This window comes from Grus americana, chromosome 15, assembly GCF_028858705.1.
Source record: "Grus americana isolate bGruAme1 chromosome 15, bGruAme1.mat, whole genome shotgun sequence".
NCBI classification, from domain to species: domain Eukaryota; kingdom Metazoa; phylum Chordata; class Aves; order Gruiformes; family Gruidae; genus Grus; species Grus americana.
The window spans coordinates 14465578-14609756 of NC_072866.1; the positions used below are offsets into that span (position 1 = coordinate 14465578).

General features: G+C 44.2%; 1 protein-coding gene across 1 annotated transcript; it reads right to left on the reverse strand.

Moving 5' to 3' along the window:
- Positions 1-317: 317 nt before the first annotated feature.
- On the reverse strand, positions 318-60032 carry FAM20C (FAM20C golgi associated secretory pathway kinase). The gene is made up of 10 exons (XM_054843191.1): positions 58355-60032; positions 56301-56473; positions 47276-47354; positions 14392-14484; positions 12502-12617; positions 4292-4472; positions 3583-3692; positions 1975-2056; positions 1821-1880; positions 318-1477 (listed from the first exon to the last, which is right to left on the reverse strand). The coding sequence occupies exons 1-10, from the start codon at positions 58867-58869 to the stop codon at positions 1225-1227; spliced, it is 1662 nt and encodes a 553-aa protein (XP_054699166.1). The 5' UTR covers positions 58870-60032; the 3' UTR covers positions 318-1224.
- Between the last annotated feature and the right edge of the window lie 84147 nt (positions 60033-144179).

The window sequence follows — 144179 nt, forward strand, 5'->3', positions numbered from 1 at the left end:
GCAGCGTGTCAAGCCATAATCTTTTAGAGGTGCTGCTCTAGAGCTTGTTTCTACAGCTGTAATTGCCAGAGGAAGGGCTGCTGAAATGATAATCAAAACAATGCTTTCATATGAAAGATTAGCCCTTTTCAACACCAGGGTCCTTATCGGAGCTGTAATGTGTATTAATCACCAAGTCCCTACCTCAGCTCGATTGGCCGTTGCTACAAAAGGGGACGACAATTTAAACGCCTACTGCTGGAATCCTTGGCGGGCGCGCACAGCGTTGCTCTGAACGAGATCTCCAGTGACAAATGAATCCGTTTAGACACAACGGCTACACGTTTTGCCATATCTTTATTGCACTTTTACCACGTTGCAAACAATTCCACAAAAATGCTGCAAAAGTAAGCCTAGAGCTGCTGATAGCAGCTTTTTACCCATATATGTATATATTTACACAAAACTATCAAAAGCAAAGTTGAAAAGTAGCAGCTCAGCTATGATAGTCTAGAAAGATAAGAGCTGCCACCTCGTTATGGACAAATAGTACAACCTGTCATTTTACATCACTTTGTAATAAAACCAACATTCAAGTATTCCTGTCAATGCACAATTAGTGAAATTCCCTTCTGGTAACCACTGTATTTATTATTATAATAATAATTATTATTTTTTGCCTTTAAAAGTTCATAATGCCTTAACCCTTTAAATGCTGAGTAGCTGGGGGAAAAAAAAAGCATTCAATTTAAATAAGATACAGTGGATTAGAGCACTTAAAGGGTTAACACAAAATACTAAGTGGACTGTCACCACAAATAAAGTGTGAGTCACAAAACTATGCTGTCCCTCTTAGTCAAATTTGGTAGGTAGGTCTGGGGTTTCATAGATATACCATATATAAATACAAAATATTAAGTAAAGGCCTCCTTTCTATACAAAAAGGACAGGAGGTGTTTTGCTATCAGACTGTTGTCTGGCAATGATCTGAGTATTTTCTGAATCTTTTCATGATCTCTCTTTAGGAACTAATGAAAAGCATCACATTAGACTTATTTTTCTTAATGAACTAATCCTTTGCAGAGTCTACACTTTACCTACTTTGGGAACAATTATATCTCATTTCTGAATTCACTGAATTCACAAAGTGGCATACACAGTCTTTTGCAAGACTTTTTTTTTTTTTTCTTTTTCCTCTTTGAATCTTCTTTACTTGGCTGGTAAAAACGTAGTCTTGCCATTTCACTACCTCTCGGTCGTAACAGTGTTAACATCAGTGTTAAAGTCATTTTCAACCACATTGTCATAACCATCCTTTTCTATACAGTCACTAACAGCCTTGAGGACAATCCGCAGCCGCCTGTCCATCGCCTCCAAGTGAGGCTGGTAGAGAATGGGAGCTATTTTATCTTTTAGTAAAGATTCCTTCATCAAGACACTGAGTTTGTATTCCTCCTTGGCTAACAACTGTAATCGCAGATAGGTAGACTTCCTTATTCTAAGAGAAAAAGGAGAAAAAAAAAAAAAGAAAATCAGTATTTTCATCACTATCGATCTCGACAGGGCTAAAAGGCTTATAGTCGGCACAGCAATAATAGTGTAAGAACCTTATTGTGTGACCCGGAATGACGAGAACCAGGCAAGACCCTTCCACAGGGTCCCGATCTCAGCAAAGCACTGAAGGCGTCAGCGCCAGCGCTCAGGGCTGGCTCGGGTCAGGCTCCCTGGGCAGGACCGTAACATCTCCATCTCCCCATGGGACGCAATGGAGGGGTCACTTAACAGTTCAGTCCTATTAGTGGAAACAACTAAATAAATGGGACACGACTCTGAAAACATACCTGCAGCACTGGTTTAAAGGCACCAATATGGAAAGTTCGTCGTGGGAATATTTTCCAAACCTGTTTAAAGATAACAGCAAGAATATTACAAAGGCTGTTTTAAAGACTTTTTTTCTTCCCCCCCCGCCCCCGAAAGATTATTAAAGGTATTTACCCTCTTCCATTATCTAAATGGATAATAAATGTTTCATTTCCAAACTTCTCAAAGGTTTCGTAGTGATGTCGATCCATGTTACCTACGGAATAAAGAGAAAAGAGACCATTCTCACTCGGCTTGCTGCTGAGCCAGCAGACCAGGACAATACAAAAGCCACGGTTCAGCAAGAAGCCCAGTGCTCCCCAAACGCGATGGCTCTGCAAGGCAGAGAAAGCAACGAACGGATCTACGGAGCTCGATTGCCTCTACTGTGGAAACCCCAAAGTGTGAAATCCTGGAGGATGGGCTGTTCTGCCTCTGCAAGCTTTTCCAGCTCTCTGGAGTTATACTTAAGGTCTAGAGGACCCATCAAGAGACAAAACAAACCTTCCCACCCTCCAGCGACCCCTCCTGTGGTGCGCCAAGGAAATCCCTCTCAAGGACGATGGCACCTCAACAGCTTCAGGAGCCTGGTCTTCTGTGAGGTAGCTATGTCCTGAGCCAGCAGAGCTTCGTCAGTGCAAAGCAGCCCTGCCGCTCCAGCCCTGGCCAGCACGGTGTGCAAAGCAGCCACGGTACGTGTGTGCCAGGGGCGAGGCTGAGCTTAGGGAGGGCAAAATGCATCCTTCAAGCAGGGATGTTAATCCATGGGACTTTGCTAATATTGTATTAAACTTTTTGAACCATGACCAAACATCTTGTTTTTTTTCCTCAAATAAGAACTTCGTCCAAATTTCTGGCTGCCTGAAAAGCCAGAACGATAATATGGCTGTAACATATGGATCAGGATGCTACCGCAGTGGTACAGCTGAAGGGCTCTTTTTGGGCACCCATGGCACGCAGACGCGGGATCTGCTTTTTGAGGTCCATGTGCAGAGTACTGGTGCCAAGCTATGAATTTTGTCGTCATGGCGGGGGTCTTGAGCCACTTATAGATGCCACATATGGCTCCTGAGCTGTGATTTGGCCTCTCCTGCTGCAGCCTATTGCAGAAATCTCAGTAGCGGCACTGCCCGAGCTGTCCATGCTGGCACGTGTCCGAGGATCAAGTATGTATGTTGGCACCTTACAGGTATATTAGCTGCAGCAGAGCAGGGTTCATATAAGAATGTCTCAGTGTTAATCACTGAGTAGGCTTGGAATGGGTCACTATTACCCTCTTGTTAATAGTGATTTTATTACAATCAGGTTATATAAACAGAAAAAACCTTCCTGATACGTACCACAGTTGCCTTTGTGACAACGTGACACCTTCCCCCCCCCCCGATGGGTTAAAAACAAAGAAAATAATGAACAGTCCTTGGATGTAGGAGCCACACGTTACAATGGCAAAGCACTCACTAAAGCAAACTGTGAAGCCCTTAACTGTTGCGAAGGAGACTAGCCTGACCTGCATTCATCATCGCTCGGCATTTCTGAACATCTTTGTTCCTTTAATCTGCACTGATGGGAATACATAACCATGTAAATCTGCATTTTCTCACAATCACCTAGAACGGCACATACAGTAAACGCAGCTTCAACCGTGCTTTAGCAAACTGCTGAGCTATGCAGAGCGGTGTAGAAAGAAATGGTTCTTATTCTAATTAAATGTTGCATTTAATTTTTGAGAGAGATGAAACATACCCATTAGGAAATCAAAAACTGTCATATCCATTATATCCAGAATTCTGGTCCCACTGTCATACGGGGGTGTTTGTTTAACCTCTTCACAATAATCTGGATCAACTTCCCATCTGGAAAAGCCAATATTTTGATATTTTATGTGACATACAAAGCTTACTGAGTATTAAAAAAAAAAAAAAAAGTTATTTTGCAAAGATGATGTTGTATCATGTTTGATTGAGGGCAGGGTCAGGTAGAGGCAGCAAATTCTTCAGGCTGCTTCCAATAATGCAGGCAACCAATAAAGATTGTGACTGATGAAAAAGGAAGAAAATCATAAGATTGAAAACTATCTGGCTAACAGCTTCAGGATTTAGGAGACCAGCTGCGCCATCAGTTGTGTGATGAAAACGTTTGAGACGTGGTTAGGGCTGCTGACAGCAGTGAATCTTTCTCCCTCTGATAGGACTTAGACGGGTCCCGTTGCATCCTGTCAAAACCACGGGAGGTGTCTGTGCCACGAGGGAATTATGCCATTGAAGGTCCTTTCTGCTTCAGGACCATAAGCTGGAGCTCCTTGCAAGCGTAAGTACTCTGGCCCTTCCCAGGAGCTGGACCCTGCTCTCCTAAGCCTCAACGCTTTAGATGTGGCAAGGGCAGTAACCGCAGCGCTGCTTTACTTCCCTATCGCCCTTTGCAGCTGGCGAAGCCTTTGCTCACCACTACTCACTCTGCTTTCTTGCGCTTGTGGTAGGAACGTCTCCAAGGGTTTCTCCAGGTTTTCCTTTTAGCTAAAGACAAATCAGGTAGGAAAGCAGCCAGAGAGCCTTCGATCTGATCTGGTTTTCCGCACAGGGCATGCTCTGTTGAGCAGTAGTAGGAGCATTCCCCGTAGAAGCAGATGTTGTTGGCTGGCAAATAAACGAAAAGAGTTTTAAAAGCTACCCTTAAATTAGTGTTCAAGAATTCATAAAAGCAATGATGTATGGATGAGCAGAAATAAATCTCGGACCCAAAACCCCGTTACCACACATAGTTTTCTTCCACCGAAACCACTGGACACACATTCATTTCAGGGGCTGGGGTCATGCGCTGTGCTGAGCTCTCTGTGACTATTTCCAGTCTATTCATATTCCAAAAGCCCAGATTTTTTTTTTTTTTTGAATCCTTTCCCTTCTCCTTTCATTTTCCCAGACTGATACATCCTTTGGGATCTATTTGTTACCCCAGGCTGGAACCTCAAATCCCACAGCTCAACAAGTGGCGTGTGCCCAAAATTAAGTCACCTTTCAAAATCTTGGCTTGTTTCTTTAAGAACAGACAACAACATTTCATTCATTTACTTGCTGCTGTGAGAAGAACTGGCAGTTTTACTACAGAGAATTGTTTACCATGAAGACTCCTGTGGGGGTGTGTGTGGAAGGTGGGAATAGCACAGATGTAACTCTGTCAGCACGCATCCCAAACACAAATTTCTTCCTCCATGCATCACGTTACTCCAAGAACCACAGAAAAAGAACCTGCAGCAGGTTTTGGAGTGTGTGTTACCTTAAAACCTCCCCAAAGCTGCCACCACTTATTTCTGTACCAACAGGAACACCCACCTCTTTACAAGAACCCCCCTCCCGTGTGAATTCGCTGGAGGTGGGAGGGAGCAGCTCATCCCCAAACCTCACCAATGCTGGACTACGAACAGGAACAGGAGCACAATGCTGATCTTCTTGTTGATGTGCTACAACTCTTTTGACATTGCTTCATGCAGATAAAATGTCATCAGAGGAAAAGCGTGCCCTTTCCTCACGGTAACGCGTGGAGCTGAGAAGTCACATTGCTTCCTCATTCCCCACGAGGCCTCGAAATTCAAATATCGCGTCTGCGCTGCTCCCCCTTCGGGCAGGCTCAGAACAGATGAGGCAGGAAGGGCTGGTGAATAGAGGGGGGGACGTTCTGCCTGCCACAGGAGACCACGCAGCTCAGAAAGGTAACCTGGGGGGGTTTCATCTCCTGGTGGAGATGGCACGCTGCCGGTGGGCAACGCAAGGGAGGCGGCGAGTCAAGAGGACAGGGAGCAACACCGGTGCTACGGAGATAGCAGGAGGCAACGGGGCAAGGAGCTGCAACTGCGGAAGGAGGAGAAGGAGAAGGAGAACGTGGAAGAGAAATAAGGTCTCGTGATGTTTTTGATTATATTAATTAACCGTATTATCCGAGACCAACTGCGAACCTTGGAATTACATCCTCTAATTGGACTAAAAGGCTGGTTCGTTACTACTTGACAGTTTGTCTCAGCTCTTCATTTCCAAGCCTCTCCTGATGGCCATCAGATTTGTCCATTAAGTTGTGATTACTTTACTCTGGACGCAGCCTTTTCGAAATCCTCTGCTGTCACTCACTCATGAGGGCCACTCATCTATCTGTGCTCAGGAACAACTCCAACCCGAACTGTATATTGACATTCACAGGGCTGGCTCATACCCGTTAAATACATCCTGACTCAGTCCAGAAATATTTACCCTGCGGTCAAAAACCTCGTTGACAATTACTGAAAGAAAAGTACTTCAGCGAAGAGAAAATGAAGAACAGAAATTACAAAAGGAAGGAAGGGAGCACTCAGCATGTCTATACCTTTAATTTTGTAATTTAAAGTGTTTTACCATGCAGAATATCCTTTCTTAAAAATTATTTTAAAAGCTTTTTCTTACATATAAGGCATACTTAGTCCCTTCACATTTTAATTAAAAAAACCCAATAGTTCGATACTTCCCATGAGCTAAGAAGTGACCATGTCCTCGACCAACAAGCCACTCGGCTTGGCAATTTCCTATGAACCTTGGTGCTGCTCATCACACGATACATCTATTAATTTCTAAACAGAAATCCCACTCATTCTTCCCTTTAAGCAACTTGGTAATATAACTCACATCTCTAAAGGTGAAGTTTTGAAAACCTTTTTACAAACCGCATGGGAAAAGAGCAATCGCGGCTAGGGAAGCTTGGGTTGGAAGGGACTCTGGAGGCATCTGGTCCATGCTACACCTTCAGGCCACCACGAACATCAGAGTCAGACCAGTGTTGCCTTCTCTTGTGCAGGCTAAACAAATCTGAAACCCTCAGCTTCTTCCCGTCCATCAGATGCACCAGCTCCAGGACCACCTCAGTGGCCCTCCTTCGGACTCCCTCATTTCCTCAGTCTAAACTCAAGTGTAAAGTCAACATCCAGACAAACCCAACCTAACGCAAGCCCTGGGCGCGCTGCCCTGCGGTCTACGACCACTCACGAGATTTCTTTTCAAAAACGCTATGGCAGGATGGACGTGGCAAAGCTTTGGCAGGGCAAACACAGGTGCCCCAACTTTGCCTTTGATCATCCTGGCAAAACGAGGAGGGCTTCATGCCTCCCTGGGAACCTCTGCCATAATTCAGGATGCAAGCGAAGAGTTGTCCAAGCACCTGTGGGCAGCGCTGCCAGCTGCAGACGGTCTGCAAACAGAAGGATCACGCTGGGCCGTTAGGAAGGTTGGGATATTCTCGGCCAATAAAAACTGGGGAAAAACATCTGTGATTTATACCCTTAAAAAAGATTATCGCAGAAAAAATATTTCAAGGGGTTCCAGGCCACCCCAAGGGATGATTTACAAGAAATCACCTACAGATGCTCTTTGCTGCAGGCTAGCACGCGGGAGCTGGGAGATACAAAGAGATCCCTCGGTTCCCAGGTGTCTGCTGCCTCGGTGGGAAGGCAAGGCTCCCCCCCGCACTGCAGCGAGGGTTTATGTTTCCAGCCATCTGAAGCTGCAGTGGGGCTCGTGCTTCAATTCAGCTATGTCAGCATCACCTGCCCGTCTGCGGAGGGAGGGAACCTATACAGATTTATCTTGATCGCCTGAGACAACTTATCTTCCAGGGTTTCTATGACCTGACTTCCACCTGGCAGCGGGAAGCTGATGCTCGGTTATCTGCCGCCGTAACTGTTTTTTAAAGAGCAAAAGACCCAGCAATGCCTCTCCCACGCTATCGCAGCCTCTGCTGCTCACTATGTAAATCTGACCTTTCAAAAAAGGAATTATATTAAACACAGCATTTTGCACAGTGGGAAGATAAATACTGTGTTTAATAGTTTGCTTCTGAATTTAACTTTGGGAACAATGAAACCCTGGTCTGTATTGTCAACGAAAGCAACTGGGACTAATCATTTGACAGTAATCACACATTCGTATCCAGATAAATCTTCAGGAAAGCTCGGGGGCTAGGGCAGTGATGGCATTTGCTGCTGCAGAGTGACACAGCTGGCACGTGCGCTGCCTGCACCACGCCGGGCCGTTCGGCCCCGTTCCTGCCAGGCTCCTGCGGCTATTGATTTTCCCACAGAGCCCCCATCGCCTGCAACGGGACGCCAGTCCTCCGAGCGATGGCAGGATGCGTCCTGTCATTAAGACAGCAAACTTGTGGTAAAACCGCAAAATGTATTTCTCGGTGAGAAGTTACTTTCAATGGTGAAGCTTTTTCTGCCGGTTGTTATTCTCCCCGTGGGCTCGGGTACTTAGGTCCATGGCTCCTGTGTGATTTCTGAGGGTAGTGGAGGTGAAAGGATGATGTATCTCAAGTTGCTATTAAAGTAATTAACTGCTTTGATTGCTACAGAATAGAAATCCTGATATGTCTACCCTAGTTCTTATACACAGGCAGTGAGATGAAGCAGCCTGAATTATCTGGGGAAACATTCATTTTTAACATTTCTTAAAAACGTAGAAAAAAAAGAGGTACCAAATATAGAAAAACACAGTTCTCGTTTAAGACTTCAAGGTGCCGTAGCAAGCCTCTTTCTTTGAAACCTAAGTAGGTGACCCACATTCTGCGCCGCAGGCTGAGGGTGAATTTCCAGCTAGAGACACGAGCCCAGTGCTGCGCCGGCAATCTCATGCCAAGAGCAGGGTTTGGCTTTTCGAAGGCAAAAATCAAAGGGAAAAGGGAGATGAGGTCTAACTGGAGTGTGGTCCTTCTCCTCCAATTAAAATTTCTCAGCCCATATGTTCCTTTCTCGTACGATATAGGTGCTTCTGTACAGCCCCCCGTCCCTACGTACACCTGCAAAAGAAGCGACCGCCAGGAATTTGTGCTCCTGCAGAGCGGGTAGAACCAGCGCCAGCAGCAGTGCTGGTAAACCAGAAAGGGAGGGATGCTTATATATGCTGAAATGTTCAAATGCCGCGAATCTGCCACATGCAAACTCCTCCTTTAAAAACCAGAATTGGTTCCCCAAAGCACTAGAGAGGCAAGAGAGTCCCAAACGGTGTTGCAAATGTCTGATTTTCATTATCTGAGGATGAATGGATACGATTCGTAATGAAATCCACACAAAAATCATGGTCTGGTGATCGAAACTCCAACTAATTACAACAATTAAGAACCAGAGTGCCTGTGTACTCATCTGCACATTTTCTGTGCGTCATCCCAATAGCTGAACAATAATTCTTCTCAGGAAGAAAAGGAACAAGTGGAGATACCTTAAAGCAAATTGCTTGGCAGAGCAATTCTTTTATTGAGATTTGCATGACTCTTAATAGAGGACATTTAGCAAGCCTGTGCAACTGGAGTACTGGAAAGAATCCTGAATATTTACTAAAGCAATGCATGAAAAGATCTTTCTTTTACCTGCTCAAAATAATAGCTAATTCAGAATTGCTATTGTTTGCTGAGAGGGGAAAAAAAAATCCATAATCCCTTGGAATTGGTTAATATGAACAAAAACATAGTGCTTACTAGCTGTGTAACATCGATTTCTTTAAGCTGCTGCCTCAATTACTTCCAAAACGAAGGCTGACATCATTAATATGTCTCTTTTTTCCTAGCAAATTACCATTCATTTGTAAGAGTAGCAGGGCTACTGCAGTCTGCCCTACTGCAAAGGATGTAAAATTAATTTAAATAATTACTGACCTAATTCCATTTCTCATGTTTAGTCCAAACTGCCTGGAAGTGCACTTTTCTGCAATCTGCTTTCTCTCCGAACGCAGCCTAATGCATCAAGTGACCCGTCTGCTCGCAGCCATTTCCATTTCCGCTGGAAGAAGGGATGCTGCTCTGCAGCGTGCTCTGGAGCTAGAACTGCCTGCACCCTCCTGGCCCCGATTTCCAAGCCTGATGAGACAAGAGAGGTGGCCCTGCGTGGAAACGCAGTGAGGTTTCTTCCAACACATCCCCGCACTGGTCCAGGGAGTAACACGGTGTAGTGATGAGCATCATCAGTATTTACCCTCTGCGGGTTTCCACTGCCAACAGCAGTCTCCCAGCCCGAGGGGAAGAGCTTTCTATAAAATTAATTACATTTAGCGCTCGTTTAATTTTAAGAGATGTGTATGGGTGCACGGAGAGGGATACATTGCCAGCGGACGCCGCGTGTCCCCACGACCATTAATTGTCCCTGAGCACGGCTGGGGATGGAGATGCAGACACAGCCACCCGAACGGGAGTCCCGGGGGGCCTCCATAGCTTAACGCGGGCGCACAGACTGGTTCTCGCAAGCATCTATACATCACACCTCAGTCGCTCAGCTGTGTAACCAGTCCTCCCTCAGAACCAACCGACGGTGGTGCCCCTCACCTGCCCAAGGGGACAAGCCAGCTTCTTCCAGTCCTGCCCAGGCTCCCTGGTCCCTCTCCATCCTCACCTCCCCAGGCCATGGGGCTCATCCCAGCACCCTCCTCTTCCAACCTTTTCCACCCGCAATCTGCTGCTTCAGCTGCCTGCGAGGTTTGTGACTTTGTTTCTAAACGCTTAATTTAGAACCCTTATTACTTTTTCATTAAGCATTAATTAATGCCTGCCTTTTAAGGTCAGTATGAAATACAAGATGGAGGTTGGGCATATGTTAATGAAAATCCGACTAATTAAACTGGGGACTTGTAGGGAAGAACTCTGACAAGTAACCAAGGTGATTTAAGCAAAGTACATTGATTTAGGAAATGTAAAATTGAAAGAAAAATTAATTGCTTAAGCATTTCATTCTCCAGAAAAGCCTGATTCATAGTTAATCAAATATTTTAATTGAACTTATCTGAGGCCTCTAAATAAATTTGAATAAAGGATTATGCTTGGATCATCCCTTGGATGACTGGAATTTCATAATGGCAAGATAAAGATCTTCATCCGAACCGGCAGCCTTAACTCCGCATTGCCATGCTCTGGCTGCTGTAAGCTGCTCAGTACTTGAGTACAGTTTTGTAATTCTCAGAAATCACTCAGGTTCACCCCTAAGCCTTGATATATAACCTGGGAAGACTAAAAAGCAAGCAAACCTACTAATCCATCTTACTTGCTAAAATGGGAATAAAATGGCTTATATTTCAAATGAGCCCAAGTACCTTGTGCCCACAAACAGTCACAAGATTTTTTTGCCATCTTTTGTGTGTGATTGCCTCCAAAAAAATGAAGCAAAAACAACCACCCAAGTAGAGAGAGAGACAGAGAGGGAGAAAAAGCAACCGAGGCACAAGTGCCTGGCTGGAGCACAGAGAAATGTCTGCACATCAGGTTTGGTGAACACTGTCACCGCTGTCACCACGACTGCACATGTAAAATTGGAGCGCTCGTAACACGGGGTAGGATGAAACCTCTTGTAATTATGTAATGTGTTTTACAAGTGAAGTTACTGGAATAAATAATTGTCTGCTCAACTGTGTCCTGCAGAGCTGAACACAAATATGAAGTTAAAAATAACAGCCATAGTAATGACTTTATTGGTGATCACAAAAGTGTGATAAACATTTTAAGAGAGAAAGCTCTGCAATGACAGGGCTCTTGTTTCTAGCTAACAGCAATAAATTACAGTTACGTCGGGAGAAACTGTAATTAAGTCTTTGGCTCTTGACTTCAGGGATCTGGGATAAAGAGCTTCCGGCCAATCACACGCAGCGCAAGGGAGAGATCTCCGGAGGTTTCTGCCCCAGATTGCCTGTTACACAAGACACAGCCCGAGTTCAGCAAAGCACATTTGTGCGCAGCTGAAATAATATGAGTTATGCTCACTGGAACATGGTTACGTGCTTTAAATTGAATGTTTCCCTACATATTCTTCCTCTAAGAACATACTTCAGGATGTATTTTTGTACTTAACTCAGAGCCTTCATTTCCCCATCTCAGCGCCCCAGATGCTGAACAGAGATGACACCACTTTCTCCCACCCCTTGCCCATCTTTACCCATTCCAGCCATATATTCTGGTGAGCTGGGCATGGTTTTACCCCGTGCTGGTAAAATTCCCAGCCAGTGGAGCTCCATCCTTGGCTGAGGCCACCAGATGATATGAAAGAGTGAAGAGTAATAGAGAGCGGTATCGGTTCCTGGGGTCAGCCCTCAAAGCAAGGACGAGGACTGGGAACAATTCAGGTCACTTCTACTCTGGCCTCTGCCCAGCGGAGAATTGGAGCTGGAAGCGGGATATGTTACACATCTATTTATTTGCTTGATTTTTTTCAAACTCCTGTTGTAATAAAAACTGAAGTACATGACTCTCAGAAAATCAGGTTTTGGTCCTCCAGTCAAAACCGAGAAATAAATGCATCTGACCAACAGAAGTGACGGATCACATCGCAGTAGAAAAAAAAAGTCTAAATAACTAATGGGCTAAGTAATAAGGTTTTGGGTAAACTGAGAGCAACAGAAGAAATTGCTTTAGAAATTGCTCTACATAAAACATTTGTTGAATACCTTGCTTTTGTGAACATAAAAGCCTGCCTCTGCGGATAATTTGTCAAGGGGAAAAGGCACTCAATTCAAAACAATAAAGTCTTCTTTGTAGGCTATGTCTCCACATTTATTTTTAATCAAAGGTCTAGAAGACAGCTCTATTAGAAATATCTGAGCAATTAAGCAATCTACATATCGTTCCCTTAAGTACATGTTCGGCGGGATAGAAAGAATACAGGGTTATTTCCAAGACTACCTGGTGAGATGAAAAACGTTCTCCACAGTTTCTTGTCACGCGTAACATCTCGTATTTCTCTCGTCATGTTAACCAGTCTACCTGCAACCGGTGGCACGCGACGGAAATCCAGGATCCTGGAAGAGAAAGAGAAGAGTTTATGTAAAGGATTAAAACGTAATGATAGTGACAGGTTTTAGGAAGGTTCATTACACTCTGAAGGCACATTTATCTGTGATCTTTAAGGAGTAAAAAGCCCATCAACTTTAAACTGGATAATCCTTTGTATATTAAAAAATCTGTCCTGAATATGATCAGCTCTGATCTGTCTACATAGTACGGAGCAGATGCAAAATACAGAAGAGTATGGGGACACATTGTTCCATGAAAAAAATGAAGACACAGAGAAATCCAGAAATAAGAGACAGTAGAAACTTATTTTTGACTTTGTGCCACTTCAGGATTGTTATAAAATGCATTTTGCTCACCACATTTTTAAGTGACTTGAGGAATGGGATTTCAGCCTCTTTCCTCCATAAACACCACCTAATAGTAACTTTTTTTCTCCTGACAGCCTTAGTATTTGTTTGATTTATTTGCTTCTGCTCTTCTCTGGTTTAATACCCTTATACCAACCTGAACGATCTCCCTGAGACTAAAAATTTTCCCACAGGCAAAGGCTGGATGAAGAGCCTTTCCCTACCCCAAACTTCCCTGCCTTAGTAGATCATGAAAAACTCCCTACGAAGCATTGCTATTAGATACAGCAAAAGAGCAAAGTCCCCACACAAAGCCTCCCCACAGGTGGGATTTTTATGTCCACTATCTGCTGATAAGATTTTCTACGTTGGGCGGCAACTGCTTTTTCTGCTTAGTGTGTGGATATTTAACATACCTCCCTGCAGGAACTCCATTAATGGTTTTTTTCCTACAGCACCATCTGCTTAAAATGGCAAGATAAAATATAAAGCAGAAGGGATCAACACCAAGGTCAACAAAGATAAAACACAGAAGATCCTTCAAGGATCTGACCGGGGTGGCTCTTAATGGCACACCTACCCTGTGCCACCCGCTGGCAGGTTCCCTTACCCTGACCATCAACCCAGAAGGCAACAAAACTACAGGTACCCCCAAATAATTTGTGGCCCCAAAGGTTCAAGCTTTTGGAAGGACATTTCTTGGCACTTCAGGGCGTGAAAGATGCTTCAGCTCTAACTCCACCTGTGAAATGCCATTCTGTTAATAACTCATCACTGACTACTAATTCCACTCCTAACCTGGGCAGGCTGAGAGGGCTGCAGTCCTTTCCCAGTCTTGGGGTATCCACCGTACCCCGCACTAACTCTGCCTGGGGGGACATTTCCAGCTAACAGGAGCATGGGATGACCACCAGCGTCCTCCCCTTCCCACTAACTTGTGGCCTAAACATGCTCCTGATACGGGACGGCCCCGGCTTTCTGCTGTGAAACCAGAACTCCCTCCCCATCTCAATTATTCCTCTCTGAATACTCACACCATTGCCCACGTCTCGCTTGGATTTGCATGCCATGGAGCTAATTGGGGTGAGCCAGACTCCCGGCACACTGATGCAACGTGTTCCCCAAGAGATGGGTCCTCTCCATATGCACTTCAAGATCACAAGGGAAATTCATTTCTCAGCTTCTCTTCAATATAATTTCTCTTTCTTTTTGAGAATTACTTATTGCCCGGTTTCTCATTCCCAGAGCAAGTCACATTTCCTAATTATTAATCTACCCTTTCATCACCTGCCATTTCATTTATTCATGGCATTTGCCCACCTTTGTTCCATTTTCCCCTTTTTTCAAAGTAATTCAGTTACAGGGCTGGCCAAGTGCAGAAACTTATCACAATATTTCCACTTTTCTTTTAATGTAAATCCATTTTACTTGCCTGTCCAAATGAAATGCTGCTATTTCTGCATTATGTCTTTCGTAGTCTGAGAAATAAAAAAAGTCAGGCGGGGTTTCTTGTTCTCTGGTTTGTCTGCAAAGCAAAACAAGGGAAGTGTTTTAATGAAGGGTTAGCATTTCTAAAGAGCAGTACTCAGTCATCAGCACGTTATTCAGGAGTTCAGCATTGTTTGCTTAATGGAAGGCCTTTAAATACTTCATGTGTGCGTTATTTGCCGTGTAGCCTTCATTTTATCTTCTTTTTTAAACCCCTGTAACACAAAAATAGGAATTCAAGACTTGTGCATGCAGGCTGCTGTCACAAAGCTATTCTGCTCAAGACTCTCACTCTATTTAACAAGATCTGTTTTATCACTCTCAAACATTTCATTAGTGATAGCGGTGAAGACAATGTCATTTCATTAAATTATCATTAACTGTAATTATGAAATTTCCAAAAGTAATAACATTTTTCTTTCATCTTTGGCAGCCGTGCAGCTCCTATCTAAAATATGACTCTCCCTTTGTATCACTTAGAGCCAAAAGTGACATGTTTTTCTCATTTCAGAAGAAATGGGATCATTGCAGTTTGACGGCCACGACACATGTCATGTTTCAAAGAACATTAACAAGACCGTGCTCCAGAGAGGATGCAGAATTTGTTGTTTCTTCAGTTTAAGAACCAATAAAAAATGTCATTCTGATGGAAACAGAAAAGCTAAAGCTGCAACACCGAACTCCAAGGAAAACAGAAAGCTCTATATAACAGAGGAGCAAGCCTCTGTCTCCCTTTGGGCCATGTCCTCAGGCAGTGGACCAGCACAAGGTCTGGGCCCCTCCTCAACGTGCACCATGCCCTATTTTGAAGTCTTAAATGGGAGATAAGCACTGCAAAGCTGTTCTGAGAGCATCTGCAAGGGAGGACAGTTCCCCAGAAGAGGAAAACAAAGCCCTTTCTCATTCCCCGCTGTCACAGGTGGCCAGCTGACAGCTCGTGCGTCACCCGTGCTACATGCTGGCAATTAAAATACAGCTTCTGCACCGGGACCTTGTCGCGTGAAAGGCTTTGGGGTGGTGCTGGTGCAGAGATCAAACCTCCAGAGAATTTGCAGTAAGTTCTAATTATGGGGCTCGTTAGAAACCCAAAGCTGTGTCCACCCACCATCATGACTACCGGGACTGGTATCTACCCACCTACAGCCTTCCTGTATCCACATGGCTGGAGAAACCAGATAAATCTCATGGGTTTTGGCTGCATGAAAATTTTGCTGTGCCACCAGCAGGGTTTGAAAGGCTGATATTCCTTCTTAGACATTCTTATTTATATTAATATCTTGGTGAGGTATGCTATCTCACCCTAAATGATGAACAATTGCCAGCATAGAGACAACATCAAGGTATCTGTCCAGTATAACTCAAGGTCGGAGGGTCCTCCAACACTCCAGCAATGCTCTGGCCAAAACAGCACCGACCACTGTCATAGCAGTGGTCATGGAGGTGGCCAATGCTTGGCAGAAGTCCTGCTAGGGTGCTGCTGTGACTGCCAAGGGTTCACAAGGAGACAAGCTAAAAGTGAGCCTGGCTAAAACAAAAAATAATATTTTGCTTTGTCTCCATAGTAAACGCAAATGGAGGAGGGGCATGCCCACAAAGAGGAATATGGGAGAGCCAGAAACCTATGGCACGCCACGCAATACACCATGCAATCAAGACAAGACCTAGGAGAGCTGCGACCTCATTGTGCATGTTCCCCTCAAAAATGAAGAAATGAGCTCTGAATACAAATTCAAAGGAGAAGATTAACATATTTCTGTTGGGCAGAAAAATCACACATTTGTATATAACTTTCCCTCCCCTCCAGATTTTAAAATATTCAGTTTCTTCAACAAATCAAAGAAGAGAAAGATTCATCCCAAGCTTTTGCAAACTTTACGCACATCAGCGCAGCTGATAAGTTGCAGAAAATACTACTAATTAGCTAATCAATGCCATCTGCTTTTTATCTCCCAAAGACTTGAAACAAATCACGGCTGTTCCTTTACAAGAAAGTCTTGCTCCAGAAAACCAGACTTAAATAAGGGCTGGATCTCAATCTGGCGAGCACAGCTATACCCCCAGCCCAGCTCCTTTGCGCTGCCTGCTCGACACGCCGGGCAGTCAGTACATCACCGCCGGGATAGTCCGGTCTCTCTAATTTCACTTTTCTATTCGCTCCCTGCCACCCCTGGCAATGGCTGGGGATATTATTCATTTGGGAGTAAGTATAGCTGTCCTGCAGGCTTAGACTTGTTTGTACGTATTTCTCTCCTGTCATAATGTATTATTAAGTGGTAGCGTACCCTCCTAGAAAATCGTGAACTTGGTTGTCCTAAAACCTTCCAAAATGGACACCAAATCCACAGTGCGATCTAGACAAAGGAAATATCGGTATTTTTTAAACCTGACTATACATCACAAAACAAACTCTCAAGTTTCTTTGGTGCTTCAGGTACTTCCCTCTACAGAAAAACACCCTCCAGCCACAGTCCCCATGGTCCATGCCCGTGTCAAACTGTTACGGCTCCCACTTTTCTGTCTCTTGGAAATATTGGGCAACACGGGCATACAGTCAGCAAGTCCTATGAGTTACTCCGGCTTTAGATCGAGGTCACTGTCCCTGAGGCTCTAAGGGACAGGCTGGGAAAGGGGCACGCACTCTGAGTCCCTTCCAGGTCAAGTAAAGCATCTTACAAAACAACGCTGGACCCGACCCATCCCACAGCATGTTTGAAAGGGGGAAAACCCCCCAACCCTCAAGTCATTTTGGTTTTATTACCTGATGGCTATTGAAGGTTATTTTCTAATAAAATGACACACACAGTGAGATATTTAGGCACACAGACCGATATGCTGAACCCTCTCCAGAAGGGTACGCTTCCGAGGGACAACAAACTAAAGCAATGGTCAGAGCTCCTGGGTGCCGGCAGTGCCATCCCACCACGTGCAGGGGACAGGTTCTGCACAGGTTGCAGACGCTGGGAGAGGATTTCTGGCGGCAGCTCTTATTTTGCAAACAGTTGGAATCTGGTGATCCTCTCTTTGGAGAAGGATTTGGCAGATATTTACAACGGCAGGCTGGGAAACTCTGGAGGAGAGACAGATGGAGGTCTGTTGGTACTGCACACAGTTAAAAATTACACCGTGGCACCAGACCAATTACAGCACGAGGAAAAGACAAAAATCAGCACGGTAACACTAGTAGAGGAGAAGTAAGAACTAAGGGGAAACCAAAGCCCATGAAAATGTGCCCACCATGGCACAACTCAGAGAAAACACGGGAAGTAAAGAAGGATTTTAAACAGGACGGGGACGTGTCTGCGTTGACGCAAGACGAGATGCAACTGTGAACCGATCTTATGGGTAGAAAAGCGAATCACGCTTACAACTAGAAGAAATAAAGCTACTCTGATAAGTGAACAGTCATGAACAAATCTGGTGAGTCGGCTCCACTCTAGCTACGGTTGGGACCTGTTTTGGTGTTCAGTAGTATCTGGATAAACTAACATAGTGATTTGCATGCAGAAATAATTGCAAAGCCTCAAACTTTTCTTAACTGTTTCTGTAAACATTTTTTGGCCAATTACTTGATCCCCAAAATTTCTTGGGGTTTTTTTGTGCCATTCATGAACCTCATCTCCACAGTGAGTCTGCAGGCTCTGCAGACTCTCTGCCATTTCAGAAAACACCATTACGGAAACTAAACCTTTAACGTGGAAATCTATATTTATTTTCTAGGATCGCTCGCATCCACCTGCCTAAATTACCAGGATTAATACCCACCAGGGCCATGTATTACTCGAAAGAATCCTGCCTCGATGCCAGACTTCCTCCGCTCTGGAGGGGTCCTATTATCTGTACAGCAGTCAAAAAGCTAGAAAATAGGGCAAACAGCCCAATCTGAGTCAAGTGCTATCCTGACAGACACACGCTGCCTTCCTACGCCGCAGCCCAGGGACATTTCAGAGACAGCTTTTGTGTCAGACCCGCGTACCTTAACTAACGAAAGGACGTGCCGCTGATTTGAAAACAGCCCCCTTTAAATAGGTTGCGCTCCTGTTCTGACACGTAATCAGGGGAACCAACCACAGGGATGATGGATGATCGCGGATCACAACATATGGAGTGGGTTTGCTTGGGTTAAACCTTTCTTCAGATGGACACCCTCGCCCTCTCCGGCCAGGGAAATTCGGCAGCAGTAAAAACACTAAGCGACGTGTCAGACCAGCGAGGCATGGTGATTGCATCGGCATGGACACCGCTAACCTTGGTAAGAGCTATCGGAGCAGCTAACTGGAGATTATCTGAGTCAACCCACAGCTGTAGGTCGCTATTCTTCTCCTTCGGAAAGCAGCTTTCCTCTCATCTGATGGAGTATTTAAGGTGTTTAAATACCTGTTCTGGAGCTGAGTTGCAGGCTCAACAGTTAATATACAGTGTTACCTAAATGATAAAATAGAGTTAATACAAGACTGAAAGACTGCCAACCAGCAGTTTGCTGCTCTTTCAACTACTTTGTGGCCTGGAAGGGACTTGGGGACTTCTTGCACTTGGAAGCACCGTGGTGGGGCTTCGTAGGCAGCCCCTTGCTCCGGCGAGCAACCGAAGCACAGATGCTCAGTCGGGTCCAGAGAGCCTTTCTTCCCACACAGACAGGCATGAAATCTCCCCACAAAATCTCTCGCCTACGAACTTCTTTGTCCTAGTGGAAAACTCAGACTGAATGTCCGGTCCCTGCTTGCAAGATTTTCTTCCCTCCCCGCCCCCCTGCAACCCTTATGTCAAATTGGATTGTGCAGCAGTGGGATCTAGAGTGCCCGGAGATAATCTAAAGCTTATTATTCTAAGTGAAGGAGGCAGCCCGTGGAAAAAAACCCGATGTCTCTGAGGCAGCTGCAGTCCTTAGGAGGGTACTTAGATTTTGCATGCAGAGTCGTATCATCCAGGAGGGTTTTCTATGCGTTTGGCACTGGTTAGAACAGGTGGAAAAAATGCCACTTAATTTGGTAGTACATTTTAGTGCCTTAGTCAGCCCTTCGGAAGATAAATGATAGCAGCTACATCTACAGTAGCAAAGATATCTGGTGCCTATTTCTGATTCCTTATGGAGTCTTGGCAGCTGATGGCTTTGGCTTTTATCAAAGCGTTCTGCTATAAAGAGCACTCCCAGGAATGATACGAGCTGTTTACAAGAGCAGAATACGGTCCAGAAAATGAGCGGCCAATCCAGGAATGCAAAGACATGCAATTTAAGTGGTTCAGAAAGGATGTTTGGCCCGTTTCATCGCTATCATCCAAATGACAATATGGGTCTCTGCAGGATATTCAGGCTTCTCCCGTTTAACTAGCAGTTCTGCAGCTAGAAAAAACGAGAGAATATTTACTGTGGCAGAAAGACAGAAATTCGCACAGGGATGTGATAGCAATAGGAATAATTAGCAAACCGCCAAAAGGATAAATACCAAGATCATGCTATTGCATGCCAGCCCCGGAGTGCTTTTCTCCCGAGCAGACAAAGAGAGCTTGACAACAGCACATGCTCAAGGACCAGTTAGCTTAATATAAATCATAAACTTCTTATGCAGAGAATGGCAATAAGCCTCCAAAAGAGCATTTGTGTATATAAATATCCTGTTACCTGGCACAGGAGGATAGCGAGGGGAAGAGGGAGAGAAAATGCACAGGGAAACAGTACATTCAGGTGGGTTTTTCCATTTCCAGTTGCAGAGTCAAAGAAAAAAAGGCTCAGGAGGTCACCTAACCCATCGCCTGGCCCCAGGGCGAGATCAGTTAGACCCAAACCGTTCTTGACAGACGTCGCTATAACGTGATCTTCAAAATGTCCTTTCGCAATCCCGTGGCTACAGCCCTCTCTCCTCCTTGTCCCCATGCCCTGGCCTTACTCTGCTGCTAATTTCCAGTCTCGCTCTTCCTCCTCTCTCCACCATCAAGGCAAAACATCACAGTCAGACTTGCTGCGTTCGATCCGAGTGCCTTTCCGAGGAAGGCATACTTGCGTAGACATGCCAGAACAACTGGCTCCCATTCCTGAAAAGAGCATCCCCAAGTCAAGACCTGGGAATTAAGCCTTAACGCCTTTAGACTGCAGATTCCCCAGCTCAGAGGCCCCTTCTTTACTAAGCACAATTCATTTATTTTTAATTCATTAAAACCCCAAGCAACCCAAAGCCTTGAAAGCCTTCTTTAGGCTTTCTCCTTAAAATCAGCACTGTTTCTAGAAGCAGCCTCTGATTCCTCTACATAGATCAGAGTGTTTGAGAAAAGGTTGTGCAAAACCAGTCCCTGGCTCGGAGCAGCACCAGTGAAAGGTTCCTGCTGTCCCAGGCACGAGATGTAGATGTATACATTTATATATATAGATATATACAGCAGATTTTCACCTGAGCAAAACATGAGTTACCACAAGCAGATAGGATATGAAGGGATGAATAATCAGGGTAACTAATATGCTCCAAGAATACGAAAGATTCATTTTATTCTCTACTAAAAATATAAAAATAGTAATAAACCCAGACGATTTCCTCCTCTTTGGGGCTTTTCTGTTCCTTCTGGTGATCTGGATTTGGTATTAGTATCTCAAAATGTACCCTCTCCATACCGTTGCCTTCACTGACATTGTGCTGACAGTAAAGTCAAGGCATAATCTCACCAATCATCATTTCATTGTCTACCAGCACAGAAGAATAACTCTTTTTTTCTTCATTCATTCTTTTGCACTTTCAGATACATAAGACATGAAGAGAATCTTTGATCAGCACAAAACACATAAGAGTTTGATCAACTGGGAAAATTTCCTTCAGCAATTCAGAATATTACTTCCAGCTCTGCCTAGTAAGTAGCTGCCTGTCACCTGGGAAAAGCAAATGGAATAAAAATATTAGCGTAAGCACATTTGTCAGGATGTCTCCCCCACCCGTGCTTTTCGGCGCGACAGCCGGCGGTCCCCTTCCCGCTCCCAGGGAACGTGGCTAAAGAGAGGGGGTCCCTGTGCTGGGGGCTGCTCTCTCAGCCCGGGCAGATCTGAGATTCACGGGTTGTTTTTGTTGGGGTTTATTAATTAGTAGTGTTATTGTTATTCTTTAGTAGACGGCTGAAAGGAAGGCAAAATGAAATGCTGTTACAAAACACGTAAGTCATACAAAACCAGAGAGACGAACTCCAGTGCTACCAAACTGGCGATGGATGTACGTAGGTGCACTTAATGTATAATCCGACACACACATCAATATCCAATACCGCCTGCCGTGGTACTGCACACGATGCGATCAGACAAGTAGAATCATTCTTTATAATATTTGCCTGTATTTCTCCTGCACCCCACAAGCAGCTCAAATTTAAGAGGCAGGCACAGTGTTAGAAGGCATGCAAGTTTAAAATACTTGAGGTGAGACAAGTTTTTCCAACATTATGGGATAGGCTTTGATCTCGGTTACTACCAAAAACGCTGGGGTAAGGGAAATAACGATGCTTTTCATGACTGCTTTTGCAAGCTGCGTACAGGGCTGCTTCTGTTGCAAGTAATGACACCCGGCTGCTCTTGGGCCAGTAGTGGGGACTGAAGTGTGTATTTCCAAAAGGAGAAGCTCAGGTCTTCATACCTTGATTTAAAGAAGCCTATCCTCTGCGCAGGGAGCTTGGCGGGAGGTACATAATCCATACTGGTATGCTGATTGTGCAAGAGGCGGCACACGCATGCAGAAATTGCAGGTGTGCAAAGGTGTGGGTCTTGCTGCAAATTCACCTTCGTCTCCCTCTTTTGGAACGCTGGTGGGAAGAGGGGGTGTGGGACGGAGAATAGATGAACACCGATGCCACAGTGGCTAAGTGGCAGTGCCTGTTGGCTAGAAATGTTTTTCTATCATCCAGAAAAAGCAGGGCTTGTACAGAAAAACAAATGAGTCACAGTATGAAGAGGAAGGCAAGCTCTTGGAAGCTCCTGTCACTAATTCACTTGGCAGATAAAAAAAATTCTTAACCCAGAAATAAGGTTCGGTTCATCTCTGAGGCAGAAACCTGACTTGACATAGAAGAATTGAAAGATTAAAAGGTACTTGACATCACAACAAAAGAGTTCCTAGTGCCAGCGTTAACATGGTCAATACTGTTGCCACAGCAGGGAGAAAAAAGCCTCACAGCAATTAAATAAGGAGGAAATATCACTAATGAGGTGCTGCAATGATATTTTGTGCCTTTCCTTAAGGTATCTTCATTAAGAAGCTGTATCACTATATCACTCTATCACGATCACGATTTTCTGCCCCTGTAAGGCTTGGATTCCTTTGTACTCTTAAACAAGTGGTGTGAGCATTTTTGCCATGCCAAGCCCGTGCTATCTGTCATCTTTCCCCTTGATTTATCCCTTTGAGGCTCTGTTGTACATTGTCTGCTAGCCATAAATTGCAAACATGAAAAATGATACGGCTGCAAAAAGTATTTCTGAAAAAAGAGGCAGTGCAAACAGGGCTCAGTGTGAGCCCAGGTACCTTCGGCCTTTCTTCAGGAAAAAGATTGCAGAATATTTTCTACAGAGGTTTTTCAATATATAACATTTGTAGAGCTCTGAGAGCGCAGGAGGAAAAATATGTGTAAAATTAGAAGTCTGAAGTGTTTCTTCAGCCCTGAGAATGTTATTTAATATGTCTGGGGTCATTAAGGGTAGGGATTTAATGGAACAATAACATTAAACATATTAGAAGCATAGCAGAGCTCAAATTTCTTTCGGCTTCTTGGATTTTTTCTTTTCGCTGTACGTGATGTATGTGCCATTGAAATTCCAGGGTTCACAATAGGTTCCAGTTCAAAATAGGTTGGAAACAGTAATTACTGTGGACCTGATGTATCGATACGCAACTTCTTCCTTTTTATTCATGAGTTTCCTTGCCATCATTACGAGAACCATGAATGCTAGTAAGCTTGTCCTCAAAATCTCCCAGGAAGCAGGGAAATATTAGCCCCGTTTTTCAGCGAAAGCTGCAAAACATGGAGCTATTAAGGATTCAGCGCTGCCCTGAGCGAAGCACTCTAGCCTCATTAAGCACATGCTTAACTTTGGGCACACATATAGCCAGTGAACTCTGCGCGTCCTTGACAGTCAGGCATAGACTTAATACTTCCTTGGAGCTCTTTTGTGCTCAGCACTTTGGAAGAACAAGCCAGTGATAAGCACCAGATCCCCGCAGCAGCTCTGGCCGCTCACCCCGTCCGCTTCCAGCCTCGCACTCGTTTTTTCTTCTTCTTCTTCTTCTTCTTCTTCTTCTTCTTCTTCTTCTTCTTCTTCTTCCACCCACGACAACAACTACTTTGGGAAAAAAATGTGTCATTCAGCCCAAAGTACAAATCGGTTTGGCCGTGGGCTTTGGCAGCCCCAGATGTCACCGTTCAGGTTGACGCTGAGGTCTGCAGGTCCTAGGTGTGCTGAAGACTCCTTGTACCCAAACGACTGTACCACACAGAGCACTGCAACCCCTCTAAACAAAAAACAATACTACTTTTCTTACTGGTATTGCCAGACTAACCAGAAATAAGGCTCAAATCCTGGCTTTCAATGTGCCTCCTGCCCCACACAGGGAAATACAAATGGATCTAGCAAAGCACAGATAATTTTTATGTGCTCTCATCTTCCAGAAACGCCGTTTGAGCTGCACCGGGTACAGGAAGAGGCCAAGGGGCCACAGACAGTATGTATGAGCAATACGGACCCAACGTTCTCCTCTCCAGCCCAAGTGGAAGAAGTTGTTTGGACTGACTATTGACACAACTAGAAGCACCACAGTGTTTGCACTCTGCATTCAGCCCATTCAGTACAGGCCCCCTCTTGCAGTTTGTAGATTGATTTCTCTTCTGTCTCTCACAAATGAAACGTTTGCAGTTCTTAATATCGTATAATAGGGATAAAACCTAACACAATCACAGCTCTCTATTAGCCATACAATGAGGCTGTCATTTTATTGTGGCTTGGAAGAATAAATAAAAAGATGCTCAGGCTCCAGCTACAAAAATGAAAATTCCTTTAAATTTCACTGGTTAGTGTCACGGGTGACCTGCCTATCTGCATTTGTGTAGGGGAGCTCCACTCTCCCAAGGACCCAAAGGAGAAACCGTGCTAATCTATGGCATGCTTCCTCCTCCCTTCCCACCTACCCATGCAGAAGCGAAACACTTTTGGCTTTTTGTTTACAGTTTACCATTCAAGAGTTACTGGATACTGAATTACACTGAGTTAAGTGCCCAAGATTTTGCAGATAAATAATTACCGTCAAAATCATTAACAGGACAGAGCCTACATGGTGTGTATGTGTAGACCAATACATAAAAAAAGAGCATGAAATTCTCATTTTGTACAGCGAGCTGCTTTTACCAGCTATGGATCTCAAAGTCTGGATACTGTTCTCACATGCAGTACAAAATGAGATCAGAACAGTGAAGCATCATGTGCAATTCCCCCCTGCAAACCTCCGACCTGGGTGCCAGCAGACGGCTCAGCTCAAGGCACTATGCATGGGTCCCCCAGGAGCGCCCAGCGCAGGGGTCCAGAGGATGTGCTGGTGCCCAGTCCTTGGGCTGGTCACAGGGGGATATTTCCCAGGAGAACTGCAAGGTTTGCTTTTCAAGCTTGTTTCAATCCCAAATCCTGAGAATCTTCCCTAATTATGCCACTGAGGAGAGCAGGCACGTGGTTACTGCGAGATAATCGCTCCCCAGGGCTGAGTGGATCTAATTCCTCGGAGGTGTGATTTCCCAATAAAGCACACGCACCCCTGAACTCGCCTCACCGCTGCTATTAACATTCCTTAATGTGCGGCAAAGGGTGACGTGCCTCTCTGAGCTGGAAAGAAGATGTAATTGCCTGTTTCAGACTACTTTGTGGTTACAAACGAAATGGGAATTGCTTTGATATGGTGTGGTATTTCATTGCTCTAATAAAGCAAACTGTGCGACCTCTCTTTTTTTTTTTTAATTTATCGTATTTTTACTGCTGTCTGATTACTACTCCTCCTGTCAGCAAGCAAGATCTCCGTGAAGGGTGTCTAACTTACTCTTTGCCCTAAACTGGTTCTGCAGTTCACAGGTAAACTTCCTTTTTTTAAATGTGTTTCATCCCAACCAAAATTTTGCCTAAATGCGGAATACAGAACAGCACTTCGTTGCTGGCCATTCCCGGGGTGCACATGGGCACCGGCCCCGTCCTGCTGCAAAACCCAGCGGCTGATCAACACATCCCTGAGGCTGATTTTCCTTGACAGACACGTGTCCCACCTGGGTTATTCCCTTCTGCAAAGCGTTACATGTTTGGGAATGTACTGACATCACCGCTTGGCCATTCTGAGCATTTCTCAAGCAGTTGCCTTCTGAGCGGCAGCTGCCGAGGTGATTTACAAGCGCAAATACTCCAGGGTGCTCCTAAACCTCTCGAGTACTCGGAACAGCGGTTCTCAGCCTCGGTCAGAGGATGCCCTATGTTTTCACGAAGAAAGAATCCACGGACCATCTCAGTATTAACCCAAATGTTTCACTCCCTGGCTAAATTTGAATTACCTAACTGTATCTTTCTCAACCTTGGTTGTTCATTTATTATTGCATGAGTTAGAGCATACTGGGTTGAGAGCCTTTCTTGTAACCATTTCACAGATTAATTGTGCTGCTTTACAAAACTATAAAAAAACTTTACTTTCTCTCTAAACTTGTCTTCTTCCAGGCTGGAACCCCCCACCGCTAATCCAAGTTTTATATTAAGGGCACCACACAAGTCACAAATTCCACTGGAAATGACACATCAGGGTCCTTTTAGCTTATAACCGTCTGGATGAAGGGTGGGTTAACGCTTCGCAGCCCGCGGGCAGTCACTGTGTTACTCCCAGGGGAAAATCAAGCCGTATTAGCATCTCTTCCCTCTTCTGCATCTCCACTGAGAATGAGGATTTTAAACTCCCGGTCTCCACGTGGCCCTGGTGCTGCTGGGGGCTGCGAGCGTGGTCCCCGCTCTCCACAGAGCATCATCCCTCTCCTCCTTTAATCCTAGTTATAGACACGGCATTTTAGGGAAAAAATGGAGGTGGAGGTTTTAAGGAGCATCACTTAAAAGGAGAGTAGATGCAGGATTTCAAAAGGGCTCAGTATTGGCCTAACTGGCTCTTCTTAATTAAAAAAAGACCTATTGAAAACTCTGAGAAATATCCCACGTGGAAGAATTAAGAGCAGAAGGATGCTAGGGGAACTGCTGTGCGGCACTACGAGGGAAGGAAGACTCTCGCTGGCTTGGCTGCCCAGGGCAATTGCTGTTGTATATAAATATCTCCCATGGAGTGCAATACATTCGATGAACTCCCATGCTCAAGGTGCAGAGAAATAGTCATGCTTGGTGGATCGCAAAAACGCATCCACTCAAACCTGGGGTGAAGATAAAGAAGGGTATATGTGTGCGTATGTACAGGCAAGAGAGGGGAACGCTTCTCACCGGCGAGACTCAGCTGAGTTAGCGTTCCATGTGAAACACGTGTGTTCCCCTTCACGAGACTCAGAAATTGGTTTCCTCTAATTTAAACGTCAAAGCTTACCTGTGTTGAGGTTGCTTGATAAGATAAGGGGAGATTACGATAAAGTACGCAAGGGTTGATAACAAAAGCAGAGCTTAGAAAAAACAGCCCAAGAAAAAAAGAGACAAGAGTAAGGACAAGAGAAGGGAGGAAAAATCTGCAAAGGATGTGCAGTAAAACCTTTAGTGAAATGACATTGTTGCCAAAATTTTTTTTGCCAAGCTGATTTATGACATGCAGCTGCTTTTCTCTAACAGTGAATCTCTGGCTACTTCTCCTTGAATTTTTAACTGTGTTTAAATGTCTGCAAAATATGAAGCTTATCTATTGTGCAGTGCGATACGTATGTGTGTGCATAGCCCACAGGAGTTTTGTGAGAGTCTGGTTTCAAAGAAAGGACTATGTTTGTCCTAAAGCCAAGGATGCTTGTATTTCAGTTTTCCTACCTTTTAATATGAACTGTGAGGATAAGTATATGGCGAAGCAAAGCGATTGCATGATTTAATCTTTGAACTTCACCATCCCATTCCGTCAGCACTTACTGTTTTTCTCTGGGTTTGATCCAACTTTCCTTCTACTCAGCGAAAGGTCTCCCACTGAGTTCAAGGTGAGCTGGATCAAGGAAGACAGAGCCAGTTCATGAACTGGGACCGACCTGCCCATACTCAAATTTAAAGGCCAGCAAAGTCATGGGAAAAGCTCCCTGTTGACTTCAGTGGAGTGTGGAGCAGATGCAGATTAAAGTCAATAACTAAATGAGCCATCTATGACAGTAAACACCCGTTCTTGTCCATGCCTGGATGTGAGGGACAGAAGATATAACCTCTGGTTTCAATGTTTAGTTTAAATACGTCCAGGACATCTTCCACAGCTCTTGCTAATATCAAGGCGGATATTGCAGGATTAAGCAAGAGTAGGAGTAGAAGGGTCTTAAATTAATATTGGAATTTCAACTCTGTCCAAAGTACACTGTGTGTCTGACACATTCAGGACTGAGATCTTGGATAAAAACAGAATACACAAGCCACCTTCTTGTGTTTTATTCCAGGTCCCTCGAGTTCCCTCCTTAGCACTCTCCAGTAGGCTGCTATTACCAAATGCCTGAGTAAATTCCAATAAAGTTGAGTGAAGATCTTCATTTTATCACAAATATTGGTAAGAATGAATCCTGTGTTGGTTTTTATTTTTTTTTTTTCCTGGGCACCATTTTCAATGCAGCTCACAGGCAATGACTGTATTGACAGAAATGCTCAACAGCAATATGAATGTCAAGAAAGTATTACAGGATTATTTACAGACAGTCAGACTACTTTCTGACTGAATCAGCTTATTGGTTCAAACAGGTAGAAGGGGAAAACAAAGGAAACAAAATAAAGTGGGTTTATTGCTCGCCTACAGGAATACCTGCAAAATGACCCAAAGGTGCAAAGCAGGATTAAATTTGCCATTCCATTTTTCTACACACATATAGATCTTTTTAGTCACATCTTTAGCTTCACCCTTTGATTTCCAGCATCGCACACACTGGTGCCATACCATCACATCAATCGCATTCTTTAAATTAGGGATTGCACCTATATAATGACTGTGCAGTCTGAGAGCGGGAGAGGGACTGCCCTGGGAATCTCGGGGCATTGCCACCTCCCGCTCCCACCGCCCAGCTCTGGTCCGACTCTGCTAACAGGGAGCAGAGGACAGAGCAGCACCAACATTGAAACCAAAAAAAAAAAGCCCTTCCGTAAAGTCCTGTAAAAATTAAACATTCAGTTGGTTTTAATCTTTTACACCCTGAGGGGAAAATAAGAGAACAAGCAGTACCTGGCAGATACCAGTCTCTCGGCTCAGTGCTGTTGGAAGGCACTGAAAAACCTGTACAGACTAGACTAGACTAAAGCAGGCTCAGGCAGGGTTGGAAAACAGGCTTTCCAAAAGCTCTGCGCCAGCGCAGGCTGCTCCATAGCTTGCTGGAAGGGACGGGAGAGCAATGGAGCGAGTCAGTCTCTAAGGAAGCGCAATCAGTACAACGTTCATCGTCACTAAAAACCTGGGTCATCCCCACTAAAGACTCTTTATTGGACACCACCTGTGAAGCCAAGTCTTTTAGGCCATATTTCCAGATACACCTTTTCCTCCCCCAACATACAGTAAGTCTTTACGCCACATCCTAAATCCGATTGCTTGTGTAGCAGGCCGGTAAGCACTGTGGCCAAACAGCAGATCTATTTTTGGTACGACCTTAATAGTTAAATCCTGCCATTAGGTACACGCACACAGCTCCCGGGGACATAGCAAGACTTCCCTTCGTCTTGCAGTGCTGGTTTTCCTAATGATTAATGTTCAGTTTTGTAAGTTTAATGAAGACATCGTTTCCACTTATCTACAGGTCAGATGGCAATTGCAAAACAACTTACTTGTTAGACGGCTGCGGATTCCCTGCTGATACGTCTGACTATTTATGCACAATGTGCATTTCCAAACAGATGACCATATTCAATTATATGCTTCTGCCTTATTATTTCATGAGTTTTAATGGTTTTCCATTCCTTTGTTATTAGAAAGAAGAAATAGTCACTCGTGCTAATGATGTGCTGTAGCTGTGTTTTACATCTGCATCTCTAAAGTTATTGGAAATTCTTTCTAAAGGCATATCAAAGAGCAACTGCCTGAAATTGTTGATTTTTATCACGAAAATTAAGACGAGAAAACAGATCGAGGCTTTTTTCCAAAGACAGTGAGATTTTTTGACTTTTTGACCTATTCTCAGAGCTCCAGCAAAAATTTTTCACACAAGAGCCTCGCGCTCAGCTGACTTCACTCCTGCACAAGGTCCCTTTGTACCAGTTACTCCTAACTCCAACTCTGAAAACTAATCTGTTCCACAACCTCCAGGCAAACACACGCACTCCACGTGGGTACCACCTTGGAGGGATGGGAAAACCTAACCCGGGTTGCCAAAGAGCAGACATGGTCCGCTTCCAAACCAGAGCGGGTGGCTCCAACTTGGCAAAACCCATTTGAGCTGGGAGGGAAGAAGGAAAGGCACAAAGACACACGGAGCTGCTTTGTGGGAGTTTAAAGTCTGTCTCTGAGCCGCAACTCATTGATCCGCAATTAGACGGGCAGCCCCATGGCATTAGCGATTCAGCTTCTCCTCCAGGGACATTGAGTGTGGGGACATTAAGGTTTGAAATCAAACCCAGCAAGAAAGGTCTGCAGGAGAATTTTCTTCCTTCTTTATAAATGCAACTACTCCTGCAACGTTATTTAACTAAAAATAACCAAGTCAGTTCTAGCTCAAAATGTGATCAGCCCATAAATAGTTAGTTAAACTCCTTCCAGGCACATCACGTACTTGATTTCCATTTGCAACACGTACTAAAGCTGTGCTTATGCATTAGTAATGTCTACGAATGGTAGATGGTAAATTTTCTGTCTTAAACATACAAAACACTCCTTACTGAGCAAAGGGACACGACTGTGGTTTTCTACACCAGCTATCTTTGCTGCCCGAACACTGCAAGAGCAACCACTATTTTTGCAGAGGAGATATTTTAACATCTGAATTGCAGATTTCAAATAGCAACGTGCTCTCAAACAAAAACAAGTGTGCGAGGAATTTACGGGGACCTTTTATTTCCAAAACTGTTCAAATGAAGTTTCATTTTCATTACGCTTATCGAGTGTGTGTGTTTGGAGTGGCAGGGGAAGCTCTAGAGCTTTTCATTTCACTTCCCTTTTTTTTATTTCCCTCCAAGTCCTAACCCTGGGTTATAAATTCAGAGCCCACTTTGATGGATCATACTTTGACTGCCATGATGTTAAGTTAAACAACAGTCTCGTTCCACGCTATAATTACTGCAAACAATTTCATCGTCTGAGGTGTGCTTTGGAGGGTTATGTATCAGCTGATGCTGCTTCTGTCACTGTTCATCACATGAATATTCTCTTTACCTGCTGTGTCTGTGTGTGCCTGAAAGAACCATGGCATTTTTAATGGCATAATTTCCTGGGATGAACTGAAAAGCAGCACAGCATGGTCTGCATTATTTATATGCTGAGTCCTACAAACGGCAAGGAAAATACTGTAGATTTCCTGGAAATAAATATATTCATTATACAGAAGCCTTGTGCATAATAGACTATGTCACTGAAAGAATTTAATTACTACCTCAAAAGTGTCTTCATCTTGCTAGATTTGTAACAAAGAAGAGTGTCAAGACACATTTTGATTCCTTACCCACCCAAAATATCCCACGTTGATAAATCTAGAAACATGCCCTACTGTTGCTGCTAATCAGTAGAAAATTCTTAGCATTTTTACAGCATGAAATAAATTGTAGAGTGAGCCAATTGGGAATACTAATGACAGAAGCCATAAAATATTTTGTAACATCAATTACGACTAAAGGAAAAGGACTTGCACCATAGATCAGCAGAATATTTTGCAACCGTGCTTCATTTAAGACTATGATTCCTGAACATGATTTGGGAGTTGATTTGCCAAGAAGGATGTTCAGGAATATGTAACTGGCAGCTATGCAATTGTGGTGCTCCTGCAAATCAGCTGTAGCAGCAGAATTAGCTTAGAAGGGGAGATGCAGGGCTATTGAACCTGCCTGACAAATCTCCAGACTCTAGCTGAGTTTCGCAAATCATACTGGAATCAATAATAAATAACCTGATTTTGGATAAAGCCTTAAAATGGTATGTTAGGTTCAGTCCGGATCTAAAAAGTGATCTGAGAATGAAGAAAATCCTCTTTTTAAAGCTCAGATTTGGTTTTACGTGTTCCTTGTTGTTATGCACAGACTACCTCCCTGACCATGCTCAATAGTCAGATTCCAGGGAAATTACTTTCTGCCTTCTGACGTGCAGGATTTATCAGAGGCGGCCACTATTTTCTGCTTTACCCGCTATCATATGCAGTAAAATTAATTTCAAGTCATCACTGTAATTTTACCAGCTTGGTTTTAAAAACCTGCTTGTGAGGGTCTCTCCATCCAGATGGAACTGCCATTTTAAAAATAGAGAGTGTAACCAGAGGAATAAATTGAAAGAGGGGCTGTGGCAAGGAGAAAAGTTACAGCGGAAAAAAAAGCAACAGCCAGGCTTAAATTTCCTTCCCTCTTCCCCATCCTATAAAACTTGTCTCCTTGCCCCAAAATAAACAAATCAGTGGATTCTGAAACAACGTATTTGAAAAAGCCTGTTTTCATCCTGATGCAGAATACATTTCCAATAGCTATACACTACGGGAAAATAATTTCCCATCCAGATGCAGCTCGTACCTGCTGCAGCTCCACGCTCAAGACAGGCAATATTTGGTCACAAGGTGGTTAAATTAAATCTTTCCTCAACACCGAGAAGTTATCCATATTCAGCCTACAATGTTCCAGCCAAATAATGCTTTGCTAATGATGTCTGCAGTTAGATGACAAATCAGGCTATTTAAATTGCTTCAGCACATACATCCTTTACAGGCAGGGTATCCAGGTAACCATTCTAGCACGGCTTCGAGGTGGGAGGGAGAAAGCAATAGCTAATTTCTTCAGCTAGGTGGAAAATTAATCCTGAAGAGATTTGTCTGGTTTGTTATGGTCAATTTGAAGAAAAACAATTTTAAAATAATTATTTGAAAACGTATTTTAAAATGTGTAGTTATGCAAGAAAGGACAAAATAATTGTCCTTCAAAAATACTATAATGGCTAGGTTTATTTCTGAAAATAATTAAAAATATTTTAAAGCCCCCACTAGGAAGGTTTTCTGTACTTTAATACAAGTTAGCATCAAAATACTTCAAACAACATGAAAAATATCAGTTCAGACTTTCAGGTGCTGCCACCAATCAGCTTTTTGTAAGTTTAATGCTAAGTAAAATATCAAATACTCAATTGTCTTTTTTTCTTCCTCCCTAAAACAAGCTCAATAGTAATTTAAAAACCCGGTTAAGGAAATGTTACTGCTGACCAGCATTAGACACTATTATGGCTCCACTCAAGAGACACCTGCTAACGTCCTCGAGAGCCTTTGGCAAGGTTTGGCTACCTGGGTGATGTTGGTTTGGGTGGAGATGGGGGACACGGCGCCTTTTTCCTGCCCTGCCCTGGGCTGAGGCTTGCCCAGGGTTTCAGAAGGGGTTTCTCCGGCAAGGAGCCGTGCAGAGAGGCAGGAGATGGGACAGGCTTCCCATCTCCACTGTGGTCTCCAGTTTGGGGACCTTGAATTTCTCCTTTTCTGTGATTCCTCCCTCGGGCATCCTGAATGTTTTCAGTCAGGGGAAGGGGATTCCTCCAGCTGATTCACAAACAGAAATGCTGAGATAAGACAAGAGGCCAGATCTGGCTCCCTCTGAAACCCAGGAGAGTCCTTCCACCGCGCCTGCAGAGACCTGAGAGCCCCAGACCCCCGAAGATCGACGTGACCCCTCTTACAGTCCACCCAGGGGGTGAAGGAGGGGAAAAAAGCCTTCTGCTCTGCCTGCAAACCCGCCCCAGGCAGGAGACATGCTGCTCTCCTCCACCCTTCACGCAAGGAGGACGCCTGGCTCCGTCCCCGCACCAGTACAAGGGACAGCCACAGCGTTCGACCCACGAAGGGGGCCACAAAGCTGATCTGGGGGCTGGGGCACCTCTGTTATGAGGACAGGCTGAGAGAGTTGGGGTTGTTCAGCCTGGAGAAGGGAAGGCTCCGGGGAGGCCTAATTGTGGCCTTCCAGTACCTGAAGGGGCCTACAGGAAAGATGGAGAGGGACTGTTTATCAGGGAGTGTAGTGATAGGACAAGGAGTAGTGATTTTAAACTGAAAGAGGGTAGATTTAGATTAGATCTGAGGAAGAAATTCTTCCCTGTGAGGGAGGTGAGGCCCTGGCACAGGTTGCCCAGAGAAGCTGTGGATGCCCCATCCCTGGCAGTGTCCAAGGCCAGGTTGGATGGGGCTTTGGGCAACCTGGGCTGGTGGAGGGTGTCCCTGCCCATGGCAGGGGGTGGAACTGGATGGGCTTTGAGGTCCCTTCAAACCCAAACTGTTCTGTGATTCTGTGTGACCCTACACAGGACAGAGGGGTGGGACAGGGACGGGATCATCACAGCCTGCACCGTCCCTGGTGGGACAGCGACGCGCACTCTTTGATACCTGCCAGCTGTAAAGGCATTTGCCACTCTGGTGGTGCTTCTCTTGCGACACAGACCATTTTCAAGTATTCACCAGATCTATTAAACAGGAAAATACAAACAACTTCTGATATTCCTTTCCTTGAAAACTATTTTGGAAAATATGACTCATTTACTTCTCTTCTAAACAGGAGAAGTAATATTTTCCAGCACTCCCTGAGGATGCATTTAACCAGAAGCTAAGCCAGATGTAAAAACGTCTGCAGAGGTTTTCGTTCCTTTCATAAAAAAAAAAAGAGGAAAAAAAAAAAGAGGGAAAAAAAAAAGGAGAAGAAAACTGTAAAGCAAGAGTCAAGGTATTATTGGGTTTTAAAGCACTGCTGGCCTTTTGATTACCCTTAAAATCAGATCAGATCACAGAGAAAACACAGCATATGACCAGCTAGAGAAGGTCACATTGCAAAAGAATGCAGGTGGTCTCATTTTTTAACGGTTAACGTAATAGAAGCACAAATCTTTCAGCCACCAAAGAGGCTCTCCTGGTTTGGCAATTGCCACGTATAATATCTGATGAACTCCTGTGTCTCACTGCTCAAGGATACAATCCCAGCAGGCAGGGGCTGAAGGAACAGCTACACAGTCAGAGGGAAAAAATCTTGTATTATTACAGCAGCCACTTATTTTATTCGCCAGAATTAAAACCTCTTCACAGATAAAAGTGGGGATTTTTTTTTCATCCCACAAAGCAATTTTAGATTTCTATAGAATCATTCAAAAGCAATTAAAATCCTGCTCCTGTTGATGGATTTGTATTCCTTGCTTGCAGTGATGTCAGGCTTTGAAATTCAGGGCTGTTGAGTGCAATTCTTTGGGGCTTTGGAGTCACTGCCGAGTGCCAGAAAATACCTTCCCTAAGTTCACAGATATTAAATATCTTTGGTAACACCAAAATAGTTTCAAGGCCTGTAGCTATTAAAATCTAGAAGATATTGCAATAAAGAATTGGTGCAATATCAGGCAATTCAATACACTGCAATTTCACCCTTTTAGGGAGTGAATTTTTAGGGCAAGGGAGAGAAGAGAGAATCCAATAATCTAATAACAGTACAGTTAGATAAGAGGAACCAGGGAGCTTTTCCAAACTGTCCTACTGCATCAAAAGTGATAGACTTACATTGCCAGGGGAAAAAAAAAAAAAAAAAAAAAATCCTTCACAAACAAGCAAGTAAACAACTCAAAACCAGTATCTACACAAAAATGATTCACAGCCCTCATCCATTTAAAGGTCTGTGTTATTTAAACCAGAAAGCGAGCCTCCAATACCAGTGTTTGTTTTGGCTTCGTTTTATATAACAAAGGAAACTGTTGTTAAAAATGTAATTCAGATGTCAGCAACGTGAAGCCGTTCCCAATTGCAAAGAAGCAAAATGGCAGGATTAATACTGCTGGGTCTGAAATTGCACGGGAGAGATGAATCCTGATCTACGACACTGAATAAAAGGAACGAATTGTGCCAAATGTAATGGAGTTTAGGCATCTCCTGCAATGTCGGTACCACTCTGATCCCTGAGAAGGTCTTTCTCCTGCCAAAGGATGCAGCACATAATAGCAAAAGCACAGGGTCAACAATATTGGACACAAAACCTTGCCAAAATATCAGCAAAACACTGATCAGTGATTATGACTATTGGCTTATCAGCATCACTGATGTCTCATCGAGATTGGCATCACCCCAAGAATCTGGTGTTTGTGGATAAACAGGACAATTTCTTTTCTTAAGACACATTTAGTCTACAGAATTGCTGCATTGTTGCTCCTTGAAAGGCAAATGCAGACAAAGTTAAATAAAACTATAACCATGCTGCTGTCTGACATGCAAGATTGTTAGAGGCCACCAGGCAGAATGGGCAGAAGATACGGGCTGGCTCAAAAGGATAAGAGCAAAATCAAGTCTCCAAGGACACCAGCAAAGCCCAGCTGAAGTCAGAATTTGTCCCTTCTGCTGCTGTTCTGGTGCAGCTCATCACTTTAGCACGGCTTGGTCTATGGTGTACAGAGGAGAGGTTGTCACGCTGGGGCTAAACTGGAGAAGCAAGAATGGTTTTCTGTGCTAAATTTGGGCCGAAACCTTGAGTAGCACAGCCAGCCTAAAAGGAGGTATGTGACCATCCACACGCCGAGCCAGCACTGTGTTACAGGCGGATCCTGTACCCTTCATGGAATCACATCCTACGCGGCAGGGAACAAGGGGAGGCTGAAAGGCAACAACTGGTTTTTTTTTCACGTTTCTTTTCCTCTGAACTCAGAGTAATAGACACAAATAGTCTCGCTGCTGCAAATCATCTGTTTGAACTGCGGCTGTCAGGAAATGAAGGTGGCTGAAGGGGGGGCTATAAAAGGTTGTTCATTAGTCCTGCCTTTACGAGCTTCTTCGGTCCCAAAGACAGATGGGTTTGGGACTGCAGCAGAACAGGGGACTCGTGTGTTCAAAGAAATGACGGGCTCCAGGCCTGCAAGGAATTCCTCCCCCTGTCCCTTCAGATTATGGGGTTAATTAATAACAGTTAATTAATGATGTGTCAATCATTATGAAGTGCATGCCTGTGTGAGAAAAGCTGCCCCTCGGGCTGATAAGCATTAAGGCCTTCCCTGGAGTTATGTTTTAAGGAAAGCCCTTGTGACAATTTCTGTGAAGCCTTGAAGAGGACGCTTTAATCCTTTTATCTCAGGATTCACTTCTGGCAAGAGGCAGCCTCTCACAGGGAACCACCTCGCATGAGTAGTTAAAAAAAAAATTGCTGTGCTGTTGCCTTGAAGGTGAGTCTCTGGAGGACACAGGACAGTGCCGGGTGCTGGCTGTCCCCAACAAAATGGAGAACTTCGGCTGAAAGCATCTCAGAAACTACCTTGTCCTCGGTGATGGAGTAGCAGGAACCAGGGGGAGAAAGTGGGGGTATCATCTCTGCTGCCCAACACCCTGTGCCCAAACCAGAAACCCATCGCTGTGCCCGTTCTTCCCATCGTAACTGCAGGAGAGACGGGCGTTTGGACATGAGCACTGAGGAGCTCTGCTCTCACTCCCCTCTGCCAGATGAACATCCCAGGCTCTTGGCTGCCGGGACATTCATGCCCATCTGCTTGCATGGCACAGTGCCCGCACACAAGTTGTCAGACAATTTCACGGGTGCCAAAAGAGCCTGGATTTGAATAGGTGGCCTGGATATGCTGCAAAACCCATTCCTTCTGCACGGCCTCGCCGACTGCTAACAGAGCAGGACCCGGCTGCGCTCACATCGCCCGGAGCTGCAGACTCGCTCCGGGTTGGCACTGCCCCGCCGTACCGCGGCACGAAAGCGGAGGCTTTGCCGCGGCTCCAGGTGAAGCATTAGTGCCCTGCGTGCTGCAGAAGCACATAAAAAGCAGCTTCTGTACCAAAATACCCAGTGCACGCCAAGATAACTTCAAGGCGCTGTGATACATCAGCAGCACAAAAGCCCAACTCTCCGAAGCAAAGGCACGGGAGGAGCAGGAACCCTCACGGCTCGCCACGTCAGCGCCAAGTAGGTCAGGCAGAGCAAAAAAGGGCATGTTTTGGGCTAAATCCCCAGCTCTTGTACCTGGGGTTAGGAGGCTGCAAAAAAAAGATGGGTTTCAACTCGGAGCTCGCTCTGGGAATAAGAAAACTAGGCAGGCAATGGGGAAAGCAGGCTCTGCCCTCCTCGGGCACCCAGTTTTGCTGGTGTCAGAGCCCTGAGATGTCAGGCTGGCCGTTGCTGTGGATGAGGGGAGACATGGCGGCTCGTGGTGGCGCTGGGTCCGTGCCGAAGGGGACAGCTGCTGCCCCCACCTTGCCCAGGGCTAGCACGAGCGCCCCTCGCTGCACCCCATCCTTCTCGATCTTACGGAGAAAAACAGGATTTTGCTTTAAGCTGCCTCTGCCATTGTCAGCCCCAGGAGGCAGAGCTGGCGCTGGAACCACGGCATCGCTCTCCCCTCCTCCTGGCTGAGGCTCACGCAGGGCCCTGACACAAAACCTGGGCTTGCAACATGAAAGGCTGAAAAACCTCTGGGTTTTAGGCCCCGGGAATCAGATTTTCTGCTTAATAAACCCCTAAAGAATCAGATGCAGAAGAGGTTTGTCTGAAAATTTTGGCTGGATTATCATATCACAGTGATTCGAACAGGCACAAAATACAGGGAAACACAAATACGCTGGGTCAAAATTCTCTTCTTGTGTGTCATGAGAATCAAACAAAATACAAGTCAGTCATACTGAAAACAAAAGGAAATAATAATAATCATTGCTAGATTTCCCCATAAATCTACAGATTAATTTAACACCTTCATTTCTTTTGCTGCTTCATGCCAGCTTATCAAAGCAGTTCAAAATCCATACACAGACTGTGTGTATCTGCAGTCTGCGTGCAATATTTCCGCTCTTACAGGTCTCCATGCATGGCCATGGCGTTATTTGTCCTCTGGCTGGGTGACTACCCCTGCATGAAGAATTTGGACCACTGATTAGCAAGGTTTACAAAAGAGGCTTGAAGTGCTAACAGGATCAGTTGGGTGCTGCTGCTGAGAACAGTATCTGGCTTATGTGCTAGCTTGGGGTATTTTATTATCCGTAGCGCATAATCCATCACTTTAAATTGCTTCTATTTACAACAGTTTTGCTGTCCCCCCCTACTCTCCAGCTCCCACACATTTGCAGATGCTATTTACTCTGGGTTTCTGCTACTTCTTCACATGCAAATGAGTCTTTCAGGCTTTCTCACTTTTATTTACCCACATGCAGAACATTACAGCAGGGTGGAAAATTGTAAGTTAACAGGAAAAGTACTAATACTACTGAACCAGATATTGGGGGGGGGGGAGTCAGAAATGTCCACCGTGTCCTAAAGCTGTATTATTAACAGCTATTATGGCTATTTTAAACACACTTTTTTTGTTTGTTTACAGCAGTGAGTCACCAATAGCACCATGCCAAGGGCGTAATTTGGACGTGCGCTGTGTGCTCTCTCCTAGGTCTCTCAGTTTTGCCAAAACCTTCCTGTCTCGACCTGCAAGACACTGTTAACTGCGGTCGTGAGTCCCTCCCAAATGCCACCCAGCTTTCGCATCCTTGCTGACCACAGCATGGTGACCTCCGGCAAAGTTGGACGTGGGTCTTCAGCCACTAAACATGCTCTTTTGTCAGAGCCATTTCACTGTTTCTTATCTCCTGCCCCTCCTGACAGCCAGCAGCCCGAACTCAAGAAACCTGTAGAAACATTGAGGGCTTTAACGAGCTGGATGTTAGAAAAGCAAACAAACGTCAAGTCAAACAAATCTCAGCACAAGTGGCCAAATCCCCATTCGTATCCTCCGAAGCCATGGAGATCCCCAGAGCTATCCCTGCGTGAGATAAGGACCAGGGGCAGAGGGGGAGCAACTGAGCTCCATAAAACATCCAAAAATAACTCCTCCCAAGGGGGGGAACGAGCACGGTGTAACTCATCGCCAGGATAAAGCTGTGTGCGCTACTCCAGAGGGAAAACAGCTTCAGCCTGTGGTTTACGCCACAACTCTTGCACAAATCATTTTCCCCTCCCTGAATTTCAGTCTCTCGAGCCTAGTTTAAGGATTATAAATTGTAGAGAAACGGAGACAAATTCCCATGAAATATTTCAGGGTAGCGGTATCTGCATATCCCACTGCAAACATTTCGGACACATTTTTTTTCCTTAGATTTACTAAGGACATCTTACCTCACTGCTACACCAACGAGTCCCCCGTGTGCCAAGCCCTGTTACTTAGCAGTAAATTACAGGTTATGCATTTCATGCCAGCTCTTCCCTCGATAACGTTTGCTGCTTTTTTGCACCGCCAATACAGGGTAAGGAATAAGAAACTGAGGAACTGAAAGTGGGTCTCTAATTAAAAGGCAAAGCCACAGGATTGCATTTCTGGGTATGTAGAAAATTAAAATGAAGAAGTAGCTTGATGAAAATCAGACACTGAAGATGTGTCCTTCCTAATACACTATGGCAACATGGAAAAAAAATGTTAGCTGCTGCAATAACTGGCTTTTAAAGAAAAAATAAACACCGGCATATCTTTGTTCCCAAAGACTAATTAGCGAGATTCTATAAGCACTTAGATAGAAGGTGGCTAATCAAGCTGAGACACTTCACTACTGTAAAGTATGACTGCCCACTCAGCTCTCCTTAAGAAGGTGATAAGGGGCAGGTACAGTCAGTACCTGTGGCCATTTGTGTCTGCGTAAGACAAGAACAAAAATAGATATTGAACACCGTGTTATCATCTGCTGGAGAAACCCCAACAAACGAGTTGAAGAAAAACGCAAGGATTGAATTATTTGTGCAAAAAACCTCAGTCACAGAGACCGTGGGACTGCTGTTTCTGTAAGCTGCGGAGTGAAATCTTCTCCTGCCAGGAGCTGGAGATGCCATGGGGAAGTCAGGGGAGAGGGATCCGGGGGAGAATTCACCAGCAGCGGCTTTCCTGTGCCGGGTAGCGGGATGGGGCTGAACCCCATGGACAAGGTGATACCCAGCAAAACAGCCCTGGTGCACTGGAGAAAGGTCTGCTCCCTCCCAGCGCTGGGACTCGTATTGTCCCAGCCTGGCTCGGAGCAGCTCCTGCCCAGCTCCGGGAGGGATAACCCAGGGCAGCTCGGCTTGGGACAGCACAACAGAGCTGATGCCAAAAGAGAGGGAGAGAGGTTTGTTCTCCCCTTCTGGTTGCCAGCATGGTGAAACGCTGCTGTCACGGATCCCTGCAGATCCTAATCTAAATGGACAACCTTTGAGCTACCTGGACTTTGCAGACTTTGACTCTGGGGTCATTTCATAAACATGCTTGCAGAATTTGAGAACAAATTTCTCCTGGGATGGGTGGGATTGATCAATATTTCAGCCAGCAGTTGCTGAACTGTGGCAAGGGGAAATGCAGTGCACAGTGACAGACAGAAGACTGGTTTTCACTGCTGTCCAGGGCCATCAGTCAGCTTCAATCCTGATCCAACTCCCCTTGAAGTCACCGCAAATTTTCCTATCTGCATAAATGAGACTTGGACCAGAGGCACTGCTGAGTCCTAAACCTCAATTTGTATTGAAATGCTGAAGAGGTCTGATCTGATGAACAGGATTAGTTATAAAAAACAGTTCATGCATAATATACAAAAAGTTAAAGAACTAAAATAATACACGGCAACCTCTACTTATTTAGGACCACATTCAGACCTCACATACTTTAAAGTATATCAAGTGATATAATTTATCCAGTTTACTCCAGATTTATTCCTGATGTAAGTACAATCAAATCTGCCTGTCAGTCTCACTCAGGTAAACATTTCAGCACGGATTTGGGAGGTAAAGGATTTGAATGCCCTCAAAAAGTCCAAAATCCCCTGGCTGAGGTCCACAGAATATCTGATGACGGATCATTATGTCCAGCAACAAAGCAAGCATTTCTTCTTCACCATGGAACGAGACAGCACTCCTTGCAATTTTAAAATACACCTATATAAACTGAATACTGGGATTACTAGCTTCAACCTTTCTGACCAGTTTATTCAACCTTAGGTCTCCAGTAACACACCTTGCGCAGAACCAGCGCTCTCCAGTGACCGGTACAGTAACATGGCTTGAGGCGAGTGACAAAACATAGCGGCTGGGTTTGTACTTTGACCAGGGACTGCTCGGCCGGGTTTCGCGCGGCACATTCCAGCGTGCCGAAGTGTTAATCCTGGAAGGCTTCTAGCATAGCAGCTACTGTATGCATATCTCACTTCTCTAGCTGCTCAGAGAAAACATTGCAATTTGATTTAATTGCTATGTTGACTTATAACAGTATGTTTATACTGGATGCCTGCCAGCTGAAATGCAACAGGTTTGCAAAATGTATTTCCTCAAAACAGCATGATATGCAATGTAATAAGGAAAGCAATCTTCCGGCGGCCCCGATTCTGAAGTTCATTTCAACTCCTCTGACTTGGAAGCAATGCTACCAATTTGGAAGAATTACACCAGCCTAATTGATATGATAATCAGGCCTGGAGGCTGCATTTTGCAGGTACAACAGTCACGCTGCAGCTTCGGAAAGGGAATATAACTGTAGGAAATTAAAGCGATTAACAGTTGTTTGTATTACGGCGATTGTTTGGCCTATTTAATATCCCTATCAAAAGATGCATTATTTGTTGAGAAATCCTAAAAGGAAATCAAAGGGAAACTTAAAGAACATTGCTAATCCTTTGTCGCCGTGACATTTAAAAGCCAGTAAAAAGCTGTGCTTTGCCAATCGAAACAAAAATATTATCTTCCCCATGACCTTGGCTGCTAGATTTCAGCCCAGCTAACAGTGCCCCTGTCTTTGAGCCAAAAGATATGCTATAGGAATGTTACAGAAGCAGAGAGGTGAGTGTGCTAGTTTTATTTCTGTAGAGCACTAGCTTTGCACTAGACCATCACCACCAGATTATTTTGTGGCTGGCACTGGGATGGGTCCTGTCTCTGAGGGCTGCAGGAACCAGGAGATGCTCCCAGTGGGTAGCATGATTTCTACAGCAGTGAGCTTCAGGAGGAATGGCAGGGCAAAAAAGGACCAAAAAAAATAATTGGTCAGCAGTGTTTGATCAGTTAGTGCACGGGATTTCATGAGACAATCGCCTGTGATTCAAGGAGACGACCCCAGAAGTCTCCTCTGGCCTGATATCACCCTGATGCTAATTGGTTCTACTTTAATAAAGACTTTAACTGTGAACTTCAGCTACTGGAAGAAACAGCCATGCAGCTCTTACCAATCCTGTACTGTGACTTGTAAAAACACAAGAAAAGAAACAAGATGTTAAAAATATCTGGAAAAATCTAAAGTTGGAACAGAACTGGCTTTTATCTCAGTTTCAGTCAAATGTGAGTTCACTAGATACAGTAGTATTTCTTTCAATGGAAAAAATAAACCTCAAAGATTTTATAATGAATACCTTTTCTACACATTTCTACAAAGCAGTCTATAAAACTGAGAATGAGAGATGTCATTCTTAAACATATACCACAGGACACTTTTCTCACAACTCCAGTAACAGGGTATCATTTTCTATTCGATCCTATTTGGCTTTTCCATAAGAACTGTACAAAACTCTCTCAAACTCCTGGCCCCACTGTACGCAACAGGAATCCTAACACTGACTCTGCTGGAGCAGAATCTCCCCCTTCAAGAATAAAGCCTTGGGAGGAAAAAAATAGTGTGTTGGTTTTGTTGCTGAGCCAGCTATTTAACTTCACCAGCTAGCAGAAACAAAGGGAAACCAAATAAAACTATAAAGCGCACGTTCATTTTGGACAAATAAGCCAAAACTCTTTGAAATTTATGGCTCTACACCATCCCTACCTGATAAGTCATGTAGAAAGCTATGGCTGCAGATATCAGCGATCACGTAAATAAATTTTATTATGCTATACAATACTAGTACAGTTAGACACACTAATCATGGGAGAAGGGGAGGCTGCTATTTTTTTCCTGTCCCATATGGTAATAATTTTGTATGATCGAACTGTTATGAGCTAAATAAAACTACACATTAACTGTAAGATACATTGCAAATACATTAAATCTTCCCTGGAGTTTTAGCAAATACTCGCTTTTTCTATGATGCATTTGGAATTAGCAAAGGAATCTACACTGGGCCATAGGATTTATAAATAGATTTGGCTTCCTCTGCAATACTTTATGGGCAATTATTTCAGAAATGAAGATGCAGAGCCACGAATAAATAAAATAATTGCAGATGATCAGGCTTTATTTACCGCTATCACATTTCCCTGACTGTTAAGCTTCCCTCCTCTCATTTGCTCCACTAGCCTGAATTAATGACCAGATGAAGAGTCGTCAATTAATGTCAAACACTGAGCACAAAAGGTATCAAAGAGAGATTCTGGTTTCCCCATTTGCAAATCCTGCCTGGGCCTTTCTGGAGCTGGCTTGCTCCCTGGATAAATTCAGTGCAGAATTGGGAGGCTGGGAAAGGGCAGAGCACGTCAGATGAGTTCTGCAGGGTTTCAAGCAATTTGCCAGGGAGTAGGATTTGCAGTGACTGTCCTGCAGAAGTCACTGCAAAGGTCTGCAGACCTCCCCTTCCACCCGCAGATGCCCAGCTGAGTCAGGGGAGGGTTCGCACGGTCTCCCCTGTCTGCCGCAATCCTGCTCAAGCAGGTGTTAATTCAGTTTGGAAGATGCCGAGTACAGCTGTGTAGAGCAAAACCAGCTTTCCAGATAGTTCAAATGCATCAAATCCAGGTAGAGACTGGCCTCATGTCTACGTATTACCCTGTACGTACCTCACACCATTCAGCTTTCAGTACTTCGGATCCCAGACAGGGTGGGAAATGCTGGATTATCAATTTTCCTTGGGAGCAGGCCTCAATTCCTACCGATGCCAACTCTGTTCTCTAAAAAGCAGTGGCTCAGTTGAGTTTAACATGGAGGTGCAATTGTATTGTCCCCTCCAGTACCGAAGGGATGAACTGTGGCCCCAGTTTTCAATTGCAGCTGGGCACTCAGTGCTATTTAATGGTTGTGTTACCCGGGATGCATGAAGAAGGCTGCTCGTATGAAGAGACTTATCAACTCAGAAGAGTGAAAAACATAATTTCTGCTGTTTTGAAAAGCCATGGAGCTGGCAACACAGTAACTGCTGAAACACATAGGAGAGGTCCTGACTACCCTCCAAGGGCTTCCTTCAATGAGCTGATCTCAGTAATAGCCACCAGGATGATATTTTATGGTTTTCAAATTAAACTATTTAGAAAAAAATGTCCTTTACACTGCCGATCCTGATGACCAGAGATGCCTGGGTCTGATCTGTGAGGTCCCTATAGCCTCCTGGCCTGGGAAGGCACACCCAGCTTTGTGAAGCCTGGATCAGAAGGGTACCCTGCAGCAAAGAGGGAGCACCAGAAACAGCCTGGAAGGTGTCTAAGGCCTGAACAAAGTCCTACAAGAAGTCTCATAGCTTTAAAGCCTGATTCTTTTTTTTTTTTTGTAGTTCTAGGCTGCTTATTTCTGTATAAAGGAATGATGCTGCAAACCTCTTCAAGAACTTCATCAACAACGGTCCCTAAGCTGGAGAAAGAGGCCAATGGGACCAGAGGCCAAAGCGGCTAGGAAGATTTACGCTAGCTGAGCATCTGGCTCCCTGTTCACTCTTATCAGAACGAAGACAAATGCTTGCAAACGCCCTTATTCAAAATCACTAATGTGTTCAGCGATGCTCAGCACAAACACAGCAGCATTGCTGCTGGAAGGTGTGGTGCCTGGGAACACAGCTGCTGAATGCTCTAATGCTGCTTTTTCCAGTGGTGTATGTGATACAAAGAGTAGTGAGAAAATAGGGTGCTGCTGCCCTTCAAATCAAGCAAAGGGAATGATTAAGACATCATCATTTTCTGTTATTGTTCTAGCGGATGGTAGTAATTGCTTCTACACAGGAACGTGGCTATATGTCTATTGTCATCCATCATCTTGCCAAGGCAGTGTATAGTACAGTAGAAACAGTACACTTTTGATTTGACCTCATTAGCATTCCCAGAATTACAATGTCATACCAATGATAAAGATTGAGATTATCTGCATCTGAGCAAATGGAGAAGCAACAAATCACACGCTATGTAAAAAGCCAACAGCGCAACCACGATTCTGCCAAATACTTAAAGGCTGCTCAAACCCGCCTGGTTCCTGATTTCGCACGTGGGACAAGACGCAATTAAGAATTGTGCCTGTATGCATCAAACTTGCAGACACGGGATGGACCCATGCGCTGATGATCCGATGGCCTGAGCATTCGGGGAGAAGAAGGGAAGATGTTGGAGTAGATGCTCTCCGACACCACCTTCCCTCTGACTTGTCAGTATTATCTGTGCTTCCTCTGACCTCTCCCAGGCAATCAGTGGTCCAGTAGAAACATGGAAAAACTTGTGTGCAATTTGGGAAAATAACACAGAGGCATTTGGCCTTTGCACGAATGCCTTGTGCTGCCTGGACGGGCACAGGATTTCCTTGTGGTTCTCAGGACGAATGCACATAAGGAGGGTTCCTGCTCAAACTTGGATTGAAGGAAAGGGGGACCGACTTTTTGGCCCTTCTGGCAGTCAAATTGGATCAAGCCAAATCTGTACTTGTCTGAGGTCAGTCTATAGCAACTTCTATAGTGAAACAGGGAATTTCTCAGTCTCCAGCCAGCAGCGTACCACCTGAGCTGTGCTCCCCGCTATAGCTGTAACACTATGCCAACACATATTCCAAACCACTCGTTCTCGGTTACTTTAGTCTTTTATGGACCATCTTAGAGAAAATTAACTCAAATTCCCTACAGTGGGAACAAAAGAAGGAAATGAATTTATTATTCCAGTGGTACCCTTGACACAGATACTGAGTAGCTTCATTAAACATTCTGCAGCCTCGAGTGTCTTTGCTAAACCCTCTACAATAAGCATGGAGTCATCTTCCTTATTACAACACAAACATACAGGTCAGGATTCAGAACTCATTTACATCTGCTTTGTATCCGAATAACTTCCCTGATCTCAATGGGAGCTGGGCAGGAGCAAATCAAGGCTGCATCACCCGACTCCTTCCCTTTCTCTCTAGATTCATTACCTTGCAATACCACTCTCAGATAAACTCATTTTCACAGAGTCAGCATAGCCACAGCCAAATGACTAGTACAACCCTTTAATACAAACAACAATAAATCAACGGATTAAATTATAATTTATCAGACAAATACTATTTAGCTCTTCCCAAAGCTGTTCTGAACCATCTCTCTTGTCTGGTCATATTCCAGGGGAACACTGATAAAGCTCAGACCTGCGGAGGACGTTTACATAAGAAAGAAATGCTGAAAACATCCTGTATTTATGAAGGGAGATTTCACAGACTGAATAACATCCCTGAGAAGACTGTAATGTATCTGAAGCCTCCTCAGTATCTCTTCCAAAGACCAGTCTAGTAGGGCAAGGTTTCAACAGCCCCCGAAGCTCTACGTTCAGCAGCAAGCCCAGGGAACCAGACACATTAACCTTGAGAGGTACCACAGCAAACTTTTAACTGCTTTGAAAATGGCAACAGGCTATTCCCCCCACAATTTCACTTTACAACACAGACTTTTTTTTTTTTACTTACTTCATTGGTTTGAACAATGCTTGTCCGTAATTCTGGAACGTCATGATCAGCTTCAGCTGGGTGCCTCCTGATTTCATCGCTGCGGGAAAAAAGCAAAACTGCTTTAAAATCCGACATGTGGATCTACTTACAGTCAGCTTCCTTGAAACAAAATCATCTATCTTTTGCTCTGTATTAGATTCGGCACTGCGGTATCTGAGCAGTGAGCAGCGTAATCCTAACTGGACAACAGATTATTCAGCGGGTGCAGAGCACAGGGGAGGGCTTTGAGCTGCCGACCAGGACTAAAAAGGAACTGCACTCCCTGACATGTCTTTGTCTTCTTCAATTGGCCACTACGGGCTCCATAAGCACCCTAACTGTACAGCATGTGTAGGAACAGATCGTTGGAGTCTTGTTTTCTCCAACTTCAAGAGCTTTTGGAGTTCCTTTTAACAAGGGACCCACACTGGGAAAGGAGATGGGGTGCTTTTGAAGGTAACTGTAGCTGGGATGTACAGTCCACTGCGCAGCAGACATCCCCTTAATTAAAAGCATGAGCAGATACTACAGCAATCTCTGATCTCTGCTGCAATTTTAATAACTGTTGCTGAGCAGCAGAGGTATGTAAATTCCTCTCCCCTATGCACAATGGGTATGTATCCAAGCCCATCCATTAACTTCAAGGGATCTCAAGGTAGCTCGTACAGGAGAGCAGAGCGGGTGGCCGGGAGGGCAGGAGGGGGCCCGCGGAGGTGGCAGGGGCTGGGGTCCGCTCGGCACACTTCCCAGATGAGAGCTAACGGGCATTTAAGATCGACTTGTAGTCATACCAGTCTGAACCATATGGACGATATCATGTAAACGGCCAGACTGTAGTGTTCCTAAAGTCAGACCAATTTTTTTTTTAATATAAGAATTCATGAAAATGCGTTTTACTTAATGATAAGACTACTTAAAAAAGATAAATATACACTTTGGCAAACCAGCTGGTTTTTTACCATCTCAATCAATCAAAACTGCTCTGAATAAATGAAATGACCTATGCCCTGACTCCTTAATTCACTTCTGTGTTTGGAGAGGCAGGCCATGGCAGTCGTGTCTGTATGGATGAGTCAGTCCTTTAAAAGTGCTTCCTACGAGCAATCAGCTAATCAATCCCTTTCTTTTCAGTTCTGACAAAACCTGTGTCAACTGGAGAACTACATAAATGTCAAGTTACCTTGCTCCGTAAATTTGGGCTTAGAGCTGCCCTTGTTCCACCCATATAGCTTGTACATTTTTTTTTCTCTAACCAATGCCATTAGCTGCACATCCTTTTAATTACTCATCTCTGTGCCTTATTACTGATAGGTCATCAGCTCTTTTTCAGCACTTGTAATCTATATTTTTGCAACAAAATGCTATGCAAATCTGGTCAGTGTAATTATACTTCTCCTAGAATAAAATCCCTCCTGCCTTGCTGTTCTGCTGACCCAAGCCTTCTCTTGCATTTCCAGTTTATCCCAAAGGAACAAATAAATAATTAGAAATTAAAGGGCATTAACTAACTTGCACTGAACAGGTAAAGGAGAAGCACGTGGCTTTCACATATTAAACTTCCTCTCTTGTGGAGAACAGGTCAGCTGAGCTGCACCTGAGGGAAGAAGGACCAGTAGGCATTTCCACACCTAGCCCAGAGCCTGAAGGCAATGAAAAGCAGCAATCCCCCAGCCAAAAACCTGCATCTGCTGCCCTAGGACCACCAACGGCCGTGCCCAGGATCACCTTCCCTGCCCAGCTGCCGCCGAAGACACGGGGTTTGCCCAGCTCTTTAAGGTATAAACTGTATTTGCACCCCTGTTCACGTGGGCTATCTCCATTTAGGTCAGTAATACCAGCCTCAGCACCAAAGGGCAGAATTGCCTCCTTTCTGTCAGATGTAACTCTCCCCACCTCCACCGACCTCATCGTAACTGCTTGCAGACTTCTCACACCAACTGAAGATCAAATGGTTTTTTTCTCTAAAATGGATATGGTTAATGCTTCTTCATTCAATTCTGAGGAGCTTGGGGCTTAGAGGTTGGCTCCGTGTCCCCCATGACACATATATGTCCAAATAGCAAAGATTCTGTAAACCCATCAGAGAAAAGGGAAGGATGGAACCTATTTGGAGGTACAGCCGGGAAGCCAAGCGTTTGGGAAATCACAGCAATGCAAAGAAGAAGAAAAAATGATGTTCCAGCACGCCCTTTTCTAAGCAGAAAGTTTCAGATACACTAAGAGGACTGGTTTCTCAGCAAATTGAAGCCACTCGACAGATAATGATTTTGTTAGCAGCCGAACTCAACAATGAGTGTGTCATCACCAAGCACGGAAATGTATGAAGAAGATTAACAATTCGGAATAATTCTTCCATGAGACACAAAGGCCTGGTTTCCTGTCAGAAGGAATTGAGCTGAAGTAAGACAAAAACATCTCCCTGGTCTTTTTAGATCCATCTTATTGTATTGCCTTAATTGGTTGCAATAGTAGCCTCGACCGAACACAAGTTTTGCTGGCATGTTGTCCCTCCACTGCTGCTAGGAGTAACCTTTGGACCTCCCAAAACCAGAAGGTGACACTGGTGGGCACGGTGTCCCATCGTGCCTTATGGCAGGGCATACCGGAAGCCATAGGCATCGTGGACAACAACCCATGCAGAGCTCCATGTTGGGTCTCCCCTACATCATCCGGACTCGTGTGCAGATATTCCCACTTTGGCTGCTCGTTCGGTGCCGCAGATGTGCCGGCCAGGCTGGAGGTGATTCAAAGCCACCCTCCAAGTCCAGACTAGAGTCTAACATTGTAAACCCTGCAGAGAGGGAAGCAAATGAACTTAAGACTGTTCTTTTCAACTCAACAAGATCCTTCATGCACCTCTAAACTAAGCAGACTTGGGAGAAGTCCAGGGTGCCCAAATCTTGGGGGTGACGATGCCGGAAAAGAGCAGATCTCATTGGAAATGGTTCACTCAGACCTCTAGGTCGGATTACGTCCCTCGTCCTAACTTAGTGGTACATCTGTGGGCTGGCTTCCCTCCCCTTTTCTGAGTTGTATTCCTTCTGGAACTCCCTGTCCTGCTCAGACATCAGTTAAACATGTCCCTCTGGCCACCATGGCCAACCAGCGGGAGCCCTGTCATCTTCCAGGAGCTTATCCCAAACAAACACCATTTGCTTATCTGGAGATGCCCTTGTCCCTTCACCTACTGCCCATCGGAACGTTTCAGAAGAATTGATAGTACCCAGAAGCAGCATATACAATTTTCCAGGAAACTGGAGGATGCTACACCACTGCAGTCTGTCACGTCTACAATCAGCAGGCTTAGGTATTTTTAAAAAGCCCTTGCTACATAAGGCTGTACTGACTCTGAGTGAAACTCTAGTCACACTCTGAATTCACCTTTCTTTTTTAAGGCTTCTGAATATACTGTAACATCACAGGTCATGAACAACTCTGTAAAAGACTTTATAAACCTGCTAGCTCCCAGCAGGTACCTCAAATCAAGTCTCGCACAGCTCCTGGACGTACTGGCACAGTGTTAAAAACAATCCCAATACAATCATGACTTTTTATCTTCCGGCAACTCACAGTCTCTCTTTTCCCCCAAAGCAGAAGGAAATGGAAAGCAGTATGAACCTTTCCCACTAACCCAGTGCAAGGCCTTGCTTTTGGGTGTGAACAGAAATCTTCCTAATTTTAGGAGGCTTTGCAAAAAATTCCCTGAGATATCTTTTTGCTTGAGTGTCTGTGGGATTAGAGTCTTGTCCAAAGACCAGTGAAATTAGTGAGATTCCTTCTGTTTTTTCAGATAGACTTTGGATCCAGGCTCCAAAAATCCCTGCTCCATTTACATCCACGAGCCTGTTGTCACGGCCACATGCCATGCCTGCTACTTCCCCACCTCGTCCCCTCACCAATACCAGACCTGAATTCCCCTGCTGATCCACAGAAACCATCCAATATAAAAGATGGACTATCCATCATCACTCAATTATCTTTTTATAACTGTATGGGTTTCTGACTCTCTCTTCTAAAGCATCTGGTACTAACCTCTAGCAGAGACCCAATGTTGCCCAAAGGGATTTGACCCAAAAGGATTTGGAATTTGAATTGATCTGGCTTTCCAGCTCCTCTGTTTTGCTGCAGGATAGCCCTCATTCTACTGGCTTGTCTAGACTGTGAGGTCTTCTGATGAAGAGCGAGAGTCCCAGCAGGACCTCTGAACCTGGCTTTTGGTCAGAATCCAACAAACATTATAAAATGTGTGCCACTATGCAATGCTAATGCCTGAGAAGGGAGGTCCAGTCAACGCCTGGGATGCAGTTAACATCTGAAACAGAGGACGTTCAGATCCATTTTGAATTCCTATTTATAGGTCAAGTTTAAATCTGACATAAACATGTTGATTGGCTTTAACAAGTAATACACTGCCCCAGGCTAGAGCCATGGCCCCGTACAAGCTGTAAAGAACATATTTCAAAACAAATTCAAACCCTCATCATCTCTTAATTTGTTCTTGTTCAGCCAATTCTGCTAACTTGTTTTTAAAGGCCTTTCTTGGTTTAGTCAAGAGACTAAAAGACTTCTGGAGGGGAAGAGATCTGTGAAATCATTTGGAGGCTTTGTTGTACATTTTAAAGTCCCCTCCTTTCATCTGGAATCATACATTAAATCAATCTGTTGACTCTTGGCACATTCATCGTTTTCTTATACAGTAAATCAATGGTGCTACATTTCAATGTTTTTTACACGTTCTCAACAGCACTTTTTCTTTTCCTTCAGATGAGATTTTTATAATTTCCTTTAGCATCAGAATTTAGGTTCAATATTTAGCATCTTGTCTTTTTCCTTTTTTTTTTTTCCCTGACTTGAAGCAGAGTCCACCTTAGTTAATCGCAGCATTTATTCACTGCGTGGGTAATCTTGCGTGCTTGCTTTCTAATTACTGCCTGTACAAACTGAAGGCATCGCAGGTTCAGAAATTAACTCGGTCAGGTAATGTTTCCAAACCTTTCCCACCAGAGAATTTAAGGAATCAAAAAATAAAACCCAGCGAAATGCAGGAATTAGAAAAGCCTATGAATCCTACAGCACAGCTCCTCTGGACAGCAACGCAAGCAAGATCAAGACCGCACCGCCTCTACAATGCACCGGGCCATCTTCGTTGTTAAACTGCTGACAGTGCTGCTACAATTATGCACAGACGTCCTGTAAATATGAAAGAAAATAGCTAACTATGGGTATTTATGCATGCAATAAACAGGTAGGAAAGGCAAAGGAAACATGCAATTGCCTGTGCATGTGCTGCTTCTGAAAACTGGGTTTCAGTGCTCAGTGGAAAACCAATTCTCTCTAGGCTCCTATTTATGGCAGGAGGAAATTTTCAGTGAATTAAATCAAATTAAGAGCTATCCCTTTATGCTGAACAAAATGAATAGGAAATATATATATACACATTGATGCAGGGCACAGAATACATCCCCAGCTTGAAAGCTCTGGGTAACCCTGTCCTTTTCAAGACCAGCTCTAGGTGTCACTGTGGGAGCTGAATGTGATGCTCTTTCCCATCCCTGGATTTGTTCCATTTAAACTTTAACATCAAGAAAATGTCACCTTGGTGCTCCCTGCTCTTGGGAATTGCTTCTGTCACCGTTTTCATTTTAAAATAACACCGCACGTTACAGAGTCGTGTGAGCGGTTCTAATAGATGGCAGGGGATCAATCTGGTCACCGCTCTCCTCCATAAATAATGCAAGCCCAGCGGAGAAATTACAATGTGGCTAAAAGAAAGCTGTTTAGCTGCAGTTTGGATCTAATTACTGTAGGTATCAAGAACCTGCACAGCAAATCACCTAATTCTATTAGAGCCAAAGCAAATCTGAACACTAGGAAGAAACTGGATAAAGCAATATCCCATTTCATCTAATGTATGTAAGCCTGTATATTTAATTGTCTTGCTTGCAAAAAAGACTGGGCATTATGAAGATTTCCATTTATTTTATACTTCTAACCTGGCATCTTTGCAGCTGCCTTAAAAAAAAGAAATCAAAAAGCAAAGCAACAAAAATTCACCATAAAGAAAAAAATCCAGACAAATTAGAAGATCTGCAGGAATATGCAAAAGAATGTAACAGCCCTATAAATGTCCTTTGGTCAAATACATTACTCTTTATTAATCAGCTTACATGCTTTTGAATCTCTCCTGCTGCTCTGCAGCAAAGCTGAAAACTGGCAGGTATTATTTTAAAAAATGTATTTTTAAACACCCAAAGAATTTTCAACATGAAGTAAGAGATGCTGCACTGTGCAATTAAAAAAAAAAAAAAAAGTATATTAACAATATGCTCTTTCTTGCCTTGCAACCTGAGTGAAAGCTCCTGAGCCCCCCCAGAGGCAAACAATGGATGCCACCAGCAAAATTCAGATCCTGGCATCTCTACGTGTCCCCTTCCATTTCCGTACGCTTGCTTTTAGACTGGGATTTATGTGTAGGAATCATTCCCTGTCAGTTCCCACAGCAATTGATACCAAATGTACCTCACATTTTAGTGTACGGAAATCATACCGAACCATCGACAGAAACCATGGCGCTCTGTTTTTGTCAGAGGCGTAAGAGGCCCTACCGTGCTCTGAAGGGCCTTGTTCAAACATTAACAGAGAGATAATCCCACAGGAAATCGCTAATAACAATCATAAATCTTCCTCTGCGGTCCCGTGGCCCTTTCCCCGCCGTTGATCTGAAAGCTCTATCAAAATCACAATTAATGGAAACCTCGCAGCACATCTATATGACACGTCAGGTGAAATCATGGCCCCAGGGAAGTAAATGGCAAAACTTCCACTTACATCACCGGGGTCAGGATTTCACTCCTATTTTTTTACGATAACCATTTTGCTGCTAGGTTAACTGAAGCATAGAGAGGTTAAGCAACGTGCCCAGAAGCACAAGTGAAGATCAAGCCCAGCAGACCAAGTGAGGAGTGATTACGAAACCATTATTTCTCATCCTACCTCCCTTTTTCTCCCACCAGCTTCTACGTCCCTACATCAACCTCAACCATCCCACTGCTCCACAGAAGTGACAGACTTCATGGCTCCAACGCTGCCGAGTTTGCTGGAAACACTGCTCTCCTCCTGCACAGACACCACTGCTGAGCTCTGAAGCCTCGGAGAGGTAAACAGAGATCGATACGCTTAGCAGCCATGCAGCACAAAACACCGCTACGGCCGATGCATTTTGTGTAAACCTCAACAGATAAGCCAGGAGGTGGTTTGGTTGAGCATCACCTCTGCACAGAGCTGGGGACAGCCTGGTCACTGCTGCTCTCAGCCGGGGGGCAGGGAAGGGCACAGCCTCCATCTTTTCCTCCTTGATGGATGTGCTCAAAGAGCAACGTTAGCCCAAGTGTCATAAAGTGCTGGCTCAATCCCCGTTCACACGTGTCACTAATATTCCAGAAACTGGTTGGTATTGAGAGGGGAGGTCAGGAAAGGTGAGGGCTACGTCAAGGAGACAATCACCCGGGCCATGTTGGGACTCTGCCCTCGTTCCCCTCCAGCGCAGAGCAGAGGGGCACGGGCAGAGCCCGCCGCTACCTGCGGTGTCACCTCTCAGCTACAGAAGGGACCGTACATGGAGTTCAAGAACATCTGAGCTCCTTAATTGATCAGAGTTTTGGGGACAGAAAACCCATGACAGGTTAATAAACGAGCCTGTGTTTGTCCTCTGTCATGAGCTGGGTGTCCAATGGACCCCCGAATCCAACATGTGGGACGGCACCTGGGTACCACAAACCGCTTTATCCCAAACCCTGCCCCAGCAGAGCTCAGAGCTGAGCCCTGTGCCAAGTACAGCCACAGGGCAGCTCGACTCACAGAGGCGAAGCTCTCCTGTGGCACCCTGCATTTTACACCTACTCCATCCGGACCAGCCAAATCAGCCCACTCTTGATGACCCAGGATCTCCTTGTCCCTGCTCAGCAGCCGCTGTGATTCACACGATGGAAAATGTAAACCTTAGGGCTGCTCGTGCTATTCTTGCACAGGCCGTTTCCTGCTGAAGCCAGGGGAATTTTTGCCTAGCAGGGTTAAAGACCTGCTGACCTCATCCCGCGGTGCCAACACACCATCAGCACTTTTACAGAGCTCCGGCTATTTCATCCCTCCGAAACGGACTTAGCAACTTTGTGGTCAGCGCAAGTAACTTCATTTTCTGTGTGGCCGCCAGAAACCACTGGCTGTGCTGCAGCTCTCTACCTCTGGAAACCACGGGGCGTGCATTTGTTTAGTATCCAGGGCTTTCGTTTGGGGTTGTGGGGTTTTTTTCCCCCCCCACGCAGCTAGGCAGCTAAATTCAAGGGGACACACGTTGTCATTAAACAACCCCGGAGAAAAGCCCCGAACTGTGTCACCTTGTTTAACCAGAGCCAAAGGTTGACATGGGCACATCCCCGTTGTGGATTTACAAGCAGAACAAACAGAGCTGAACTCTGCTCAGCGGGAGGCTGGCTTGCCTGGAGCTCCCTGCATGACGCCCGGGGAAGCTGCAGCTCCGCAGAGCCCCGCGGCGCCGGATGCTCCCGCAGCCATCGCTGCAGGGCTGCAGGTCAGCCGCCTCTCTCGGGAAGATGAACGCTGCCAGACACAGCCTTTTAAATAACAATCAGCTAATAACAGAAATCTAGCTCGTGCAAGATGCTATCTGCTTTTCGCCATCCTTTTTTCTTTTTATTATCATATTTATTTTAAAGAACTGAGTAGGTCACTTTCAGCCTGATCGTGACTAAGAGATCTCTGGAATGAATGGGGTTTGCCTCGCTGGCAGACTTTTCAATTATTCAGGTAATACAGAGCTGGCAATATCTCTTTATGTTTAACAGGGAAAATGAGCGCAGAAGTCAGGAAGCAATGCTGTAGGCACGCCAGAGAGAAGCCATGCAAAATATTCATTAATATTCAAACAGCAACGAGATCCTGAACAATAAGCAAATAATCATAAAAAATTATATATATCCGAACATACCAACACTGGTTATCTTTTGGGAGACCAGGTCTTGTAGTAAAGCCTCAATTGCAGGATTATGTCGGGAATACAACTCGTACCGATTAATGCCAATGTGGAATTTTAACCAGTTTGGGTAGGAGTCTATGGAGGTTTCTCCAGTTGGCAAAAATTCTTCATTATCTTCATTTTGCCTACCACCAAAATAAAAAAAGAACAACACAACAAAAACCCAAAAATGAGGAGAAGAGAAATAATGTTACAGTTGGTAACAGGCATCAAGAAACAGGGCTTCAAAACGTGACACCTTGGAAAGGCAAAGCACTGCAGAGGTGGGAGAAGTCCCAGGTTTGTCCCCGCGCCGGCTGCGCGCCAGGAGCCTGCTTCCACCCAGGGCCAAGGGGAGATGGATTTTCACCTCCACTCTTCACGCCTGATTTAAAGCCCGTGGAAACCAGGAGCAAAACTGGGAGTGACATCACTGAGCGTTAGCAGAGGCCCTTATACAGCAGAAACAGAGAGCTGCAAGTTTTCTATCGCGCCTACGTTGTATTATGTTGCGCGCAACTTTTACAAGTTTGACCCAAGCCACGGCACCATCCTGAACCTTTATTGAACAGGGACCTGGGTCAGGAAACTGAGAGCGCAGCAGTAACTTGACCTGTCGTACCAAATGCTCCCACTCTCTCTTCTTCGCTTTTTTAAACACAGAGAATGAGCAGAAACTGGATCACTCTGAGCCGGTCGCTAAAGAATAGCTCTGGATGGTGTTGCCCCTTCCCTAGCAGTAGGATACTATTACAGAATTGTTAAAATGACTTTTAACTCCTAAATTTCATGTTAGTTCTGTGAACTTTGGCTGCAGCCACTAAGGAAGACATGTACAACAGGCAGCTGCATTGTGGATATCAATGATAATGTCATTCTTCACCTACTGGGTACACAATCACGTATCTTCGATCCAGAAGCCCTCTGTGCTTTTAGTCATCTCCAGATGTTTGTACACTCGTGACTTTTTTTTTTTTCCCCCTCTCAGAGAAACCAGAACTGTTCCAGGTTATTTCACTTCACAGTCAGTTTTGATTATTAGATGGAAGGGGCCTGGACAATTCGCATGCTCGTGGGGCGGAAATCAGAAATATTTATCCTCTCTTTCTGAAGGTTTAGATCATGCTGGCTGCTCTGCGGCTTGACAGAGCTTTTGCACGGTACAATGCAGCTGTTTAAACATTACAATGTCAGTGTGTTTGGAAGAGGGTGCTGTTGTATTAGACAAGCCTTTTGATTTTTCAGTCACTGAAATTTCTCAGCATTTCTTCCAAGCCAACAGGGCATACGATTCACAGAGGCAACTAACTGCTTCGAAGGCTGGAGAGCAGCAGAGGTGCTGGGACACTGGGAATTAATTGAGGATGAAAAATGTAGCACAGATCAGGTCCCGAAGCCAGAAATACCTGCTAGGATGAGTGCCTTCGTGGTACTAGGCCTTTTCAGAAAAGTTAATGTCTTGCTGCCTGGCCTCGCTGCTTAGCCCCTACGCCTCTGAGCGGGAGGCTGGGAGGGTGCTGGAGGGGCAGGCTCACCCTGCGCTCGCCCTCTCTCCTGCACTGGTTTTCTGGCAGCATCTGCCTCTGGCTCCAGCTGGAGACGGGACACGGGGGCACAGGGACACTTTGGGCTCAGTACTCCAGCCTTCTCCTGCTCCTGTGTTTAGGCGCTATTTCGTGGCGGTTTTTTTCTCTTTTTTTTTTTTTTTTGAAGGAACACAACCGGTCAAGCCTGTGTCCGATTTCTCTTTTTCCTGGTGACACCGAACCGCTCTGTTTAACCCTCTGCCTACTCCGAACCAGCCGCAACATCGATTCCCGTAAAAACCCACATTATGGAACGGAAGGCAGCGACCCAGCCGTGCCACGTTAACACACCAGCGCCCCGCCGGGCCTCCCCCCGGGGGCACCCCTGCCCGGGCCAAACCGCACGCTTGGTGCCGAGCCCCCCCACACCCCCCCGGCCCCGAGCCGGGCCAAACCGGGCCGGGTCCCCGTGTCGTCGTCCCCCCCCGCCCCGGTACTCACCACTCGGGCTGCTCGGCCGCCCGGGGGTTGAACCTGATGTCGCTGTTGACATTGAAGAGGAGGTCGCCGTCGGCGAGCGGGGGCAGGGCGGCGCCGTAGAGCGGGTGCTGGAAGAGGGCGGCCAGCGGGGCGGCGGCGGCGGGGGGCGGCGGGCGCGGTGCCCCGGGGGCGATCAGCCGCCTCGTCCGCGCCGCCGCCGCCGCCCCCCCGCCGCCCGCGCCTCCGCCGCCGCCGGCCGCCGCCGCGCGCTCCGCCGCTTCCCGCGACTGCGAGGAGAGGTTGGAGCCCGGCTCGGCGCTGAAGTCCTGCAGGATCCGCAGCGTGTGCTTGCTGGGCCAGCGCGGGGCGGCGCGGGGCGGCGCGGCGGCGGGCGGCGGGCAGGAGCAGCCGGGGCGGCCCTCGGTCCCCCGCCGCTCCAGCCGCGGCAGCAGGTCGATCATGATGTGCATGGTGCAGGCGACGAGGAACACCATGAGGATCAACACCCGGAACTTGCGGACCAGGAGCATTTTCATGGCCGGGGCGGCTAATAAATTACCGGGGGAGGGGGAGGGAGGGGAGGCGGCGGGGTCGGTCGGGAGCGCTTTCGCGGAAAAAGCCCGGGCGGGCGTGGGTCTTCCAGCCCCCCGCCGGGGCTTTGGCTTTCTCCTTTCGGATCGGGAAGCGAGCGATCAAGTCAATAAAGTTATCTCCATAGGCGCAGAGAAATAAACAGGCTAAAAACAATAGGTCCTCATTTCTCAGTATCATCAAGAACTTAGGAGGAGGAGGGGAAAAATAAAAAATAAAAGGAAAAAAAAATTTTAAAAAAGGAGGACCGGATCGAGCCTTTAAAATCAATAGGAAAACAATGCTAGCGGCATTGCAATATATAAAGCCATCTGTTCACGATTTCTCTCTCTTTTTATTACAGGGATCACAACAAATAGGGAAAGCTGGTTCTTGAAGAGAAACCGGCATCTGACAGTAGCTGTGATTAAATAAAATTAAAAAAAAAAAAAACGAACCAAAAACAAAAACGAGGAGGAGGGGAAGGAAGAATAATATTAAGAAAACCTGTACGGAAAGGCGACAGAAGAAAAAAAATCATCCATAATATTTGGCTGTGCTGGAAACGCTGACTCCCTTCCTTTGAATTTGACCAGTGATGCAGCAGAAGCGCTCTCCCGCTCGCTCTCGCTCCCTCTCTTCTCTCAGACTGTTTAAGAACATTGGCTGGAAAATAATTTTCTTAGAGCGGTTCCAGTTTCTTCATCCATCGCGTCCAGTGCTTGGGAGAGATTAATATGTTCAACTGAGATCAAGTCTGGGTGGCTGCTGTATCCGAGCTGGGCTTTTGCTTTGGCTTAGGTTGGTTTTTTTTGGCTGCAAAACTGTCTGATGGCACAACTGCAACATAAAGGTTAAATATGGCACAGAAAAAAAAGAGGGGGGAGGGAGGAGGATTAGAGGAAAGAAACTAATATAAATCAGTAGAGGTTCTTTTTAGCAAACAGGTCCCGTCTTTGATCTCTGCTGGGTCTTACAGATCTGCCTTTTAGAGAGAGAGAGAAAGGAAGAGAGAAGGGGGGAGAGAAGGGAAGAGGGGGGAGAGATCTTTGGCAGGTGCAGAGTGAAAACCTCTTTCAGCTACACTGAATTCTGGAGACTGGTTGGACTAGTAGCTCTGCAGCTCCAGCTTTCAGTGGGTGTGTTAAATATTATGAGCGAGCCATGATTCCTGCCTTCCTCACGTCATAGTTAGGAGATTGGCTAAATAAACGCTACAGTGATAGTAACAGGAAAACCTCAACCAAAAGCGTTTTTTTCTTTCCCCTCCTCTCCTCCCTCCTTCCCACCCCCCTTTTCATTCTACTGCAGCTCCAACTGGGGCAAGGAGAGGGCGTCTGTTCCACAAAGGTTTGCAAAATAAATAAAAAAAAAGAGAAAAAAAATAATAATAAAGTGGTAGTAGAGAGGGGAATCTGCAGTAATAGCGTTGCAAAGCGTGAGCGCCGTCTTTGTGCCCAGGCTGGGAGCAGCGATTCTGCTCTGTCATTGTCTGGGCTGGAGAGCGGCCGCCCGCTTCCCCTCACACCCAGCCCCTCGCCGGAGCAAGGTCAACATGGAAAGCTGTGTGCTCCGCTCCCTCCGGAGGAACGGCCTTTATTTTTAATCCGAGATCCTGTGGGCTGTGATAATCCGTGAGCGTGCTGCGGGGTAATCTGCCCTCCCTTCTGCTGCCGTTAGCTGCACAGGCGGCTCCGTGGCTGGGTGGCCTAATGGCTAACGGAGCCGGTGGTCCCAGGGCCAGGGCAGCCTCCGGAGCCCAGCGAGTGCCGTTGATGGTTGCCTAAGGTCGAGGGCAGAATGGAGGAAGGGACGAGCCATTCAGGTGAATGCTCTGGGCTGCTGACTTTGTGTTTGGGAGGGGGGGCCCTGTATTTTCTGGTCCTTAGCAGGGCTCAAATGCTTATCAAGTGGGACGGCAGGAGGAACGAGAAAGGTGACGTGCTTCTGCCTACCCACCACCACCTTTCCGCCGAATCATCTCAATGCCGATAGTGCTGGCCCATATTTCTCTGGATTAAGCAATATTAAAGTATTGCTTTCCCCAAAAAAGTATTTGCCCCCCAGCCCCGGCTCAATCCAACACTGTTCCCTCACTGGGAGCTTCTGCAGGGCCTTGTGCCCCGCACTCCCCTGAAGCACGTCCATGTACTGTTACGGTGTCACCATGTTCTGCACAAGGAAAATCACTGCTTTTCCAACGGGAAAAAAAAGACTGAGGAAAAAAAGAGCTGACAGGGCCACGATCCTATGGACTGCTCTGTACCTCTATGGAGGAACAAGGCTTGCTGTCCTAGGGGGACCTCTTGGTACCAGGGTTCAGATGTACGGCTCACTGTAGATGCAGCACTTTGATTCTTGTGGAAGCCATTATGTCACCCTGGAGCTTTCAAGTACAGGTGTACTTAATCATAGCAAAGCAGTTTGCGATGGAGCCAGAAGCAAGGCTTTCCATCTTTTTCCACTTTTTCACCAAGCTCAGCTCAGTCAAAGGATGTCTGATTAGTTGGCTGTGAGGACAGGAACACTGGTTCCTCGCGTGCCACTGCCTCCCACCACCACTCACTAGCAGGTATGGTTCTGTATTTGGAAAATTAGTTCAGTTCATAAGTTAACTACCTCTCTATGCAGTGAACTAAAGTTCATCTTACTTTTAACCTAATTGAGCAAGTCGACATTTTAGGTCCGTCAGGAAGAGCCTGGCAGTTTTGGTTCAATTGGGGAGCCCACCACTGCTGGAAGGGGATATGATCTGTGGTGGGGGTGCAGCATGAATGGCATGTGGAAGACTACCTCTTTGGTTTTTTGGTTTTTTTTGTTTTTTTTTTTTTGCCTGCCTGCGGCTGCAGCCTTTCTCCTGCTGACCTTCTGGTGCTGTCTGGTAGGGAACTCAGCTGGGCTGGATTATCAATCAAGGCCAAGGAGACAAAAGGAGGCACGTGGAAGCCAGAGCCTGTGTCCCAGGGAGAGGCATGATGGAGGAGAGCAGCCAAAGCCAGTGCTCCAGGAAGGGTGAGTGCAGGATACACAGTTCCCTGTGTATCACTTGTATTCCTTTTGATATGGCTTTTTTTAAGGGTTCTGGGTGAGCTATGTGTAGTATTTTGTGTAAGGATAGATAATGTGATGTTATCTATTTTAGCATGGCACAGTAGGGTTTGTAGCTTACAGGTTGTAGCTACAAGGATTTTTTTTCTTAGTGTTTGACCTACTAAAGCTGAAGGCTATGGTGTCAGATGGGAGGTGAGCCTTAACAGGTATGATGAAGAGAAAGTTGAAAATTACTTAAATGTGTTCTTTAAGTTAGTTGTTTGAAGTCTTTTGTTCTCATCAGTATGACCTTTGGCTATTTGGTTAAGTATCTAAATCATGTCTGCCTGTGAACCGAATCTCCCTAACTCTCTTCCATGAGCTTTCTGTTCCTTGAGCCTTTCAAACATTTGAGTTTCACCTGAAAACTGGTGGATGTACCCTGTTCTTTTCTGTAACTGACCTTTGTGGACAAGTTTTGCCAAGACTAAAGTTCCCTAGAGATGTTAAAGGAAAGCTGTCTTAACTGTCTGCATTTCTTCTCTCATCTTCCTTCTTTCTTGTGGGATTCAGAAGAACTGAGTCTCACTTTTGAAAGATTATACTTGGTACTTTAGGGAGGCTTTCCTATAGTGTAAATAGCACCCATATGCTAGCAAAGTCAAGATACTGAAATGGCAAGTGATGCCAGCTGGAGAATCTCCTGTGATGATCTGCAGTGGAGTGAAGGCTCTATTGGCCTGCAGCTAGCTGCTTTGAGGTGCCCATCAAGGGCAAAGGACATCTCACCCCAGCTTGCTAAATAAGCAGTAACACCTGCTTTTAGCAAGCCTGACTTTTAAAAAAACCAAACATGGTGGTTTTTAATACTGTTCTCAAGTGCCCCTCACTCTGGTGATGTAGGATGAAGAGTGCTGCTAACCCGGATGTGGGCAGCGAAGGAGGGCAGCTCCTGCTGTGACCCTCCTGTGGGTCCTTTGGGCAGGTGCCATTCTTACATGGACAGGAGGATGTCTCTTAGCTCTGGTCCCAGCATCCTCGAAGCCTTGAGAATTATCTTACAAACTGGTTAACTTGGGCTGCCTTCAGCGTGAAGCTCTCTGTTCCTGTTGACAGTCTGCAGGTATATTTTTCCTTAAATTGCCTGATACCTTTCAGGCTTCAGCATTTCCCAGCAGGGATGACCAGATACTGTTACCTGAATCAGATTTTTCTTTTGTCTTCTTATTCAATGCAATAAAGCAAGCTTTAAAGGAAAATAACATCAGATAATTCTTTGTTTCTCAGCTTCAGTATCTTCAAACACCTTTGCCCATCGATATGGGCATCTGTGAAATAAGGCACACTGGCTAGTTGGCAAACACTAGCAGAGAGTGAGCTTGTGGCTTCGCTTTGGACTAAGGGGCAAAGTGTAATTCTCTTTCCTGAGTCTTTCTTCCTCCATCCTGGAGATTGCTAGTGATCAGCACTGGTAGAACATCACAGCCCCTCTGTGCCTGTAAGCTGTGCTGGTTGGTAAAGCAAGGGAATGAAGCCAAGACACATCCAGCTTTTGCCTCTCCTGTGTGGGCTCCATCTCTAGCACATCTCAATGTGAGGAAGATACCAGCCTCCCTGCTTTCCCATTGATCTTTCCCATGAATAGCTGCAAGAATACAACCGTGATCTTGTTTTGGAGCTGATACACCTTGGGTGTGAGTGAAGGAGCTCCTCCTACCTCTCTAATCATCTGTTTGGGAACACAGAGTGACAGTCTCAGGTTTGCATTCCTGTTGGTGGTCCCATGGGGCTGGCAGGGAGCCTGGTGGTTGGGCCAGGCTGGAGAACCTGAATATCTGCTGGGTTGGGAGGGCTGAGGTGGCTCGTGGTCGGGAAGCCACAGATGGTAGATGCACGAAGCCAGTGAGATAAGTCAGGAGCTGAGCTGCTGGTCGGGATAGCCTGGAAATTGGGCAGCAGGTACAAGATAAGGAGCAGGCAGGCTGAGGGACCAGGTCTAAGGGCTACTGAGACTGGTGCAACTTCCCAGGATGACCTCACTGCTGACTCTGGGCAAGTGTGAGCTAGATGTGGGAGAGCTTTCATGTTTGTGCTGGGGTCTGAGGTGTGTGGGACCCACCCTCAGTACAGCATGGTTTCCTTTTCCTGCTGCGAGGGAAGAAATAGGGATTTGTGTCCAGCCAGCTGGATTTCAGCTCTCCCTCCCTGTCCTGTGCCTTGCTGCCTCGGCCCCTTCGCTTTCAGTGCAAGTGCAGCAGCTGAATGCAAGTTACTTCACTGGTGTCAAACATTTGCATTCATGACTTGGAGTTGATGGGGAAAACAAAAATTTTGGTAACTGTTGTTCAACTCTTTCTTCACACAGGCTTTTAACCACAGAACTGGTGTGCATAGAGCCATAGAGGCTTTGTAACAATGCCTGATTTGGGTAGTTTCAGAAGTTAGTTGTTTATTAATTTACTTGCCAAGGTCTTGGGCTCAGTAAGAAAAAATGTAAATATTTCTCCTTATGTGAACTCCATCTTCATATGGAATTGCAGTACATGGCCAACAGCTTTTCATTTCTGCTGTGCTGTGTGTTGTACCAGCATTACCCCTATAATTGCTAGCATTATGTAAACAAGGAAATAATAAGTTCTTAATGGAATATTATGACATTAATAAGTTACTGCATACATCTCACTTCAATAATTTCAATGAAATCAAGACCCTTACATCAACTCTCTATTCTTTTTTGGCCACTGAATTAAAATCTTTCCTCTGTTTTTTTGGAAGTATTTGAATGTGATTGGAAATTTCACATTGAATTACTAAATCACAAGCCAAGATTGCTTTGGATCTAAAAGGCTTTTTAATTTGGTATTACACATTAACACTAAGCACATTTTTTGCATGTTCTACCTTTCGCTTTTCTTTAACAACACAATGAAGAATTCAGGAGTGGTTATTGTCGTAGATCCTGGCATTTCTTCATTGTTTTGTGCATGAATTAATAGCTTATCTGCTGGTGAAATCTGTGTAGATGTTTATTTTCCCCATTTTTGTCTGCTTGCCTCACTGCGCAGTAACAATGGTCAGTGTATGTGATAATGTATTCAGGTAAATAAATGAAGCATGGTTTTGGGTGAGTAAACATACCCAGCTATTATTTTCTGTTATAACGGTTTACAGCTTTCTGATGTAAAGCCTGAATGCAGCAGGGCAAACTGTAAGTCAGGCCTGATTGCACATTTTCAATCAATGTAATATTTTTATTGTTACTTCTAATGGAAAAAATGGATTTTGCCTTTCTGAAAACTTCTGTCTATGATGCTGGGAGTCCTGAGGGCATCATGTGCCTTGCCTGGCCCCTGCAGTGATGCTGCCTAGGGTGCTCTTTCTGCTCTCCTCCTCTTTCCTCCCTCTGAAGATTCATGTGCTGACCCAATTTATTGGTGCTTTGCCTTATAAACACAGATCACACTGGCAATCTAATGGGTACTGCATATTAACTTCCCACACCGTGGAAATCACCTTTATTGCTAAGGATTATGCTTGATACTGAACAGAAGGCAATTCCATAAGCTTGTCTCCATAGTCAACTTCTTGTTGGTGTATGAAAGATCAGTGCTACCTGTTTGAAGTGGTGTGTTAATATATTGATTAAAAAAAAATAAAGCAAGCCAATGTTGTCTCGGTTGCCTTCCAGCCCAGGATTTTGTTGGCTATGTGATATTTTGTGAACAACACCTGACCAAATGTCCTCCCCCTCAATTAACCAGGCAGTGTGGCCAGCCATTCCTTCCTGTAGTGGTTTTGCTAAGGTTAACTAGAGGGGCATTGAGCTGCAAGCTTGAGCTAGATGGTGATGAAAGGAGGGATGTGTGATTGGCTTCCCCTGTCACCAGCAGAACTGGCTGGTACTGTCAAATCCTCAGTGCTGGGCAGAGGGCAGCTCATCCTGGAAATGCATCACCAGCCTCAACTATTTCAGAGAGCCACAGCTCCCAGCTCCAGCCTTTGGGTGTTCCCATTCTTTAATTTGGTATTCTGGATGATCCAAAAACCCAGGGATTGCTTGATAAACCTGTTGAAAGTGAAGAACTCATTATTACATTAAGGCAATGAAACCCAAGGCCTGTTTATTACTCCTCAGCTGTTGGTGCTGCAGATCAAGGGTCAGCTCCTCAGCTGGTATCAGCTGGCCTTGGTTTCAATGAGATGCCATCTAATTACATCAGCTGAGGATCTGGTCCACAATGCTTAATTCTTCCATTGGCTGGAACAAAGAGCTGCCTGGCAATGCAGGAACAAAACCAGTTGTTGTTGTTGCTAGAGCAGTGTGACTGGCCTGTGGAGGGATTGCATTTGCTCTAGTCAGTCAAGTGGAGTAGTAATCTTGCATATAGCTGCATTACAGAGGGGCTGAAAAACTACCTTCTTAAGCGGTAGGATGTCATAACGAAAATTAATGTTAGGAGGTTGTGTTCTTATCTAAGAATGATTATTTAAACTAAGTCAAAACAAATTCTCTTGGTGTGCATGACATAAGAGCACACACTACTTGAGTTATTGTGATTTCATCTTCCTGTAATAACTGATTCCTTTAAAAAGAATTGTGATCAAATAACCTGTATTCCTTGTGGACTTTCTGAGTTCAGGTAATAGTGCATGAATCTCTTTAAAGTGTATAAAACATGGCTTGCTAAACTACACATAAAATCATTTTGCAGATTCATTGATGAAGCTACATGATTTATGGCTGGAGAAAATGTGTCCTGATGCTAAAACAAGATGTAGTTACACATACACGTATATGCTGCGGTGTGCAGAGCTGCACGGAGACCCATTTGAGTGCATACAAAGACATGAATGCATGCACACATGAACAAGTTTAATTGTATACTGAAGAAGTTCTTCTGGGAATTCTTTTTTTGTTGCTGTCTAATTTTGACTTGTATGGATGTTTTGACTTCTTGAGCTTTTTTCCTCTTGGCTGGCTGAATTTTCAATCAGATAATTTAAAAAAAAAAAGTCCTGAGGAAGTAAGAGCAAACCACAAAGACATTTTAAGCATGCCACAGCCTGAAATAGAAATTAAAATACTAATAAAAAACCCTCACGGGAGAGTCTTACAACTAGGCGGTGTAACCTAACAGGCTGCGAATTATTTTGCACCCAGGAGACGCCAGGACTTTGCCCAACTCGGATGCTCCCTGGCTATGTGATGCTGGAAAGCTGCTTCAGTTGTTTCCTCATCTGATAGGAAGGATACCCTAGAGCATTTTGAGATGTAGTAATGAAAGGCACTACAGGAGAGAGACAACAGTGATATTTTAGGTCTCGCTTCTTTGGCAAATAACTTATACTCCTGACTTTAACCTCACAAGAAACTCAAACTCTTACAAATATTCTATCTAGAAGGGTTTGAAACACTGGGACTTCAGGTGAGTCCTTGAGTCATGACACCCACTAAACGTAGTAGTGTCCTTGTATACGTAAGGACGGCGTGATGTGACTGGAAGCGCAAAGCACAGCGAGCCTTTCTAATGAGGGGCTCATGAGAACCTCCTCACATGTTCTCTGTTCCCCAGTCCCTCCTGGCTTCCTGCTCTCCCCTGTTTTTATTGCGTCCTCTCCTTAAAGTGTTTTCCTGAATGCTGTTCAGACACAATCACAGATCCACTGCTGGTGGCTTGACATTAAAGACACTGAAAGCTTTGGCCATGAAGGATTCCTGTGCAATAGCTGTCACTGGGGGAAAAAATTAAATCTTTTTTTTTCCCCAAGAGTTGATATTTTGTTGTCTAATCAAGCCTCGCCATAAAACTCACTGCAAGCTTAGAGAAAGGCAGGTGCTTACAGAGGGTGCTTGAGTTTCCAGCAGCCCTTTTTTTCTTTCTCGCTTTATGAATTGTTGCCCAGTAGGTAATAGTGAAAACATAATTTTGTAAAAATGTAAATATATACCCTCTCTGTATTCCTAGTCCCTAACAAACAGGGGTGTGTTAAATTTATTAGCTTGGTGTGAGATTCCTTTCTAACGAATTGCCACTTGCCCTGTGGTTGAGCCTCTCCTTGCCCGACTCTGCCAGGGCATCCTGGTGCTGCTCTAACGCTGCCGAGACAGCAGCTCTACCCCCAGCCTGCTCCCCTCCTGCTACACACCTTTGACATCTGAATTAAATCACTCTAGCCTGAGTTAAGGTGGGGGCAAGGCTTGCTGGGCCTTTTACTTGATGAAGATAAGAGGAGTCCACTGTTGACTTGCCAAGGGAGGTGGTGAAGGTCTCTGGTGTCTTGCTCCCTTCCTTCCCATCAGCAGGATGGGGTTTCCTGGAACTGTTTTGTTGTCAGTGATTTCCACTCGTGATCCTAAATTTGTCTGTTTCCCTAAGGGTTTTTCACACTGTCTCACTTCCTTGGGTTGTTCTGTTGATATGTAGCAGTAGTAAACTCTAGCGATTAAATATGGTTATTGTGCATTTGCCGTTGGAGGTGGGAGGATGTGTGTAGCCCTCATGGTAAAGCAGCTGTGCTGTTACAAGGAAGGGATGATCTATGAGTACGGGAGTGTGTTAGGGTGCTGGGGGCAGGTTTGTTTTCTGGCTCTTTAATTTCTTGTCAGGTCTTGGGCTTCTCCAAGGGATGGGCTCAAACACTGAGACAGCTGAGGCGCCTGAGCTGGAAGCGTAATTGCCATAGACTCCCTTGTAAGTCAGACCTAATTGCCTTTGGGGTTTTCATTTAGTTGAGACACCAACACTGATTTCCATATATCGCTTGGAGTAATAAGACTTGATTTATCTGCTCGGTCGTTTCAGAGGGGGAACGCTTTGAGGCAGAGACTGTCCTTTACTCTGTGTCTGTACAGTGCCCGCAGCAGGCGAGCAGCGTCCTTGGGTGGCGTACAGGTTAGAAGAAGGATGGGGATAAGATGTGCACAGTGCCTGTGATCCAGCGGTGAAAGCAGTTGCTAGCTTTCCTTCTCTGCTGGAAGATAAAAACATTGGGCAGTGGCCAAGAAATGTGTCAAGGTTATAACTCTCGGGTGGGCTGTGAACACGAATGTCAGGCGTGCAAAGTGAAAGTGGCTTCAAGTGCAGGCTTTTTTCCTCCTCTGGCTCTTTGAAGAATGAGGGAACTTAGGGGAAAAAAGGTTTCTATGGAAATTTGTGAAACCAACAGAGTGAATATTAGTGTGCGCTTTGTTCTGCGTTCTTCATAACTGATAGAAGTCACAGCGTAAATGGACCCAACTGCTGAGTGACCTTTGACAAAACCAGGTAGGAAGCCTTTGTTGTTGTTGTCAGTGATGGTGATTCTTTTTTTCAAGGTAAGAAGTCTTTTTCTGTGAAGTGATTCACTGGTTTTAACTGAAACTTTGAGACGGGGACATGGTGACAAGATAGAGATTGCTGTGAGTAACAAGGCTCAGTCAATTATTGACTAGCCCATCTCAGCACCTTTGTTTTCTTTGCTGACAAAATATCACGACCTTTGTATACAGAGCTGAGCCTGCAGGAACCGAGCATTGACCAGTCTGGGTGACACTGAGAAATGACCATTTTCTTGTTATAAAGTGAATTGAATCCTCTCCTTGCAAAGCTTTTCCTATTATCTTTTAGATTAGCGTTCCGTACATGGCTGTCTGCTCTGATTTCTGTCCTTTCTCATAGGAAAACATGCAGAATAGGTACAAGCCAGTGCAGTAGCTGTTGCCTTGTAAAATATTTCAGGAACACAAGTAAAGCTAGCTAAAGCAGGGCTAGTGTGGCCCAGATCTCAGCTGGGACCCCTTAGACATGACTGCCATGCATACAAATGCTAATATGGTGACTCATATAAATATGAATCCTTCTTCAAATGGCACATCTGCTATTTCTGCTGGAGCTAATCGTTTCAAGAGCATAAGGGGGTTGTAGTAACGGTGGCTGCAAAGCTCTGCTAGGCTCACGCTTTGCCGTGTGAAGGTACGCATCTCCGTCTCTCCTTTCCAGCCGTCCCTTCTGGCAGGTTAGTCAGGGCACAGGGACTGTGGACCTCTCTGTGCCTTTTGCACAGGTGTTACTCCTTTCAGCACTGTTGTAGCCAGAAAACTCTGAAAAAGGGCCAATGCTTGAGGTCCCCAAAGGGGCAGTGCCATGCCCCTGGAGCTCCTTGCCTTGATGTGATGGGGAAGAGGCTGTTGCAGTCGGATCGGTTCCCCTCGGCTTGAGGTGGCAGCAAAACCTGGCTGTCCTCCTCAGCTGCTTGCTGAAGCCAACAGAAGCTCTGATTGTGGATCTTCAGCTTGGCAGCCTGATATTCAAGGGCTGAACAGATTGAATTGGAAGGCTGGCGAAGCCCTTGTGCTAATGCCATCACCGGGAGGAGAGGTCCTGCTCGACTCACTAATGCTCAAAGCTTTGCTGGACTAAGTTCTGCAAGGCCCATGTTCAAATTATTTGAGACCCTCATATAATATAAGGCCACAAAAATCTCTTTGCTTGTTATCCATAAAGTTCACTTTAGAATTCCAGTCTAGGTAGGCAAGTCAAGTTCTAGGGGTAATAAAGTGAAAATTAAACTTAATATTTGTATTTAGTTAAGATGTGGAGTGATGCAATAAGGTTGCCGGTATCTGATTGCTTCTGTGCCACAGATAAGAAATAAGCCAGCAAGAAAAATAAAAATTGCATGAAAAGCAAAGAAGTAGCAAATCCAAAAATGCTTCAAAGACAGCACATTGAAACTGGTAGGGTTTAAAAAAAAGCTTTTGGAAAGAAACATTAAAAGGATAAACATCAAAGGAAGAACAAAAGGAAATAGGGACAAATAAGTTAAAGAACAAAATTATGAAGCAAAAGAACAAAATGTCTCATACAGAAGGACTGAAAATGAAGGACACAAAGAAATAATGAAACAAGGGAATAACAAAGAATGAGATGCAGCTTTGAGTATCATTTGCGTAGGTGCTCACAGTCCAATATGAACACTTGCTTTATACTTCCTATTTTATTTTCTTTCATTTATTTTATTATTCCTTAACCCAGAGAAGATAATTATAGGTTCCTTCTAATAATTACAGGTAAGCTGTACCTTCTACCCCAGACTTCAGGCATACTGTAGAAATAGCACTGTGGGTAGTCAAGAACCGCTTGGATGCTTTGTGGCAGCGGCAGAAGTGGGCAGGGGGGTTGCGGATGGTGAAGGGCAGAGCACTAGTGTGTGTGCGCTTGAATTTGGGTAGGACTCAGGGATGTGCGTCACAGTAGGGTGAGGCTGCTTTCCCTAGGGAGTCTTCAATGGAGGTCTGACAATGTGAGACTTCTCCATCTGCCACCTACGGAGAGGTGCAGAAGACAACATGAAGTACCACTGCCAGTAAAGTCCACAGGGTTACTTTATGCGCTAAGGAAGATGCTACTTCCCAGCCTCTTGGCACATAGCTGTTACTTGAAAACTTGATGTGGAGATCAGCATATAAATTAGGGCCAAAAGGTCCTTCTGTGCAGCTGCTCTGAATGCGCTCCCCTGCCCCGGTGCTCAGGGCGCAGTGAGGGCAGCACTGGGGTAAGGGCTGAGGCTTGCTGCGGGTGTACGGTGCGTAGCAGATGCCTGAGCACTCTCAGGGTGAATCCGTTACAGCGGCAGCACAAAAGTCAGAGCTTAATCACTCTATTTTCCACCTGTTTTTGTGTTATAAACCTGTGGCGAAGTGGGAGCGAAATGGCCGATGGATCTCATGAGTCCAGCCAGATCCGAACCGTTTTCCTCGTAAAGGACTTCAAAGGAACCGGCTGAACCCCCCCTCCACGCTGGGTCTGGCACTGGGGTTCAGTCTCAAAGGGAGACACCGGTGTTGCTGCAAAACAGTTTAGGAGGGGTAAGGATGCTGGAAGGCACAGAAATACAGATATCCTTACCCAGAGGGAAGCGCTGGCAGTTCGTACGCCCCTGTAGCCTCTTTTCCACCATTAAATTTATCGAGGCAGTTCTGATGCCGCAGCACCTTCTCATCTGCTCCTTCATTGCAGTGGCAGCAAGAAATGGGTGAAGACTGCAAATGTGCTCCTGTTTGTCCCCCACAGTAAGTGCCATCTGAGGGAATTCAGTTCTTCATTTACTGGCACCTGACAGCCAGAAGGGCTGAGAAACAAACAGCAGAAAAGGAGAGTGAGGAGGAAAAAAGGGCTGAGGCTTAGCGAGGTGAGAGACACAGCAGTGGCAACTGCTTCTGAAGTCTTTTAATAGGTCTGTGGAAAATTATTTTCTCCTTTTTACTCTCCAGACCCCAGTGTTCAAAGGGCAGGCGACAACTCCGATTGCTGCCAGCCAGATCCTCCAGAAATACTATTCTTTTGACTTGGGCAGGCTAACGGCAGGAGTGGGAAAACTTGCCCTGGGTGCTGAATATGCACATTTGCGTTCTTGAAACCCAAGCTGAACTTTTATTTGGTCTTTCTGAGTCATGATTCAAAAAAAAAAAAGCAGGAATCACAGTTGTGGAGAAAAGCATCAGAAACAGCTTTCTGGCACAAACATATGCAAGCCATATTTCTCCAACAATAATTTCCCATGGAAGTTTAACCTCTGAAGGACACTAAAGTTAAATTGAACTGTGGATTTTGTAACATAAGATGGTATTGTCAGTCTGGCAAGTCTGACTGCTGTAGAGCAGTAACACAATATGAAAGGAACAGTACACCCATATTTAGAGCAAAAACACAAGGAGCTCTTCCCAAAGTCCGTGTTAATGCTGCCATCCCTGTGCGACTATGACCATGTCATTTAATTTCATTGCATCATCTGAAAATGGGTGTGAAATTAATACCATATGCAGCAGGCATAGAAAGGCCAGGGGGATAAATCGTAGTGAGAGAAGATCACATTGTCCTTAAAGAAGAAAAATTTGAGACTGTGCACATCTGAAACAACTGTACTTTCTCATCTGCTGGGGGGGGGTGTGAGTGGTGAGTGCTTGCCTTGCTTGGGGTGAGGGAACCCAATAGCATCTCTGCGTCATGGTTTGCCACAGAAGGTGGATGAGCCTTGTAGCTCACCCTGTTGAGGACTGTCCCCTAATTGCAACGGGCTGGGACCTTCTGTGTGCCAGGGGCTGGCTGCGGCTGGGATGGGCTGGCCAGCCAGATGTGCCTTTGCTAATAATAACAGGAATTGCCTTACGAGCAGAGCTCCATCTGGGTCGCTTGCGTAAGCCGCGGGGTATCAGCTCGTCTTCTCCTGGACAGGTTATGTAATCGTATCAGAAATCAAATAGACAATTTGGATTTTACCTTTTCCTGAACATCTGGCTGTTAGCATTTTAGGCCTGCTGATTTTATAAGGATCCCAGCTAAAATAGGTCTCTGCGCACGCAGGCACGGAAAACAAATGCTGAAAGGTTGCCAAGACAATGCCCTTGAAATTAATTTTCAAATTCAAGTGAATATCTTCATATTTTCTCCACTCACCTGAAAGTTTCAGTAAGAGAAGTATTGTGGTGTGTTGACCTCTCCTCCCCCTAATTCAGCGTGTATTTGAAAGAGCCCCTCTCTTCAGGTGGTGGCTGCATTGCCACCTTTGAAATCAGCAGAGAGGGCTGCACGGGAGCCCTGCGAGGAGCCAGGACGTCACCTGGAGCCGGTGGAGTGCAAGAGGTCCAGTTGACTTCAGCAGGCTTTGGAGCGAGCTCATACAGGCGGCTGGCAAGGTGCTCCGGTGCCCTCGCAGTGTTTGAATTTCCTGCCTTTGCTGGTCTCGGATAGTCTGAACCTGCTGACCTTTGGTGCACGCTGATCATCTTCTGGTTTTCACCAGGGAAGCAAAACTCAGGACAAGTTTTGCTGGAGAATTGTCAGAGAAGTGATTGCAGCTTTTAATTTGCTTGACTTACTGGCTGAGGTCCATGTTGGCGGATATTTCGGTAGCTCATTATTGTTGGAGGCTTTTCTCGAGGTGGGTTCTTTAAAGCTACGTTCGAGGGCTCTGGTAAGCCCTGATCTGTGTCCCTTGTGGAGCCCCCTTCCCAAGTGGGCAAAGTCAATGGGATTGAAACATAAAGAAAGGTTTCACGGCCCCGTTCTTAATGTTTTTAAGCCCGGGGACTTTGAGGAAATGAGAAGATAAGTCTGATAGTCTGTTCCTTCAAGCCCCCCCCCCCCCCCCCCCCCAGCATTTTTAACTGCATTTCTAATTATCATAGCAGATAATAAATGCAATACATGCACCCCTGCACATAAACCAGCGTTATTTTGTGCTTAGTCTGTGTGTTTCATGTGGAAATCTGGATGACAGCCAGATCAGTAAATGATTCTGATTTTTAATGGAAATCAAAAACACAACAGATGTACTGTATACCGAAAAGAGTTAAAAATAACTGTTTGCAATATCTGTGCTTGCCTTTAAACAAAATGCATAGTACACAGAGCGGTGGTTGTTTAGCATATGGAGACCTTAATATTAATAATTGTCTCCACTGTTTCTGAGAGTTTGCTAGGTTTATGCAGGGGGGCCTTGAAGTTAATGACAAGTTTCATAGACAGGATTTCTGCGAACATTTTAAGCATTCTCTCCATGTTCAAACCCTCTGACTGCTATGAGCTGTGAAAATATTTATGACCACTTGCAAGGTATAATAATTTTTGTGACAAGATGTGCAAATGCCTAATAGAAGTTAGTTCCCATCCCTGCCCTACTGGAGAGCTGGGTATTTTTATTTGGATTGTATCTGGGTAAATGGAAGTTAATTCTGGGTCATACAGCGAACTCTTTTAATGCTGGTGCCTCTTTCTTATGACTGGTACCAATTCTTTCTCATTACAAATCAGAATAACTAGTTCAGCATTACATGGAAGATTGGCTGCATCTGGCAAAACTGGATTAATTCCAATGTGCTGCCTAACTCCAGGCTGACTGCAATCCTTGTGAGAAAAGGATTTGTCTGCAAGAGTTAATTTAAGTGCTCTCCCAATGTGTACATCTTCCAGCGTGCTTGGCCTCATCGCAGCTGTCGAATGACTAGGGAGCCTTTATGTAAATCGCTCTGACAATACACATTTGTAAGCTGGTGTAAAGAAAACATTTTCTTCCCTTATGAATGTTATATAGTGGAAGAGCTTCATCTCCACATCACACGCTTTAATACACAACTGTTTTAAATAGCCTCTGTGTAAGATACTCTGTGTAGACTCTGAAATAAGTTTTAGGGAACAGTTAACCAAACTACCTGAAAGGCTGATTTTTTTAAGAGGGATTTTACCTATTTCTGCCAACTTCCATACAGTACATTTTTGATTCAATATGTTGCTCGGGTTTAAAAAAAACTTTTTTCTTAGTACTAAAAAAAGACCTTTGAAACGCCATGAGACTATAGTGATGAGTTTTGCTGGAGAAACCAATATTATATCTTTCATCATTTGTCTGGTGCCCTTGCCAAACTTCTAATTTAGCAGTGCACAGTAGTGCACCAAAGTGAGTCATGAATTCTTCAGCATAATTACCACACAGAGCAAAACCGATGCTACAGAAGTCTGAACCTTTTCCTGTCTGTCGCTTTTCCCTTCTACTTGCTTTTCAAATACCATATGCTTAGCAGGAAAGCTGTGCATTGCGTCACAGCTTCAACCCTGTTCTCAGCAGATACGATTAAAAGCGAAATTTTGAGTTAATAATTAAAAGGCCTTTTCTGTGGGACAGGCACAAAAGAAAAAAGTGTTTGGATTATTTTTGCACCTAGAATGTGATTTTTTTTTTTAGGGAAAAGACCCTGGTAGATGTAGCCACTGTAGAGATGTAGGACTTGATATGAGATCTGAGTAAATGCTGCAGATGAGTCTTGTTGACACTTTAAAATTAGTTTTTTCTTGATTTTTTTCACATCCTTATACTTGTCTTGCATGTGCATTTTAGAAAGTGATCCCTACACGAGGTAGTTGCAAAGGGCGATTGGAAAGCTCATGTGTTTGTTCAGGGTCTGAGCCCATGAAGAACTGAACTGCAGGAGAGTCCCAATGACTTTGTGTATTATCAGTGAGACGTGAAGGTGCGCCTGTAATCTGGAGTTTCAAAGTTGCTGCTGTATGTAAATTCATGTGCATTTAAGTGCATTCATTGGGGTTCACTAATTTTTACCTGTTTCATAAGTGCATACGAGGGCTCAAGTTCTAAAAGGTCATTACAAAAGAAAAAATCTTTACAAAACTGCTAACAAGTGAAGCCTTTCTTCAGAAAGAGCTGTGTCAAGCTGCTTTTGAAACTTCACATCTTCCAAGTCACTGCATGACTGTTACTTTCAACAGGAGTCTGGAGTGGGTAAGAGCTTACAAATTCAACACAACTTCCCCAACAGAGAGGAGGCTTGTGTTTCTTCAGACTATGCAAGACGAATCCTGTTTGTAAACGGGCTAACTTAAATGCCTTGACGTGTTAAACGTTACCTCTGTATCTGCATTATTCCTGTCTCCCTGACCGTGTTACGGGATGACTGCAGCACCAGTCCTACCAGAGCATAAGGACTTGAGATCTACGTATCTGGGGGATTTCACTTCCTTCAGCTGCTGCAATGATGGTCAATGTTCACTGGCATATCGTTTCTAGGTGTTGCAAAAAACCGTTTCCTGAGCTCTTAACTGCACAAATGTGCTTCCTGCAGAAGGCACAGTAAAATGTGGTTGCATTTCTGAAGGCATAGTCATATTTCAGAGAGCTACTAGAGAAACGCTGCCATTGCAAGGACCAACTGCATGACCCTCCCCACCTCCTTCATATTTCCCTATTTGATAGGGAAATGTGCCTTTCAGACATAGGTCTATTCAGCAGCTGGGGAGGAAAGCTGATTATTTTCTAATTGTGACCATGGAAAAATACAGTGACAAAAGATGTTACAAACTCCCCTTGCATTTCTGGAAACTTCTTCCCCAATTACGGTTTTGGTTGCCATATCTTGATTCCGGCACATGGCTCAGCCCTGCCCTTGTTTCATGCTTGGATAAAGGCAATTAAAGCAAAGGGCTTGCCCACGTGAGTGGGGTTGTACAGATGCAGGAACACTCGCATGTTGCTGTCACCGTGTCTACCCCCCTACTAACAAAGCTCTCAACCACCCTTTTTCAGTAATTGCATTAACTAAAGTCAATAGTCTGACAAATTCCCAGACATGTCATTTCTTTCCCTTTCATAACTGTGTTTATAGGAGTACACTGTGGTGAGAAGTTAATTCTACATCCAGGCTGAATTAGATGTCTTGGGGTTTGTTTTTTTGCTGAAATGGACTGTTTCAGAACTGCAATGTTGCTGTTGTAGGGGCTTATACAGAGGTGAGACTACTTAAGCTCATTACATACACACTATTCCTTTGCTTGGAAGTTGAATAATATGTTAGGAGTATTTTCTTCAGGTTACGGAAATGTTAGGCTTGTCCATTATGTGATCTCTCTTCAGTTGCTGTAGCATCAATAGCATTTCTCCCAATTAATTTTTTGTAGCTACACAGATGCATGAAGGGTTTCAAAGCACCAGTAAAAACACTTTCTAGAAGAGTCCACAGCCTAAGTGTGAGTGTAAATCAAGAGATAACATCAAATGATAGAACATACTTGGTATGAAAGACAACATAATTATGTGAGAAGCTAGTGTGATCATCTGGGGCAGGTGAACAAATCAATTGTTTTGATGAGAGCACGTTGGATGGAAGACTTAGACGAGAGCTGCTGAGAAAGGGCTTATAGCAGAGATGAGATGTGGTGGATCAAATCCAACAGGACACTTTGGGCACTGGGACAGCACAAACAAACCCCGTCCTACTCACCGTGATTATAATAGCTGCCTTGGAGAGATGGGTTCAGGCTGAATGCTGCATTACTTTCATTTTTGTCAATTAAAGTCTGATGCAATTAGATAAAGCCCTTGCTCTGTGTACTTGACACTGCAAGATGCTGAGGAGACTGGCCCTGATCCAGCAAAGCACTTAAGTGATTCCATTAGCTTAAATGGCACTACCTGTATGCTTAAAATTAAGCATGCACTTAAGTGCTTTGCTGGGTCGATGCCAGCGTGTGCAATGGGTGGCAAGATGAGATTCGTCGTGATCACCAGCATCTTGTGCTGGTTTTTGCATGCAGGAGGTCTGTATGGTTTTGTTTATTGCCTCTTAAAGCCTGCTCTCCAGGTTCTGATTTTGATAAAAATAAGCGGCCACACTAAATAATCACCCCTAAAAAGTTCTCATAGCGTGCATTGAAAGCTTCCATCAGAAACCCTTCACCCAGAGTAACGCTGAACTGAGCTGTTCCAGTTAACAGTGCCGAAGTGTTTGAGGCTGTTAAATACAGATGCTGATGCCTTCTAACCTGTGAACGTTGTCTGGGAGCAGCTGAAGAATATTATTTGAAATGGCTGATGTTCTTGACTGAATGAAGGCTGCACAGCCAGATGCCTAATGACATTTTTCAACTGAATGGTGCTATAGTCTAGGTATAACTGTGGTAAAACTATATCATCAAATACTATAATTATTATTACTTGGTTTATATACTGTTCTTAAAAAAAAAAAACACAGGCACTGTTAATTCAGAAGTAAGCACATCCATTAAGTCTGGAAAGTTAGAGGTTGTACAGGTGCAAGAGTCCATGGAGAAATTTGAAAATATTTACTCTAAATTAAAAAAAGGGGGGCTTGAAAGGACCTCAGGAGGTCACTTAGTTCATCTGTGTCTTTAAACCTCCTGCACCATGTATTCCCCAGTCTCCCTAAACTATCTGTTCCAGGGCATAAGAGTCTTTACCATTAGGAAGTATTTCCTGATGTCCGAGTTGAATTTCCCTAGCTGTAATTTTATCTCATTATTTCTTGTCTAACCTACCACGCACATGAAGAATAGATTATTCCCTTCCCATCTGCGGCATGCTTTTACAGCAGTCTCAGGGCAGCGCTGAGCTACCATTCCTCCATGCGTGCCTCCCTTACTGCACATATTTTTTGCACATTTTCGTGCTTCCCTTGTTTCTATCCCTCTAAGATCTTGCTCTGGGCAACCACCTGTGAGGGACTAAGGAGGGAGCTGAGATTGTGCTCTTAAGGTTTTAAGCAAGAAGGAAGTCCGGTGGGTAGAAGAAATTCTGAAATTCAGAAGTCTCTGCCTTGCCAGATCCCAGTATACAAGCCTCTGTGTGTGACTTAGCTTTTTTTTTTAATTAAAGAAATGTCTAATTCTCAAACTTTTTGTTGCTTTTACTCAGCTGTGATAGAGGAGGCAGAGCTGTGGTGAAACACAGCCGTTGCTGAAAGGTCTGTGTGTTCCCGGGAAGCCGGGCGGTGGATTTGCATTCTTGCTCCTTCCATGTGACTGCTGACTCGCTCCTCACAAAGGGGTCTCAGTTCTGACACTGAATTTTGGTTCTGTTGGGCAGCAGACAAAAGGCTGAGACTGATGCAGTTTACAAGCCACACTGCAACTTCTGCAAGCCTCGGCTGGTCAGAAGAGAGACCCGAAATCTTGAGATGGGTATAAAATAGAAAATGATGAGGAAAAGGGAAGCAGCTCCTGAAGCCCTGGGCGCTGCTTTAGCTCAAACCCAAGAAAGCCCATTTCAGGCTTGGGATGTTTCAGTTACATATTCCAGTGATTGATCTTTATTTTTCTATTAAAGATCAGGGTTTTTAACAGCTGGGCACACTCAGTAGCCCTGTCTCGGCATTTGGGCAGATGCAGACGTTTCCCTCAGCCGTCTCTCCCGGTATTACCAGGACTGTTCCCTCCAGTAGTCTCTCCACGGGCAGCCGGGGAAGATCAGGAACCGAGCGGGCGGCTCTCGCCTTGCACGCTTTTACTGAGCACCGCTTTCCTACGCGCGCTGCTCTCTATTATTCCTGAAGCATCTCAAGAAACTTCTGCAATGCGCGGCCCTGCCTTCCTTGCAGCTTTGATAACCCTCTCATGTCGACAGATGATCCTCACGTGGGTGCAAAGCCGGTTATATTTACACTCTCCCAGAAGGCTCCGTGCAGTTGTCACAACTTGTCAGTGGTCAAGACGGAGCAGTTCGCCGTCAGTGTAAAGATATTTTTCTGTTACAGAATTCAGCGTGTTTAAAAAGGAACTGGGTGACTGTGATTATTAAGATGTAATCAAATGCATTAAGGCAACGATTTCCTTTGCCATTAATAATGAGAAACCTGGCAATATAATCTTCCCTTCGTTCTCTCGTTTCACTTTTGTGGTGAGGAATGAAATGAAAGCAATCAGGAGCTCCAGGAGCCTTTTTGCACTGTGTATTTTTGTTGTCATAAAAATCATAAAATAAGTACTTCTGTCATGTAATTTTAGTTAAAAATTTTCCTGCGGAAAATCTTTCCATTATCATAGCTCCTAAGTGTTGCCATAGATGAGAACTAGGCTCTTAATTCACTTGAGGTACTTTAGAAAACTCTCCCTTAAACCTCGCTTGCAATATATGTTTCCTTCTCATGTAGTCTGCTTTGCTTTTAGTTTCCTATATGGTGTATTTATTTGTTTACTAAAGCTTATGTAATTTATTTTAAATCCTCCCTAAGAGTTAAGGGATTAGGAAATGATTGGTTATAGCAATAATTTTAGATCATGTTTAATATCATAATACTTTTCCACTACAGCAGGTTAAATAGTCACCAGCCTTTACCTTATAAAGCCTCGTTTAAACCCGATACTCAAAGATAAACGTTGTAGAAATTACCATTCAATGTTTTTGTTTGACATGGGCTTACAATGTTTTCTCAACTGAGGAAAATGAGGAAAACTGAGTTGAAACAGTTGAATTCTATTATCTTTGATTCTGCTCTTTTTTAAAGTGATGATCTTTTCAGAGTTTGTCTAATGACTCCCTTGAGTTTGTTAACCTTTGTAATTACACCATTTAATTTTTCATCTATCTCTTAAATCAATTTATATAGTAGATTCAAGACAATTTCTTCATATTCTAGATTAAGCACTCTGTTCCCACTAGAACCTGGAGTTCTAAATTAGACCTCTGAGGTTGAGATCTTCTGATGTGCTTTGGTCTTGGACTGATCTCGCTGTAATAACACAGACCGGCAATTTCCACTGGGAGACCTCAAAGGTGAAGCGGGAGATCTCAAAGGTAATTCAGTCAAGTAGAGGAACACTTCTATTCTCACTTTCCAAAGAGATGAAGTGAACAAAAGGAAGGTGAAATGACTTGTGCAAGATAGTAACAGAGGTAACGCAAAAGCCCTCATCGTGAATGGCAAGACCCTGTTCATTTCAGTGGTTTTGGAGCTAGTCTTCTGAATTGGGGCAAACGAGAGCCAGTGGATCTGTCTTCAGAGCTGGTGGAGGATGGATACAAACCTTTTTCTCTAGATTAATTTGGCTGCTCTTCACACTGCTTATGTGCATGCAGGTGCTCAGCCAGGCGAGGTGAGCTCGTGTGAAGGGGAGACCCACCTCTGGTGTTCTGGGTGAATGAGATCTGAGTCTTGCCTTTACTTCTTCCTTATTTTTCTAGTTGGTTAGAAACAGAAGAAAGAAAAGAAATCTGGAGCTTTGAGATAGTTTGGGTTTTGACTTCTGAAACAAAGAATTCAATGAACCGTAGCTGAAAATGAAGGAATAAGAGTTTTGTGATTGAGAAACATGGGAGGAAAATTCAGGTGGTCAAGTGAATGACGGTTTCCTCAAATTAGACTTTCCACTGGCTTCAGTGAAACCCTGGGTTTGGGCTGCAGAATGATGCATTTTCAAAAATAGATATAAAAATGCCTTTGTCAGGAGTTGGATGTGTACGTGACTAACATCTCTTTCCACTTCATGTCACAAGGCAACTGTGAAATCCAGTTCTACAAACAAGAAGTCTAAGGGATTTTCATCATCATGTAAAGCCCCACAATCCGTGCAACTAGGATTAAGACTATCTTGTGCTACACCACTAGGATGATTTTCCTAGCAGATTGAGCCATTTCATGGCATTTAATATCACAGTTAGTTGCATCTGTACTGCTATTAAGGGAGCTTTGCTTCCAGCCAGGAAGTGTCTTCAGAAACATGAATGGAACCCAAAAGTTGTCATATGGGAATAAAATTTCAGTTCACTAAGTGGTAGAGATGTAAATCTCCTCGCTTTTGAATCCTGTTTTTCAAAGAGCTCACGTGCCCTGGCAGAGCAACGGAGCACTGAGGTGCCCTAATGGGCTAGCCCTGAATTGTGCCGCTGGTGTCGGAGTGGTTTTGTTCTCAGCACCTTTTCTGCGTTGGCTCTCACAGCAGAGGTCTTTCCTCCTGGCTGCTCGGGTGACAAGGCTTTGCAAGCACAGGGCAAAAGAAGTTTTATAGCACCTGCTTTTTTGACTGTTATTTCTCAATTGCCTTTGAGTAAATGTAGAGATGGTGGAAAGAGCTGGGAAATTATTATGAATTATGGAAATGTGTTCTTATAGAGGCTGCTGAAGTGATCTTTGGTTAAAGCTGCTGAACTAGACTCAGGACAAACACACAAAGCTAGGTTTGAGCTAGCGTAGCTGCAGCACGTTTGCTGTAGAGCAGCTTTCCTAATGGCATTAAAAGCTGCTTTTAGGCTGAATGAGGAAAGACCTTGAGATACAACCAGGCCTCTCTACTTCTGTGCTGCTTTAGCTTGCTCTGTGCCTGTCCCTTGGCAAGGATTTCTCACGGCACCTCTGCCAAAGTGAGGGCTTACAACCCTTAGGAACACGCTCGGTATTTTGGTGCTTGTATGGGATCTCAGCTCCTTCTTGTTGGTTCCTCCTCTCCTTCTGGGGAGGCCAGATCACGGGGTTTAGTCCTCCAACAGCAGCATCCCGCCAGCGTGCACAGCACGCAATAGCTAAAGCCCTTTAGTCAAGGACAAGCCAGCGTCTTTCCTGTGGCATGTCGCTTTGGACCTGCGTGCTGAGGGCCCCCAAAGCTGCCAGCGTCTCTTTTATGAAATGCTGAGCTCCTGTTAGCCTGGGGAAGAGCCCTGACTTCTCGCACTAATCCCTCCTGAGGCGATGCCCTGCTTAAAAAGAAACATATGGAAATAGGCCTGTTCCCAGCAGCTCCCTCGCTGCTGCCTTTCCACCGGTGCCAAGTTCGCAGTGGCAGGGAGACCTGGCTCATTTCCCCACATGCCACTGTGGTCTCCTGTTTCTGTGAAGCTGTCAGGATGGCTCCTCCAAGCGAATTATCTGTGTTTCCAGTGATAAATCCTGTGATCCAGCTTCACCTCCCAGCATCTGATGGGTCTTGGAAACAAGTTGGCTGGTCCTTGAGATGACAAAGTCCCTCTCCTCCTGATGCCCTGTGCCAGAGCCCCCTGCACAGGGGCCAGGGATGCATTTGCCTCCAGCTTCCTCCTCCCCAGCTCACATGGGTCATGTCACCGCAGAGCTGTGACTCCTGATGTGGTTTTCTGCCCCTCCTGAGCTCGGAGAAGCTCCCCTAGGTTTCCTCTCCAGTCCTTCCCAAGCTAGCCCTGTTGCATCTTCCCCGCCAGACCAGTGTCACCCTCAGCTCTCCTCCCGTCTTGCTCCTTGCCCCTGCTATGGCTGACTCTGCTTTCCCATCTGCAGGCCCTTGGACCTGCTCTGGAGGTGAGGTGGGAATTGCAAGGGGGATTTTGTTTTTTTTTTTTTTAAGAGGGCATCCAAACTGCCTTACAAGAGAAGGAAAAGTGAAGTAGAGTCTAAGTCCGTATCACTTGATCCCTGCATGTGGTTGCTGATAAAGGGAAAAGCTTTCTTCGTGACAAGACTGTCCTGCGCTCCATCAGCCCTTCCCTGGAGGGTTGAGCAGAAGTCATGCCCTCCTTTCCTCAGTGCTGGGCTGGGGGGTGGGCTTTTCCTCCTTTACCCTCTCTCCTCTCCCCAAAAACCAAATTGCCAGCTCTGCCTCTGATAAAGAGGGGCAAAAGAAAGGTGCCTTCTATTAATTGTTGCGTAGAAAATCAGCAGCAGCGCTTTGAGAACAAACTTATCTTCCAGCTCTTTGGCTCGTATTTTAGTCAGACTTCGTTAACCAGACAAAGCTCATCACTTACATATAAAACCCTTCCAGAGAATATACAAGTAAGGAGAATACATGTATAATGAAATAACAAGTCTTGGCATTTCCTACAGAAGCAGCCAAACATTCAGCTGTGATCAGTTTTATTAAGCAGAGAAACTGCTAGAAACAATAGTGGCCCACATAATTGATGAGAGAAGAATTTGATCTCTGGCTGGTGGCTGTAATAAATTTCTCTTGTCAGCTCAGTTCATTTACTGCAGGTAGGAGCCCTGTGCAGTGATTAAAGAAGTAAAATATTTTAGGCACAACAGAATGTAACAATTTTCCCAGTGAACTGGACAAAAATAGCTCTGCGGGTAGATAAATGGAAGAAGAGGTGCTTCTATTTGAAGTCTGTATTAAATGAGGGAGCAGTTATTTTTGTTCCTCATCCCTTGCAGGTGACAGTGAAGCCAAATGATATTTCTGGGACTATTGCCTTGTATGGCCGATGTCCTGCCTCTTCATTAGCACCCTGGGAACTGAGGCAGGGGAAAGGAGATGCCTTGCCTCGGTGGGATGCCCAGGCGCAGAGATTCGGGGGAGACGCCCAGGCAGGAAGAGAAGGAAAGATCAAGTGTTGCTTGATCGAGGGAAAGCTTGTGAACACTCATATTCTGGTTTGCTTTAACTATGGGTGGGGATCCTGAGCGGGATCACCTCCCTGGAGCGGGCAGGGGATCGGAAGGACCCTGCCTGGGGAGGGGCAGCACCCACGCAGCCCCATCCCCTGCGTTCGCTCCTGTCACGTATGTAAAAGCGTATCGGTGCTCTGTTCTAAGCGTGAAGTTGTTGGGTAGCCTGGGTTGAAGTCAGGTATTTTAAGGAGCATTAGACACAGGCAGAGAAAGCCCCGTTGCCTTCTGTCAGGGCAAGGTATGGCCAGAGAGCATCACTGGGGCCAAGGAGAGAGAGGAGCAGTTACTCGTAACTCATTTAATCTCTGCAAGAAAATGAGTAAATAACAACATTGTCCTAAGAAAGAGTAATGTTTAATGTCTCATTAATGTTTTGTGAATGTTGATAATGCTTTTTATATAATTTAGCATGCTGGGCTCTTCCATCCCTGGAGTTCTTCCCAGATGGGATAGCGAACATGAGAGAAAGCAAGCTGTCACAGCCATCAGCGTGTCGTTGGAGTTAACGCAGGAGTTGTCAAACGATGCCTGTTTGCTGCCGAAAAGCTCCGCATTAGCACGAGGCTGCAAAACTGTAACATTTATCACCAGCGAGTATTATTTGAAAAGATCGTTTAGTATCTGCCAGAGCTGCTGTAATATTTTTTTGGCCAAAGAATTTAAGTGGGAAGATGTGTGTGTGCACGCCTGCACTTCTGATTAATTGTAATTGTAATCCCACATAATGCACTCTCAGCTTGACATTTTTAAAGTAAGGGTAGGTTGGTTGATTCCTGAAATTAATTATAATTCAGATTTTGGAGTGTGAAAAGGATAGAGAGCTTTCTATAAACCCTTTAGACACAGCTAGAATTTGGACTGATTTATTATGCGCTTCTACTATGCTCTGCTGCTCATGTCATGAAATCTTTAGGATTTTATTGCAAGAAAATGGCTCCTTTTCACAAATTTGATGCAAGGAGAAAATGGAATCAGTATTTTAATTACATTTTGATAAAGGAAAACAAAGTCAGAGCTATGGCCCTTGGTATACCTGGTGAATTGATTCTCTGGTGTCCCTAATTCAGGAAGAGTAAGAAAACCTTATATCTGCATAAATCCCTGTGTGAAAGTTTTTAAAATATAAAAGCTAAAATATGCTGGGATAGCTTATTTGCCTTCTCTTGCAGGAATAAATTAGCAAAGGCAAAATACTTCCTAGCACTTCAGCAGGAATAGTCTTTCGGTGGTTCTCCTTTAGGTGTTAAACTTATTAATGCATTTCTTTAGAAAGATTAAATTGTGTTCAAATTCTCCTGAAACTGGCAGCAGAGATATTAACTTCTGAATTCAATGAATGCCCCAAATAAAGGTCTGCTCTAGAGAGGATGTGTGGAGTTACAGCTGCCTGCACAAGGAGTTATTGAGGAAGAGCCATGACAGTATGAAGACTGCTGTCTGATCCTCAGTTACCTTTCATGTGTAAACACGGTTAACCTTATCACACTTGATCTTTAATATTAAGGAAGAAACTTTCCAGCTAAGGGTTACAACATAGTAATATCTTCATGTTCACAAGTCCAGAAGATGGAGGAAAAATGTAGTGAAATGCTGCCTGGGCTCTTGTAGGATAACTCAGATGTGTGATTCAGATCTAAAGAAATATTCGTATCTGTGGTCTCTATCGGGTATCGGAGCCTCGCTGGGAGCTGCAAGCAGATTGTTATGGAAGAACAATAGGACTTCTTTCATTAAGCTCTTCCCTGTTGGCTAAGAAAGATAAGGAAGCCTCCTCCCCCACTTGACTCATGCAGTAGATAAGATAAAGATCTATCTATAAGATAAAGCTGAAGTACAGCAGGAACTTGGAAGAGCCGTTTGCTAGGAGACAAACCTTAGCAGGCGCCAGTTTGAAAAAGAAAATAGACATTGATTTATACTGTGTTATAGAGGAATTATGTTTCTGGTAGTAAAAGCAAATCCCAGTTGTTGGGTCCAGATGTATTTTCTGTTGGAGACTGAGGATTGTAACAAAGGCATCATCTGCAGGTTGTAATTCTCCCCTCTGGAGCTTTGGGAGGCTGGGGAAGTTCAGTTGTTTGCTCGGAGAGAGCCTTCGTGCCATGTTAACGTGCATGGCAATCACTTGCAAAAATTGCTGACCTTAGCAGGCTGTGAGGCTTGTGTCTGATGTGGATGAGTGTTTCTGGAATTTCTGTTCTGTGGTGAGGACAGAAAGACTTTTTGCAGGTTTATTGTTCTTGAGCCCTACCTAATCACTGTAACAAGAGCATCCCCAGTCATTAGGATAACTCAGAACCAAGCAGGAGGGTTTTCTTTTCTTGGAACACTCCCTCTGCAAAACAGTGACACAGCAAGAGAGATTGTCCATTTTTTTCTTCTCCCTTGCAGAACTTATTTTCCTTTTCCTCTTAATTATCTGCACTGCTGGTCTCTGCGTATTATCTACCTCACTTGCTCTCATGAATATAGATTCTAGGGATTGTGCTAACCATTTTCCCCTGCGTTCAGAAATCCAGTCGGTGCGATGTGCAATACCCTAATAGCATATATGGGTCAGATTGTATTCTGAGTTTGCATGATGAGCTCTGACTGAAGTCCCTAGGGACAAATAACCCAAATACAGCCCTGTGTTCCTCTAGTAACTTGGTTGTAGTACACTGCTCATTATGTGAGTGCTTGAGTACCTATACTTTCACAATTAATGTTATGCAAAATATAATTTAGGTGTTCCGCTGTCTCAGAAACTGTTTCCCTTCTAGGTGAAGAAATTCTTTTGTCTTTGCATTGAATACTGCAGTTGCAATTTTCACATTATCCAAATTCTTGGTGTTTTTCTCCACCACCCTCCCTTTCATATAGGCACTCTGCGGAGTCTCTAGAGAACAAGAATTGCACCCTGAAACCCAGAGTAAATTTCAGAGGAAAAACATCTTAATATTAACCAGATCTTAAACAGAATATAGAAACACATACAAAACTCTCTATTAAGCAGTTGTATATTGAGACCTCATTATAAAAAAAATGCCCAAAGATCCTTTAATGGAAAGGAATACATGAACCAAAGGGGTCTTCTATGCAGTGCAACACCTGACCGAGGCAGAGACTCGAGTAGAAAAGGTATTTGCTCCTGGTCAGGTTGGATGTGCCATGTTTTAGATGTGTCTGTGCACTGGAGTCCCTTGCTGCAAGAAATCTGGGTCCCCAGCAGCTGGCTGGCAGCCAAGGGGGCCATCTCTTCCTGAGAAATGGGATGCGCGCTCCGGGTTTGCTGAAACCAGGTAATTAATCCGAGGATGAAAGTGAGAGTGAAATGGAAGGGTATTCAGGTATGATCACCAGATATCTTCCAAAAATGGGTTGTAATAGAAAGTGGCAGAATATGCTGGCAATAAAAATCCAGAGATGAAGTGCATTCATTTAATCAATTAAGATCGATTAGTGGAATCAAAGGCACTGTATTGGTTGCAGCTAATGCAGAGTTTAAAGCATTTTATCACAAGTAATTAAAAAATTGGCTCAATTTACTATCTCAAATCTGTCCCATGTTTGTAGTAAGCATTATAAATAAAATAGTATTGAGTTATTTAATATTTATCACCCATCTTTCTTAGTTGCTTGAGTAAAATTGTACAGTACTTAAACACGAGCTTTTCTCTAATTCCGAATAGCCAATTTCCACCACCTTCTTGTGACCTCTCCTTAAAACTGTTTCACAACAGTATCCACCCACGACTTCTTTCACTGAAGTGAAAAATGATCAGAATTAGATTTTGTTTAGAAGTAAATATATATTTGCTCAAATGCTGACCCCCACTTTACTACTTCATAGAAGTATGATTTTTCTACAACTTTGTTTTAATTTTGGAGAAAAGCCCGAATGGAGACACCCTTATACAGCAACAACATCCTTTTGCTGTAATAGCTTGTTTGCTCAGAGAACCGACTGCAGCTATCCTGACAAATGAATTTTTATGGGCGTGAGCTGTGTTTCCCTTAGGGGTGTGTGTGGTCGAGTCGTACCAGCACGTCCTTCCTAACACAAGCCCGTCCTAGGCTGGGAGGAATAAGCCATGCTGGGACAGGCTCTCTTCTGCAGGCAGCGGGCGTTGGGTGCTGTGTAGTGGTGCGAATGCAGGCTCCAAGGATGCTTCGCTGTCAGCATCTCTCTAAGGGCCCATTAAAGCGTTTCCCATCTTTTTGGCCATATCAAATAAGAAAAGTTTGGCTCGCAGAGAAAGATGTTGCCAAATGTCTCTTGGCTTTCAAACCTGGACTCCACCCTGTTCTGAGGGTGGTGATTTAAATGCAAATATGAAATTGTACTGAATGCAGCTGAAAAAATACGGGTGACTTCTCAGCTAGAGCGAGGCTTTTTTCACCTGTACAAACAGAACGCTTTGTGCAGACCTCTTCGCATTTCTGGTCCTGAGCATTGTTTGTTCCCAGCGCCCAAGGGGTCAGACAGCTGGCGTGCCCTGCGTGTTGGCTGGGCAGGACTGTTCAACGCGCGGTCTTGGAAGAATCGCTCAGACGGGTTGGTACAACCCAACCTCATGTGCCACGTGCTGAGGTGGAGCCATGGGCTTGGCTAAAACAGATTGCACCAGGGAAGGAGACAATCGTTGTCTAATCTTGCCCCGAGAAGGAAACGGTGCTGCACACCATCGTATTTTCTAAGCTCTTCATATACAATTTTTTATGTAGTGTTGTCTTTAGCTATTTGCTGTTTCCTTGGATCCCAATGCTCTGAGGGTGGAAATCTGCCTCCCATCTTTGGCTCCTGAGTAATACAGGAGGAGCTTCACCCTGATCAGTGAGTACAGCAAAAACAACTGTGGAAAACAAGCTGTCAGCTGCAGATGACTACATGACCGGAACTGCAATGCTGGCTTTTTTTTGTTTGGTGTTCAGGCTTGAGCACTTGGTATTGCAGCCTGCTCAGAGGAGAGTTTGTTTCAGTTCAGGACCCAAACCAGAGGAACATTTATTCTGTTTTCCATAGAGCAGGATAGTCCCTGATGAATTGCAAACCATTAGTAGAGAAGCTATTCTCTACTCTTCTACAAAAAAAAAAATCCATAAAACTGAGTTTCCACCCACCCAAACTGATAAAAAACCCCACAAAAACTTGTAAATAAAACATGAGCCAGAGGACTTTCCAATGCCTTTGGGAAAAGGAAGAGACAACAGCAAAATATGTGGCAGCCTACAGCAAAGCCCCACATGAACAGCAATGCATACTCAATGCACGGTAAAAAAAAAAAAAATTAAAATCCACCCAAACCCCCAAGGTAGTTCATGAGTACTGTGAAACCCCACTGCAGAACTACAGTAACAATTTAGATGGGCCTTTCTTCCTGAAGAGCAGCTGAGATTCCTGCTCGTCTCAAAAAAGTCAGTTTAAACTATACCTGCTTTGTGTTACAGCAAACACATCTTGTCTGAAATCCTTGCTCACAATCTGAGAACCCCGGCACTTCCAGGATCCCACTGTGAACTGCAGCTTGACCCACTCAAGCCTCAGATCCCACTCTGCTGTGGAAAAGTTGTGCTGGTGGAACGAAGAATGGAGGGGAAAGAGAAAATAAACGTGGGGGAGAGGCAGCGGTACTACAGCAACCCTGTGCTTGGGCAGCACGTGCACATCTGCGAGGGCAAGGCTGAGCAAAGTCTGCTGGCTGGGCTGCAGATGTTCAGTGGATTGATACCTCTGACAACAAGACAGAGCTGCTCGTAGGGATGTTCACTATCTTTCTGTTGGGGACTGAATTCCACCAGAATCAAAACTGTTTGTGAAATCATGTTGTTTAGTAATTTTTGTTGTTGTTGTTGTTATTGTAGAGGAAGAAAAAAGAGATGAGACAATTACAGCAGCATTGGGATGGTCCATGTCTGCAGTAGTAAAATAAGAAACTTCAATTCCCCTTTAGGGAATTTCAAATTATACTTTTCCTACTGTCATAGAAACTGTCAAAAATAATAAGTAATTCATGCAGAAGCCAAATGTTTTGATAAATCCAAACCAACTACTTCCCTGAAATTTCTGTTGCGAGGTATTTTGAAATGTTGGTGTTTTGTTCTGATGTGGAAGAGAAGGGAATCTGAATGTATCCTATGAAACAAGATGTTCAGTTGTGACCCAGGGCTGCAGTAAGATGCTCTTACAGATAAAATTCCAGCGGTCTGAGCACCATTCAGGATTGGGTGGATATGGCTTTAAGTTGTTTCATTAACACAGACTTTCTTATGTTATATTCAAGTAGTTCAGTCTTTCTGTACCTCATTTATCTATGTGGAAATGATCAGGACTGTGTAGATCGTAGAGCTCGAGATGAGAGGATCTAAGGATTTCAGGTAGAGCTGAATTACCAGACACACATAATCCTATAAAAAGTAGGGTGAATTCTCAGTTCTGGGAAGTAAGGCTGGACATGGGATTTTGGGGTTTTTTTTTCTGGTGGGTGGGCATGGTTCAGCACAGATAGAAGTCTCAAAAGTTGGCTGGGCATCTTTATCTTAACTGAAAAAAGTGGGGAGAGGGAGAATCCAAGGCATTAGGAAAGGCCCATCTGTCTAAAACATACACTGGATAAACCCCAATCTGTCTTGTTGATTGGTATGAACGTGTTTTCTCATTTTTTTTCATCTGTGTTTAAAAAAAAAAGTGTAGATGTGTCCTTCTACCTTTCAAGAAGCATATACGATAATATGGATTATGTTGTTTTTACAGAAACATGGAAATTAAACGAAGTATTGCTGCTCTTTGTTCTGTTTGTGCAAGACAGACAAAGCAGACTGCTGTAGTGTTCTCCTTGTAATACCTGCCACGTGCGAATGCCATCAGGGCGCGTATGAATGTGTCTGCAGAACTTCCACCTTCTAGAGATAAAGACAGTTATTGATGTTTGTTCTCTGACTTACAACTGTGCATCACTGGACCTCCTTGTGGTCTCCAGGCCCACAACTAGGCTCAGAATCTTTGTGCCACCAAAATCCATGGGAACATAGACAACTGGCTTGCTAGAAATTACCTTTATTTCTGAGACTGGTATTTCTGAGCATCTCAGTGCTCCTCTCGGGCAGCCCCTTGGGAGGGGGAAGCTGTGTACAGGAGTTGGCTATAGCTGGGGTACGTCCCTCCAGCTGAGTAGTACTGGTGGGTGCCCCAGAGGAGCCCCGCCGTGACTCAATTCCTTTCTTTCTCTTAAGTGTCTGCATGAAAAGGAGGGCGTGTGTTGAAATTTGGGATCTCTTAACCTTAAACTGTCCCCTCCAATGGTGCTTCTCCACAACAAATAGCTGGACGCATCTATTAGATGGAGAAAATATTTAACCTCATTGTTCCAACTTGATTACGACATGATCTATTCTGGGAGCAACGACCATAATTTTTGTATGTATTTATAAGGATGGCGAGAGGCCCAACAGGAAGCATGACGTGAATCTCCAAAGCAGGGCAGCCCTCCAAGCTAGTTTATATTAACTCACGTACAGCACGGAGAGGAACGAGGAGCAGTGAAAGGATACACGTGGGAAAGAGGTATATTGCCGCTCCTGAGGCTTTTCTGGCTCGAGGCTAGAGCTCGGCAGCCCTGTTTGTCCGGACACGTCCCAGGTTGGGCATTTGAGGATGAGCAGCGGCGCAGCGAGAGCGTTAGCACTGGCGGGGCTGCCCGCCCGCAGCCCGTGCGCACCCGGCCCCACGACATCCGAGTCACCACGCGGGGGGCTCGCCTGGCGCGCGTTGGTTGGGCAGGGCTCTGGGTGCGCGCCCTGACCTGCTCGCGTGCCGTACCCAAACGGTTTGACTTTGGGAGGTTTTTCTTCTCTTAAAAACGCTGGGTAGAAATACAGGCATTGTGGTTACACAGCCTGTGGCTCTCTGAAGTCTCCCGCGTGACACCTGCGCCCTGGGGCACTAAGCTCAGTTGCAAGGTCCAGCCCTTGCTGCGGTCACGCTGCGCTGGGTGCTGCACGCTGCACGGGCCCTGCGATGGATATCCTGCCGTCAATCTGGCTGTTTAGGAGTCGTCTGTGGTTTTGGGTAGGCTTTTCCCTGTTATGCCCTTCAAATTGCCGAGAGTCACGATCGCTGCCGCACGTGCGGGTAGGGGACGGGCAAGTGCTCAATTGCTTCATCTCCCCTGTGACTGCAAGAGGGGCCGTGGTCCTAAAGAACACGTAAACACCCGCGGTGAGCGCGCTGATCTGGGTAATGCCTGAAATCAGGCTCTGGACCTTGTTTAGAGAAGCTGTTCTTCATGAGGGCTGTGTTTTCTAAACACAATGCTTAGAAAATCTGTGGCGAATTTAGGAAGAACACGGAGATGTTTGCCAGGATTTGTGAAATGTCACAGAGAGTTTCAGGGGCAGTTTTACAACTCCTTTCAATGTTTTTATTGTGTTTCATAGTAAAAGCAGGATTACAGTGTTACCTTATAAAATGAGCGGATGCATCAGTAGACGTTAAACAAGAAAGGACTGCTTTTACTGGTGCAGATAAGTCTTGAACCTCACATATCTAACAACATTTATTCTCAGAGCAATAACCAAGCAAGCAATAAAATGGGTGCAAAGTTGCACCTAGTTTTATCAAGTACCTAGCCATTCTTTTAAAGGCAGTCCCAAGCAAACACTGCCTGGGAATTCCCACGCGCCTGAATTAAGAAGGAATGATGTTAAGTGTGGCGAAGATGTGGGAAATGCCCTAAGGGCTAATTGAGAAGAAGAAACCACACACTACGGTTGTTGTCTGTCTCGGGATGTTCTGCTCTTGTCTTTACTACACTATCCAAATCAAAAACCTTTGCTTATAACCTGCAGCACTGTGCATCTGATTCTGCTCTTGCTGATGTCTGTGGCAGGAGTGCATTAATAAAATTTGGCTCCTCTCCATTGATGTGATCCTCCAGGCAGTCACTTCTCTGCGAGAGGCAGGGAAAAGCAGGGTAGCCTCGTAGGCTCCAGTGACCCTTCTCCAGCAGAAAGCCTAATGCAGGTTGTCTCCACCGGTGTCTGTTATAGCAAAGTTCTCCTGCCAGAGTAGTGTTGTGAGGGTGCTACAGGCAGCGGGGATGCCTGCCTTGCCCCGATATATTGGAGAGGAGAAAAGGTGTTTAGGATGTGTCTGTACTGTGAGATGCAGCTTGCCATGTAGCTAAGGCAAGCGGAATTGGCTTTGAGGTGATGAAATGAGCTACCAGAATCACAGGGATGGCTCACAGCAGTTCCCAAGGACTTTTGGCAAACAGCATGTCCGGAAGAGACTTACCTGTTGGTGGAGTCTGATAGCCCTGCCTTGCACGACAGTGAGGTGCAACCTGGTGTGGGACACTGTGTGGTGCTGGGCACCCTCCTCTGCTGTCACCAGAGACCCTCAGGGAAGTACCCGGAACACATGGGGAGGCTGGAAGGGACAACGGTCTGTCACCATGCACACCTTTCTGCACAGCGCTCCGATGTTTTTCTGATCCTCCCCAGATCTTTGTTTGTGCTCCCAAATCCCACCGGAGCCGCTGGAGGAAGACGAGTCTCTGGGAAAGGCCTCCAACAGTGGCACAAATTATGCGCGGATCCAGACAAGTCCTAACCTGACATTTTTCAAAGTGAAATGCCAGACCTGCTGATTGCTTTTGCCCTGTAACAGCAGCTGAAGTGCAAACAACATCATTTGCCGTGGATGACGACAAGGAGAGAAAAGAGGGGAAGGAGTGAGAAAAAAGAAGTATTGAATCAACTTATGGAGGAAAAAAAGCTTCTCCATAGACAATTTTGATGAAATTATTATTTCTGTGTGTAGTGCTTAGAAATTATCATGATATATCCACTGTCTGTGCCAGAGCGAGAGAGCTAATTATATCAGATAGAGGAAGATGTAATTATCTCCCCTTCCTCAGCGGAGCTTGTGGCCACCACCGGAGCAGGACAGCATGAGGGCTTCCTGCAGCCCACGGCAATGGAGGAGGCCAAAAGGAGCCCCCCGGGACGCTCCAGGCTGGGATGCTCGGGGCTGCCTCCTGCAGAGAGGTTTGGGCAAATGGGGTCTGTTTTATGCAACCCATCATGGGTATTTCCCCTCTTTCCCCCAACTGAGCCAACCAACCAGCCAACAGGCTCTGTAAGGTTATTCCTCATGAGATTGAACCTATAATTAGGTGGGGGTTTCTCACAGAGACACCACTTCTATGCGTTACCCAAACCTTGCAAAATTAACTTCTGCCAAAACCCCTATGAAAGTGGGGGGGGAGGGGGGAAAGATTGCATTCCAATGGAGCCAAAGACCACGGCCTCTTTAGATGTTATTAAGTCAATAATTAAGTGAATTTGGAGTGTGAACTGTGTATCCACTTTAAATGGATTAATGATATGAGAATTCATACAAAATTGCTGTGTTGATTTTATGTTAATGGCTGTTTGAATATAAGCTGAACTATTAACCAAGGATAAGTGGAACTAATGTGCCAGCATTACTATAGAAATATAATTGAAAGGATGGTCTGCAATTTGCAGAGGGCCTCGTTTTTCTGGAGTGGGTCGGGGGGAACAAAGGCTTCCTTGGACAGATCGGAAGGATGTCAGTTAGGGCGGGAGGGCTGCAAACGGAGGGATGCCGAAGAGAAGCCTGAATGACTTGAAAGCTCAAGGGAGGGGTGTCATTCAGCTGTCGATAGCAACTCGGGAGACACCCAGCAGGGCAGGGAATCTAGTTTAAGATCACCGGTTTGTGCTTTAAACCTCTCAGGACATTCCCAAGACTGCTGTGTTTTATGCCATCAGCCAAGAAGGAAATATTCCCAAGATTTTGGAGATAAATTTGTGCTTAAAGCTGCGTTTCTCATGAGTCAACCTTTCCCCTCACCCCATCCCGAGTGCAGCACGGCAGGGACGGGGAAGCTGCTCCAAAAGCACAGGAAAAGTTGTGTTCGTTGGTGGAAGGAAGAACCGTGAGTAGGAATGGCATGAAAATGAGCAGAAGGAAATGTAAGCTGGCTGTCAGTGTGTTTTTCCAAACAGCAAAGTCTGGTCGATTGTGGAATCCCCATTACTTGAATCATTTAAATATAAGCTGGTTAAAAGCCTTCAGGAAAATACTACAGAGCGTATTCCTGCTTTGGCAGGCAGTTGACTCGGATGACCTAATAAGTCTTTCCAGCTCTTAGTACTTGGGCCTATGGTTAAAATAAAGATAGGATTGAAAGAGCTGCTGAATGACCTTCTTTGTTCTCAGCCTTTGATCTTTTTTTTTTCCCCTTCTTCTCTCTGAGGCAGCATCCAAGGTGCTGAGCAGACAGCCTGTGTGCAGCCCCCAAAGGCAGGAACGATTTGGGGTACCCAGGGATCTTGAAGCATTGAGTCTCCCTTCACTTATGATTCTTTTATATGCTAGCATGGTGGTTCTTGATTTGTGTGAGGGGGAGTAAAATCAGGCTCAAGACTTTTGATGCTGGTAATTTTACACAACGTTGTGATAACATCATGGCAGTCCTCTGCGATAAGTTGGCTTTGGCGGTGCGAAAGTGCGGGTTTAAGGTAGCTGCTGCAAACCTGCTGACTCGGATAGTTTTCTGCCGGGTCGGGGGGCTGGACTGGCTCGGTGGGGTGTCTCGCGAGGGACAGGCTGCACAAGGAAGAGGCTGGAGCTGGGCAGGCAGGAGCAGGGGGTGAGGGGAGGAAGGAGCAGTGATGGCAAAGGGAGCGGGATTCCCACCTTTAGCGATGGTAAGCTGATGGATCTGCTCAGGCGTGCCGTGTAGCTTCATGCTTAGTTTGCCTATCTGAAATTTAGGGATCAGGATGCTCCGTACGCTGATTTTTGGAGCTGCTGCTAAAAAGCCACCGCTCTTTGTAAAAGCGAGCGCATTCACCTCTGCCTCTCCAAGGCTTTAAAACTATGGATTTAACATGACTTTAGATTTTGAGGTGAAGCTGCAAGTTCTCTGTTGCTCTTGCTAGTGATTCAAAAGATACCAATGGGACCTGGTTGAATGCCCAGCTGTCTATAAAAGCCATTGATTCTTGACTCTAATGAGGGTTAGATCAGGCTCCATAGGTTTGCACATAAAACCAGCAATGCTTTGTCAAAAAATAAATTGGTGCTCAGAATTTATGGGCGATGTTATAAACACAGAAATGGGTAGGCGATTAAAAGCATTGTTCATAATATAATGCTGCTGATATTTAAAGAAAATGTAAATAAATCCTTAATCATGTTTTTCATCCTTTTGAGGCTCGCCTGCCAGAACTACAAACAAACAAACAATAGCAGCATATAGATGTTTGGAAAATAAGCTGCATGATTAGCTAATCTCATCTAACTGAGGCATAATGATAAACTGGATCGTACATATTTTGTAGTTTATTACGATTAGTATGACTGTGTTTCAAGGTCAGAATTTTTATTCCTCTAACTTTATGAAAATGCATGCTTGGAAGAAATTATTTTGTACTGTAGATTACAGGAAATACCAATATTCATTGCTTCAAGGCATGAAAAATGCAACACAGCTACGGTTTTGGGTGAAGTTCTTCCATTATTGGTTTGGGTCTGGCTAATAATACACCAAACCTTGGTTTATTTTTTTTTTCACTGAGTGAAATCTCCACATTCCCAGAATATTGAGTACGCTTAGAAATCTACATCTTTGTGTGCAAATTTACATTTGCAAATTTAGAAATGCAAATTTGCATATTTACATGTTCAGTTTGTCAAAACCCTTCTCCCAATAATATTATATATATTATCAAGCTATAAGGCTTAGCTCTGCGGATTGGTCTCCTCCTCTCGGGGGCAAAGCTCAGTACAGCTGAGCATAATTCTCCATTTGTACCAGGATGAACGCTTCCTTAGCGCTGCGGTTTGATACATCTACTCATCTTCCTTGAATATCACTTTATTTCACTAGTAGTTCAATCTAGTAACGGACATACCAGTAATCTATTTTGCACTTAGAGTAATATACCGCTTGACAGGTGGGAAGTTATGTGAATAGTTACTCATAAAGGAGAGGAGGAATCACTGCAGGTCAACCCAGTAGCAGAAGTGGAGCCTCCACCTGGATGAGGAGCTTGGCAGGGTGGGATTGCCAGTGGAAAAGATTGGGAACAGCTTACCATTGCAAGTCTTTTATTTTTTTTCACAGTACCAGAGCTATGTATCCTTTCACTGCCAGACATATGGGCAGCCCTTAATGAGGCTTACATTATTGCTACTTAATATGCAAGTTGTTTTAAAGCAAGTGAAACTTGCAGTGGTAATGAACACTTTAGCAAAACACATTTTTCTTCACTGGCCCATTACTATCCAGAGATAGCTAATATCTGCTAAATGATTTTTCTCTCAAAGATAATGCCCAGATAAGCTGTTAATGTCCTCTCTCATGCAAAAATGATGTCAGGTCCTCTAGAATTAGGAGGTCGACTTTATGGCCACAGTATCTGAAAGCAAAATACGAAGTCTGGCAACCTTTCTGCTTGCCTTTGGTGCCTACAGGGGCTGCCCGGGTTCTGGTTTTGAGGTTTTCTCCAAAGTCATCAGAACTAAACAGTTGCTTTTTGTTTTGTTTGTTCTGAAGGTTAAAATTATCAGTTAATTAAATCCTTTCAGTAGGTAACACTTTCAGAAAGGTGCCAAGTGTAACAGGACTCATGTTGTGTCCACCAGCTAATGATCATGCTACAGCTCAGCAAGGGAACATACACCTGCAGAATATTCTGCCATGATTTTTTTGGGCAGAGACGCTTCCTTTATGAGCAATGGTCCCCATTGCCTAACTAAATCATAGAATGGTTTGGGTTGGAAGGGACCTTAAAGCCCATCTAGTTCCACCCCCTGCCATGGGCAGGGACACCCTCCACTAGACCAGGTTGCCCGAAGTCGTGTCCCATGGTCCAACTGGTGTCAAAGCAGCTGCTCTTAGAGAGGAAAAGGCGACTTGAGCACAACCTCCTGCCTACCCCTGAAAAACACAGCGGCTCTGACGGTCATGTGTCTCTTCAGGGTCAAAACTGGTAGTCCCTAATGAAGGTCCCCTTTACGGGAGCTTGGCTGCTATGTTAACGACATAGGGGTTTGGCCCTTGTCAGCAGCATGCTTTGGCTACGGTAGACTTCAGCAAAACCCCTTCTGAATGCCTGAGAAGCGAATTAATCCCCCATTTATTTGCAAGCCTTTATGTTTTGAAGAGCAGTGACACTGTGGATGCACCCACTGTGTGCACAGCCCGCGGTGTAAACTGTGGGTAAGCTGCAAGAATACGTATAATTTGCCCCTCTGGGTTCAAAGCTGGTTAACTACGCGCTCCTCTTTGCCCCAAGAACAGTATTTCCTTGGCTCTAGTTGCGGTCCTGTGGAAACCAGAGGAAAAGCAGCCTCAGCCATGTGTGTGGGGACCTGCTTCGCAAAGGGTGCCTTTGCTTCTTGCCAGCCCATCTCGTCTCGTCCTGGAGGAACCAGCCAGAGAGGCTGTCCTGCCTCCGGGAGGATTCATGGAGGAGCGTTTCCTTAAGGGAGGGCAAACTCATTTTCTCTTCCTCTGCCTTTCCAGCTAGGACCTAGCTCCTTCCCTTCTCCTCCCCACCATCCCAGTGGCCCCGTTCCTCATCCAGTACCGACAAGCCCTTTGCAAGCACCTGAGAGAAATGGCTTGGGTTGCTGTTCTGCCTCCAGGTACAGAGGGTTTGTATTCCCCGTTTCTGTAATAACCTAGACAGTGAAATTAGAATAATATTAACGGGCAGTTCAGTGAGAATGAAAAGCAAACAGTGCTGCCAACATCAATAGAAAAATATCTTGAGTCAGGTTTTGGTGAATTACACAGTAATCTTAAAAATCACACTTAAAATGACTAAATTGGCCCCTTTTTCCTTTGCGTTCTGATTTCTGGGTCTTTAGGGTACAATCATAAAGTCTAGAAAATTACTATTAATAAAAATCAAGAGAGGAGCTAGCTGAGTTTGTCATGTCATTGCATGCTCCTGGCAGCCAAAGCTGAAGAACGCTCAAAAATTGTAAGATTCGAGATAAAAATCGTGTGAGTCGGCAACACTGTTCCAAGACTCCCTGAGAGATCCTGTGCCTCCTTCAGAGACTGTAACTGTACTTTTAAAATTACACCATTGAAAAATTAATCAGGGGAGAGGATCGGGATGAATAAATGGCAAGGAGCTTTGCAACGGATGAGATGTATGGCTGGAGGAGGCTGACTCATGCCTCACTGCGGCTCTGGTGCACGTCCGGTCATGCTGCTTCGTTTAGGGCTCTGGACACGTCTGAGACGAAGGCATGTTGCATGTCTTGACTTCCTTCAGAGAATCAGCAGAATCGGTGTTCTCTGCCTGGGTCAGGGAGATTAAACAGTCTCTTATCAGGAGAGCGGCGCGGCAGCAGGGAGGTGAAATCTCTACATGACCACAGTGCGGGAAATTGTTGTTTTCTTCCCTCAGTAAAGGAAAAGGCCAATTTTCCATCTTCATCCAGCCTAGGTAATATTTCTGAAGTTAGTTAAACTCATGTTTGTGACCACAGAGTTATACTTAGTCTGTCAGACCCTATTGATTTCCAAGTATCAACATTTTGTTGCAATATTAAGTATATTATAGCTGTTCAAATAGTACTTTCCAAGGCTCTGTTCTCTGGTTGATCTGTGAATGATTTACAAACTGCTTCTGGTTTCTGAGCTTACCATTAGGTGCTGGGCCATGTAGTTATTTGGAAATGTGTATCATTCAAGCAAATCATTGACAGCACATGAAGTGTTCATGTACAAAGGGAGATGTTTCAAAGCACGGTGGATATGTGAGTGACAAGTGTTGAAAGACCAGAAAAGCACAGCTTCCACATCCTGTGTGTACCATCTTCTAGAAGATTTGGTTATTTATTATTTATGGAGTGTAATCAGCCACATTGGTTTTTTTACTTTGTAATTTGATGGTTGCAACCATCTCCCAATAGGAAAATGATGAAGGGAAGACCAGATGGCGAGTCAGACCACTACGAGCTGGGCAAAGCCTGTGGCTTGCTCCTTGGGGTCCCAGATTGATTTTTTTTTTTTTTTTTTTCCCATTATTACAACTGATACTTTGACCAGGAACGTGCAATGAGTTTTTGCTGTCATCGGCAAAACCGAGGGGCTGTGAGCTCCCCGTGAGTGGAGGAGAAGGTGTTTCCAAGCATTACAAGCGCTTCTTCACATGTCTGTAGTAAAGGAGTTGAAAAATGGACTTGGCTATCTGACAAATTATCTTCTCAAAGTTGGTAGATGGGGAAAATCTAGTGAAGGTGCCCAAGGTTACTCCAAACTGACACCTTGGGTGTAATCTGGCCCCGAGTCCTTTGCTTCATTTGGAGGGAGGTTGATATGAAGCATGCAGCTCTGACTGTGACTCTGCTGTGTACTTGTTTCAAACATACCTTAAGTAAATGTATGAAGCAGGATTTTTTTAGTTTGTGAATATAGTGCTAGAAAGAGAGAGAGTAGCTGTAAGCGCCCTGCACGGGTGGGAGATGGATGGAGGACAACACGTTTGTACTTGTTAGGGAAGAGTTTTGGAAACAGAGTGCACCTATTTCTCCTTTCATGGATATTGAACAATTCAGGAATAACGCTATTACAATCAGTAGAGCACTGAGAGGAAAACAGAGTGAAAAATCTATTACCAAAAAAAAAAAAAAAAAGGGCATTTCTTGGCAGAAGCATACCGGCTGTGGCCTGTAGGTCGCAGCAGAGTGTATGCTTTTCATTAGAAAATACCACTTCATCCTTTGTTTTCCCGAAGTGGAATTCCCCAGTGAGATAGACCAACTCGTATTTGGCCATACCACTTAAAAAAAACCAGCCTTGACCTTCCTGACCAGAGAAGAGGATTTTGTTTCTTCAGGTTTCTTCAGGTTTTTGCTACGTGGGTGTGAGCTACGTTGAGCGGTTCAGACGACGTGAATCAGCGCCACGTGGTCCAGCAGCCCGGCACCTTCCCATGGTGATGGGAAGAAAGACTAAGATAAGAAAATAAGAGAAAATAAGAAAAACTGGTGCTAGAGGTCCCATGCCATTAGATCAATTAAATTTCTCCATTTTCTTTCACGTGCTTTGGATCCAAAATTTGCACAAATCCACGTAGTTGTCGGTTAAGCTAATGTATCGTATAGCAGTGGAGGTATGCAAAAAATGTGACACCACACACCGTGCTGCAGTGAGAAACTGCTCCATGTTAATACGATCCCATCATGCGCTACAGAAAGGAAAAGCTTTAGCAGATGGCACTGATGTAACTCTTTCTGGCTGCAAAGGTAGGAATAAACGACGACTTCATATGTCAAGTTCATTCACTTCATTGATTACTCACAAAGTATTAAATACAGGTAAGAAAAAACTACAAAACAAAATTGTATGGACATTTCAATGACAAAGTGTTCGGGTTTTCGCCAGGAAATGCTGAGAGGAATCCAGCACTTTGCAAAGCCAGTCATAAACATATAAAAATATATGAATGCCAATGGAAATTATTGACTGAACAATCTCCTTTTCGGTGGGAAATATGTTTTATCAATATTTATGCTGATCTGCTTGAAATACTCAAGGCAGAATGGGAACACCAGTCAAAACTCTGAAAAATTTAAAGTATGTTTTCAACTGGCTGAAAACCAGAAGTCATCATGCGATGTTTTTAAAGAAAAAGCAGTCTCTGTTTCTTCAGAGATTCATTTGGTTTCAGGCCAAGAAAAGGACCATTAGATCATTTACTTTGACATTTTGTTTAATGAAGGCCAGTTACTCCTATATTTAGCCTGAAAACTTATATTTGGTTAATATTTTTTCCAGAAAAGCAACTAGCATCTAGTTTTGATTTGTATATGCTGAGAATTGCAGACTCCACCATTTCCTCAGTATTTTCTACAAGCGATTTATAACTTTCCCTATTAAAATGTGTCCTTAATTGTTCACTTAAAATTGTATGGCTTCACGTTTCAGACCTTGCTTCTTGTCATGCTTTGCTCCTTCAGATGACAGGGTCCTCAACACCCAGAGTTTTCTTCTTTTGTGTGTACAAACACACTGCAATTAAATCACCTTTCCATTATCTTGCTCGTTAATTAAACTGATTGAATTCCATAAATAATATGTAAAACATCTTACTAAATTATTTTAGACTCTTTCTTTACTCCAATTTTCAGCAGCCTTAAAAAAAATGCAAGTGCGAAACCAGGATAGTTTTGCGGGTGCTGTTTGCAGAGGTAAAAATACACCCTCCTTCTCTTCTTTTAGTGTATCCAAAGGTCAAATTTGCTTTATTGCTTTTTGTTTTCTTTTCCTAGAACGAGGGCTCATATTCATTTTCTTAACTGTCCCAAACTGCTGCTTTCCATGTAGTCTTCTCTTGCTGCAAGTGTGGCCTACGTTCCTCGTTGCTGGCTGTGGCACTTTGCATTTGGCTGGATTAAAATGCGTCACGTTTAAGTGCCCCAAATTGCTAAATAATGCACGTTGCTTTCCATGATTAACCTCTTATTTTCCGATGTTGATTCCTGCATGTCAGACTGCGGAAGCTTTGCAACCATTGACTGTGGCTGGCCTGCAACCATATCGTGTTACTAACAATCTCTTCTACAGATGTTTCATAAGGTTTTTATAATCAACATGTTGTGTTCTGCTGAGTTCTATGACTCACCAAACTCTAAGTGTTGTTGTGCATCTATGCAGTCATCTTTATCAACCAAACTTGTAATCTCATCAAAGAATGACATCAGATTTATACGATGAGGCCTATTTTCCATAAAACCATGATTACTGGTGTTAATTATATTTCTATACTTTATTATTTTAAGTAATTATCGTTATTAATTGAAGTTTTTATCAGCTTTCCATCGCCTCAACTGGCATCGTTGCTGGCCAGCTGGCTTACACCTCAGCTCTGCTTTTGACTCTTGGCACCACACTAGCTGTCGTCCAGTGTTCAGGAATTTCCTTTGTGTTAGCATATTTATTAAAAACTACTTTCAACAGGCTCAGTCTTTGTGGCCCAGACACTTAAGGCCATTGGTATTCTCTGCGCCCTTCCTCTGCAGTGGCAACAGCTTTCTTAAGTGTTGGCAGGGGGAACGGCCATCACAGCGCTACGTCACCCAGGAATTCTTGTACATCATGGCAACTTTGATGTTAAATTGGCAGATATTATCACCTTTGGGCTTTTCTGTCATGACAGAGCAATTGTTTTAGTTCTACTTCTTATTGTATGGATAAAATGAGATGGGAGAAGCATTTTGCCTGAAACTTCAGGACAGCTGTGTGTGATAGACACGCATTAGCAACACTAGTCTCCAAAAGTCATCTCTTGTGTATAGACTTCTGTAGTTCTGCCATAGTCAGAGACAGTGAGTTACTAGAACCTGTCCTGTATGCAACTTGAGGCTAGCATTTCTGCAGAGAGCTAAAACCCCGGGAATCTCCCAATTATCCGTGCAGACTGATATCCATTACTCCACCAGCACAGGCCACGAGACGGCGTTCCCAGGGAGCAGTATCAGGTTTGTGGGGGTTATAATGGAGACTTGCATGGTGCGATGTTTCCATGTGAGCAGTACTAAAAACAGCCTTAGGCAGACTGTAAGTCTTTTCCAAGCAGAGCTTGCATTTAATCTGGTGTGTTATGGAAAACTCTGGGCTTGTGTTCCACTCAGATGTATTATATTTTACAAGGGCACTCTGCGAAGTACAGCATTCTATGTTTTTTATCATTTATCTTTAAGAAAATAAATAGAAGTTCTTATGATAATTAAATACCTGTCTGTTATTTCTAAGGAGCCAGTGTTATATGTCAGAAAAGTAAACCAATTTTTTATCATTACTGGATACTTAGATCTGAATATCAAGCAGCCTGTTCAACGCAACACATATTCTGGTTTATATGACTAAAGGAGAAGGAAAATCATGATGAAAGAACACTGTTTGGGTCCAACTCCCAGACATGATGGAAAAGAAATTAAATGCAAAATTGTCCAGATTGCACAATGGATCCATCCATCTACAGATTAATATATCGCTTTTTCCCTCTTGGAAGTGCAGATGATGTTGCAGTAGACTTGCAAATGGATCTAGCACAGAATGCGTGATCAAAATCAGCTGTGTGAGTGGGAGTGAAGAATTTTGCCCAAGAAGCAGGTAATTTAGTACAGGTCTAAAAATCTCTGCCTTGGGAACAAGTCGTAGTCTCATTAGCAATACCTCTACCCGCTACACATCCCTGTTGCCCGTTGTTCTGTGAAGACCTTAACAGGAGAATCTGATGTATAAGCAAGAGACGCTCTGATTTGCGTTGTATTCATAGAATAGTTTTAAATCAGGCTAGCAAAGATCAAAATCTTGGCTGAAAAGTTGTGATGCAAGAAGCGCTTATTAAATATGCCTGCAAACGCGTCTCTCATCGTCCACATTTGCATACCCAGAGGTTAGCTCAAATAATTAACAATAATGTCGAGCATATCTTATTTATGCTATACTTATTTTACTCACATATGTCAGTGAACATAATTGTTTTCTCAGTGTTTTAAGATTCCTCCTACAGATAGGGAGCTGTGGAAATGTCTTTCTAACATGAGCTCGGGAGCAGTTGGAAGAAGCTGCAGCTAAAGAGGGGCTGGGATATGCACAGCTGTTCTTATTTCCAGCTGGTTTTTGTACGTTCTCTGGGTGGAGCAGACATTGATAGCTATTCCCTTATTAAATATGTAATAGTGTACTTTATGACCTAATATATTTTCCAGTCCTAGGGCCTGATCCGGAGTCCACTTAGCTCTGAACAGGCTTCCTGTGGCACCAGTAGAGCTCTATCAAACTCCTAATGAACCAGTGCAAGTGAGAGGTAATTTAGGGCCATTATCTTTGCAGGGTTGCATATGGTTCAGTGATGCTCTAACATTTGCCTCCAGAGTTCTCTCCCTGCTGCTTCCCTTGCTTTCACTAGTTGTTTTTCACCAGCCTTGGGAGATTTATACACGACAGCTCTGGGTCTCTTACACCGTCTGAGGGTACTTGCCGCTGAGTCGCAGACATCGTACTCTCTTGCCTCCTTGGCAGGCTTCCCCGGGAAAGCTCCAGGCCCGACGGCGGTTGATAATGTCTGATGACATTTGGTGGCACTCCTTCAGTCTTGTCATACCTCTCTGTGTATGCGTTGTCAACCACAGCCTCCTAATTGTGACTTGGTATTTAAGTTCATTGGCAAAGGTTGTTTGCTTACGGGTTAGTAGATCCACTTCATCAGCCTCGGAGAATGGAGTGACAGGGAGAGCACACTGGAGCTTTTTGTCATGGGAGAGCACTGCAAATCCTTTAACGAGAGGCTAATTTCTGCGTACAGGCTGTAGGCTGAATTTGGGACACGGGGAATGTAAGGGAATGTGAGAGCCAGACCGCTGAAAACGTACCAAGACTGTAAAACCAGGCAGAGGGAAGGGAAGATTCTGTGCTTGGGACTCAATGTCCTGGTTGGGACCCATCTCTGTTTCTTAGGTTTGCCTCTTTAGGTTGCAAAAACTATGGATTCAAAAATAGGATCCACCCATTCTGCCAGCAAATTTTGCGTGCGTCGCCCGTGTATGTGCTTGGGCCACTTGAACAAACAAATACTGCTTTGCCTCTTCTGCAGAGGAGGAGATCGTACTGGCTTTTTCCTGCTTTGGATGTGATCCAAAAGGGCTAAAGCAATTTCAAAACTAGTACGGATGTGCCAAGTACATATATATCTCACTAGTTTGATGTGGTTGTGCTGGGGACTCCAGATATTTCACACCTACTGGGTGTTTCTGGGAAATGTTGCTTCCACTCCTGCAATTTCTTGTTTTTGCTCTTGTTTGTGCTTGTCCCATTAGATCAAATGAGGCTAATGACTGAGGGATAGCCACGCTTCCCAGGGATTTGAGGGCTTAAATGCTTGAAAGCTATTAGCAGACATGCTCTGCTGTTGAATACATTGAAGCCTTTTGCTGCAGGGGATCGTCCTAAAGGCTGTAAGAAAACAACAGCTCAGTATTTTGACAACATCAGCTCACAACTTTGTTTCAGCTAGAACAGTCTTTTCTGATCCTAATGTAGGTCATGGCTGCAAGTTAATTTGTTCCATGTGCCATTATGATGTAGGATACATTCAGAAAAGCAGGGTTCTCCCAGGGTGAGAGAGAATTGTTTACTAAGCAGTTACGGCCTGGTTTATTTTTTTTTCCTCCCAAATTTCCCATGTGCTTTCCCATGCTTTGCTTTGCCCTCCTCCTTGTTTTCCTGCATTCGCAGCCTGATTCCACGTCACTGGCGTGACCAGTTGAAGTCCCTGCGCTCTCCAGAGCGGTGGGTGTGCAGGCGGAGAGCAGCCCCGTCCCCATCCCCGTCAGGGCGCGCGGCTCCTCTGCAGCTCCCTCTCACTGTACTTGAATTTGCAAGTTGGAGCAGGGACTGCACGCTCACCCCCTGCCAGGCATTTTGAGACTGGTGGATCCCAGCCTCTGTGGCGTTAATCTCCTGCTCCTCTGGATCCCTGGCAAACCTCCCCCAGGTCCTCTTCTGCTTCAAGGGGCGCGGGGAGAAGTGGATGTCTCCTTAGGCTTCTGGCTTTGCCTGAACTTTACCCAAACGTGGATAAGAGAAGTGCTTGTGTTTGCTCTGTCTGGGCTGCGCACACCCCGGATTTATCTCCTCTCTGTTCTGCAGTTGGAGGAGTGGCTGCAGGGAGGACCGCCATACCTGGGCATAGCTTTACCATGGGTGGTTGGTAGAACTGGGCTCCTAAACCCAACCAGCAAACCGTCCTGAGCAGAGGCCTTGGGCTTCAGACACTGCATAAACCGAACCGGTGCCTTATTTCAATACACCACGGATTTGATTAGTAGTTTTTAAGACTGGTTGGTGGTGATAAACAGAGGGCTTTGCGTGCGGCCTCCCCAGTGCTACGGCGCTGAATTTGCTCTGGTATCGCCTATGCGCGCAGAGGAATGAAGAACCTAATTAGCGTCACCTGAGATGAAAGCCCTGCAATCATGACTGCAATCTCGGAACAATTAATCATCCACCTACAATAAGTCACCAGGCTCATTTTTCTATTTTGTCTCTAACTTGTGCAGATTTAAAAAGAACTACTGGAGCAAACGAGATGATGTGGGCTTTGGGATCCCAGCTCCGCTCTGCCGACTGGTTAATCACAGTGGGAGCACGAGCACCGAAAACAGCCGGGGGGGCTTAACAGCTTTTGTCCTGGTCCCCTGCTGCCGTTGCTCAAAACTTCACCTGCCATTTTATGAGCTCTCTGTGTGCCTGAAAAGGCTGTTTCTGGCAACGTGAACTAAACTAGTTCAGCCACTTTGTAGAGCCTGGAGAAAGAATAACTTTCCCATACATTTTATATATATATATATAGAGACACAGACACAGAGAGGTTAAACTTCTGTCTGTATAGGTATTTCAATTTTGTTTTAGAGTGGTTGTGCTAAAATGCCACGAGACAAAAGCATCATAGCGTGAGTCCTCGCTGTGGAAAAAAATTATTGAAAATGTAGAGAAAGTGGTTGAAAGTTTAAGCCCGTTACTGGGAGCGTCTCTTTCAGCTTCTGAACCAGCCGCATAAAGATTGTGGGATGCCATAATGCTGGGTGCCTCATGAATGGTCCGTGCAGTAAAAAAGGCAGTGAAAGATCACGTTTTCCCTGTTTAGCTTGTAAGTTTATTGTACTGCATTTCCAGGAAAATTTGATTTTCATAGCACATTAGAGACCAGGTCTTCAGTTGTTACAGAGCGATGTAGCTCCACGTAAGTCAATGGATCTCCAATGGTTTGTGCTAATTAAGGGTGGCACTGAGCCTCCGACGCTGTCAGACAAAGCAAAATGTTTAGTTTCTCTACAACAAAATAGCGATTTATTAACTGTTAAAATCTGAAGAAAAATCTTGAAGTAAATTCAATGTGCAAAAGGAGGATTTTATCACTTTCACCCTTTGTGTGAAAATGTATAGTTTTACAAGCAACAAAAGTGTGTGACCAGCAGTGAGGCGGTGTGACTTATTAAAAAAAACCCCACCAGCACTATGAGAAAATGTAAATATTTATAAAAAGACAAAATGGAGTCTGTAAAATTATGTTGCATTTGAGACATATGGATACTATCACCAAGGATAATATAAAGGAGTGAGTAAAAAAATAATTAAATTCCACTTATAGGGACTTTGGAATAATCTAATAAAACATGTGTGGCTACACAGTACCAACTGGTTCCGCAGTTTTAAATTCAGGAAAACGTATCTCGGCATTACGTTAGTGACAACATCTCGTACCTATGCCCAGAAAGACACTGCTTTTCCCTCTCAGATCTGTCTCGTGTTGGACCCAGAATTTCATTGCTTATTAAGGCAAGCTCCCATCACGCTCAGGGGGCTAAATTCTCTTCTCATTTACATGGAAATGGGAGGACTGAAGGATATCGTACGCAGGTTACAATGTCAGATTTCCAATCAGATCATCAAAATTAAAAAGCAGTTTGATAAACCCAATTTTCCAGCTGAAAACACAGTACTTCTGATAGCTGTAATCTCTGTAAGTGATTTCTGACCCAGCTTTCATATATGAATGTCCTTGCAGCACAGGCATTTTTGTCTTTCTTTCTCTTTTCAGTGCCTATTTGCAGTTTCTCTCCGAGACGTAAAACATTATCATGTAAATGATAGTTTTCTTGGAAAGCAAATCCGCTGGGATTTTTAATTAGAATATCTTTGTGAACATCTGAACCAAACTGTAGCACACCATGAAGTCTCGAAGTGATGCCGAACAGTACTGCTCACATTTTTATTTCATGCTTGCTGTTAGAACTATTTGGCGAAGATAATATTTCAAGATACACAACTCAGTCACATAAAAGTTCTTGCAACTGTGAGAAAGTGAGGGAGCTTGAAATATATACAAAAACCTTCTTTGGAAGAAGGAGCAGGGCAAAACGAGCAATGAGAAATTATATTATAAAAAATCTTTAATTTATTGCGAGGGCACTTTTCAGATTGCAGTGTCAAGGTCCTTCGTGTTTATGAACATTTTCTGCACTCACCTAATAACTGAGAGTCAAGGAGAATCTATCAAATTAATTTTAGTTTTGGCTGGAGAGTTAGACTTTTTAAAGAATGCTAATGATTTTGTCCAGACATTAATAAATCTGCAGTAAAACTCAGCATGCAAAAGACAAATGAAGGGACATTTTTGTCCTTCATTCCCTTTCTCTTCTTGAAAGGCTGGAAATATTATTTATCTGTGCTGCTGGTGCTAGGGACAGATTTTTGAGTGCACGGTACAAGATTCAAATGTGCAGCGCAGGTTAGAGGAACAAATCAAAATAGACAGTGTTGCCCTTTGTGGGGAGATGCTGTTGTCCCGTGACTTTGAGAGCACAGCACCACCTTCGCGAAGCAGAAATAAAGCTCTGGATGGCAGCTGGGAGGGCGTATCTGGGAAAGGTGGGTCTGTACGGATCCACGTTTTTAGCTGCTTTTCCTGAGCACCTTCTGATGAGCATTGCTGGAGACGGGTAGTCCTGGTACGTCGTGGTGGTGCAGCCTGGCTGCGGCCATCGGCACTCCCGCAGGAGCAGGTATCGCAGTCCAGCACCTGTGTCCAGGCAGAAATCCATTTAACTGAAGTGAGACCCTGAGCATCTTCAACTCCCATTTGCCTCGCTGGCAGCCGAAGACATTCATCATCTTGCAGAGGACCCTGAATGTCTCTTGTAATCCTAAATGAGGGTAAACAATGAAGTTGACTTTGGTTTTTCCAGAAAAGTGGCTGTGGCTGAATGTGAAGCCCAAAATACGGTTTTGTCTCTTGTTACCACCTCTGCAGGGAAAAATGTAGTTATATTCAGCTCTGAGTAACTTAGTTTGGGACAAGTTATTTAGTCTCTCTGAAGTATCAGTCCATTCCCCAGAGCATTAAAAAATGAGTGCTGGTGTCCAGCCTATTGCCATAGCAGCCCTGTGAGGGTTTATGTGATATATAACATGCCAGAGTCTTCCAGGAATCCCTCTGTAGGTTAATAATGAAAACAGAGCTGTATAAGTCTAGGGCTAATACAATATGCAGAGATACAGTGAAGCCTGGGCAAACATTTAAAGTGAAGGAAAGTAGTGGACAGAAGCCAAAAGCCCAGCTTTTCTCCATTTTCATTTCCTCATAAATACAAATACTCGACATCCATTGCTCTCTCCTGGCGTGTCACATGTTTGGATTGAATGCTGAGTATCTGTTTCTGCTATCAGTGATGGATAAATTCCTAATGAAGTGTGTCAAGACAGCACATGGATTGTTTGAGGTGGCATCATTCAAGAAGCTTCTTGCAAGCTCTATCTCAGTTTAAGCAACTAAAGGATTAACAGTGAGACATAGGAAAGAAACCAAGCCCTGGGATCTGAAGTCTGGAAAATGGACCCTGAGGGTCTTTGGTACCTCTGAGTAATTTTTTTTTTTAAGAGCTGGAGTGCTATTTCTCTTAAAATGGGCTATGGGTGGGGTTTAGGAATCTTTTCCTGGACTCCAGCTTTCTGTATAATGCGTTTTCTCCCCATAGATACAGCGTATATTCTCTTTCCTGAGCACAGCGAGTGAGGAGTAGAGTCTCAGGATGAAATCTTTCCGTTACTATCTGATGTAAAACACACAGCTGGATTGATTCCCAGGTCCATTCTCATCTCTTTGGACTTGCAAAGCCATGGCAAGACTCCAGGAAAGAGGTGGAGCACCCTGTAAAAATGTAGAGTGCTCACTACACCCAAATAGCTTAAAACCTGAAGGTATTGCCTAAGGAGTCTGCTGTGCAAGGAATTATAGTGTAGAGGGCAACAAAAAAGCAAACAAATTTAAGCTGATGGACAGAGGGGTTTATAGAACGTAGCTCCTTTCTATCTTGGTGTAAATTCTCTCTTTGCCCCCCTCTCCTCCGTTGAGGTTACGAGCCTAAATGGAGCAAAATACTTCAAGCATGTTCCTTCACAGATGCGTATGTCAATGAAAACTCAAAAATAACGGGTAAGACCCTGATGCTGCAAGGACTGTGACGCACACACAGCTCTTCGCTGGCGCGTGGTCCCCAGAGGTCGGTGCAGCTCTGCACAAGAAATGCTGCACAGAGGTTCCACCCTCGAGGGACACTATCACCCACCAAGCAGCAGGAGAGAATTCACACTACTCTTTCTACTCCTATGAGAATTCGTGCAAAGAAGAGCTGAATAGGAATTTTCCATCAAAATGCTTTTTCAAAAGAAAATATAATTTCTGAAGCTGGAGGAATTGATGCCTTTTTGCAGTTCTTAAAAAAAAAAAAAAATCGCCTTGAGAGTTATAGACTCATGCTGCCTTGATAAACACACACATACATTTTGGCAAATGGTACAATAATGACATGTCATCTCATTGTCTCGCGAATGAGTAACAGATCTCTGAGTATCAGTGAGAAGAAAGAGATGATTCTTTTTTGGCTACTTCATGCTAGTGAAATTTCCCTACTTGAGCATCTTTAACAGGCACTTCAATACTTTCACATAAATCGCTTAGAGTTTATAGGGTTTTCTCAATGCTTTGAAAAAAAAGTGGAGGAAAGGAACCCTTATCTGGTACTGGTTGATATTGCAAGAATTTTGCCCTACTAGATAACACAGATCAGACCCAAACTGTCTTGTGGGTCTTTACATGAGAGAACCAGCTTTCAGTTAGTGTGCCAAACCACACATCTGGCTAGCAGGTTAATGCATTTGTGGGAACAGGCACATTCCATTCCAATTTATAATGTACAACAAATGCTTGTTGTTTTTTTTTTTTTTTTTTTTAAAAACCCACACCAAAACCCAAACACAAATATTTGCTATTCCAAAAATAAACTGTGGGAGAAAGGAAAAAAAAAAATAAAGGAAAACCTTGTTTTATTTTTCTATGGAACCATAATCCTACATGATAAAACCAGTAAAAAATCAAGCTGATAAGGATTTCTGATGATGGGATAACTCTGAATATAAATTGATACATTAAAATGTGCTCACAAGAACTGCAGCTTTAGCGTGAGTAGCCAAGAATAAGGAACTCAGCTTCATAAAGTGACACCTAATGTGCAAGCTGTCCAAAAGACCTTGTTCTATATATACTCCAAAAAAGACCCGTTTGCTTTTGAAGCAAAAGAATGGGTGAAAAATGCAGGCTGCACCCGAAGTCTGTTGTTCAAAACTGGGCTTGTATACATGCTTCAAAGTTGGTGTTTCTTTATTACAAGCCCTTATAAACCCAGTCAAGCCAATTCCAATGAAAATTAGCTTTTGCTACTTTTATTTTCCTTTATGGAACACTATGGGACATGACAACACCCTTCTAAGCTGGCGGATTCACTCTTTCTTGCTCCAGAGAAAACTCATTGTGAAATTATTGCCCTATATGTTCAACTACAAAGTTGAAACCAGAATTTTACCCATTTTCCCTAGATATGGATATAGTTGCAGATTTGCTTTTAGTTACACTAGTACATCGGGAGCAGTTCTACCAGCTGTAGTGAGAATACTCTGTATCTACCCCTTACTCTGTACAGTGAAGCCAAGAGTGTGATAAACAAAATTTTAAATGATATAGATTAAATTTCCATTAACTGATTCTCACTTAACTTATGCTGATCTGGTGTCAGAATAGTTCCAGGGATACACAAACAGAATCTGAAATGATGAAAGTCTTTTGGGAGATCAGAACTGGAAGCAAAGCGTAATTTTTTTCCAATATAAGTAAAGCTGGCTTGAAACTAATTGTATTGAGCTTTATACCCTTTCTGCTACAGCAGCTGAGGATATGAATGTTTTAAATTAGCGAAGGCAATTTCTTGGTGGAAATGAGCCTTGGTGGCCAGTTAGACAGACAGGTAGGGAGAATAAGCTCAACATATTTTGTGAGTGTAGGAGGCTGGGTAAAGAAGAGAAATCCGATTAGTGCCCGGTTAAAAGAATGGCTGTATCATGAATTCAGTGCTCATTAGAGCATCCAGAGGGACTCCTAGTATAGAGATGCAAATCCATAGGAAATTAGGTCCCTGAATTCTAGTGCTCAAGGAGTCACTGTTTTTATAGAGGTGTTCTCAAATATGAATGGTGAGAGATTGGTCTCATTTATATTTCTGTAAATCAAGAATAACCCCAGAGCAAGGAGATGGAGTTGTCATTCTTAGGTATTTCAACAGCTCCCACGGCCTCAGAATCTGCGGGCTTTCTGTATCTACATGGATCAATTATTGCCTGTGGGCTGGGGAGATGCTAATGTCCTCATTCCACAGATTGCATCTGAGACAGGGAACGGAGTCTTGTTTCCTAACAAGATTTAAATCTCTAACTTCTATTGGTTTCGCTACAAGTCAAGGGACTTTAGATGCTCTGTACTAGGCAGTTCTCTCCAGAAAATATAAGTTGGAGGATAGAATTGAGCTGACATGTTTTGCATCCATGGTTACCTCTTTAATCACAGAGCCTACCTCCCTGGCTGGGGAAGACTGTAACAGGCTGCAGAGCTGATGCAGGAGGTAAATGGGAGGGAGAAAGATGCTTTTATTTTCACTTTATCATTCTGGGAGGTGATCAGATGCTGCAGTATTCTGCAAGAACTGGGTAAATAACGGAATCCATCGTCTGATGGCAGTTGCTTATTTGCAGCATCTCACTTCAGGGCACTGTTTCTTTCCTCCGTTTCCAGAGAAAATTCCTCCTGGAGTAATGATGAAAAACTAGTCACAAATCAACACAACTCAGAATATATGAGAATCATAAAATATTGCAGAATAAAGCAAACAATAGAAAAGCCCAGTGCTTTCATCGTGCAGGGAAAGACCTCCAGAACACCAAGGAATTTTGGAACTATTTCAGAGACTCAGAAATCATGAGACTTGGACATTTTTCCTCTCAAGGCTTTTCCTTCTCTCTTTCCTCTCTCCTCCCCAATGAATCAGTAAAAGAATACATTACCTGGAAACACAGCAGGAGTCTTGGCCTTAGTAGAAGAGAGCAGATTGTAATGAGTATCATACTAAAGAAGAGGGAGCATCAGCAGCCAAAAAAGATACGCAATTTGTGGGACACGATGTAACTCAGGCAAGATGTCAGTGATGGGGTGGAAATAAAACAGTGTCAGTCACTGTGAATTAATTACTCTCCTATTAAAACAAATCAGTGGAGCAAGGTACCACACAGCTGAACCGAGCCGTGAGGGTTGGCTGTCTCACAGGACAGCGGTCGTCGCGCCCTGCCCCAGGGCACGTGTGCTAGTCTGGTAGGGTACTCAACGTCTCACGGCAGGGCAGGCAGGCTCTCAGAGTTGAGGCGAAATTGCAATTTCCATTATAAACCCTTCATATTGAAGAGCTTATAAACCCAGCCAGAAAATTTTGCTTTAGGCTGAAACTAAGCTGACAAGGTCTCAGCACAAGAGCACGTGTATCCAGCGGGGAATACTCTTCGTTGTGCCGAGAACAAGGTTTGATTTAATGAATGAGAGGAGGTAAGGCCATAATTATTCTCTTAGAGGGAAGAAGAACAAGCAAAGCATTAAAATGTACACCACGCCAATTCAGGTGACTTTTTGGAAGCACAGATAAGCATTCTATCAGGAATAGATGCACCTGCAAGGCAACAGAGCTGTTGCTCTGCTTCGTGGCAGAGTTTGGTTTCATGCACTGATTGGCACTCTGAAACGTCTGATAAAAAAACCCTTATAGTGCCCAGGCCTGAACTTCTGTCTCCGCCTTCAAAGCTGGACTCACTCAACCTTTCTGCTGTTGTTCTCAACTGCATAAAATTCACAGCAGCGATAATTTCACCTTCCTTAGATGGTGAAAGGTAGAGGCAAAGAATCCCACCAGAAGCATCCGCAGAGCAAAAATTGTCATCGCATCTTGCTGTCACGAGCATCCTTTGGGTAGCTGTAGAAAAACAGTCTATAAACGGTGTTGGACATTGAATTGCCTAAAGCCCTTGGGGGTTTGTAATGATGCTCCAGTATTTTTTACCCATAATTTGGAAACAAATCTGTGTTCTTAATCACGACCTTTACTCCATGCTGACAGTGCTTCCCATCTTCCCAGTCGACATTCATGAAAAAGCAACCGGTAGCTGGAGAAGAGTTGAAACAGAGACAGGAGCAGATATTCAGTTGGGTGGGCAGAATGGGTGTGAAGTTTCTACCTGCATCTCTTCTAAGCTATCACGTTTTTCCTTCTTTACAGAGATTTAGCCTGAAGAGGTGGGTTCAGGGGGTCACACTGTCAGTGCCCGTGCTGAGCATTTGCCTTGTGCTGTTAGTGAACTCTTGGGGCTTCTGGGGGCTGGCCAAATGTGACAGCTCTAAAATGAACTACTGCAGGCACAGATGTAATATTTTACAGGAAAACCCCCTCCAAAACCCCTCCAAAACCTACTGGAGTGATTTTTCTTAGTGTTTCCATCTTCTGGGCTTACATTGTAAGTGAATGGGGTAGTTGATAGCCAAAGATGACTGTTTTCGCTAGGATTTTCAGAGGAGCTCAGAGGAGCAACATTACCAGTTATCGGTGCTTACAAATTGCTGTGGGAGCCGTAACTTTCCTACAGAGCGAGGAGCTGAACGAGTCACTGCAGTGACGATGAGGCGTCGATGTTGCAGCTCTGATTGCCCCTAAGAGCGGCTCCTTACCCGCTACCCAGTAAATGAGCAATACCTCAGTTAAGAAGTGACCTTTCTTCTACGCAGGAAATGCTGTAGCAGCTAGAAACAGGCAATTACTGTGAAATAACCGAGTGCCCAGAGGTTCACTCTGAGGGTAACCCTGCAGTAACCCCTGCCCGTACCCTTTGAAGATCTCAGCTTCTGACTTGCTGCAGAGATACCGTGGACTCAGAGGTATACTGAGCTCTCAGAGACTGTAGTCAGCACACCACCGTAGTCTTTCACCAAAAACTTCCTTTGAAATTTTAAGCGGAGGTGGATCGTTGCACCAAGGTGTGTTTCACTGTTCCGTAACGTTCACGGGGTTTATTACATTCGTGAGGGTGAGACCATATGACTCACTCGCGCCTTCCTTGGGTGAGTGGTCAAACACGAGTTCAAACCCTGGAGGTGAAAACCGGTTTCACTAATCCCCTGTCCTGCTTGGGCTTGAAAGAAGAGCGTTCTGGAACTCGTTAAGGGGATCCTCTTTTGCTTGCGCATAGCCTGAGAGCTAATGCAAATAACTACGATTTTACAACTTGCTGTTTGCTCTGCTGAATGGTGCTATACAAACTAATTACATTTGAACTCAGCAGAGCATGCATTTACCTACTATGTGTGTTTTCACACACGTTTTGGAGTCCTAGGTGAAAATGTGCTTCAATATTTGCCAATTAGTAATCTAAAACCATCTTGGAACTTTTTTGAAGGAACACTAGCAAAAAAAGCTTATTTTACTTACATATTTCGGTCTACGATTTGTAAATACCTATTGTATGGACTTGGTCCATCTATATATCCTTCAACAGCTTTTCTCTCGAGGGGTCCCTAAAGTCTGCCACGCTGGGATTGATCCCCAAGGAGTGTTACAGCCCCGGGGGGGACACTCTGATGCTAACAGCGCTCAGAAGCGCACCTGCAATAACGCACGTGCACAAAATGCATGGGGCAACGAGGCTGCTCGTTTGGAGATGTTCACATCCCCGCGGGTGACATCTGGGCCAGGCTACGCATTAGGTTAATGCTAAAACCATGGGGAATAAATGTCAGATGTCTCCAGTGGTGTGTCCTAAATGAAAATACTGGTTTTTAAATGAAGCATCAGTTACTCTATCTTAGGCGAGGACAGAGGGTAAATATTTCGGTGAATGATGATTGACCTCAAGTACTATCAAAGGTTCCTTTCAGGCAGATGTGCAAAATGCCTCTATTCCCCCCCCCCCCCCGAAAAACACAGATATTTCAAGGTTATAAATGGGGAGAAAATCTCTGGAGAGCAAGATATTGCAAATAAATTTTAATCTATAAATGTCTCTCTTTAAAGGCACAGTCCAAGCTCTCCATTTTATCTTCTTGACAAAGCAAAACAGCTCAATTTTGAACTTGCTCACATTGATTTTACATCAGGGAATTCCACCAATTTCTGGGAACGTATTGACCTAAGTGAGATCAAAATCCATCCTTTTCTTTCTTTTCCTTCAAAATTCTTTTTCGTCTATTGATTATGGTTGTGTGATGTGGCTTATTGACTCTGAGCTAATAATGACCAAATGCTTTGGGACAAACCAAACTAGCTTAATGGGCCACAACACCAGAATTGATCTCTATAATGACCCAGAAATTAATTAAGCTAATCATTCCCATGTAGCCATGTACCAGGAAGCCTCTAGTATTGTCACCCATCTGACTACAGTATTTAAGCCCACGCAAGTTCCAGCTGTGGAAAAATACGAAGGGATCATCCACCTCTTACATCTATAAGTGGGGTCAACACACAGTGACACTCGGTGTCATCCTGACGGCACCAGGTCTCCACGTAGCGCAGCTGGGATTAAGCCAACCATACGCAATAGCAGTTTCTTGCCCTTGTTTGTTCTTTTTTTACTTTTCCAGGGTCAGATGGTTCACATTTATGAAAGGGCAGATTTCTTCGTGATCACTTAGAGACAGTAATCATTTCTTGCAGCATTTACAAGTCTTGGTGTTTTTAAAAAATATTTACGGTGCTTGATTTCCTTAGTTAGCAGATCCAGATGCAGGATAAACGCTGTAGCTTGTTCTTCCCAATCCAAAGGGAGAAGGTTACAGATTAATTGTGTGTAATGATGTAAACCCTTGCCAAATGGCATGCAGGAGCTTGCAGGGCAAACCAGAGGCCAAAATCAGATCCGAAATGTGCTAATGGCGGACGCAGCTCTGTCTCGATGGGGGAGTGAAGGTGTCCTGAGGCCGTATGACTGCTACCACGTGAAGTGGGCGTTGAGTGGCAGCTGGTGGCACTGATGGGGGACTGGACTCCCTCCTTAATGCCTTTGGATAAATCCACATCACTTACTGGTTTTTATGAGGCTAAAAGGTCTGCTTTCTTCTCTGCTCTGACCTCTGTTCGTTTAACTTCACCAGCTTACCAGGTTACTCCTGATTCACATAGGCTACAGTAAGCTCCAGGCTGGGCCCCGTGGTTTTGTAAGAATTTTTTTTTTTTTACGGAATCCTTTTCCTGTAATTCCACATGGGGCTCTTTGTCCTTCCAGTAAAACACTGTAAAACAGTAAATTTCCCCCATGTACAGTGGGGTGGTGGGGAGCAAGATATGGCCCTTAAAGCAGGTTCAGGTCAGGAGGCTTAGAAGTGAGCATGTGTGTGGGAAACGTTGAGGCTGAGGGAGCAGAATGCCTTCACAGAAGATGGGGGATGCCCACTCATGGACAAATCTCCCTTCCCTCTTCACATGTTAACCTGAACAAAGAGCACGGTCCACTCCATATCAATACCTACCCCCTCTTCCTCTGCCACCTGGACTATGCAATTACTGGTAATACTCTTGTTATCAGGAAGATATTTTCCTCTGGCACATGGAGTAGTACATTTGAAGTTACCCAAGCAATCCAGTTCACATGCCCCTGCACCCCTCTGTGGGGTGAACCAAATTTGGGGACCTTTGGGACATTGTCTTTAAAGTGTCTATGTGATTTGAACTCTCACACTAATGCAAACTCACCATCCGTTATCTCTGGTTTGGGTGCTGCAGTTCTGCTGAACTCAGCATCGGTCAGGAACCTCTGGAGACCATTTTTCATTGCCAGGTGATGAAATCCCAGAAAAGAAGAAATTTGAAATTAAAAGGGGAAAGCAGACTGGCGTGTGGTGTGGTCACTCTGCAGGGGAAAAGCAAAGTCTGGCAATTGTTTCTGTTTGGAAATTGAATCTGTTTCAGCTGTAAAGTTGATTAGCAATCATATGCACCAGGTTTCATCAAAGGTCATCAGTCTCATTCACTTTCTGCCTGCTCTAGTGTCCGTAGCCTGCTTTTGGGCTTAGCAGGGAAGGGGTTAAGCGCTTCTCCTGAGCAGAAGAGAGACCACAGCTGCATGCCCTAAGCACAGGGGGTGTCAGGGCAGGGACAGCTGTCGTGGATTAAGGGATTCCCCTACACATAAAATGACTTTGCTCCAGCAAGCTCACTTGACTGAAATGGAGGTGTGCAGAGGTTGGACTTGGTAAGGATTTGGGGTAGGGAGAAAATTGTGCTTACTTCTTCCCTCCCCCCCCTTTTTTTTCTTTCTTTCTTTCTTTTTTTTTTTTTCTTCTCCTGTATGAGGATGGGTGGTGTTAGGTAAAGAAGCAGAGGATTTGTTTGTTTGTTTGGGGTATTTTTGGCAGTTGCCTTTTCTGCAGTGCTCTAAGCCTAGTTGCCTTGGTTTTTTGGGGGGGACTGTTTGGATGCTGATTGCAGGAAGCTCTGTTTGCTTCCTCCTTCTGTGCCTTTTCCACAAAAGAAAGAGAGCAAATGGGGAGAAGACATCTCAGGAGATTAAACCAGAGAAGGGAATTGGGGGGAAAAGAAACAAACAGTGATGAAACAGCCCAATAGTTCTGAGATAAGTTAAGGCATCTTAATAGAAAGCTTTATACAAAAGTGTCTCCAGGCCTCAGACTTCTGTTTTTTAATACATGGTCCTTGTTGATGTCTAGATCTTCAAGCAAAAAAGCTAGTTTCCCTAGAGCAGGACTCAGTCCCGGTAACAGGACCTCACCGTCACCCTTCTGTGCTTTGTGTCCTGCAGGGATGGAGGCTGGTGTCCACCCCGCTGCTCGTTTCTGCAAGCAGAAAGCAGATTTTCAAAAGTGTTCTGGAGTTCTGTAAGGTAAGGTTAAATCCTCAGAACTGCTGAGAGGCTGGGAGAAGGGCTTTATTTTAACTGCTCTGGCTAGATATGGTCTCTGCTTTGAAAACACTCTGCAGAGTATGAATGAGGAGTTGAATAATCTTGGGGGGCTTTTTGTCTCTTGGAAGGAGCAATTGACTGTATAAGGCTCATTAATTATCAATGCACACGTTTAAGAGGGAAATAGGGAGATTCTTTGTCTCTGTGCTGAACAGCTCTACAGAAGGAAACAGATGCTGTATGTGTCTGTTTAATCCCACCCCGGGGTGGATGCCCAAGGAATGGGCTGAACCTTGTGTCTGTCTGGTGTGCTGTAGGCACAGGCCAGCTGTGGATTAGCCTTGGCAAAGAAACAGAAGAATAATTAGGCTTGGGATGGCCTTTTAAATCCTAGACCACCCTTGCCTTCCACTGCATTAGATACAGGTCTGCGTTTCATCTAATGCTGAAACGGAAAGATGCTTTGGTGGCTGCAGAGGTTTAAAATGAGCAGCCTGTCATAGCTGAGCACTGGGGTGCTGTGCAGGATCCTGCTAGTGTAAGTGGAGCAGTGGAACTGGTCTTCTCTGTCCTGTTGGGTTCTGTAATGTGCTCAGACAAAGACAAATACACTCAGCCAGCCTCGGCTCGTGAAGGTCGCTGAGGGCTGCTCATTAGGAAGCAAAGATGAAAATGCTGTTACATCCCTTAATTCAAGGGCACTAGATGAGGCTGGAATCGATTGTTCAATAATGCTGAAGATAATAAAATTGAGATCTCGTAGTGTCTGCCTAGGCTAGCCAGGACACACAAACCAGTGCAGAGCTTTAGCTGTGCTTGCAGTGAAGAAAACTCTTCCATTTGCTGAAACCTTTCCTCAGTAAGTCCTGCTGGTCCCGTCCTAGGTGTCTGTCCTGATGCAGGCACCTCTCGTGTCCAAGGGGTGTAAATAATTTTAGAGGCGAGGTCTGCTTCTCAGAAAGGTCAGGCAGGGCAAGCACTCAGGGTGGGTAACCCTGCAGGAATTAAAAGCAAAGGTTTTTGCATGTTTCTGACTTCAAATATATCTTAATGCTCCTGCGATGAACAAAGACCTCTTTTAATTTTCTTGCTCATAAACATGACTTGCTTCTAAAAACAAAAGGAGAAATCTGATTTCTACTCCTAAATCTTAAAGTGCAATTATCAAAGCCAATTCAAGGACTAGTTTGCCCAGTTCTCACTCAGGGCTAATGAGCATTGGCCAATTAAATCCCTTTTGCTTTGAAAATTCCAGTCAACTTACTTAAACACAAGGAAAAACTGTTTCTGCTGTCTTTTAACACTATTAAAAAAAAAATCAGAAATCATTCAGTTAAATTTGGCACTAATTCATTTTAAGCCAATTTTATATAAGCCATTTTCAACTTTAAAATCTCTTTTTTGGAACAAAGTGATCTATCACAGCTGTTGTACTGACACACTCCAAGACCAATTTATGTTCCATCTTTCTGTGCCTGGCAAAAGCCTCTGTGGTACTGCCCAGGCATTGTGGCCATAAATTAATGCATGAAAAGCTTGGTTTATTGATGTTGCTGTTTACTGATGATGTTACTTTTCTCCAGGGGGTGTGTGTGTATGTAAAACCATAGCAGTGTTATATCCTAAGAGACGGGCTTGGGTGTAACAGAAAAATGACCCAAGATTTAAGCCAAAGCCAAGAGATCGAGCCTTGTGACTTGTGGAAAACTGGCTTTGATTAAAATGCTATTTGTACGGCGTTAGCAGCACACATCGCCCTCTCTGCCAAGCAGTTTTCTTTGTTGCAGCTTTGCTGTGCTGCTTACTGTATTGGTGTCACCGCACTGTGCTTAATTAGCTGGAACTCATACGTATATTCAAACTTTTGATTGTACAGTGATGTTGCGCAGAGAGCTGGTTTGAGTGGTTTACTCCTGATTTATACCCATTTTTAGATGTTGTTAGCTAGATTCTGATTGCTTACTTGGTAAATGCAAACACTACATGTCCAAGCTCTTGAGTTTCTGAATGACTACTTCAAATGAGTGTGAATGAGGTGGTAAGAAGAGCGGCTCGTGGGTCCTCCAAGCAGAGGTCAATAGGACAACATTCATCACTCATGTCCACCTGTAGCCAAATAATATTTCAGAAAATACTCAAGCACATAATTAACATGTCCCAAGGGAAGGAACATCTTGTTTGATGTGATATCATGAGAAGGATAGGGGTTTTTTTTTTGTCCTGCTAAAATGGTAGAAAGTCATCTTCTCCCATCAAAATGGCTAGGCTGTCCCAGGCTGTCTGATTTGGTCAGAGACAGGTGTTTATAGGACAGTCTGTGATATGTGACTCTAATGTGAAAAAAGATTGGAAGTGTCTCCTGGGTCATCAGGTCCAGTCCTGTGTAATTTCGCTTGACTTAATTTTTTTTTTTTTTTTTGAGAGCAGGGTGGAGGAAAGATGTTGCTGTAGGATATAGTTTGTGTTTCCATGTGAAAGAGGTAAAGGCATCCATACAAAAATAAGGAATGCCTGCCCCCTTCGAGTTACCCTTACTGTTGCCAGTTCTGGAGCAGAGGCAGTGGCCAGGGATGCTGCTGGCCTCACGCTGCCCAGTCCCAGGCTGGAGAAGGGCTTGCAGGCTACCACAGGAACAAGCTGCTTCTGCTTCTACAGCCACCATCTGAGATCCACAGCAAAATATAGCCAGCAAGGAGTTAAACAAAATACGGCAAATAATGCTTCCCTTATTTTTCTCTTTCTTTCCCCTCCTCCTCCCATGTGCCTTTTATTTTTGTCTTGAGCTAAGTAGAAATGTTTTGGGGGTTTTTTTCTTTGGCTGAGCTTATGTTGTTATTTGATTTTTTTTTTTTTTTTTAATACGATCCTCAGGTACCTAATGAAATTGCCACATGCTCAAGGGAAAACAAGTTTTATAACAGAATGACAATAAAATGTTGCTAAAATCCTCCAGGATAGAGGAAGGATTAGAAGAAGAAAATGCAGAATAATGTAGACATTAGCTTAAAGACAAAAAGGGTTCCTAGTCCACTGACATACCAGAATCCAACAGAAGTGTTCATAATTACTAATAACAAAAGGCTGGTCTAATAGAACAACTCCATTCAAACTAAAACACATGTAAAGCTTGTGTGCTAGTGAGTGTATTTTGATGATAGGTCTGGTCTAAACCTAATCTGCTGAAATACAGGCAGGATAGGAACAATGCTTTCTCTAGGGATCAACAACTTTGTCCCTGAACAGACTGCCTTATATAAACACCCATAATTGAGTTAAAATTCATGCAGACAGCTTGGATTAAAAAGAAACAAATATCAAGCAAATAAACAAAAGTCATGAGCAACAGAGGCTGGTAAAGCCATTGTGGGGAAAAAATACTCTTTGAAGCATATGCCAGTGTATACTAAATCAAGAAAATTAATATTAAACACTACAGGTCACAATAATGAGCATATGTTCCACCTTCTGAGAAAGTAGCTAGAAATCCTCCTTTCAACAGTGGACTTCTTGTTTAGTGTGGGTTTTTTATCTTCCTGTTTAAAAAAGCTAAACTGTTAGCTTAGGTATTCAGCACCACTTTGGCCTTCACTTTCTTAAACACTCTAAGCAGAAAAATGCTTCTTGCTTGGAGCTTGCAATGCTTTCAGCTGGCACTAATTTATTCAGCTGGGAATAAAGGTGATTTATCCAGAAGATTTAGATAGCTGCAGTTATGTGGGTATATTTTAACTCGGTAAAGATAGAAATGAAAGCGCATTGGAAGGGAACAAATACCTGAGTCCCTTAGGTCATCTGAAGGCACAGAAGCCTTGTCTCTTGAAGCTGATGCAATGGCCTGGGAAAACCCTAGGCTCTGCTTTACCTGGTGACAGAGGGGCAAAATTCCCTCCCCATCAGGGAGACTGCGCTCAGCCTCGCACAAGAGCTCTCTCCTGTCCTATGCTGCCTTTACTAGGCTTTCTTGGGTTGATTTTTTTCTTTCCTTTTATTTGCACTCTCCCAGTGAAATAGATGATGGGGAGCTTTGGAGAGGTTGATGTTCCCCATGTTCCCAGTGCATGTGGGACCATTGATGTTCCTTCAAATTCCTGCTCTTTCTGCTTCTGCCATATGCCAGGGTTTTTTTCCCCTGTTAAAGGTTCTGGGAAAGGTTGTGTGAGGCATCCTTGGGGCTTGACAGTGCTGACTTCAGCCTTCTATTTTTAGGGTAGGCTTTGAGATTGTGGGTACCCTACTTGGGTAGCCTCTGCTGCGTGACAGGTCAGCTTTAACGTTGGCATTTCAGGAGAGGTTCCCTACCTTTAGATGTAGGGATGTTGAGGAATTCTGTAGGAAGCTTTCCAAGTTGGCAGAATAACATGGGGAACAAGGTAACTGTGGCTCTGAAATTCGGCATGTGGCCAGGGACGTCAGGCTGAGGAGCTCGCTGAGGGCGGACTTGGGGCTTTCTGAGCCAAGGAGCTGTTTGGTTTTTCTACTGTCTTCAAAGAAACCAAACTCTGTGTGTTTGCAAATAAATGAGATTGCACCAAATGTACACTGGACCAGTACTTGGTTTTGGTAACAGAAAATAAAAGTAAAATCTTATGAGGCCTGACTAATTATAACAGTTCAGATAATACACTTGAAAGGAAGAAAGTTTAATAACTGTTTAAGTGACTTCCTATTTAAAGTGCTTTCTCTTTCAAAAATTCTGTTCAGTGGCTTTTCATAAATTTCCTGACTTGGAGCCATTGCGGTGAGCACAACCATGCAGAAACATGACTACCCCTGAACTAACAGCCTTTCAGTAGAGATTTTACCAACTTCTAGTTCTTGACCTTATCTCGAGCCCCTATTAGTGACCTTTGGACAAGACTCTACTGTGACTCAAACCACGATTTATATCGTGTATGAGAGGTCTCTGAAATCAGACTGAAAAGAAAATTCAGCTAGCCTTGAATTCAAAAAGCATTCTCTAGGGGCTTGGTATTTAGCTCAGTTTTCAGTTGCAGCGCTGCTTACTTGTGTTGGAAAAGTTATTTTTGGTTGCTTTCTGTGCTTCATTATAATTCTGAAAATGACTAATTTGATGTGACATTTACTAATGTAGTATGATCAGACATAATTTGATCTTATTAACTTAGATCGTACCATATTAGCAAACATCGGATTCTATTTGAGAAATTTACACATGCTGCAAATGTGGATACACCTTGAAATCATACTGTATTAGTATAATTTGTCAGCTTAATGTTGTATTTGGTAAAGAATGTCAGAATATACTGTAATTTATAGCTACCTACTTATATATCTGCAAAGATTCAGATTGGCTGTGCTGTTGTCATATAGTTTTATCACTTAAAAAACCTCAACTTCCTCGGTAGTACAGGACCACTGCAGTTCAAATACCTGATGTCTTCCTGTTCTTTGGAAATGCTTTCGCTGCCTTGTGTATAGGTGTCTGAAATCCACGTTAACTAAGTGGAGCAAAGAGCTTATCCCCCACCCGGTCTGTGTGTGATGATGACCAATGTGGCCTGAGAAGTTTGCACGAACTAGAAAGCAACAGATAATGAAGTGGTGCAGCTGTATCAGCTCTAAATCATCACATTAACCTGTATGATACTGCTTTTTGTTTTCCTGCTAGGCATCAAGCAATTTTTTTAAAAGGCTAAATATTTGTTGATGTTATTTATTGAAGGAATGGAAAGGCCAGTTGCTTTTTATAACCTTGTGTAGTTGAGATAATAGCTCTCATGTTCACTTTTTTGCTTCTGCTCTAGAGCTGTGATTTCTCTTTGCCAAGCCAGGCTGTAACTAGGTGCTTATCTCCTGTGTTCCTATGGGAGACCCTGTCTCCCTGTCTTTTTTTTCCCCTTTTTTTTTTTCTTTCCCCCTTTTCTTTGGTGAGGGAGAGGAGGGTTTTTTCCTGGTGTTGAGGAGTACTGGCGGAGCATTAGTGCGTTGCCAGCTGGCCAGTACTGCTAAGGAGACTGGGAAAATCAAGCAGTGGGCTGGAGGAACAAACTGAGCATCCCTGCAAAAGCTGGGAAGTGGGTTTGAGTAAACAGTTGTATTAGACTTCAGCTGTGTCCTCTGGGAATATGTGCCCCTTGTCATTTTGGGTTAATCTCCTCTCATGGCACCACAGTAGGGAGTCAGGGCAAAGGTAGGATTTGGGCAGTTCTAGACCTTCCAGATCAGACGTGTCTCTTGCAACTGGACTTGGGCAGAATTAGGGTGATGGAAGTGTGTGGTAACGTTTGAAGGCATGAACCTAATTTTGTGAAGGTGAGGTCAGTGAAGCGTGTGCCTGACCATGCAACGTGCCTTTACATACTTTGCAGCCCCGCTGGGGAGGAGAGCGCATCTGCTCTCCAGGAATGTCAGGGACTAACTTCTTTGGGTTTTGATGAGTCAGGATTTGCATTTCAGGTGCCCTCCAAGCTCTCCACTTACAAAGTGAAAGAGGACATGAGCAATGTCTAAACAGCCCCGGAGCTCCTGCTTTCCAAGTGGTTTTCCCCCAGTCTAGATGCATTGTGGTAGTAAAGAGGGCACGTAGGTGGAGAGAGGAAGACCATGAACGCTTGAGTTTCACTGCCAACAGCCACAGTGAGTGCTGGGATTGAGTTATGGCAGGACAGGAGGGATAGGAGCGTGGGCTTAGCACCAAAGCAGTTCGTAGTCCAGGATGTCTAATGGAAAGTGCAAACTGTTTCCCAGCTTTTGTTTTTCCAAACTTTTATTTTAGATGTCAGGATACCCCTTTGATGTAGCTTTTACAAAAACCCTCACTATATTAGTAAAAATTTACTAAATAAAAAACTGAGGAAAATACTTGCAACAAATAGTGTGTTTAAGCTCTTTTCGTTGAGCATGATTTTGAAATAATATATTCCGTTTTAACCAGACAATGATTTTGTTCCAAAACTGATAGCGTTCCATCTTTCCCAATGGGTTCTTCTCTTTTGTGTTATTTTTTTCATGCTCTAGTTGGAAAATAACAATCAAAAGCAATTCCAGGCTCTAAATTCCTTTTGTTTCCACCAGATTGTTCCAAACACTGAACAAATCCAGCCAGTTGTCAGCCTGAGTTTCTGTTACTCTGATGCTTTACTTCTCTGAAGACACCACTGCCTCCTGCTCTGCTCTTCAGATATTTTAGAAATGTGATGCTGGAACTTTATTTCTATAGATGGAAATGTGTGTGCGTGGGGGTTGTCGGGTGATTTCTGTGTTTCCAGGTATGCCTGAAGATAAATAAGAGGTCTTGAATCTAAGCTGCCTTCACCATATTGTTCGGTGATGCAGGCATGCTAAGGAGCTGTTGGTACGAATATCTTTCTCATTTTATCACGTAATCACACGTGGAATAACTCGGGCATTTTTGCCTGTAGGGAATTCCACAAATGAACAGAAATAGGCAAGAACTTGCCTCTGATTTACACCAATTCTCCAAATCTTCATTTCAGTAGAACCTTGTTTTTATTGTTCCTGACTTTGCCTTATAGTTATCTTCGGAGTGTCTTTACAGGTATTGTATTTGCACAGTATTTCAGACTATGGTATGTATTTTAGGTGGAATGGCTACTTCGATTTAAATCAAAGTGCACTATTTCGCTGCAGACTAGGTGCTTTGTTGACATTAAGTTTTATCCACTTCTTGCATTGTTTTTTAAGGTAAAGGTTCTGGTATATTTGTAAGTGAACAAATATTAAGTGTGTCAGCTACAGTGTAGGTAATGGTAACTAACAGGGACAGAAGTTCAGGAGGCATGTCACTAGGTTTTTCTTCTAGATGCTCTTCCTCTAGAGGAGTGGATTATAATTTCATGTGTATGTACACATAAAAATATATTAAACAGATTTATAAACATAATGCATAATTTTCATTATGAATTTGTAGTTTCATTGTAAGGACATGTTTATTTCCAATCACTTGGATTCAGTGTTTCTCGGAGTATCAGATGAGTGAGGTTAGGCTGATCCTTTAGGTTCCAGTCCCTGCTGGGACAGCAAACTCTGTGGTGCGATTCCCTGGCAGGGAGGAGCAGGCATGTGTTGTATTTTAGGTTTTTCTAATGAAATGAAAAAAGGTTCTCTGGTCAGTGTCTAGCTGGCTGCTTCTAATCTACTAATAGAAATGGAGGACTCTACTACTTATGTTCAGATCAGATGGATGAATGAGTAAGAGCGCACTTTGAGAAGTGCAAGCTGTCTGAGCTCACCTTAGTCTCTAGACTTGCTTTGACTACGCCTAGCCATGCGAAAGAAATCTCTTTTTTCCCAGATCAAGTGGTATGTAGTGGTACGTGTTGCTCTAGAGCAGGCTGGCAGTATCTCAACGGGATATATCAGCAGTATCTCCAAATGCACGGGCTTCCGTTGGTGATGGCGTTGTTGTTCAGGAGGGCCACGCGTCTGCCCCTCGTGTCTTTGACGCAGCATTGTGGAACCAGGAGCTCTCGCTGCAGAGGGTTAGTGCAGTCAAGGCTAAATTATTCTGGCTTTGAGTTAGCGATTGACCAAAGTGACCAGAAACCAAAATGAAGGGAGCGTTCTGTAACTGGTTCTGTTATTAGCTCTCCAAGTTTTATAAGGCTCTTTCCATGAGATCTATAAGACTCTACTGGATGCTTTATTTCAGGAAAATACACTATTAAGAGACCATTTGATCCAGACATTTAAAAGTTGGGTTTTTTGCAGGAGGGGAGAGTAGTATCAGATCTAGTCAACATTGGAAATAAATCTGCACTGTTAACTGAATATAAAATATAGCAAATTATGAACATAAAGGCTATTTTTTTGTTGTTAAAAGAATAAAAGTGCCCTGTTAATTTCATCATGGGATTAATAGTTCATCTGACAGTAGCTCAATGGAGAGAGCATATTCACCCAGGATTTTTATTCTGGTATTCCATCAACCTTTATAGCTGTGACTTGCTGTTAAATACAAAACAGGTGTTGGAACGGAGTTAGGGCTTTAGATAACAGACATGTGGACTATTCATTGGACTTCGTGTAGCCAGACTTCTATAGATTAATATTTAAATGCAGCTAGTGACCATTTAAATGCCATTTTAAATTAAATCCAACCCATAGCTGGTACATGACAATGAGCAAGCAGGGTTGGGATTTGGTAATTAATTATATGTATTGAATAGGCAGCCATGTGGAACAGTTCTGAATCATAAAATCCCCATTTTGAACTGTGATTTTTTTGTCTTTTGCTGCACACAGAAGTGTCTTCAACTAACATTCACTCTGTCAAAAACAAATATTAGATGATGGGCCAGAGTATTTCTTTAAAACCCAATGTTTGCTTTTGAGCAATGATGTAATCTTAATTGCCTCGCATGGTAACATCTGAATTATCTATATAGAAAGGTATGAGCAGTATAATAAACCTACTGGCAAAATTATCTTGGGTAGTTTGGATGGATCTTCAATCTTCAGGTTAAGAAATAAGATTCCTTTCTCCTTTTTGCCATGGAGTGTGAGCAGAGCCCTCCTCCCCCACAACACCACCCTTAAATCGAAGTGCTAATGTTCCAACATTGCACTGGTCGCTGGTGGTAGCAGTGGTGATGTAAAGGTTGGAAAGATTTGTGTGGTGTTACACCTGGCTGACCCTATTCCTGCCTGGCTGTACCCAGACCTGCACTCGACTATGTCTTCTAGTAAGGTGGGAGCAGTGCCTGTACCCATGCGCTGCCATTTGTGTGCAGTAGCGTTCCACCAACCACTCCCAATCCCTTGGCTTTAGAGTTTCAAGCTCGTTTGTATTACTAGGTTTAAAAATCCCAAACGTGGGCTTGGGTCGGTGAGGGAGAGAGCACCGTCCCCCTTGGGGGGCACAGGAGGTGGAACGCTGGAGGAGAGGAGCTGCTGGTGTGTGGAGATTAAACTACGCCCTGATGCCGACACCAAGTAAGCCAGGCTGAATCTGCCGTTCCTGTCATCTGCCCTTTCTGGAGTTACAGGACTTTGTTGCTACGCCCCTTCTCCAATGTCTCTGCTCCTTCTCAAAAGCCACTGCTGGCAAGTAAAGTGGGATAGGAACTCTGATTCCTTTTGATGCAATTAAATTAATTCCACCTCTGTAGAAAAGTCAAGGGGACTTTATGGACTTATTTCTTCTTTTGAAGCTGCGTTTGCTCAGTTGTTAAATTCTGTACTCCTCCTACCAGGCAAGGCACTGGGAGGCTCCATTGCTTTGTAGTGCTGCGATCTTTCAACAGTTCTTCATTGCTCTTCATGCTTTGAAAATGGACTACTGTAACTTGCCGTTTGCTGGGCTGGAAAAAAAAATCAGATTCTTTGTCTGAAAACTGCAATTATCTTACAGTAAAGATACTACTTTGCCCCAGTATTCATTTCTAGTGTTATAAGATGTCCTGGTTCTGGCAAGGACAGAGTTCATTTCACAAGGAGCCAGGACAGGTGAGCCAAGCTGGCCGGGGGCTATTCCATACCATGGGACATCATGCTCACCATAGGAGGGGGCCGGTCGGGCAGGGGCGGGTTCGGTGTGGCTCCGGGACAGGCTGAGCGTCCGGTCGGTTGGTCGTCGGATCAGTAAATTGTTCTTTGTTATCACCCACTGTGAATATCTGTTATCAGTACTGTTGTTGATTGTTCCCCTCTCCCTTGCTGTCCCAATAACCTGCCCTCACCCCAACCCTCGAGGCTTTGCCGTTGTTGTTCCCTTCTCCTCCCCAGCCCGCCGGGGGAGGGGTGAGTGAGCGGTGCGTGGCACCCAGCTACCGGCTGGGGCTGAACCACGTCAGTCCTTTTTTTGGCGCCCAACGTGGGGCACGAGAAAATCGAGATAAGGACAGTAATTGGAGGATGTAACGGGCAAAACATTGACTGAACTTAGCTTGAGAGTGAAATAGTGGTGAAGGGACGAGAGGTGGATTCTGTGTGTATTGTCCACTCTTGTTTGGTGTTGTGATAGTGTTGCTTTGATTCTGGTGGGGGGAATTCTTTTTTATTTTTCCTTGTTGATGTCATTAGTGTGTGTGTAGTTTTTGTGTTGAATGTATATTTTAATAATTCTTAAATATGTGATTCACAGAGGCGAGGGGTGGAATGTGTTGGGTTTGCGTGGCAGGGTTTTGGTAGCGGGGCGGCTACAGGGGTGGCTTCTGTGAGAAGCTGCTAGAAGCTCCCCGTGTCTGACAGAGCCAATGCCAGCCAGCTCCAAGATGGGCCCGCCACTGGCCAAGCCAATCAGCGCCTCTGTGATAACATATTTAAGAAGAAGAAAAACACTTAGAGAGCGCGCTTTTGTAGCCGGAGAGAAGAGTGAGAAGATGTAAGAAACTCTGCAGACACCAAGGTCAGTGCAGATGGAGGGGGAGGAGGAGCTCCAGGTGCCGGAGCAGAGATCCCCCTGCAGCCCGTGGTGAAGGCCATGGTGAAGCAGGCTGTCCCCCTGCAGCCCATGGAGGAAGGATGAGGGGGTGTAGAGATTCCACCTGCAGCCTGTGGAGGACCCCACGCCGGAGCAGGTGGAGGCACCTGAAGGAGGCTGTGGCCCGTGGGAAGCCCACGCTGGAGCAAGTTCCAGGCTGGACCAGTGGACCCGTGAAGAGGGGAGCCCATGCCAGGGCAGGTTTGCTGGCAGGACTTGTGACCCCGTGGGGGACCCCACGCTGGAGCAGTTTGCTCCTGAAGGTCTGCACCCCATGAGAGGGACTCCATGCTGGAGCAGGGGAACAATGAGAGGAGTCCTCCCCCTGAGGATGAAGAAGTGGCAGAAACACCATGTGATGAACTGACCGTAACCCCCACTCCCCGTCCCCCTGTGCCGCTGAGGGGGGGGAAGGTTGAAGCTGGGAGTGAAGTTGAGCCCGGGAAGATGGGAGGGGTGGGGGGAAGTGTTTTAAGAGTTGATTTTATTTTCTCATTCCTCTACTCTGTTTTGCCTAGTAATAAATTAGATGAATTCCCTCTCTAAGTTTGGTCTGTTTTGCTTGTGACAATTAGTTGAGTGATCTCTCCCTGTCCTTATCTCGACCTACAAGCATTTCGTTATGCCTTTTCTCCCCTGTTTAGTGAATGAGGGGAGTGAGAGAGCGGCTCTGGTGGGCACCTGGCCTCCAGCCAGGGTCAACCCACCACAAAGAAATGCAGTGGATTGAAATGAAATTGTGAATAATCTAGAGTTTCTATAGTAAACTGTGATCAAAATCTTTTTTTTTTCTTTAAATTTCACCTAAATCTTTCAAACTGGCTGCAGGGAAAAATCTGGTAGAAGTAGAATTAGGTTCTCAGTCGAGCTAAAGTCGCACACTTTAATATTCACTTTTAGAGGTGCATCTTGTTTATGCAGTGGCTCACATGATTGATACCAAATTTTAAGTCAAGTTTTAACTATTCTCTTTTGATGTACGCTTAGCCACGTCTGTCTGCTAATACGGCTTGCTTAGTATGATTTGAAGGCCAACAGCACATCATGCTATCCAGCTTTTACCAGAAAAGAGTTTACACAGGCTGTCTGGAAGGCATCCTCTGGATAACCCCGGTGTCAAACACTACACCAAATAGGCACAGTCGTGTTTCCTCCGTGTAACGTAGCAGCCCAGCCAGGATTAATGGCATTTTGGCATTATCCATACAATTACATATAATATTCCAGTGTTGATTTATATGTTCATGGATCAGTGTGTGCAGCTTGTTATTATGGGTTACAATGGGCATGGTTGGACAGCTGAAAGGATGGCAGCTTGTGCAGGCTGTACTGACTGCTGCGTTTTGGGCCAGGTAAAGTCTAGAGAGGAAAGAGTCTGCTGCTTCACGGGGAGCAACTGGGTGCTCTTTGGGAGATGCTTCTGGAGGCAGAGGGAGAGCTTTCCACACAAGGGCGTATGAAAAGCTCAAGAAGGGAGCTGGGAACTTCCAGTGTAGAGCAGTTGGCCAAACTAGCCAAGGTCACGAAAAAAGATCTTTGCAGAGGCCTACAGGGATCTTTGTAGGAAGCTGTTGAGGTTGTGCATAGAAGGTTTGGAGGAAAAAACCTCAGTCAACTTTATTAGATTCCATTTTAAAGCTTCTTATTTTAGTCTGTCTTCTGTCGGAGCTGAATTTTTCCCTTCTGTTTTATCAACCTGCAGCTGTAGTGATCAGGTGCTTTTGGTACCACATCTGGGAAAAGGGACAGGTTAGCTTCAGGGCAGTGGCCAACCTGGATAACTTGTTGAGAAGTCAGGTATCACTTTTGTATCAACAGGCAGCATTCAGGAGATGCTGGCGTAGGGGCATGGTCACGGTGCTGCCAGAATGGTGTGCATCCCCTGGGGAGGATCCATGGGGGAGCAATGAGTATGTTGAGGGGTCTGGCAAACACGACCGCTAAGGAAAGACAGAAATAGTGGTTCTTTTGCCTAGAGAAAAGATGAGGAGAGACCTCTAGGTGTATAGAGTTGTTGTGAAAGAGAGAGGTGGCTGCTTGTTCATGCCCACAATGAATAAACCTGGAGATAGTACAAGCAATTAAAGCAAGGAAGACTTTAAGTTGGACAGTAGGAAAAGCACCTTGTGCAGGAAGGGTGGCTGAGGGATGTCCTGTCTGAGAGATGCTGTGGACCCTCTCTCCTGGGAAGTAGTTAACGTTAGATCACAGATGACGTGAGTGTGATTTATGCTTCATTGCTGTGTCTGTATGAACTCTGTGACCTCTCCAGGTACCTTATGGTCCTGTAATTCTGTGTTCTAGCAGCAAAGGAGAAATGTGAATGAAATACTAGTTTTACAGCAGCACAGATATTGACTTTTCCCTCCAAGGTCATGGGCAATGAGAGCGGGAACGTTGAACCAAAAGTGATCCCCTGCATCAAGGAGTCTAGTCACCTGTTATTGGAACACTGGGTTATTTAATCACTTTGGTGATCTTTATAGAGTTGATTTCTAAGTAAATAGATGTTAACTGTAAGACAGATGGTTGGTGAGGTAGTAGAAAAGAAACGTCTATAATGTTGAGTCCTCTATTCACCGGTCACTATGCTGAAGCTAGCAGAATTACTGGCATAAGAAAGAGCATTCCTCTGCAGAACTTTTCACATGCAAATGTTTAATTCCTGGCTTTATCACAGGAGCTTTAAAATACAGTGAACCAGTCAATGTATTCTCCTTTTAGAAAAGTACATGATGATAAATGCTATCACTTGAAATTATCTTTTTTTTAAAAGATCACTACAGCTGGAAAGAATGAAATTTGATTCCACCTGATCTCAGATGTTTAATATTATGCAAGTGAGGCTTTTCATGGGTGCAGGCTTTTTTATTTTTATGGTGCACTTTCATTAAAATGTATCTAATGTAAATAGTGCAAACATATTTTTGAGGTGTAGATTTTCTTATATGCAGATATTATAAAATAACATAGTTTTGGACTTAACAGGAGCAAAGTCAAATGTGACATTCCCTATACCACGCTATACAGCCGGAGAGAAGCATGTTTAGGATTCTTAGCCACTTTGATTTCAGTGAATTCTTTTCCGCTAGAGTATCCTTGTTTGTTAGAAGTAGAATAAAGGAAGAAGGATTGTGGGAGGCCTATTCTAGCAGGGACAAGGTAAAGATCATTGTGGCACTCTCCATGGATTAATCCATTAGTCTCTATTCTTCATGTTTCCAGGCCATGAATGCGACAATCCATTTTAATGAGAATTGTGTTTCGAGCACCAACTATCTAACATGAATTTTTGGTACAGTAAGAGTTCATGTGTCTCTTGTGGCAGCAAGATTTCTTCCATTTTGGAAGTAACTACATTCAAAAATTGTGGCCTATCTTAATTTAAATTCAAAGCTGGGAGGTAGGTCCTGATCAAAATTAAATTGCTTTTCTGAATGAATGGCAGTTGTAATCATTATTTAGTCCTGAAATTGGCTGGTTCATTCAGAGAAATTAAAGTTTAAGAGAGGCTTCTGTAGAATCACTTCAGGAAACTGAACGTACTCCCTTTAAAAAAAAAAAAAAATGAAAGCATTAATGGCAAGATAATGAAAAAAATATAAAAATACCTTTCTGATTGAAATTAGATTTGCTTGTTTTGATCTAGAAAGCTGGTTTGTCCTACACCCTCTTCTGAATGAACATTGCCTTGAGCTATTTTTATGCTCACATAGACCATCACAATAATAGCTAAGCAATTCAAATATTATTCATTTTATCTTAATGACCTATTTTGAAAATTAGCTTTTCTCATGTGTGGGAAACTGAGTCACAGAGTAATAAACTGTCCTGGTCACAGCCGGTTTAGATCCGTACAAGAGCTGGGAATCGAGTGCAGATCTCCTGAAGCCTAGTGTGTGAGACCTGATATGTGAAAAATAAAACGTGATGCAAGGCTGAGCAGGTGGCTAAAAAAAAAAAATTGGATCTTGATCTCTGTCTTGACTCTTTCTGCGCTGCTCCTAATCCTAATTTCCACTCTCCACTCCTGATCCATAGCCAGCATGAGCACAAGAAGAGCCAGCATTTTTGTCGAGGTGTTCGAGTACCGTAAATAATTCAGGACTTTACTTCTACGTTGCCCACGTGCAGACATTGCTTGGGAACAACTGAAAACAATAGTGAAGGTGATGATTACTTTCTGGGTGACTGCATGAATTATGGTGAGGCTTGACTGGGTTCTGGATGCTTGCAAAGTTTTGCAAATGTAGCCCTTGAACTGTATTTTCTCCATGTGGTTTATTTCTGGTATATCCTGACCTTCTGCCCACGTACTGGTTGTATTGTTTTTAAGACAGAATTCTGTCCTGCTGTGATGTCTGCAGTGAGACAAGCAAGGGACTGTTCTCCCCCCTGCTATTTCTGTCTTATTGTTGTTACATTGCTTCAGAAAAATTAGATTTTTTTTTTTTAACAGACAATCCTATGGGATATGTCTATGCTTAGATGAAACATCCGTTTGAAGACTTTGGTTAAGGAACTGAAGAGAGATGTATGTATTCATGTCTGTCTGCAAGACCGCTTTGAAGTCTGCACTGTTTTAGGATAAACTGAACACAGGTTGAGGTCTCTTGCAGTGGCTGAGAGCAAGGACGGAGCCATTGCTGGTGTGTAATATTTAGTGTTGGCTCACTTGGCACAACGAGCTTGTGTGCCTGGCCAGGGATGGGGTAGCACGGCCTCGGGGCGCTGCCCACGAGCCCTCCTTTTTCTTGAAGGAAGTGGTTCTTGTGCATCTCAGGCCATGGAAAACGGTCTTGGAAGAGCTTTAATGCAAGAGAAAAGGCCTTTGGAGGGTCAAAGCAGCTATGTGAACCCTGCGTGTGTTTGGTATCTAACCCCAACACGCAGGCTGGTGGAAGGAAAATGACAAACACCTTGCAGATGGTACGCTTCAGCCAAGCTGATTTCCCTGAAACTTGGCTGCTGCAGAGTGACAGCTCTCAAGGTCATGCCAAAGACATGTGAAGCTGCATGGAAATAAACCCAAACTGTAATGTCTGACAGGTTGTGTAGAAAGCTCTGGTTGTGTAAAAAAACCCGAGGTAATACGATACTTTCCATAAGGCAGAAAATCCTTGCTGGTGTGAGCAAAGCTTCTGAAATAATCTCTTCCTCTCTGCTTTTCTTCTCCTTTCTGCTCTGATTTCAGTAGCTATTAGATGATGTGTTACCCACTGGCTTCAAACCACTGCAGGGATCCCTGCAACCAAGGGCAGACATTCCCACAGCAATTCTGGAGGGCTTGGCAGAGCTTGTTCACTCTGAAGCATTTCTTCAAGGTTTTTCTCCCTTTCCCTGTAGCAGTCCTTTGCCTGGTGCTCTTGGAGACGCAGTCTGCTCTTAGCGTGTTTACTGATTTCCAGCTTTTCCACTGGCAGCGCAAATTCAATCAGAATTTCATATCAGTTCAGCAACCCACAGCAAAAGTAAAGGCCAATAATATTGGAATATGATAATAGCCCTGTGCGCAGGCTTGCAAAATTTGCTGTAGCAGCTTGCACGCTGTTACCTAAAATCTCTTAACTTTTATGCGTAGCCTAACCAAGCAGGGTAAAAAATACCTCCATCCTTAGAGCTTTTTAAAGGCTAGATTAGACAAACGTGTTACAGGTTGATTTGGGGTTGAGGGCACATATTAGGTAACTTCTCAAGTGCTACTTTTCTATGATTTCATGTTTCTTCAGCAAGTAACAAAGGAAGAAGAGTTTCCCTTATCATTTTTTGGTGGTGTTGTAAATAGATTTCTCTCACTTAACTCCATGCATGAGTGTGACTGTTTCTAAGCACCATGCAAAGGAGAGGAGCCATTCCCTCAACTCCTGGATGTGGCCCAAGAGACTTGCTCATGAGGCTCCGCTTCTTTCCCAGCATTGAGGTTGGTTTCCATTAAGCATCCTGGAGAAGTGGTGGTCCTGCACAGCCTCTCTCCCCTCTCCAGGAGCCTGTCCCCCACTCTCCTTCCTGCTCTGTGCCCGTTCGTGGGGGCTGCTGTAAGGCTGATGGCAGTCACATCGTCTCTGTGGGAACAGAACAGATCAGAGACTGTGGCTTGTATCAACTGGCACAGGGTGCTTTGGCCAGAAAGTCAACAGGAGACCAAAGCTGACCCAGAAGTGTGCAGCACCACTGCTGCGGGAGCCCTGATGGTGCATCTGAAGGCTGGAGTGCCCAGTGCGCAGGGGCTGCAGGACCTCCAGGTGCCTCCAGAGCCCCCACCTCGGCCTGGCCGGGGAAGGCAGAGGAAGTGGGAGAGGGCATCAGTAGACTGCCAGGTTATTGAACATAAGCTCCCAGCTTTTCTCCCATGCCCTGACTTGAAAGTGTAAATACAGCCAAGCAACCTCCTGACTACTAAAATCAGTCTTTCAGCAAGGGAGCGTGGTATCTTGCTGTCTGCAGGTTGTTGCTCCGTTGTGTCTGGTGGCACTGCCACAATCTCCCTGAGCTGTCTGGGAAAATTGTTTGTCCAAAACTACTCCCCTCCTCCGTGGCGCAGAGCCTTGTACTGCCAAAGCGGAGGTTAGGCAGTTGCCTGCCTTCGTTCCTCAGGTCTTCTGGGAGAGAGTGGTTGTGGGCTAGGATGATGATGCATAGCATTTGGCATGCAGCAAATATAAAATTGGCTTGAGGAGCATGCTTCAGTATGCCTCCAGATGGGTGGAGGTAGGTCTGTCAGACTGGTGGGGCAATAAGATGTCCTCTGTAATATCTGTGAAAGTATTGCTGCTTGGAAGTTGCAGAAGCTTGGGAGGGCAAAAGAGTGGGACCAGAGGAATTAGGAATGTCCTTTCATGGGTGGGAGGAAATCAAAGGCAGAGGTGTCTAAGCTGACGTAAACTGAGAATGCAGTGCAGGATGCCCAGAGACACGGCCACCAAAGCTCCTTCTGGGTGTAGGTTGCTGGGTTGGGTCGGTGGTATTTTGAAGACTGTAGCATGGCTGCGGAGGGCAGTGAAAATTGGCCCCGTTAGTTTTTGTGCTTTGGTTACTGTCCGTCCTAGGCAAAGCCAGGCTGTCGGACTGAGATGGGGAAGAGACTCCCGTAAGTACCGGCAGAAAGGCTCTTCCCTGGTGCCCCGAGGTTTCTGGATGTTAATGGGGCTGTGTTCGGCTGTGGGTCTGTTTGAGCTGCGTTCACATAGCCCTAAGCTCAGTTTATCTTAAGAGGAAAAATGGGTTATTGTTAACCTATTATTGATCTTGTTAATTATAGTAATTGATTAGTATTAACTTTGCACTGGAGCTGTAATTTGTGAGTTTGCAGTTAGAGATAATGCTGACTCAAAGATGCAACCATGTGAAACGCTGACTGGATGAAGTTTTTATTTCTTAATAGATCACCAAAGATTTGAATGGTGATGACAAGTAACTGTTTCACCTGGCTGTGTTTATGGAACTGCTGAAAAACTAAAGCTATTCTATAAAGTAAAAGGATCTTATGTTCCCTTAATGAATATTCTAGCGATTCATGTGTAATTATTTGAACTTTCTAAATTGTAAATTATACTGTTAAAAATTTATCCTTTCTAGTCATACAGGAGCTTCATGGTATTTTAGAATGCATTAACTCCCTTGAAAATCCCTCGCTCATTCCTGTGCAATTTATTCTCCTGTTTTCTGTATTGAGTTAATCTATTTTTGAATGGAGTTGCTCGCTGTACGAGTACCCTGTACAAGCTGTTTCCAGTTCCTGTATCAGCCGGCTGGCACGGCCCCGCGTCCGGTTCCCCGGCATTATTGTTGCTTCGTGCTCAGGTCCGCACAGGAATATGCGCACAGGTCTTACCTCGTTGGGACTGTTAAGAGCAAAGGCAGACAAACCTGACGGCTGGTCTTCAAAGCTTTGCCAGCTTGGGGAATATCTGTGTGTACAATTGCCTTTAAAATCCTTTGCTGAAGTTATTTAGCATTTACCGCAGCCCAGGCTCCCAGCGTGCTCGCTGCCTCCCAGACCCAGGAGGAACTTCTGCTCTCTAGGTTCCATGTGTTTCAAGCCTAAGGAAATCTTTCCTGCTGACATTTTGGGGAGCAGAGGGGACGTACTCAAAGGTCACTATCTAGAGCAAATCCAGACTCCTAGGCAGGTGATGTACATGCTGCATCCTTGATGTTCTTGTTATTGGAAAATGATGAGAAACTAAGGTAAATGACACAGACCCTGGCGTCCTACCTGCAAGGCATGTAGGGTGCTTGGAATATATAAGCATTTCTGCTAATGATAAGCCATCATTCTAAATGCTGCAAACAGCTGCAGGTGCTTTATTATTCAAGACAAATCATTGCCTTCATTTGTTTCCATCAGAAACCGACTTAGAGAGCGCATCTCCAAGGATGGGAAATGAAATAAGTGACTCTTTTGACAAAAATTACATATTACTGTAGCTTTGGCATTATCAAGATCTGGTTTATCGGGGTAACAAAATTATGTGGTTTTAATATCAGGCTGGGATATATTTAGTTTGGAGGGAGTGTTTTTGAGAAACATGAAGAAAAGAGCGATACGGGGGAAAAAAGTAAATTAGAAAACTTTCTAGCAGCATTTACATGTGAAAAAGATGCCTAGCTTTCGAAACTAGAAAAGCAAATAATGGACCCGTATTTTGCCATCAGGTGCTCAAGCTGTAGCGCTTGGTCTGACACATCTGCTGGGGTTTCTAAAGCACAATTCCAGGTCAACAAAGCACGGGAGGGTTGTGTTCAGCTCAGCCTTCAGACGTGTGCTCAAGTGTTTTGTTCAGTCCTGGCCTGCAGTCTGATTTCTAGCTCCCGTCTTTACCAGGTACCAAGTACCTTGAATACCCTAGTGAATAGCAATTAATGACACTCAACTACTTCAAATGCTGGGATAAATTGCAGCATCTCCCAAAGGTGGCTATTAGAGCTAATCAGAAAATGCTGTACTTCCTGCAGAAAATGTCAACTTCTTGTTTTTGTAAACCAAAAGCAATCAGAATAAGTTCTTTCTCCAAGGAAAGCTCCTTTAAAATAAAACCGCATACTTTTCATAAATACTCTCTCTGGTCAAACCCCCAGATTTCTGTCAAAAGGTTTTTGGCTGAGTTTAATGATTATTGCTAATACTGCCAAATGCTGTGATCTAGTTGCAAGGAATGTTAATAGAGGCTCATTTTGAGAACCGCATCCCTTCAAACTGACTCTGCAGTTAAGAATATTACGGCTTGTGAGATTTTGGGGAGAAGTATTGCAAAGCAGAACATCAGCGTTTGAAAAGGATGACACTATAAAAACCTCTTGAGGCTTAAAATTTATGACCATCTATCCCACAGGAGAGTTGAGTCAAAGGCAATATTTCAGTGCAAACAAATCAAATGTGATTATTTCACTGAACTTGAACCAGATTTAGATGTTTTTCAGATCTGGCGTGAGTTCAGTTCTTATTTTGTTAAAATTGCGAAGTTAAATGAGTTTAAAGACTTCCTGCCTATGAATTTGGCACACAGAAATGAAGCACATAAGCAGGTGCTGCTGTGGAGCACTAACTTCGTTTTTGGAAAGTGCTGCACCTTTCATTTTATATTAAAGGAGTTGAAATAAATATTATTGTGTTAAGAAATCTCTTTGGCTGTTTCTGAAATCCAGCTATTTGCCCTGTTCTATTTCTGTGACTTATTTCTACTGCTTCAGACTGAACATCCAGAAGGTATAATTGTATTCTTATTTAGTATCATTAATATTTTTAATTACTTCTGGGATAATATTTAATTGCTAACAAGTCTTGCCTCTCACTGGCATTTCTAGAGCGAGTTAAGTTAAACTTGCAAAAGGTATAGTGGATAGTAATTTAGCATCCTGGGAATGCTATTTTACAGCATTAAATAATACTACATTGCATGTTATCGCAGAAATAAAATTGCACACTTCAAAAATTAATCCGAATGAGCCAAGTATTCATGCTGCTTTCTGGAAACTGCATTTATAAGGGAGATGTGTATTTGACCATTTTATCAGACAATTTTCTAGGGGAAAATGAGCATCAAAACTTTCCCGTCAGCCAGTAAACAAATCCAGAAGCCTCAGACTTCACCTCTGGCTTAAACTGCAAGAGGAGTAGTACTGATGTAAATGGGAATCAAGTTTCACCTATATTCTGTTGAACAATTTGATATTTGAGGTTGTTTGAACAATCCCCTGGACAACATAAGCTTGAAAGGTTGATTTTTTCAAAATAAATATCTCCACCAATGACACTACCTCCACAAACAGATCTGCTTGGCAGAAAGGCTGTAGCTTTAGTCCAAGGCTTTTTTTTTTTTTTTAATGAATATGCTAAAAATTCACTGAAGCCAGCAGCCCTGAAAAGCAGTTGCCAGCAGAGAACAACACCATGAAGCGCATAAAGAAAGGAGAGCAGCGATGTGCGGGGCTCCAGCTGACGGCTCCCGGGCGGCCGCACGTCCTACGTCTCCTCGGCATCTTGGACAACGTTTCTGTGGAATTTGTGTGCTTTTGTACAAGGCAATTATCAGTCATTTTGGGCACGGCTGGGCAAGCCAGTGTGTTCGTTTGCTGCCAGCATTGAGCGCTAATCGCTTGCTGCCCGCCACCGGCGTGTTGGCAGGCGTGAAGCCAGGCTGGATTTCGGGGGGGGACAGTGCGGCAGTTCCCCAGGCCCGGCGCGGACCGACGCGGTTTTGTGTAACGTGGCTGTCGATTTGGGGTTTATGGTTCTTCCGATTGCCCGCCCGCTTCCAGGTGTCAGAGTGGAAGCTCTGCTGTGTGTGCTCTTTAGTGATGTTCTGGGAAAAAAAGGGAGAGGTATGGCTTTTGAAAGCTCAGATTTCCCTGTCCAAAACCTACACCTTTCCTGCGGTGCCGTAAAATAATCCCAATCAAATGAACTCAGCGCCAGCTCAACTCCTGTCCAGCTAGTCTGTACTGAGAGCAGGCCAAAGCATGCAATGAAAATGAATTCACACACTTGGGTTTCTGTCCCTCTGATGTGTGAGTTGACCTTGATTTCAGCAAAGGGATTATTTATTCTTAGGTGTATGTATATTCTTAGCTGCGTAGATCTTGCAAATAAAGCTTGTAAATTGTTTGCTTTGACTGTTTGCTGCTCATGAGATGTGGATGTATTATTAGGTTTAATCAGAGTATGCTTGGAAGCAGAAGTATTTTTCATGAATAATGGCTTTATCCAAATATAATGAATATGATTCTTCTGAATTCAGTGGCTTTTGGATTAGGTCCAAAATGAATGGCATATAGAAAGCATCAGTGAGAATTTATTTCAGTGTGTGCATTTATCATTTTTCTTCACCTCAAGATATTGTCATACCTTGCACCTTCTCAGATGGAGGAACCAGAGACACCTGTAACTTTACTACTGGCTTTCAAAAAGAGAAGTCAAATGACTCTCAAAAATTTAGAATACAGAGTTTAATATCATCCAACTGGAAAGGCTGCTACTTAATACCAGTGCCTGTTTTGGGGCAATTTTGTCTGAGCCATCAGATGGGCAAATGAATAATACTGAGAAATATTTAGAGGGGTTTTCTTCTTAGAATACATAAATTGATCTCTTATGCGAGACGAAAACAGTGACATTGGGGAAACATCAGTCAACCTCAAGAAGTAATGTGCACCCCATTTTCAGTTGCTCGTAATTTGGGCAAACTTCTACCAGCTTGAGAGGAAGCTATTGGCTTTGCCAACAACTCCTTCCTGTTCTTTATATCTAGGATACAGTGGGCAGAACAGTTTGGGGTATAACACTCTGAGTTTGGGGTGGTTTTTTCCTTTTGCTAGGGAGAATTTGCATTTACTTATGCCATGGATTAAAAATGTCATGGCAAAGCACTGTTTCAATCAACAGTTTTAATGATGTATGATTATTCATAGCTTTCTGAAAATGTCATAAGTAGTTCCACTTCACGTGATAACGTATGCTTTCTAAGCAAATACCGATGAACTATCTTGATTCGCAATTTCTTGCAGTAGAGTTACAGGCTCCTGAGTAAAGAAGGCAAACAATATTTGAGATATAGAGAAAAGTACAAGTCCAAAGAGATCAATCATTAAATAAATGCAGATGTCTAGTCTTCAAAGCTGTTGTCCCAGGATTTTATCTATACTGCTTTAACTACTCTGATCTGAAAAATGCCTATTTGGCTTTTCTGTGTGAAATGCAGTATAGATCTGAAGTGTAACAGATATTCCTCCTTAAATGTTACACCAGACTGAACTCTGGCAAAAACGCTGTGTTAATGCATTCAAAATAAACTTGGGGTCTAAAGGGAAGACGTGGCTATCTCT

Excerpts from the sequence above, each read along its gene's own strand:
- FAM20C (XM_054843191.1), bottom strand. The coding sequence starts at position 58,869 with ATGAAAATGCTCCTGGTCCGCAAGTTCCGGGTGTTGATCCTCATGGTG. Across the intron at positions 12,618-14,391 it reads GCAGCATTTCATTTGGACAG|GATCCTGGATTTCCGTCGCG; the intron begins GCAAGTAAAATG and ends TTTCTCTTCCAG. Across the intron at positions 2,057-3,582 it reads AGTTTTTGATTTCCTAATGG|GTAACATGGATCGACATCAC; the intron begins GTATGTTTCATC and ends TTTATTCCGTAG.